The sequence below is a fragment of the Stigmatopora argus genome, chromosome 11 (assembly GCF_051989625.1).
Source record: "Stigmatopora argus isolate UIUO_Sarg chromosome 11, RoL_Sarg_1.0, whole genome shotgun sequence".
NCBI classification, from domain to species: Eukaryota; Metazoa; Chordata; class Actinopteri; order Syngnathiformes; family Syngnathidae; genus Stigmatopora; species Stigmatopora argus.
This window is the reverse complement of record NC_135397.1, coordinates 11,265,847-11,410,025: the sequence shown is the minus strand read 5'-3', so window position 1 is coordinate 11,410,025 and position 144,179 is coordinate 11,265,847. Positions and strand designations below refer to the sequence as shown.

At 39.0% G+C, this 144,179-nt stretch overlaps 6 protein-coding genes and 1 long non-coding RNA gene across 10 annotated transcripts; 4 read left to right on the top strand and 3 right to left on the bottom strand.

Moving 5' to 3' along the window:
• The first annotated feature begins 851 nt into the window (after window positions 1-851).
• LOC144084899 (uncharacterized) lies at window positions 852-3,040 on the top strand. The gene is made up of 3 exons (XR_013303951.1): window positions 852-955; window positions 2,864-2,921; window positions 3,004-3,040. It is a non-coding gene; the product is annotated as an uncharacterized LOC144084899 (long non-coding RNA).
• A 36,364-nt stretch (window positions 3,041-39,404) lies between these two features.
• Window positions 39,405-75,960, bottom strand: srbd1 (S1 RNA binding domain 1). The gene is made up of 21 exons (XM_077614100.1): window positions 75,793-75,960; window positions 75,580-75,646; window positions 74,923-75,178; window positions 74,638-74,853; window positions 74,368-74,534; window positions 73,308-73,425; window positions 73,096-73,234; window positions 72,341-72,437; window positions 72,099-72,270; window positions 65,082-65,185; window positions 64,900-65,007; window positions 64,669-64,826; window positions 63,567-63,657; window positions 63,345-63,452; window positions 54,053-54,144; window positions 51,691-51,773; window positions 45,150-45,256; window positions 44,617-44,781; window positions 44,052-44,192; window positions 41,162-41,346; window positions 39,405-39,887 (listed from the first exon to the last, which is right to left on the bottom strand). The coding sequence occupies exons 2-21, from the start codon at window positions 75,642-75,644 to the stop codon at window positions 39,595-39,597; spliced, it is 2,865 nt and encodes a 954-aa protein (XP_077470226.1). The 5' UTR covers window positions 75,645-75,646; window positions 75,793-75,960; the 3' UTR covers window positions 39,405-39,594.
• Window positions 75,961-76,198: 238 nt separating this feature from the next.
• Window positions 76,199-78,225, bottom strand: LOC144084680 (SLC35A4 upstream open reading frame protein-like). The gene is made up of 3 exons (XM_077613314.1): window positions 78,148-78,225; window positions 77,646-77,744; window positions 76,199-76,953 (listed from the first exon to the last, which is right to left on the bottom strand). The coding sequence occupies exons 1-3, from the start codon at window positions 78,160-78,162 to the stop codon at window positions 76,756-76,758; spliced, it is 312 nt and encodes a 103-aa protein (XP_077469440.1). The 5' UTR covers window positions 78,163-78,225; the 3' UTR covers window positions 76,199-76,755.
• Window positions 78,226-78,501: 276 nt separating this feature from the next.
• prorsd1 (prolyl-tRNA synthetase domain containing 1) lies at window positions 78,502-80,430 on the bottom strand. Its single transcript, XM_077613432.1, has 4 exons — window positions 80,213-80,430; window positions 79,755-79,880; window positions 79,511-79,600; window positions 78,502-78,845 (listed from the first exon to the last, which is right to left on the bottom strand). Exons 1-4 carry the CDS (start codon window positions 80,291-80,293, stop codon window positions 78,633-78,635), a joined length of 510 nt encoding a protein of 169 aa, XP_077469558.1. The 5' UTR covers window positions 80,294-80,430; the 3' UTR covers window positions 78,502-78,632.
• Window positions 80,431-83,150: 2,720 nt separating this feature from the next.
• On the top strand, window positions 83,151-93,840 carry LOC144084505 (melanopsin-A-like). Its single transcript, XM_077612994.1, has 12 exons — window positions 83,151-83,280; window positions 83,987-84,154; window positions 87,869-88,011; window positions 88,623-88,756; window positions 89,535-89,738; window positions 89,806-89,977; window positions 90,046-90,225; window positions 90,299-90,406; window positions 90,766-90,955; window positions 91,383-91,541; window positions 91,625-91,675; window positions 92,045-93,840. The coding sequence occupies exons 2-12, from the start codon at window positions 84,014-84,016 to the stop codon at window positions 92,207-92,209; spliced, it is 1,647 nt and encodes a 548-aa protein (XP_077469120.1). The 5' UTR covers window positions 83,151-83,280; window positions 83,987-84,013; the 3' UTR covers window positions 92,210-93,840.
• A 712-nt stretch (window positions 93,841-94,552) lies between these two features.
• Window positions 94,553-114,353, top strand: LOC144085042 (LIM domain-binding protein 3-like). Of its 4 annotated transcripts, XM_077614004.1 has the most exons (14): window positions 94,553-94,701; window positions 98,340-98,545; window positions 102,514-102,665; window positions 104,140-104,209; window positions 104,594-104,736; window positions 108,663-108,838; window positions 109,056-109,110; window positions 110,137-110,187; window positions 111,487-111,809; window positions 111,873-112,200; window positions 112,271-112,451; window positions 113,124-113,244; window positions 113,316-113,431; window positions 114,120-114,353. In XM_077614004.1, exons 2-14 carry the CDS (start codon window positions 98,450-98,452, stop codon window positions 114,207-114,209), a joined length of 1,902 nt encoding a protein of 633 aa, XP_077470130.1. In that variant the 5' UTR covers window positions 94,553-94,701; window positions 98,340-98,449; the 3' UTR covers window positions 114,210-114,353. The 4 variants fall into 4 exon arrangements, with proteins under 4 accessions (XP_077470130.1, XP_077470131.1, XP_077470133.1 ...); XM_077614005.1 differs by lacking the exon at window positions 110,137-110,187; XM_077614006.1 differs by lacking the exon at window positions 98,340-98,545 and having other exon boundaries at window positions 94,558-94,701.
• Window positions 114,354-116,141: 1,788 nt separating this feature from the next.
• LOC144084500 (protein kinase C epsilon type-like) lies at window positions 116,142-143,925 on the top strand. The gene is made up of 15 exons (XM_077612985.1): window positions 116,142-116,632; window positions 124,705-124,768; window positions 125,796-125,964; window positions 126,989-127,023; window positions 127,089-127,177; window positions 127,941-128,073; window positions 128,146-128,303; window positions 128,606-128,699; window positions 128,769-128,965; window positions 129,035-129,208; window positions 134,322-134,476; window positions 141,705-141,843; window positions 142,270-142,458; window positions 142,525-142,671; window positions 143,227-143,925. The coding sequence occupies exons 1-15, from the start codon at window positions 116,291-116,293 to the stop codon at window positions 143,371-143,373; spliced, it is 2,232 nt and encodes a 743-aa protein (XP_077469111.1). The 5' UTR covers window positions 116,142-116,290; the 3' UTR covers window positions 143,374-143,925.
• Window positions 143,926-144,179: the final 254 nt, after the last annotated feature.

The window sequence follows — 144,179 nt, the reverse complement described above, 5'->3', positions numbered from 1 at the left end:
CCATGTAAAAGTGTTTAGTGTGCTGCCTACAAAATGACAAGCAAACGTGCGAATAATATACACACTCAGAAGTGACGTGCACACAAACTGTTAGTTGGACTAAATTTGACCATTTTCCCTTCCTAACAGCAACCCTGAAATCTCACAAAGAATATCCAGAGTGATTTTTTTGTGAAATTTTGACAATGTCCACAGTGGGGTACACAATAATGACATACAGTTTTAGCATTTTTTTTCCTTCTGAAGGATCAGAAAACACACAATTCTATTATTTGTCAATGTTAAGCAATTATCCTGTCGTGTGGGGAGTGTAAAAGTCATTTTTACAAGCTACGTACGTATACTCGTCAGCCAAACAGTAAACAAATTGATCTAACAAGGCAAATAAACAGAGGAACAGTTGACCAAATTTTTTATCGTTGTGTTGAGTGTATTAAGGACGTGTCCTCCTCCACAATTCGCTTAGAAAACAGTCACTGTTTCAAGCGACACACACAAACTGATTAATCCAAGTCATTGAAGGCCTTTTTATTTGAAACTTGGGTATAATACAGACGCTCCCCTACTTACGAACATTCAACTTACGAATAACGGTACATACGAACATGTCTGCAAATTGCGTTTAAGTCCAAAAATGTTCGCAAGTCCAATTTTGTATTTCACGCCTTTTTCGGAGTAGTACTTCTTTCCGCCGCTAATACCGACGCCTGGCGCTGTGAGAGCTCAGCTCACCCAGCATCTACCTTCTTCTTCGTTGCAATGCGGAAGTGCTTGAATGTATCTCCAGTGTGCAAAGAACCTTTTTCATTTGTATCATTAAATATCTCATGCATCCAATATTGAATATGCTTGGTAAAAAGCTAAAGGCTTCTATTGAGGGAGTTGCAAGGAAGAGGCAAGCCATTTCTTCTGAAACGAGTGGCAATAATAACGAAGCTTGATGCGCGTGAGAGTGGTAAGCGTTTCACGGGCATTGAATCGTTCGACCGTCAGTACCAAAAGACCATGTATAGTAAGGCTTTTTTTCTTAAAAAACGACATAGTATAGTAAGGCTTTTTTTCCTAAAAAAACGACATAGTATAGTATGGCTTTTTTCCCCTAAAAAACGACATAGTATAGCATGGCTTTTTTTCTTGAAAAACGACATAGTAGAGGAAGGCTTTTTCCCTGAAAACCGACATAGTATAGTATGGCTTTTCCCCCTAAAAAACGACATAGTATAGTATGGCTTTTTTCCTTTAAAAAACGACATAGTATAGTAAGGCTTTTTTTCCTAAAAAACGACATAGTATAGCATGGCTTTTTTTCTTGAAAAACGACATAGTAGAGGAAGCCTTTTTTTCTTAAAAAACGATATTGTATAGTAAGGCTTCTTTTCTTAAAAAAGCGACATAGTATTGTAAGGCTTTTTTTTCGTAAAAAACGACATAGGCTTTTTTCTTTTTTCTTAAAAAACAACATAGTATAGGCTTTTTTCTTTAAAGACGACATAGTATAGTAAGGCTTATTTTCTTTAAAATCGACACAGTATAGTAAGGCTTTTTTGTCTTTAAAAACAACATAAAGGCTTTTTTGTCTTTAAAAATGACTTAAAGTGGTCTATGTAAAGTGAAGCTTTTATTTGTTTAAAAAATAAATACTATGTATATATAGTCAGGCTTTTTTCTTTAAAAATGACCATGTATATTAAGGGTTTTTATTAAAAAATGACCATGTATAGTAAGGCTTTTTTTATTTAAAAAAAACGACCATGTACAGTAAAGCGTTTTTCTTATAAGACGACATAGTATAGTAAGGCTTTTTTTCTTAAAAAATGACATAGTATTGTAAGGCTTTTTTCTTAAAAAAAACGACATAGTATTGTAAGGCTTTTTTTCGTAAAAAACGACATAGTATAGTAAGGCTTTTTTCCTAAAAAAACAACATAGTATAGGCTTATTTTCTTTAAAAACGACACAGTATAGTAAGGCTTTTTTGTCTTTAAAAACGACATAGTATAGTAAGGCTTTTTTGTCTTTAAAAACGACATGGTATAGTAAGGCTTTTTATTTACAAAAAAGACCATGTATAGTAAGGCTTTTTTGTTTAAAAAAGACCATGTATAGTAAGGCTTTTTTTCTTAAAAAACGACATAGTATAGTAAGGCTTTTTTTCCTAAAAAAACGACATAGTATAGTATGGCTTTTTCCCCCTAAAAAAACGACATAGTATAGCATGGCTTTTTTTCTTGAAAAACGACATAGTAGAGGAAGGCTTTTTCCCTAAAAAACGACATAGTATAGTATGGCTTTCCCCCCTAAAAAACGACATAGTATAGTATGGCTTTTTTCCTTTAAAAAACGACATAGTATAGTATGGCTTTTTTCCTTTAAAAAACGACATAGTATAGTATGGCTTTTTTTCTTAAAAAACGACATAGTATAGTACGGCTTTTTTTCTTAAAAAACGACATAGTATAGTATGGCTTTCCCCCCCTAAAAACGACATAGTATAGCATGGCTTTTTTTCTTGAAAAACGACATAGTCGAGGAAGGCTTTTTCCCTAAAAAACGACATAGTATAGTATGGCTTTCCCCCCTAAAAAACGACATATTATAGTATGGCTTTTTTCCTTTAAAAAACGACATAGTATAGTAAGGCTTTTTTTTCCCTAAAAAACGACATAGCATAGCATGGCTTTTTTTCTTGAAAAACGACATAGTAGAGGAAGCCTTTTTTTCTTAAAAAACGATATTGTGTAGTAAGGCTTCTTTTCTAAAAAAACGACATAGTATAGTAAGGCTTTTTTTCTTTAAAAAATGACAGCAAGTAAGGCTAAGAGAGTCGGAGAATAAATCTGACTTCTGATTCTTCACCTTCTAGTTGTTGCTGTGGTCCACTGGCAAAATCATTGGGTCAGAACATGAGGCGGGAATCAGGAGTGAGTTCAATTCCACTCGTTGCTATTCTCAAATTGTTTATTGAGGTAATGAAAAGGATAAATACAACTTCCAACTTTACAGTGGTGCAGTGGCAAAGACAATGGGTCAGAACTTCAGGTGGACTCAAGTTCAAATCAGAAGTGAGTTTGATTCCACTCTTTGCAATTCTCAAATTGTTTATTGAGGTAATGAAAAGGATAGATATAACTTCCAATCACATCATTTCAGAAGTCACTGTGGTCCAGTGGCAAAGACAATGGGTCAGAACTTCAGGTGGACTCAAGTTCAAATCAGGAATGTGTTCAATTGCCCTCTTTGCAATTCTCAAATTGTTTATTTAGGTAATGAAAAGGATAAATATAACTTCCAATCATCTCATTTCAGAAGTCACTGTGGTCCAGTGGCAAAGACAATGGGTCAGAACTTCAGGTGGACTCAAGTTCAAATCAGGAGTGAGTTCAATTCCACTCTTTGCAATTCTCCAATTGTTTATTTAGGTAATGAAAAGGATAGATATAACTTCCAATCACATCATTTCAGAAGTCACTGTGGTCCAGTGGCAAAGACAATGGGTCAGAACTTCAGGTGGACTCAAGTTCAAATCAGGAATGAGTTCAATTCCACTCTTTGCAATTCTCAAATTGTTTATTGAGGTAATGAAAAGGATAGATATAACTTCCAATCACATCATTTCAGAAGTCACTGTGGTCCAGTGGCAAAGACAATGGGTCAGAACTTCAGGTGGACTCAAGTTCAAATCAGGAATGAGTTCAAATCCACTCTTTGCAATTCTCAAATTGTTTATTTAGGTAATGAAAAGGATAAATATAACTTCCAATCATCTCATTTCAGAAGTCACTGTGGTCCAGTGGCAAAGACAATGGGTCAGAACTTCAGGTGGACTCAAGTTCCAATCAGGAATGAGTTCAATTCCACTCTTTGCAATTCTCAAATTGTTTATTTAGGTAATGAAAAGGATACATATAACTTCCAATCTTCTCATTTCAGAAGTCACTGTGGTCCAGTGGCAAAGACAATGGGTCAGAACTTCAGGTGGACTCAAGTTCAAATCAGGAATGAGTTCAATTCCACTCTTTGCAATTCTCAAATTGTTTATTTAGGTAATGAAAAGGATAAATATAACTTCCAATCATCTCATTTCAGAAGTCACTGTGGTCCAGTGGCAAAGACAATCGGTCAGAACTTCAGGTGGACTCAAGTTCAAATCAGGAATGAGTTCAATCCCACTCTTTGCAATTCTCAAATTGTTTATTTAGGTAATGAAAAGGATAAATATAACTTCCAATCGTTTCATTTCAGAAGTCACTGTGGTCCAGTGGCAAAGACAATGGGTCAGAACTTCAGGTGGACTCAAGTTCAAATCAGGAATGAGTTCAATTCCACTCTTTGCAATTCTCAAATTGTTTATTTAGGTAATGAAAAGGATACATATAACTTCCAATCATCTCATTTCAGAAGTCACTGTGGTCCAGTGGCAAAGACAATGGGTCAGAACTTCAGGTGGACTCAAGTTCAAATCAGGAATGAGTTCAAGTCCACTCTTTGCAATTCTCAAATTGTTTATTTAGGTAATGAAAAGGATAAATATAACTTCCAATCATTTCATTTCAGAAGTCACTGTGGTCCAGTGGCAAAGACAATGGGTCAGAACTTCAGGTGGACTCAAGTTCAAATCAGGAATGAGTTCAATTCCACTCTTTGCAATTCTCAAATTGTTTATTTAGGTAATGAAAAGGATAAATATAACTTCCAATCATTTCATTTCAGAAGTCACTGTGGTCCAGTGGCAAAGACAATGGGTCAGAACTTCAGGTGGACTCAAGTTCAAATCAGGAATGAGTTCAATTCCACTCTTCGCAATTCTCAAATTGTTTATTTAGGTAATGAAAAGGATACATATAACTTCCAATCATCTCATTTCAGAAGTCACTGTGGTCCAGTGGCAAAGACAATGGGTCAGAACTTCAGGTGGACTCAAGTTCAAATCAGGAATGAGTTCAATTCCACTCTTTGCAATTCTCAAATTGTTTATTTAGGTAATGAAAAGGATAAATATAACTTCCAATCATCTCATTTCAGAAGTCACTGTGGTCCAGTGGCAAAGACAATGGGTCAGAACTTCAGGTGGACTCAAGCTCAAATCAGGAATGAGTTCAATTCCACTCTTTGCAATTCTCAAATTGTTTATTTAGGTAATGAAAAGGATAAATATAACTTCCAAGCATTTATAGGCGGGCCGCCTCGTGGTGTAGTGGGTAAGTCACCTGCCTGCGACGTGGGTGTCGAGGGTTCACGTCCCGGTGTCGCCGGTCAACGACTGTATGGTGTCGGCAGTCGGCCGAAGGCCGACTGTCGAACACCACCAGGAACCACCCCTCCCAACTGTCTTCCGGTCAGCCTTCGGCTGACCGGAAATATTGTTTTGCTGAAAAAAATGACTAAGTCTTTATTTGAATGAAAAAAGGATTACCCATTTACTGAACTACTAGTGTAGTGATTAGTCAAACGAGAGCGGGATTCGAACCCCATCTCCCACATGCCAGTCAAATCCACTAACTTGAGGTCTGTCTGACCCATTGTCTTTGCCACTGGACCACAGTGACTTCTGAAATGAGATGATTGGAAGTTATATTTATCATTTTCATCACCTCAATAAACAATTTGAGATTTGCAAAGAGTGGACTTGAACTCACTCCAGATTTGAACTTGTGTCCAACTTCAATTTCAACCCATTGTTCTTGCCACTGGACCACAGTGTCTTCTGAAATGATGTGATTGGAAGTTATATCTATCCTTTTCATTACCTAAATAAACAATTTCAGAATTGCAAAGAGTGGAATTGAACTCACTCCTGATTTGAACTTGAGTCCACCTGAAGTTCTGACCCACTGTCTTTGCCACTGGACCACAGTGACTTCTGAAATGATCTGATTGGAAGTTATATCTATCCTTTTCATTACCTCAATAAACAATTTGAGAATTGCAAAGAGTGGAATTGAACTCATTCCTGATTTGAACTTGAGTCCACCTGAAGTTCTGACCCATTGTCTTTGCAACTGGACCACAGTGACTTCTGAAATGATGTGATTGGAAGTTATATCTATCCTTTTCATTACCTCAATAAACAATTTGAGAATTGCAAAGAGTGGAATTGAACTCATTCCTGATTTGAACTTGAGTACACCTGAAGTTCTGACCCATTGTCTTTGCCACTGGACCACAGTGACTTCTGAAATGATGTGATTGGAAGTTATATCTATCCTTTTCATTACCTCAATAAACAATTTGAGAATTGCAAAGAGTGGAATTGAACTCACTCCTGATTTGAACTTGAGTCCACCAGAAGTTCTGACCATTTGTCTTTGCAACTGGACCACAGTGACTTCTGAAATGATGTGATTGGAAGTTATATCTATCATTTTCATTACCTCAATAAACAATTTGAGAATTACATAGAGTGGAATTGAACTCACTCCTGATTTGAACTTGAGTCCACCAGAAGTTCTGACCGTTTGTCTTTGCAACTGGACCACAGTGACTTCTGAAATGAAGTGATTGGAAGTTATATTTATCCTTTTCATTACCTCAATAAACAATTTGTGAATTGCAAAGAGTGGAATTGAACTCACTCCTGATTCCCACCTCAAGTTCTGAACCAATATTTTTGCCACTGGACCACAGCAATAACTAGGAGAAGAATCAGAAGTCAGATTTATTCTCCGACTTTCTTAGCCTTACTATACTATGTCGATTTTTTAAAGAAAAAAGCCTTACTATATACAGACGCTCCACTACTTACGAACATTCAACTTACGAACAACGGTACATACGAACATGTCTGCAAATTGCGTTAAGTCCAAAAATGTTCGCAAGTCCAATTTTGTATTTCGCGCCTTTTTCGGAGTAGTACTTCTTTCCGCCGCTAATACCGACGCCTGGCGCTGTGAGAGCTCAGCTCACCCAGCATCTACCTTCTTCTTCGTTGCAGTGCGGAAGTGCGTGAATGTATCTCCAGTGTGCAAAGAACCTTTTTCATTTGTATCTTTAAATATCTCATGCATCCAATATTGAATATGCTTGGTAAAAAGCTAAAGGCTTCTATTGAGGGAGTTGCAAGGAAGAAGCAAGCCATTTCATTTGAAACGAGTGGCAATAATAACGAAGCTTGATGCGCGTGAGAGTGGTGAGCGTTTCACGGGCATTGAATCGTTCGACCGTCAGTACCATTTATAAACAGAAAGATCGAGCAGCAGGACCCAAATATTGAACGTTGCACAAAGTTTGCAAATCAATTGAATGATGCCATACAGTGCTACCGCATCATTTATGATGAAAAAAAGAAGAAAACTGTGCAATCGTCATTAGGTCGCTTCTTTTGGCCAGTTTCTAATACATAAATCTCTCTCTCTCTCTACAGTACTGTACATATTCTCTCCATTTTTTTTTTTTCAGTACAAACCAATGCGTGTTACTTATACAAGCCTTAAACATACAAATGCACTTATATAAACCTTCAATATACTTATATCGGCCTTAAACATAAATTATAATACAAAATATAGCACTGAATCAACTTACAAACAAATTCAACTTATGAACAATCGCTCGGAACCAATTGCGTTCGTAAGTAGGGGAGCGTCTGTACTCAGTTTCGAGCTGTTGGTTGGTGATGAAGTTTAAAGGTTTGGTGTTTTTTGGGGGGGGACAAAATCAGCTGTGGGGGATTTAAACATTCAAGAACATTTTTGGTTTTCTTTCTAAATTGTGGACACATTAAGAAGATTATTCTTAAATTTCTTCCCTCGTTCATGTCAATATGTCACATTGTAGCGAATCAGGAGCCAGCCTGTGTTTGCTCTCTTCAAGTGAACCATCAGCTCCAACCAGGCCGTTTACTCTACAAAGTCAGCTCAAGGCCTCAGACAAAAGGATGAGGCGTTTTTCGGGACATCCAAATAACCTCTGGCTCGGAGAAGAGAATCTCAACAACGGAGTGGATAAATAAATAAATGCAAGTGGGTTTGACCGCAGAAAAGCCTGCAGATATGGAAACAGCTGCAACAATGTAGACAAACCATTAGCATACCATGTCATCAGGAGAGATGAGTATCGAACAACACGCTCATGTAAACAAGCGGGGACGGAATACGTAAAGAAAATGCCACTTTTGCATGACCTCTCTCCCCATGTTCATATTTCTTTTCCTGTCGTGTTCTGATGTTCTAATTTTCTCCCCTGTCAAACAAATCCAACGCACCAAGCGAGCAAATGGGGGCAGAGCGACCGGGCGGCTCAGACTTTCCACTGTCAACTTCACAAACAAGTTCTGTGCAAGCAGACGTGACATGTGTGTGTTCAGGGATCCGCTGTATGGTGTGTGAGTTAGTAACTAAAAAGCACAAACTTTATGCAAGTGACACCTCCATCCACAGAAGGAGCAAACGTGCTCACACCATGTTAAATTGAATTTATCGAAATAATCTAACTAGTCAAACAGGATGCATTAATAATAGTAATAACTGGGATTTAGACATACATTTCAGGATAATTCAATATAAGGCTTACAACTTTGTGATTACAATCAACTCATTGCATAAAAGTACATTTAATTATAATGTATTCCCCAAAAATTATATGTACTCAATTTTATAAAATTGAACAATTTAAAAGACTAAAATATTGGACCATCATGCAAAGAGAAAGATGGTAACATTAAAATGACAATTATGATTAAAATATGAAACCATCTAACAAAGTTGAAAACATATTGAAAATCATTATACAATTAAATATACACAATAATAACAATAACGATGTCAATGATAAAGAAACATTTGGTCCGAAAAACATTTACCTTCATTAAAAACTAACAAAAAATGACAATGGTGAAAGAATAAATATATATACATATATATATATATACATATATATATATATATATATATATATATACATATATATATATATATATATATATATACACATATATATATATATACATATATATATATATACATATATATATATATATATATATATATATTAATATAATATTTAAAAAGTGATGAATATTACCTTGACATACATTATCAGAAAAAAAAATGAAAATTACAAACAACAAATATGTTGATGCAATGATAATAAATACATATGTAGGCTGTGCGGTGTCATTAAAATCAGAATAACACAAGTAGGATGGGAACAGGGGAGGTCTGTATGGGTTCAGTTTCTCCTTTGGAGCACCATCCGTCATGGAGAGGTCAAAGGTGAAGAGGATTCATCAAGTGCAGAGGAGCCTCTCAGGATTTAGAAAAGGCTTGCCGTGTTTATGGCACATCGCATTTGAGCTTCCATTAGCTGCTGTTTGGACACCTGTAGGGGTCCAGACTAGAAAAGGGTGTCCGTCGACAAGGACGCTTTCGGAGCATGGAGAAATGATCCAAACAGTGTCACACTTGCTCAGGACAACAATCCCCTATCTCGGTGCATTAGCTGTGAGAGAATTCACACTGTATATACTAGATGGTCAGCACATTAGATACATCTGCACTGCATCAAGCTGGCAACAGATAAAAAAAGATCAGTTTTTCAAAATGTAGTCATTAGCAGCCATTGACGGTGAGAAACGTCCAATTAATTTTGACAGATTTTTGTCATGTCATGGATTAACACACGTGCATGATAAATGACTAATATTTCAGCTATTAAAACCACCACGAACACTTTCATCCATAAAAAAATAAAATATTTTACAATGATGGAGAAAAAAACTGAAAATGACAATGGCAAATCATCCCTACAGTTTTTTTTCATTCAAGAAAATATGTTTTAACATTTTAAAGCGCTTCATTCGTTTTGTTTGAAAATATTTGTATTGGTTACATCTCTCCCCGACCCGAATAACAAACGTGCCCGCAACTGTGCTTGAGGAAAATCCATAAATCAATTTTTACGCATTGCAATTCCATGTTAATTCATTTAATTCAATTAGGAAGCAGCTAGTTTGCCGCCTATTGGGAGTGAGCAGCGGCAGCCAAAGCACACAGCAGCAGGCTACAAGGAGATACTCTACCCAACTCTCCGCTTAGTCCAATGCTCACTGCAGGGTGTGGATGCGGGCATCGAGCTGAATTTGTGGCCACCACACACACATTTCTTCCCACAAACACATACAAATGCACGGAAAATGAAATCATTCCATTTCCTTCCCCACCCCAAAAAAGGTTCAAATGCAATAAATCATTTATTTACAAAGTAAAATGCCTCCCTTTTCACCTCTTTACATACACACTATAATCCATTTATGCCTTTAAAACTAGTTATGGGTTAGGGTTTTATTTAACTGAAAACAAATTAAATTGCTTAAAATTGGGTCTAACATATTGCATATACGTAGTATACGTATCCAAATTATCAACAGGGAAAAGTACTGTAGTTAGTGGTTTATTTGTTAATAATACTCCAGGAGAGGGGCTAATGCAAATAAGACCGCCTAATGTCGTTAGGGGCTAATTGCACGTCTCTGAGGTGCCTGCATGGACACTGCAGGCAATAAGAAATAGAGAGAAGGGAAATTTATGATTAAAAAGTGCTTTGGCGACTGAGAGTAAATTCATTAACACACTCCATTAGCTGAGCACACCTGCAGCAAAATGCCTCGAGTGCTCTTGTTAAAGTAGTGGAAGCTTTCAAAAGAGTCAAATATACAGTTATAGATGCTCATATTATTACAAAATAATGACTAGTAATCCCAAATACGAGAATGCATATAAAATAACGTAACCTTGATCTTTTTGCGTCCAAATATTACAAATGTCAAGGTAGTGTCATCAGGTATAAATATTTGGAATAGTCCTAGTTTTATCAACAAGGGAGGGTCAAAATAATATCAAAACAACATGATGGGGTAAAAATATTGGCAACATCCATGATGTTATCAAAAGAGAAGTTTCAGATAACTGAACGGGTCAAAATGTCAGGAACATGCTCATCCATTTAGCGGTGCGATGAGATCGAAATATGAGAAACAGCCTCAAATTTAGTTACAAGAGAGTCAAAATATTAGGAACGTGCCTTCTTTTTAGACACGGGAGGTTCTATATATTAGAAACAGCTGGGTATGACAGAGTACAGATGTACATATGAACTACACCCGCAACAATAAACATAATCTTTAATTAATACGTCACTAACATCTCAATCAAAACGGGGCATTGCCATATTTGAAAGGCAACATTTTAACCCATTGTTAATATTGTCATGGATTCAAAGACTTTTCTTTTCGGACCTTTTTCCCCACATGTTGCTAAGGGAGCCCCTCACAGTAAAGTTTCACACTCTGACTGTGTTTAACCAAAAAATCCAAACACTTATTTTTCACCGCACGTCTTTTTTGGTGTTTACGAGCCGCTGCTACGAGACCGCCGCTCTATGCCGGGTGCGATCAGGAACAGATGGACAGGGTGGTGACCTCGCTCAGCAGGCCACCGCGACTGCCAGTCAAAATGGGTGTGTGCGTGTGTGTGTGAAAGGATGGTGCAAAAAGGCGTGTGTTATGGCTGTGTGAGCTACACTGGCTCCACATGATGAGTGACGAGCTTTTTTCACACTGAGAAACTGCAAAATTGAAACTTCGGGCCTGTAAGATGAGACCTGGAGTTTAATGCCAGGACAATTGCTTTCCACATAACAATGGCAAAGGGAGAACTGGATGTCAGGTGTTAAAGAACCAGGCGAGGACACATTTATATAGAGATCCCAAATAATAATCACTTTAGCTATAAAGAGATCCCAAATAATATCCACATCAGACACACAACCGAAGATAAGGAGGCGCTTTCTCACGTTTGACCCATGAAAAAGTTAGAAACTACTGACTTTTGCAGTCAGCAGACTTTTTTCTATGGAGATTTGCAAGGGGATTTTATTTCAATTTAACAAGGTGGGAGAAGTGTGTATCACTTCATCCCCTTTACGCAAGTTGATTGGTCGCCGGTCTTTTGTTCGCGGTCTTTTGGTCGCCCCGACCGCGACAACGGGCGACCAAAAGACTGACGACCAAAAGACCGGCGACAAAACAAGGTAAAACAACACGTTCTACGCATCAATAAAAGCCAACAATGGCCATGAGCAGTTTCACTGAGCCGACGTGAGTGTATAAGAGTTTATATGTTCATGCGTTGTCCCTTTAAGAAGCTACGTCAGTCAGGGTCTTAACAAGTTCTCCAACAAAAAACAATAAAAGTCCGGAAAATTTTGAGCTTTTCTTTAGCCTAATAATTAATAGGGCATTAAGTATGACTATATAGTAATTCGCAATTTGTATTTAGAGAATTTGAGCAACGATTTAAATGGTAATTATCACTTACCTTCCGGGCGACCAAAAGACCAGCGACCAAAAGATCGGCGACCAAAAGACCGGCGACCAATCGACCGTGTAACCCATTCGGCCATCGTTACAACCTAGAAGTTAAATAATTGTTGTCGGCGACTATTGCTTCCAACACAACAGAAAGAAAGCTTTTCATATTGAAGATAGAACTCAAACTCTCCAATTGGTTGTTTGGAATACCCTTAGTCACAGATATCACTTTGCCTCAAATACTACTTTGAAAGCCATAAAGTAGCTTGGATAACTGTGATGAAAAAAGTGGCAACTTTCTCCAACACTGGCCTACACTCTTGATCAATAACTCTGAAACACATCTATTTTATTTCTATGTAAAGTTAATTAGCAACCAGAAATAAGATTATTCATTTCTATCTCTTTGGAAGGTGAGAAAATCAGGCTGCAGATGCTTCTGATGCCTTTACTTTTCTTTTCTCCTTCCTCTCTATTCTTCTCTTTCAACAACTACCCGTCAATCTCCTCCTCTCTCCACCACGATCAGGTTTCTCTTGGCGCAACCACGTGAAGAAGAAGGGTCGTTGTGATCAATGACAGGAAACCAGGCGATGGGAAGACGTGAAATTGAGAGGCCTGCTGCTCGACTACCAGCAGACCACAATCGCTGCTTGTTCGCCACTCATATTTTCGTGCAGTAGATATAAAAAAAGTCTACACATCCATTTTCAAATGCCAAGTTTTTGTGCTGTAAAAATATTAGCAAGTTGAATGGAGAAAAACAAAATATTCCACGAAGGTGACAAAAACCTTAAGTAGTGATAGGGAGTAAACAAACCTTCTGCCCATAGTTGGCTGGGATTGGCTCCAGCCCCCCCCTGTGACCCTTGTGAGGATAAGGGGTACAGAAAATGGAAGAATGAACAATCTGACATTTAGACAGGGTTGTGTAAACTTTTTATATCAACTGTGTCAAATGTACTACTATGATGAAAAATTACAGGATTATTATAGAACAGTACAGTTCCAGAGTGTTTCTAAATCATCCTGTGTCAAGTCCATCTTCAGAAATGGACAAACCATAGTACACACTCTTAACACCTGGTCTTCCAATATCTATGCAAATTCCCATCATATTGCTTTGCACCTTCAGGGACACACACAAGAATACATAAATTTTAATCTATATTGACAAGTAAGAAACAGATTCATGTTGTGCTGATTTGCATTTGAGCGACGTTCATTGGCAGCCTTTTAATGTGGACAAGGGAGCTTCTTAGCCCCTAGCTGTTTATCTAAGGCTCTGGATCACATTAAGCTTTATTACCTCGCAACATTCGGCATAATGATAATATCATATGATGGGAAAATGGAGATTTCATTATTGTGGGAGACAGTATTGAACATGATCGCATTGCTTCTTGTGTACTGCTTATAGGGGAATTGTGAGTGATGTGCACTTGATGCCACCTTAGCTAATGCTCAACTTCTGTCCAAACACAACACTTTTTAAATTGAATTTTGTACTCCATACTATTGTACCCGTTGAGCTGCTTATAAAACACACATACGCTTACAACTTTCCATAAAACAACACTTTCATCACCAACTGGAGGACCAAAATCGGCCACACAAGTCTACAGAGGATCGAATGGCCGTGGCCCTTAATTCAAGGCAGATGAGCAAAAAGCATATATTTACAATTCTCATGGTACACCAAAGATTAGAGGTCGGAATGTTTTTATTTTTTTTCACTATTGCCAAGAAAGCGCAACATTTACATTTACAACCGAAATACCTACAGGACACTATTTTTTTCCCGCCCAACTGTATATCCACCTTAATTGTAGTAGAAATTGGAATTAATTTTTAATCAATCACATTACAAAATGACTTTACAGTTATATCATTTTTTTCTTTCTATTTGGTGAGAGTAAAACGCGTTTAACTAGGACTAGATAATTTACAGTCAACATTTCTGAAAATTTCATAGTTATTTATATAATAACTACTTTGCATAGTAAATTCATAAGTAAATATTTTGAATACTGGAATCATTGCTTTTATCCAAAATTTAAAATATATTAGCAGCATTAAGGGACATGATTCAATGTTACCTCGACTGTCCTCTAATGGATTTTTTTTTACATAATTTGTGTTAAAGTACAACAAAAAACTCATGCGTACACAGTACTGAACACAAAGTTTTAGTTTTGTGAGAGACAATCCTGAAATACTGTGTTCCTGATGTTCCCTTATTCTTAAAGGAAGAAAAAAAGTAAGAAGGAGAGAAAAAAAGAGCAAGAGTAACTAAAAGAGACTTAGCAAAACTATAAAAGCCAGTCATTAATCATCACGTTGACAAGTGCTCTGGACATTGTTGTTGAGTAATGAGAGTTATTAGCACTAATATGCTTGGGCTGCTGCTGAGGCAGGTCAGGTGGATCATTTCGTATTGGTGACAGCGCAGAAATATTCGGTCTGTTGTCGTTAGACAACTCGTGGATTTTTGTTTCACTTCTTAAATTGAAATATCTATCCAATAGTCGTTAGCCATTCTATGCTGGATTTGGTTTGAACCAAAGTTGTAATGTCTTATGTTGGGAAAGTCCTATTTTTGCTCCACATAATCAAGATTTACCATTAATAACTAAATTAGAGCGATGAGTTGTAGTCAAAAAGATATTGTAGAGTGACGGTATGAGGGACACATCACCTTGAAACTTAGGGAGCAGGCAAAATGTGTTTGGTTTTGTGTGCATTGTGACTATAAGGTCTATGCATTGCTTTATATTATGATATATTTTAATTAACTTGGTCATGCACAAGGGGTGTGTCTTACCATGGCTTGCATGTGAAAATGCACATGATAAATGTGAAAGAGGTCTCATCTCATCTCATTTTCTGAACCGCTTTATAATCATTAGGGTCGCAGGGGGCGCTGGAGCCAATCCCAGCTGTGTCCGGGCCAGAGGCGGGGGACACCCTGAATCGGTGGCCAGCCGATCGCAGGGCACAAGGAGACGGACAACCATGCACACTCACACTCATACCTAGGGGCAATTTAGAGTGTCCAATCAGCCTACCATGCATGTTTTTGGAATGTGGGAGGAAACCGGAGTACCCGGAGGAAACCCACGCAGGCCTGGGAAGAACATGCAAACTCCACACAGGTTTGACAAGACCTGGATTTGAACCCAGGACCCCAGAGCTGTGAGGGCGACACGCTACCCACTCGCTCCACCGGGCCACCGTCATTATTATTATTATTATCTCCCAGGGCTTGCATGGGTTTTCTCCGGAGACTCCAGTTTCCTCCCATATGCCAAAAACATTCATGGTAGACTCTAAATTGCCCTTAGATATGAATGTTGGTGTGATTGGTTGTCTGCCCTGCAATTGGCTGGCCACCGATTCAAGGTTACCTCCGCCTGGTGCTCGTAGTTAGCTGGGATAGGCTCCAGTGCCCCCACGACCCTAATGAGGATAAGGAGTTCAGAAAATAAATGAATGAATGAATAGAAAACATTTATTTGATACACAAGTGAATCGAGTTACAAAATTGGTCCTGGGACAAATGAAAATCTGTCAAGGTATATATTGTGTTACATATTGTAACATACACACATTTTTCAATTCTTAAATTGATTTGCCATCGTCCATTTAACAGTAAAATCAGTTTAAATGCAGTTTCATGCATGAAGTTAAGAAACACATTTAAATTCAGACATTGATAAGTTCTAGGGCAATTTATAATCATTCATTTTTTTGAGGTCAAATTGATACGGGTAGAGTGATTGTATGGATTTTTAGTGTCTCAAACATTTTGTAGTTGGTTATTATATGAAGTGTGTGTGTGTCCGGTATCCCACTAATTGTTTGTTTTGATATGCTTAACGAAGCCCTGAGGCCCTCTTAAACTTAATTAGCTTCTTTCATTCATTCAGTTCTGCTGTCAGCAAGAGCAGACATCACCCTACTCTCAGCCTTTGTCCCCTCCTCCCGCATGCAAGACGCACATTGTGGAGATTTGTGCCACCCGCTATTCAATTAGAAGCAGACACACCCACCACAAGTACCAGCTGTTACTTCTTGTCCAAAACACAGATATTTAGGGGTCACATGCTATCCTCTAAAGTGGAAGACTTAGGGCACCATGATGCTACTTACAAGAGAGTAAAGTTTTATTTCCATTAAAAACTTTTTTTTGACCACTATATTTGAATAAAAAATGTTTTTGGAATAGAGTAACAAGTAAAACTTGAAAACTTTTACTACGTAAGTACTAAATACTGCGATTGCCTGGCCACCGATTCAGGATGTTCCTCACCTGGTCCCCATAGTTATCTGGGATTGGCTACACGACCCTGCGCGACCCATGTGAGGATAAGCGTTTTAAAAAATGAATGGACGGATGAGTACTAAATACTTCATTCACAAAAAGATATACATTTTAAATTGAAAATATTCAGAAAAAACCTAAATATTGACTTTTTAAAAATTTATTATTATGCATTGGATGTTTATCACTGTCAATGACAGCCAATGAGTTAATAGTAAAAAAAAAACATTTCTAAAAACCCTAACATTTTTAATACCCGATTCCAATTGCCTGAAAGAGTTGATCGGAAAATTCTAATATTTAGTGTTCTTATATTACTGTATTTCCAAAAATGCGCCACTATTTTCACATTTTCCTTCACATAAAAGTATAACCTCAGCTTGTAATAACTTATTTACTTTTATTTGGTATTATGCTAATTAAGTAACAAAAGAATGGCAACGCACTGATTTGTATCCCTCCCAATCCCTCATCTCAGGACTGTCGACTACTTGTATAATGATGATGATTTCTGCATGGTGTGTTTTACTGACAGGTCGAAATGCTTAGATGGTGGTGTGCAGTGGCAAATGGGAAGAATATAATGTCGTTTAAATGAGGCAAAGTCATGTTTAGAGTATTGGTAATTACTCACATCCTTTTCTGGCAACATTGACACTATCCAGATCTCGCAACACTCTGCCACCACACACGCACAAACACCCAAGCACGCGCAGACGTACACATACGAAACACCCAAGCACAGCCATGAAAGTCGGTCCCACACACACATACATTGGCTATCCTGCCAATCAGCGGCTGCCAACAAGAAGAGACAGACGTGCAAGTGGCAGAAACTTTAGCCCTGTAGCACAACCTCAAAGCAAACCCACGGTGAGCAGAATACACAAAATGCTCTGCGGGCAGTTTGCAGCATCTAAGCATGGGAAGAGGGCTGTGGGTATAAACATGCCAGTGGACCCGCCGGATTGGAGTGAAGATGCACTCTCTGTGCTTGTGCGGCTTTCCCAGTTTACAACCACAGACCAGCAACACGCATCACTGCTTTACCAGTATTCAATGTTTCGATAGACCATTTCGCTGTCCACTGAATTGGATTGGATTGGATAACTTTATTCATCCCGTATTTGGGAAATTTCATTGTGACAGTAGCAAGAAAAGGCATAGTTATAAGTTAGACAGTACAGTCGCAAAGCCCGCAGAACAACAAAGCAAAAGCAAAAAGTACAAAGCAAATCAAAGTAAATGGGATCATTAAGAATCACCAAGTCGAATCATTAAGACAGAAAAGCAGCAAAAACACAAAACGAGCAAGAATGGACGGAGCTACCGCCACCAGCTGCCACTTGAACGGCGCCATCTTGGTAGTGGTAGCAAAGACGGATACAGACTCAAAAAGACGTTGTAAAGTTGGACAAAAACTGGAACCACACACAGGAAGTCTTCCACAAGATGGGGAACTTCTGCAGACTGTGACCGAGGTAGAGAATATGCAGTCACTCTTCCAAGCTTATCCGCACAGTTCCTCAGTAGTCTGGAGCTGAAGACAACAGTAGCAGAGTAGGGCACCTCGACTCCGTTGCTGGTAAGCGCCGACAGCTCTGGTGTTCCTCACCGGCGTACTGCCATGTATAGTATGTAAATCTGGTTAATAAAAGTTTGGTAAAAAATACAATTTAAATCGACTGATAGCGACAAAATGTAAAAGATCCCAATGAGAACATGGGTAAATCTTTTTTGCCATGACTTCAAATAGTATATTTTGCCTAATCAGATACCTGAGTCACCTCATCTGACTTCTCTCAGTAAAAAAGAGCAGCAGTCGCTCTACTCCGAGCCTCTGCTGAATAATTAGTCATCTCACCTTATCTCCTAGTAATTTCGATCTCATACGACAACTTTTTTTCTAATGACATGTTATGCCTATTTTTATTATCAAATATACATTAAAACCTTAACACTACTAAAATACTTCTTTCCCCTTTCTTTCCCTAAGAACTACCACGTTTTCTCATAAAAATGGTAACTTATTTTTGCTGTATTCTCCTAATATGACTACCTTTTTGGTGAGGGGTTTAAACAGAAATAAGAAATGCACCTTTTAGCATTGTAATGGAAATGCTTTTCACTCTTCTAAAATAGATACATTTGATTGAGATTGATGATGTTGAGTCTCCACATGTCCCTGCTAGTTTAAATACTGCTACTAGTGAGCCACTGCGACAATTCAGCACATTCTGCTTCAAAAGTCCTTCTTCAGAACAATAATATTGACTCTCTCTGATAATATTTTCATCGGCAAATCATAGGTTCCCGAGCAGCCCAAGCAAGCGGTATCTATGCCCGACAAAGGCGACTTATGTTGCTGTTACCTTTTTACCTCTAAACCAATAAATGACGCTCTTTCAGCGAACACGCAACGGCTCATCAAGGCGCACTTGCCGCGCACTAAGAGGTCTGCGGTCCTCAGAGCGAGGCAAGGAAATGGACGTGAAAATATACAGAATTGGCCGTAATTACACGTGAACGTTTATTTGTCTTTGAGGGGAAGCTGGCCAAACAGGACGGGGGATGCAGAGCGAAGTCTTGTGCCTCCATGGTGACTGGAACCTATGTGAATCTCTCTCTCTGTGCACATTGTGGCTTGATGATGCTGTCTGGGCCAATCTGGCCAAGTGAATGGTTTGAATTTACTAGGCTGCGACACTCAAATTGTCTGTAATCACTAAGTAAACAGATACTTCCCCGAGCTATCAAAGCAAAACATACACACACACACACACGCACACGCTCAAGCGTGCACATTCAGGCCAACTAGAAGAATGAGGGGGTGAAAAAGAGAAAGCTTGCACTGTTAATTGTTTTCCTTATTATTCCAAGCTCCAAAACAACATTATTCATAAGTGCCACTTTGATTCCTGCAAATTTGTTTGAAAGAGGCTTAAGGTGTAAGTTATTGAGGCGAGTGAGGGGGTCTCGTAGATAGAATTACACACCTTGTGCCCTCTCTCTTCTAAAAGACTGGCCTCTAATCTAAGCCAATCTGCCTTTCCCCAAACCTTCTGCTGCTATATTTCTTTACATGCGGCAGGGGTCTTAAGAGAGGGATAAAAACTGATGAAAATAATCCACTCAAATATATTAGAGCGGTTCAGAAAGGATGGTGGTAGTGGAGGGGGTTTGACTTGAAGTGAAACCATTGATTCTTGGAAACATTTTGATTAAAATTTAAAGCAGATGACATCCGAACATAGGGTGCTTTTAAAAAGATTATAATGGTGGAAATTGATAAGAAAATGTGGCTAGAATAGATAGTTATGAGAAAACTTAGCTGAAATTCAAAATTAAATACAGATTTTGCATTGACATAGTTCTACCTTTTAGATTGGGTAATTATAGTAAGCTAAAGATTTAAAAATGTTGACTATTTTTTTAATAAAAGTTTCAAACTCCTCATAATACATTTCCAGAATGTTAGTATTTCTCAGTTGGGATTCTTGTTCATGGAGGATTACTTTTATTCATTTTTTAAATGATGTTATAGAATGCTAAATAAAAAGAAATATCAATATCAATCAAACAATCTGAAGAAAAGCAAATAAACAATGCTCAAAATCTGTTGCTCCCCCCCAAAAAATTAAATGATTTTTAAAACAATGATGGAATTAACTCTTTAAAAAGCAGGTTTAAATTGGTTTGCAATCTTAGCTTGGTGGGAAAAGTTAGGAGTTTGGCAGAATGCAGAAAATATTTCAGTCATTTTGTTCTCTGCGCGATGACGCCACCAAGTAAAATGAATATGCTGACTGATTTATAACCTTGTGCACTGGTGTATGTACTATAAACAGATGATTCTGAATGACTGAGCAATACCTTGAATATTCGATATTATAAATATGGCCTCCAATAATAATGTTGATGGCCTACAGAAACAGTGGTATACCTGTGGAACACTGAATTATAAAGTACATACATAATCATATAAAACGGCAGCAGCGGATGATAGTCTAGACATGGCCGTATCAGGTGTCAACATAACGTGACTTGTAGGAGTTATAACACAGCAATAGTGATCTTTACAATCCAGCATTAAAACCTAAAGTAACATACAGCAGCCTGCCCTCAAACTCAGCTGTAAATGACGCAGCTCTCCCTCCTTATTCCTATGTTTGCGATAATTACAGTACTACAAATGATGGCACCTGTGGAGTAAAAACGTGTTTACGGGCTAATTCGTGTTGCAGTTTCGACACAATTAGCTTTCGGTGGAGTATCATGTTGCAACTCATCTGCATAATGAGGGACAATTAAGGTGAGGCCGTCACTTAGCTGCCCGCTTACCCCACTTCTTCTACTGTTGTTTTGTCTAGCTCTTATATACAGACAAAAGGAGCATAGATACAAATGACTGCCTTCATTAATGCATGTGAGGACAGAGAGCCAACGTCGGTGTTGGGCATCCTTACTGTTTGTAATTTTTGACAATGCAAGAATAAATGAGTCCCCGCCAAAAACATACGTGCACTACTAAGTTGAGGAAGAATCGCTAGCGCCACCTACGGCCCTTAAAGAATTGATCAGGTTCCCTGAGTAGATGCCTTGCGTTAAATTTTTTTTTTTTTTTTTTTTTTTTAAGCAAGTCAACTTTTTCCTATTACATTGTTTCTCTAAAAATGACAGAATATTTGGATCTAATGGACACAAGTTTTGTGTGATTGTATGTGTGAAATTAACTGATGTGGAGCAAGTTTCTCGCTGGTATTTTTCATTTATCTCCAATTCAAGGAATACCAATATTCACATTTGCTGGGTAACAAGCGCAAAACGTCAACGTCACACACGACGTATTACAATTGTTGTTTTATTTCAACTAAAAATAACTATTGAGTTTTGTTGCAGTGGTCTATTTCTTGGGTTTATGTTTCATATTGAAAAGTGGGAATTGTGGGCCTGTGTGTGTGTTTGTGTGTGTGTGAGTCTTGGCCACAGTTGAAACAGACATAACAGGCGTGAGTCTATTTTTCCTACGTGTGCGTTTATGTGTGACTGAATTTTCTTTGCACTTCACTCTTGACATTGACATCGGCCATTTAGGCAAACGTGTGTGTATTTGTTTTTGTGTCAAATCAAATGCCACGCTCACTTGGACCTATGTTAGTGTATGTGTGTTTTGTTTGCACGGGCTTTAAAGTGCCCATGTATTTTTTCAGACATGCTTGTTTGTAAAAGCTATTCCATTAGAAACCAGCAAAGTGGTGCGCCTAGTTTATTTATTTCAGAGGCCACACAATTAAATGAAAGTTTCACATTGAAAAGTTATAGTGTGTGCTCATGTCTTCTAGTTTGCTCCCAGTTTGCACAAATGATAAATTTAAAAAAAAAAAACGGTTGTGACATGCTGGTGCTTATGGCTAGTGAACACAACTCACAAGCATTTATACCAATGACTTGTTCAGATGTTCTAAATTTTGAGTTAGAGGGGTTATGATAAGTTCGGACATACTTGATAATTTTCTTAAGAGAGCGACAGGCCAAGATGAATCAGAGATACGCAGAAGCTAAGCATTGTGAAACCACTCCAACTCAACCCCTCAGACTAGCTCCAAATTCGTAAAATAAGGTTTTTCTGCATGTGGTGTCATTGTGGATCGTTCAACTAGTCAGCAAGCTTGGCACAAGAAGATGCTGCATAGGAGAGTAATGTGGAAGAAGTCACTTCTGTGCACATGCCAAAAACAGAGGACGAAACTAAAACTGACCTATTTGGACATAAAAGGGCAGTATACAGGAGGATGAAAAACACAGTATTCCAAGACAAACACTTGCTACCCATATTAAAAATTGGGTGTTCCATTATGCTTTGTGTAAGCAAACTTCATAAAGTTGAATATCGCACTGATTCCAGTCAGTATTAGCAAATTATTGAGAAAAATGTTCAAGAATCAGTGACCAGGTTGAAGTTGCGCTGGGGCTGAATACTTTAACGACACGACCATAAGCACAGCTCAAAATTCTCAAAGGCATTCGTGCAGAGGGAAAGGTATAATGTTCTGGAATGTCCATCTCAGTCCCAAGACATGAATATTATTGAAAAACAATTTCAAGTGGGCTGGCTATGCTTGGAAACCATCAAACCTAATAGAACTGGAGATGAAAAATCGTCCAAAACACGGGAGTTCAGACCCCCGTTTGAAGCTCAAGAACATGTTTAGAGGCTGGTTAAAGAGGATCTACTAAATATTGATGTAATTGTTCTGTTGGGTGTTTCAAATTAGATAATTACTTAATGTAAACTTTCCGTAACTCCCATTAACTTTTTTTTTTCCATTTCTCATGATTACTGTTAGCCTGCTATACAATACGTATATCAAACTGAAATAGCTTATCCACAAAATCAATAATTTATAAAGTACAATCTTGAAAATTATCAAGGAAGGGTTCCAAAACGTTTTATTCCTACTGTAAGTGTAGTTTGTGAACATCTGGATTAAGAAATACTCATAGGATTTGTCCAAAACAATCTATACTAAAACAAATAGTATTACAAAAGTTTTCTGAGTTTGAACTAAAACAGTCCAGATTTGAAATCATGACACAACTAATTATAAAAACATTATTATTCAAAATTCTAAATTCTAACTGACAATGGATAAGGATGCCTGTGCAGATATAGTAAGTGTTTCTTAGAACCATTAGCGCATATGGGTGACAATTTTTCTCACTGGTCAGTCTTCATTTACTTTTTCAAGGGGTAAACATTTAGGTTCTGTTTCAATAGTATTGGTATTACCAAAAGAAAAATAAATCACACATTCCCGCGGACTGCATTAGTGGGTGGCAGTTAGGTGATTTGTTTGGTTTGATGAAGCTCCCCCGCTTTGTATCGACAGATGTAAAAATGCCATAAGCATTAGGACTCCTGTCTCATTTCTATTCAACATGGACATCGATGATGAGCTTTTGCTGAATTTCACTCAATTGTTTCTCCATTCATCCATCATGTCTGGTTCCAAAAAGCCCGTCTTGTTTTGGTAGACTATTTCATGGTCACCATTTAAAATCTGGTCGACATAGTAGCAATTGTTCAAGGCAAGACCATGAAAACAGCCAAGAAGAAACTCAAGATGGAAAGACGGGGAGAATGTTCCCACATGCCTTGTTAATTTTTCTGTCCACTCATTCATCTATCTGATTGTTTCCTCACAACGCCTTTTTACCCACTCGTCACAAAGGTATTCCCTTGCTCTTTCTCTATACCTCCTAACATTAAGATGTTTTTTCTTATTTCTTAAACACACTCAAATCCAGAGAGAAATTGAATATTTAGAAAAAGAAATGTACAGCCCTGAAACTTTGAGAGGGAAATGTCATTTTACTGGGTACGCATTTAAAAAAAAATATTTGAGCAGTGATATCTGAAATCTCCTTCAATTCTGGAATCTCCCATGAACAGGCATACAACACAATATTTTGTGGGTCCTGAAATAGTAAATGAAATTAGCTGGGGTTGGCTACTCTGAAAAATACTGGCCGTAGATGACTTTAATCTTTCTCACTATTTGAAAATTGCTTTGAAACCGCTATTGGTATGTAAATTCCTCCTTGTAATATTGTAATAGTAAGTACACTATAGGGGTTTCCTGTAACGTTAACCTCTGAACCAGTAGTCTCTGGAGCTAACATTCTCGTCTTCAGGGATCGTCTGAGCATTTAAATATGGTCTTGCCACTGTCAAGGAGTTGTGGACAATAATGACTCCTGAGGGTTCCTTTCTTGTCCACCCACTCATCTCTTTGCTCTAAGACTTTCAATCCTCCCACCTTCTCTGTCTGCTATTTCTATTCCAGCACTGTCACTTACTCTCTCCTACAGGCCATAAAAACACTTTCTAGCACAACGGTGTTCCTTATTACTCTGGACAAGGGCTTAATTACAGTTATGTGACACTGAGGATGAACTGTGCCTAACATAATGCATGTAAACTATTTCCCAATGTCATTTTTGGCAGGAATATGCAAATGCATTGGTTTAGAGCGCTTCTGACTGTGAATACAATTCCAGATTTTTTGCATAGTAGAGCCGTTCTCATGTCTGAATTGCAAAGCAACATGTGGCTCTTCCATCGGTAAGGCCTGACAACTAATGTGAACAGTGTCTTGAAATAGTAACAGTGCGTCACTCATCACGTCGTGTCTTGAGTAACCAACGAGTCAGCACTAATTTGTCAGCTCCGGCACATTGAGCACCTGTTGTGCTTCATGACCAATAGAAGCATTCCGAAAATTATTGCTGAAAAAGGGTTTAGTTGTGCTTTTACCTTTTAGCAAGCAAAACTTTGAATTTTTTTAAAACTTCAAATCTAAACATTTACCGAATAGATGATAAGTCACCCAATGTGAAAAGGCAAAATAATTGCAAAAATAGCGTGTAGGGAGTTACTTTCAAAAGGCAATCTACTGTAAACACCAAAGTATTCCACCAATCCATTCTATGCTGTCCATTAAACTACACTAGCTTAATGCTTACAGATGATACAACAAGATATAGAAAGAAAAAATAACATTGTTCATTTTTTTTAGAATTAATAAACTTTTGAACAACTGCTTGAACATACAGAACAGATTGCTGGCACCCACTGAAATTTGTGTAGCTGTATCATCAGTAAATTTACAAAATCAAAGAATTTCCTGAAGAGACACGACAAAGTTTATCATTTTGTTTTTATGGCAGCCACTGTTAAGAAATGCTCTGTCATCTCAATTGTGTGTAGTTTTGTCCTGCCTTTAAAGATTTATAGGTGAGACCCTAATTGGCAGTAATATAAAAATATATATACATACATATATATATATATATATATATATGTATATATATATATATATATGTGTATATATATATATATATATATATATATATATATATATATATATATATATATATATGTATATATATATATATATATATATATATATATATATATATAAATAACACTATAAAACACGTGAAGGTAACCCAGTACTCATTACGTCCCACCCAGAAGTCCTGAGATTGGTCAACACCCGTCACATGTCCCTGCCTGTGCCCAACCAATGTCCATCACCTTAATTGCCTCAGATATTTTTATCCCAACGTCTTGTTGTTGAGAGGCCTCATGCAGAAATTGTGTCAGAGGTCGAAGTTGGCTAGTGTCGAGTTGCAGCGCGTCTGAAGACCGAAACCTGATAAATTAGAGGAGCCCGTGCTAATATGTGGAAAAGGATGTTAATGATGAGGTGCTAACGCGCGGCCATTGCAATGGCCGGTGGTGCACAAGAGGCGATGGAAAGTTGCCCTATGTGTCATTGTACACAACATTTGTCGAACTGCACTGGTTTTCTCATTTTCTTGACAATATAAATGGAACTTTGGCGGAATAAATTGCTAAATTGCCATGTTGTGGTGTACCACATGGTTGTATACTAGGGCCAAAGTTCTTTCCATAAATAAAGCCTTTTTTGCGTTCAAGTTTTATACTGGACAAGACTTTGCCCACCAGTGTTTAAAAACTTTAGCTCATAACCAAAGCATATGACATGATAATATTCAACTGTGTGAATTTTTTTTTCACATGCAAGGTGCTAATTATGAACTTTTACATCAAATATTTTTAATAATTATGTAGATGATTATATTTTAATATACAATTATAAAATATGTTCATGCTAAATGCCGACTAAATATATCAAATTCTGATTGTTGTGTTTAGTATAAAAAAATTGAGTGCTATATGCCTTTTTAACTAACCAAACACCAAAAAATGTTGTTAAATTCACCCAAGTGAGACATTGTATAGCCTCTGGACAGTTTTAATATAGTTTATGACAGGCAATTTTGCTATAAAAATGTATAAATATGCTATGTTACAATTAGCTATGCGTAAAATACAATTAACAAGGATTTTAGTGTGACACCTTGTGTGAGCTGTTCCAGAAAGACAAAATCTGTATTTATTAGCATAGCTAATAGAATGATCAGACCTCCATGCCTGTCAAGCGTGGCCCACTCACTTCACACACCTTTTCATACATATGTTTGTAATAAAGTGTCTGAACTTGACCGTGCAGGCACAGGCTTGAGCATTAATGCATGCGTCTGTGTTTATCGATAGAGCTAATGGATTTTCTGCCGAGCCATAGCTTGTTTGTCCAGTAACCCAACACGAGTGAGCCACTTCATAAGGCGAGCGTTTCAAAATAGAAGCATGACTCACGACCCTGTCGGGCACACTGTTGTCCTGACAGTCGTAACATGTGGTGAGGGAGGCAAAAAGACTCATGACAAACGATAAACAAGCAAGATTGAAGTCTAATCTGAAAGAGCAAAGGTACCGAATAGGATATGATTCATAATGGATCACTCTGAATTATCAGGAGGTGTAAATTACTCTATGTATTTGCCATGTGTTGAGCCGGCGACAAATGCAGGGTATAACCAGGTTCTCGCCGAAAGTCAAATGAAATAGGCTGCAGCTCATGTAACAATAATAAAGAAAACTACTCAATAACATCAGTAGTTGGATAAATATCCGTATACAAAATAAATTGTCAAGCATATTTCATTTAACTTGTTTCATGGCATTAAAACAAGAAAATAATCAATGTACAGCACTAAAATGTAGATATTTTCATACAAAATTTTAAAGTAGTCAGATATGTGGTATTTTGATATCCACAATAATGATCCAACAGGTTAAACATATATTTGTTCAATAGTGTCGATTTTTATTTACATGTATGAATAAAGACTGTCGTGATGGAGTTGGTTTGCATTAGTTGTCTATGGCTACCCACTGTTGAAAGTGTCCTAGTGCAAGACATTGAACCCTAATGTCTTCCCAGTAGGTTGGCATTGCCTTACAAAGTTGTAGCATCATTGGTTTATGAATGAATGTGAACGTGTGAATTAAAAAATGTAATCCAATGTAAATATCTTTGAGCGTTTAGACAACCACTATAAAAATCCTATGGATTATAAATAATTGATCATATGAATAGGATAAAAGTTGGCCTAAGAAAATGAGCATCAAATCAGTTGGCTATTATTTTTACTGCCAGCATGCTAGAAAAGTATGTCTCTCAATAAACTGGTTTGCATAATAAACAACATGGCATTGTTCCACCACGAAATGCTAAGTTGCGGTTTGAGTGTGACGTATTGGCTCCTTGAGGTTGTGAATCTGCAAAAAACATTGACACATGCACACTGTGGATCTTATCAATGACATTGGGTACGTATGAGAAAAATGACATACAGGCTCACTTGCCCTCTAGATAAGGAGGTACACGTTTCTAGCATTCTACTGCAGACATATCCTATTACTAATGCGCTGCCTGAAGCCCACGTGCATGCCTAAAGCACACACTCAGACACTCAATGTCCCGAGGCGCAGGAACATCATCTTCCAGCAGTTTCTCAGCCCAAGCGCGTCTCTCACCTCGCTGTCACCTCGAAGCTGACACTTTGACCTGTTCACACCTGCTTTCGTATGAGCCTGCCAAGGCGGCGTGAAAGCCGATCACTCATCATAACAAGCTCGTTATTCCAAAAGTGTCAAGTATCAAGGAGACAATAAACACTCGCCACGCCATGAGTAAAGGTGTTGGAGGAAACAACTGTCTTAAGTGAACACGGAAAAGCAGCTGTGCAGCGACACTGGTTGGAGACTTGCATGACAGTCACTTACATGGCAGCTACTTAAATGGCTAACTTGCTCTATAATCATCCAACTCGGTGTTTAAGTTGCACATAAGGCACTAGAGTACAGGATGACTTTTCAAAAATGTCAATGTTGTCATGTCAGTCAAAATCTAGCATTCTTTAGGTATCTGGGTCTCAAAGTTAAAAGGTGAACATCAATGACTAATAAAATCTACTTTTTTGTGTTTGTTTGAGCCAGATTAAAATTTGGACACTACAGTCACTACTATAAAAAATACGAATGCACTTTATTTTATACGCCTCAATAAACACGTCATGTTTAGGAGACTAGCAGGTTTATCACTTGCAAGGGTTCAAGGTAGTAAATAAGCATTTGATATTCAAGCAGATTGTTTTGAGGTTGAACTTGAAAAGGGCAAAATGTATGAAATTATGACTAAACACAACTAACTATTTTAAACAAAAAAAGAGGGATTATTTTTGTTTCAAAAATATTTGGTTATCCTATTTCATGACTGACAACAAATCTCTATGAAGGCCAATTTGACCTCGAGTAACAAGGTGAGGCATAACATAAGCACTCAATTGTTTCCGTTCGCAAACACACCTCTATTTGCCCTTTTAGCCTGAGTCAATCAAAAGTAATAAACATATGACACATTTATGGTCCACAGGTAAATATGGAACACTGAGTTGTTTCGCAACCTGACACCCAATTGTGGACAGATGCCTCTTGTCATACATCACACTTTTTCTCAGAGTTTCACTACTGGTTTTAATGTGTGTGAACCTGTGTGTGAGTCAGATGAGCCAGCAGGCAAACAGATGCAATGAGAATACTGCTGCGGTTAAAAGGTTCAGGTCGAAAATGTAGAAACGCTTGAGACTTTTTGGACTTCTGAAGGTTTTGTGCCCAATAGGCATTCTTAGGAACTTACTTACTGCTGTTAGAATAATCTTTTCAGTCTTATAATTGTATCAGACTGTGTGGTTGTCCCCCAAATAATCAATGCATTGTTTCCGAAACCTTGGCTGAGAAGAGGCACTCAATACGAAAACAAGTTATCGTCAGTTAACATGACTGAGAAGGTTATTTAGTTCTTATTCATTTTCCGTACTGCTTATCCTCACAAGGGTCGCGGGGGGTGCTGTAGTCTATCCCAGGCGGTACTCGGACGTTTGGTCGAAAGACGTTTGGTCGACCGGACGTTTGGTCGGCCGGACGTTTGGTAGAACGGACGTTTGGTAGAACGGACGTTTGGTAGAACGGACGTTTGGTCGCCGGGTTGTTACTGTTGAAACCAGCTCTCAAAATTATAATCATGAGAGAGAGAGTGAGTTTAATATCTAAATATCTAATATCAAAATATCAACAGTAAACTCTCTGTCATAATTTGACAGCGAGCGAACCCGGCGACCAAACGTCCGTTCTACCAAACGTCCGGTCCCGATCCTAGGCAAGTAGGGGCACCAGGCAGGTGACACACTGAATTGGTTGCCAGTCAATTGCAGGGAACGCATTCACACTCACACTGACACCTAGGGGCAATTTAGAGCGTTCAACACGCCTACCGTGTATGTTTTTGAGATGTGGGAGAAAACCAGAGAAAACCCACACAGGTTTCCACTGTAATATGATCTCCCTTTCTTGCAAGAACCACAACTTTTGAGGTTTCTGAGTATTTATTACATCCCAACTTCCTGGAGCTCATAATTTCACAAGTTAGCTGACTGATCAGATGACAACTTGTTAAAGTGCACTCAAGCCTAGTGACACATGAACGCAACACAAGTAAGAAGGGTCCTGACAAGGTCACTCAAAGGCTCGAAGGCCCAGATTTTGAGACGAAACTGCATCACACGCCTACATTTTTAAAAAACTATTTTTGTCCTCTTTATGTTATCAATGCAAATACATATTACCAAAAACAGCGTCGACGTTAAAAAACGCTAATGTTGCTTGATTAAAACAATTCTTTAAGGAGACGCTACAGTGATGTGAAAGTCACTAGATTTTAGTTGCTCCTGAGGGTGCCATAACCAGGTATTAGTTTTCAAGGGAATTAGTTTTTTCCAGCATTAGGTAGCCACGAACACCAAATATATAAATAAATAATTTCAAAAATGTTTTACATTTTTAAATTGGTTATCTTGGTCTTGTATTATCTTATATGCCTGATCTTGAGTTATTTTGGAATGTGGGGAACATGGTCTTTCATTATAAGTTCTTAGACATTTACGTGCACTGAAAAGAGAAAAGAAAAACAAGTTCCCCAGATATCAGTGCAAAAACTGTGTGATTAAGTGGCAGACTTAGCATGATAAAGTGGTTTAAATCAGGAGAGATTAGATGTGTGAACAGCTGGGCACATGGTGGCAACACAGGAAGTAAGGGATTTGTACAAGACACAGGCAATTCACTTTACATTTATAGATTGTGTGATATGATATGATCCTGACAAGAAAAAAAAATGGAAACTAAAACAATGCTAAGAGATTGCATGCCAGAAATCCATTTGAACTAGATGGATATTCATTTAGGAATTTGTTGTGGATAGGCGTTAATATGCAGAAGCTTCTTTGAGATAGCTTGAATGTTAATGGTGCTGTAAATTCAAACTAAAAAAGAATAAACTATTGGATTGAGTGAAAGTAAAGACTTGTTTACAACCCTGAAAAATACGAGGGAATAAAAACATAATGAATACATATAATAAGGCTTAAAAATGAAAGAAAAATGGATTGCCCTGTTGTTCTAGGATTCTGTAGGCGTGTCCGTGCCGAATGTAAAAAAAATAATAATGTAAATAAATAGTGCCAGCACTTGAAATGTGACTTGAAATTAAAGGCTTGGAGTATTGATCGTTGCTAAAATGTAAAACTGACTGATTTATGTAGTGGTAAGGGTGGGTCAGAAAGCAGTGACGACAGTGGGCTTCAGCCCGTGACAACAACGATGCACACCTAAACAACACACCTAAAACAAAAATATAGCAAAAATCACACCAGAAGAGTTTCTGTACTCTCTTTTTCTCAGCTCTTGCCCATTTTTTGGCACCTATTTTTCAAATCGATTTCGCGTATTTAACAGACATTAATCAAAAATGATTTTCCACCACTTTTAACATGCTATGATTTAGTATGTATATAGCAAGATGGCAACTCATGTAAACTAAGACTAAGAAAATATTGATGCAAATTTACAGCTTTCCCCTGTAGGTAGGTAATATTGTTAGGAACTTGAAGGATATACAGAATGCACAAAGGACACTTTTTGGCTGGGTGGTTACTTTTTTAAACTATCAATCAAGGTACCCATTTACAAGCCAGCATTACACAAGATTACCTGCGAGCATGGATAAGGATTTTACACTAAGCCCTAACAGGGAAATATTTTTAAAATGACATTTGAATAAATGCCAACAAACTGTATGAACTCTAGACAAAAGAGAAACAACTGTCAATGCTGTGGTTGACACTAAGGATTACTTAAGTAATTAGACAAATATCTGCGACTTCTTCACCAGGCCTACAAAACCGCCCTTTCTATTGTGTGCAAGATTGATTACATTTTCTAGTTACTTAAGTTCCAGCTGTGTGTTATTATATTCTCTAATTTGAGCATTGACATAATAGGTACAAAGTCAGGGAAAGTTCATCCAACCTGTGTGCCAACCTGTCCTACCCTAACAACTTTATATACTCACCTACGCAAGCACATACCTCTAACAATGTCTTCTGTAAAGCTTAATAATTAAAGAGCCCCAAGAGGGATAATTTGGGCAATCTCTTTCAAAGGCAAGTTGAGACAGACCAGGTTGGTTCCTCTGGTCTGAGCTTTAACCCACTGACCCATTACCATGAAAGGCCTCTTGTTTGGGTGTAACAGAGTTTATTCTATAGGTTTCCCAGAACCGGGATGAGGAAGGCTGAGTGAGGAGCCCCACATTTAGCTACTTAGTACCTGGGAGAAGGTGTATATTGCCTTGAAATGATGGTAAGATACCCCACCTGAGTGTTGTTTTATTTAATAACAAGTTATAAGTGGATTTTGCGATAACCTGAGACAATCCACATACAAAATAATAAAGGAGGCAGTTTTTGAGAATGTAACAAATATAAAATATAAAAACAAAAATAAACTAAGACAAATATTTCTTTTATATTAAAACACCAAATAAATCTTGCGTATCCCCTAAAATGCAGGATTTTTTTCATTTTCTTTCTCTTCCACCTCATTAAATTAAACTAACATTCTTTCAGGTGATAAGATGGCAGCATCAGATGAGGCTCCCTCCAATGGAGGAGTGCATGTGATTGGGAAAACATGGACACATAGTTAGCCAGGGGATTTAGGGGGTTGCCTGCCCTTCCTAGATGCAACGACAACCACCACAAGGACATTGTAACTGGCTTAAATTCTATTTACATATATGGACACACCCACAGACAAAATAGCAAGCATGCAACCAATATAGCACAAAGGCACTGGACAATAAATTAGTAGAAATTAACACAGTTAAATTGACCACCAACGCCAGTAATTTAGAGGCAATTAATGAAAAATGATTGCAAATATAAGTGGAAACACAATAATGTTATGTGGGGAACTAACAGGGAGGTAATATGATCTAGCCCGCAGGAGCAGGAAAAGTGACACCACTGATGCAATTTTGGGAAACCCCGCATATGAACAGGCATGCACCCAGACAAAAAAAACATGGAATTCACTTGTGAGCACGCCTTCTATTGTTGAAAGATTTGGGGTTTTGCCCGGGCACTACTTTGTGCACCTTTAGGACTTTTGCACTTTAGTTAGCAGGAATATTCAGGAAAGAAATGCTGCTATTCAGCTACTTTGCATTTCATTGTTTTTTGGAACACAGCTTGTTTATACTTATACTTATGTTTATTCTTTAATTGGGTTTTACGCTGCACTTTCTATAATGCCAATGCATATTACTTTCAGGTGAGAAAACGTTCACTTTCCTGTGCTCACCTAAGGAACAAAGGTCCTGGGAACAACACGCTCAATCTCAACGATGAGTGACGACTCGATGCCTCCAGGTAAGCCACTTGGAAAGCTCAAGTTTCTCTCGCTACGCTCACTCGTCTATCAGCAGCCACTTATAATAGAACCCCACCCGCGACCCCCACACACACTCACCCATGCAATGTTAAGTACAGATATGCACCAACAACAGAAAATTTCAACAGGATTCATGAAACATTATAAAAATGTGAATCGAAACCAGACGTCACGCACCAAAGTGAGGTGGAAGAGCCAACACTTGATGGAGTAGATACAAATAATACACTTCCTCTTAGAAACATGGCGTGCCAGAGCATTGTAGGGGTACCAGTCTGTGTGCAAAGTCGATGATGCTGAAAATGCGTTGCAGATGACTGAACTGGTTTCCACACGTACTTTCGTGATGATAAATGAAATCAATAGGAATGACTATGGTTCAAATTAGTACATTAATCAATAACTAAATAATGACCTCTTCATAGGTGTTGAGCTTTAGTAACATTGTTTCGAATGAAATGTAATTTTTTTATTAAATTGATTTTAATTAAATTACTACATTTAAGTCATTATTCCATGGCTGAAAGAATAATTAAATAATTGTGAGTATTTCCTGGGTTTCTGTGTCAAATTTGGTGGTTTACCAGTTTTCCAAACATGTTGGTTGGTTAACAACATGAATGAATTAGCACTCTATGCATGCTTTCCTACTTTTATTATTTTTACAGGTGTCCATTTCCAGAATTCAGTAACCCTCCATAATGCTTTACTTTCTTCTGCAATGGAAAATGTAGTGCCATTTTTTCAAGATATCTGGCTAAGTTCCTAGCTGAAAAACAACCCATACTGAGATTTATATGCAAAATAATTAGAATAATTTAAAATTGCCACGAAAATCCATGCCATGACTCCGAAATGTTATTTTCCCATGGTATCTGGGTAAATATTATGAGTTGTGGAGCACCTGATCCATCATGTCTGACCGCTTTCATTTTATTCTGCTGGCAGCACCATTAGAACGGAGACTTATAACATCTGCAATGAAAAGTAAGCATTTTGAGGGAGACAAACATGAAGTCTGTGGCTGACGAATTTTTCAAATTGCTAACCAACCACCTCATATGTCTTCGAACTGTGTTTTTAGTCAGCTTTAATTGAAAATCTATTTACTTTGTCACTATGGTGGTAGTTCATTGGCTGTAGTTGGAAACGCAGTAATCCCAAAACATTTTACTCAGGTGTAGACTTTTAAATTATCTAAACAAACTTAACACATGAAGCAGCCTTTTGAGAGTACATTCCTTTATAGAATATTTTTTAAATGCATAATATACCCCTAAAAACCACAATTGATAATACAAGTTCAGTGGTTCATACGCTGTCTTTGTTCTTTGCCAGTTGCTAAGCAAGCAGCACACAGTTCTGTGCAACATAATTCTGTCCTGTCAAAAACTTTGCAGCTGTCTACGGCAGCACTCCAAGAACTTTTACCACTGTTTTACTATTATCAGGCAACTATTTGCTTTGGAAATGGCTGGCACAGCAACACTTCTTTACAAGTTTTGACGGCAGGAGTCAGACACGGTTTATGCAAATGTGAATGGAAACAGCAACACGAGCGAGCAAGTGTGAAAAGGGAGGTAATGAGGTGTTTAAAAAAAGAAAGAAAGAAAAAGCGAGCTTTGTGGCGTCATGGCAAACATTTTGATTTACAGGAAGCACGCCTGTCAAGAGCACTACACACAGATTTATGTCACAAATCAAATCCTGGAAGTACACTAAACAAATACGTATTTTAACTATGTACACACTACGGCACGTGGTCACTGTATTAACTGTAGCAGAGACCTTTCCTTGCTGGATGCAGCATGTCAACAGAAATGCAACTTGATACAAACTCTGCTGTAAGGAACACAAATGCTGTGAGCTTTCAAAGAGGATCAGGCGTATTAAGAACATTACACGTTTGCCATTAACCCGTATGCTACAAATGGGTCGTCAACGGTCTCGTCTCATAGGACCACCATAGCCTAGTTTGCTGTTGTAAAAAAATATTTTTGTTCACTTGTTGTATATCTTCATCTTTCCATGCATTTCTTGGCAAGTTTAATCTCTAATTACGGCCCATGGGAGTTTGCAAAATCACATTACCTCGATTAAAAATTTACAGACTGACTATAAGATTTCAGCTGCGGGTTGAGAATCCAATCCATTCCAAGTGTAATTGCAAAGCCCTGAATTGTGTGTAAGTAAGCTGCGGAATTGGTCCCGCGTGTGTATAATGCTACTCAAAACGCTATTACAAGTTGGTATTAAGAGCTTGGTGAAACACACAGCTAAACAAATAAATGCCAAAGCTGGCTAACCCCTGTGTTTGCCCTGACAGCAGAAAGAAATGTGTTCCCTCCCGCACAGCCTAAGAAGTCCACCAGAGTGCTAATGGTTATGACATAACTATTTAAGTGCCGTCACCTACATACACAGTCTTTTTGCTCTTTCATGCTGGAAACCATAAATACATTGCTTTAGAACATGCAATACTTTACAGGTGGTAGCAAGCAAGACTTGGAACCAGTTTTCCCAATCTAACTCATGGTTGGTTTATTGTTAGGCATACTTGTAAAATATGGTGGGTGTGTAATGTGTGCCTTATCGTCAGAAAATTATGATGGAATTAATATATTTCAGTATCTGTATTTCTTCTCACACACTCTACTTGGATGACTACTTTTTTCACCGATTGTTATTCTGAGCCAAGTCAGAAAAAATGCTAGTCACTCTAAAGCAGGGGTGTCAGACTCGGGTTGGTTCGCGGGCCGCGTTAACATCAACCCGATTTCATGTGGGCCGGACCATTTTAGATAAACTTAGATAGACTTTTTATAAATGGATTAAAATAACTGGATTAAAATCCCTGAATATTCAGTTTTTTATAGATAAAAAACAATGTTTATTTTAGCTTTTTTTTAAAATATATTTTTAGATTTTACAAAATGATTTTTGAACTAAAAACACAGAAAAAATGATTAAAAAAATACAATTATTGATTTAAAAGGGGGAAAATCAGGAAATTTAATATACATCTATACTCTTCATTTTAATTTGATCCTAAAACAGAAAGTCGGCACTCATGATTTACTTTCCCGGGCCACACAAAATGATGCTGCGGGCCAGATTTGGCCCCCGGGCCGCCACTTTGACACTGTGCTCTAAAGCATAAAGAACATATCTTGAAAATATTTAGATTAAAAAAAATAAGCGCAACCAAAAGTGGACAATCATCCCAGCTTTATTATATAGTGCAGAAGCTCCTGAAAGTTCTGACTTCCTTCAATCCGGCTAGCAGAATGTTGCTGCTTTTTCAGGCTGGGTTCCCCGTGGGATGAACATGAGATATGCAAGCAAGATATGGTCATCTAGTACTTTGGGTGTGTGTGTGTTTGCGGGGGGAGTGGGCAATATGTGAGTAAGTGTGTCTGTGTGTGTATAGCACAATGTCTTGGCGTGGGAGCCTTCTCGCCATGTCTTGTTTCACGTTGGACGTATTTCAAGATACTGACTAGTGGCAAATTCTCAATGGAGAGGGGGGCAGACTAACCCAAACATAGGCTGTCAATCACATGGAGCCACCAACTGTGGTCACGACCCGGGAACAGGAAGAGGCCTCGCTGTCACTGAATGGATCTCATTTGGCCACTCTGGAGGGATCCATGTAGTGTATGTGTATGAAATGGTGAGTGTTGAGCGGTATACATTTTTCCTGTCTTTACTAAAGACGACAAAATATAAGACTTGCACACAAACAGCCAAAAAAACTCACTATTAGTAGGGAATGCGGCTAATCCACTTATCTAAGACACATTACAGTGCAGATGAGCAGGCATACTAATAATCAAATAAATAAAAAATTCGCATTTTACATCAAGATAAAAACCCTGTATCCAGTAAGAAATTGAGTGTTGATTGTACAGACCTATTTTCAGCTATTGGTTGAAGAATTCATTGTTTTTCTCAGCTATCTTATCATAAATACTTTGGGTAAGTCTTTCACATGGTCATGTAACTAGGTGTTGTTTGTCCCTTCAAATATTTACACTAGGTAGGTCAATCTTCTAACTAAATTGACACGCTGATGGGTCACTCACTGATCTTCATGTAGGCCATGTACCTGTCATGATCTTGTCCCATTTTGTTTACTCAGAACACATTCACAGAGCCACTTTGTAAACCACTCAAGTTTGTTTATTTTTTTTTCCTGCTGTTTCCTGGTTCTGAGTGACACTTTCAAAGCCCCAAAGCGAGAGAGAAAGCAAAGACAAGGGCTGGAGTAAAGATGGATGGAATGAGGCAGGAAATGAAAGGCTTTCTCCAGTTTCACTCCTTGTGACCTCATCAGTGTGATTGTGGCTTTTATGAGCTTTCTCCCTCAACGCCCACACACCACTTCACACGTGCCAGGAGGCATACAATCACACTTTCGTGGGTGTGGAGAACCGCAGAACTTCTGTTTTTTACCCATTTTTAAAAAAAAACGTATAACTATAATCATGATTTCCAACCAAGACATTTTTCAAAAAACTGGTCGAGAGTGTCACTTAGGACACTGCACGCTTCCAACTTTACGGCAACCGTTTGTAAAGACCCCTTTCATCACAATCTGATGTGGAACAAAGTTACAGAAAGGGAGTCTTCTTTCAAACCACTTTAGCGATAAACCTGAACAGAATCGACAGCATGTTAGTTCCAACAATAGTGATTTAAAAAAAAAAAAGAATGTTTTCGCTTCCAATAACTTTTATTGATTTGGATTATCATTCACTAATTTTTGCCTTGCCTTTTGTTTACATCTCTACTCAATTGGTACATAATTTAAAAAGTCATCATTTAAGTGCAATTAGTCAAACCGCAAACAGCAAAGTACAGTATTGTCTATAAAATTGCATTACTTTTGAGCAAAATATTTACTGTATCTTTTCATGGTTCTGGAAAAAGCATGAATCAAATCTAACCGTGTGACATTTGTTGTCGTTGGGATGTGCTCGCAAACTGCACCTGAGCTTACCCTGTATATCAGAATCACTGCGTCGAGAAAACTAAATCAAGAGGGGGCAGCAGCTGAACAGCCGTCAGATTGTTCGTCGTGTCTGTGCCCTCACGTTTAGAGCAGGGAGGAAAATGAAAGGCACAAATGATGCTGTGTTAAATTGTATGAATGCACGCTTGGCTCGGGGACAGAAAAAGTGAACCAAAAGCTCCCATCAAACAAAACAACATAACTAGATGACAATAATAGTTACTGTCAAAACGTAATATATTCCAAAGTAAAAATGATTGTAAATGATCTTAACCATATCATCTCTGAGCAAAGTGCCACATTTGATTAACCTCGATCAAATATTTCTTCATGTTTGTGTGTGGAAAATATATTCTATTGATGTCCCAAAGGGAAGCGGCAGCCGGCCATTTATGATGATTAGATATTCCACATTCAGTCTCAAGTTTAGCACAGGGGACCCCAGGCTTTCTCAGAATCGGTATTATATTTTGCTATTTACTGTGGGTTTTAAAAAAACAAACAAATTAGATAATGCGAGAGGGGAATCTGGGATTAATTTTGAAGCATCTGATTAACTTGTGTGTACTGGGATAATGATGTCTGGGACAAAGCTGAAAAAGCCTTGAGGCTAGAAAATAGAAACACCCCCAGATTTTTACCCAACACCCCCCTGTCACATGCACTGTTCCTTCTTTGTGTTGGTTTAAAGTAGTGGAAGTCGAGTTATGATCCTTGGGCCATCTATAGCCACGCGAGAGGATTCGATGAAACCCATAATAAATGAAAAAATTCAGGGTCAGCTTTATTCACGTCTTGGATCTGAAATCAAATCCTAATCCTATTGAATCGTAATCCCTAAACCCAAAAACGAATCAAATCAATAATTTATATTGTCAATGATTAGATGGCAGCCCACATATCGAGATACATAAGGAATGATTATTATAGGATTAATATCGCTGGTAATTAGTATATTATAAAAAACAAGTTTAGCTGGTTATCTCTGGAAATCCTTTAATGATCTCAATCTATCAATCAATCAATCCACAGGGCTTTTGTAACATGTATCGACTGGAAGTTCAGCTATACACAAATTAAGTGGATGAAATGGAAAAGCACAAGAACTATACAAACTACATGTACAGGTTAGTAGTCAAAAGCTGATAGGAAAAGAGGCCATAAAGTCAGTGTAGCACCCTGATCAAGTCCAGGCCTATGCGTCCCCTCTGAGGGTCCACATTCAATACCCGCACCTCCACCCTCTCCCCGGGTCCTAAGGCCAAGCTGCGGCGGCGCTGGCTCGCGGGCAATTTGTCCAATGTAATGTTGCTCTTATGGATGAGCCCTGAGCGGCCCACACCAATGTCTACAAAAGCTCCAAAAAGACAAGTATTATCCACCCGGCCAGTCAGGACTGCGCCCACCTGTAGATCAGCGATGGATACAATGCCCCGCTTAAAGTCCTCCTGACCAAAATCTGCGGATGGCAAAGAAAACATTATGTAAACTCAGTTGTTTCCTTCATTTTGGGGAAGGCGAGTGGCTGCCTAAGGGTTGCAGGCAAGGGAAAGGTGTGCAGGGGGAAAAAAAGAGGCAAGGCGTGAAATGACAGAGGGATTACATTTCGGGATGTAACTAAATACTCATCTTTGCATAGTTCTACAGTTTTGCCATCAGATATCTTTCTTCCTTTCTGTCCTTTTAAAACAAACAATGAAGGCAAGGAAATAGTCCCAGCCAATTATCCTTAACAACATCGGTAGCCTCCTTCCATCTGTTTCCTCAGCTGAGCACTGTGTCATGCTCATCTGCAACCCAAGATTACTTCATGTAACAAAGAATATTGATTTTTGAGATTCGGGTGTTTGAAGGTATTTTAAGGTGAACCAGAAATCAAACCTCTTATTTATGGTTATAAGCTTTGTTAAGACATATTGATGAATTCAGGTTCACAACTACTTTATATTTAGATATGGGGGGTCCAAACTATTCCACAAAGGGCAGTAGTGGGTGAAGGTTTTGGTGCCAACTGATCCAGCAAAAACAGTTTAAGCAGTGATTTTGCTTCTGAAAAAAGCATCACCTCACTACAATCATGTTAGTTCACTTTAAAAATAGCAGTTTGGTGAAAATGTAAAATAAATTTCATCGATTGGAATTAAAACTTGATCTCGTTTTGGCCCTTTATGATTTGGTTTATGGTTTGGACCCTGATGATATAGATTGACCTTGAACTTGCGTTAGCACGACACACAATCCCTTCTGTGAAATAACTTTGGGGTGTGCAATAACAATGTGCAATATCTTAGATTGTGCAATATTTTAGAATTTACCTAGCCGGGATGTGACTTTTTATACTTTTATATTACTATTTATGTTTTTTTTTACTGGGAAAATGCACTTTGTGGAGTAGCACCACCAATTTTGTTATACACGGCTGTGTATGATGACAATAAAGGCTTTTGATTGATTGATTGATTAATAAAGTGTCACGCAAATGTGACATTCTTTCATGTCAGCTCGTGTTGCCAAATATTTTAATTCAACAAACAACTATGTTTAAGAGAAGTATCCTAAACCTGTATTTAACATGGATTAAGATCCAGTATCATTGATACTAGGGCATATTTGCAAATCTAGAACAGTTATAGTCAACCGCAGCCCCCCCACCCCCTCCACCCCCCAAATTAATTAATAATTAAATTGTGAGACCACCACAGGTTGTCAAAGGTGTGACTAAAACAGACTAACCTTGCCGTATGTCAAAGCCGGGAGGTTGGGTGAGGCTGTCCATGATGAGCTTGAGGGTCTCCGGGGTGGTGCCTATCTTTTTGGATAGTTCGTCAAAACCGCTGCTGGAAACTTTATGGTTCACACTTTGTTTGAGATCTTTGCTTCCAATTTCGATGGCACTTTTGCCAATGAGGGAAAGAAACCTGGGGATGAGGATTGAATTAAATTATTGAGTTGTCTTTGGCGAAGAGAAGAGTAAGATCCAAACCAATTTGAGTAGTGCAGCACATATGTAGACTGACATTTTTTTATAAGTTCTGGTTAATGCTATAAGTGTCAACTGACAATTTATGGGAACAGGGCTTCATAGGTTTATGACTGTGCTCTGTACTGACGCCTTTCAAGGACATGGATATACTGTAAAATGCTATTTCATATCTTTGGACCACCCAAACCGAGGATTTTACATTAGCGTATAAGTAATATTTTTAGCCCCATAAAAGAGTGCATACATGTGTATGAATTAAAGGTGAATTTGATTTTTTTTTTTTTAACATGAGAAAATAAGAAGGGGTAATTACATACAAATTGAGCACCACTAACATTGTAAAAATGCGCCTACATGAGGTAACAAAACATTTCTGTTCGTAGTTAAATAATTAAATAAAAATGCAGGTACATCCATCCAATGGGGGAAAAATCACTGCCACACTTTGTCGCCATTGATATTTCTGAAGAAGGCAATAAAAATCTACTGTTTTGGGCATGTTGACACCCATTAAAACCTGACCCAAACCTATTGACCTAACTATTTAGCACTAACTTAAATGGGTATGAAACCCAGAGTGGCAAATAAAGGTTATGGAAAAACATACGTGTATCGTTTATATATTATTTACAGTAGAACCTTTTCACAGCTGGTGATGGATGTGAATGTATTAGCTTGTGTGCATGCACCAGCTGGGTGGTGTCTGTGATGGATGTCGCTTACTGGGAGCCTGACGCCAAGCAGACTCCCCCCAGCTGTCCCACCCACTCGCCACAGTGATGGACTGAACAGGTGGGCACACACACATAACATTGATTCGTAGAAAATGTTGTTCAGAAATGCTTATTTGGCAGAAGTGGGGACAGTATGGATGTAAGGGGACACGGCTTGTGTACAAATATGTGCCAGACAGCTGTGAAGCCCAGAGTCATGAGGTACAGATTTTATTTTCTATTTGCATTTATCATTTTTTTTTGGTAAATTGCAATGATTTTATGCATTATCCTTAGATATTTATAAACCCAATTCATATTTGAAATCATTTTGTGGTAAAATGAAGATTTAAAGGAGGCTAGACAAAGTTATGCGTGTGCTTCTGTGTATGTGTTGCATATAATTACCAGAAGGGGGGTGATGCGTGGGCCGTGTGCGGTAATGGAGGATCCAGTTTCTCTAATGTGATGAACGAGATATTCTTTGCACACCCCACACAGACAAACACATTGCATTCTTCTTTCTATCCTCCCTCTCTGTCAGTCTTATATACTGTACTGTATTTGGACAAGTGCGGGCAGATTCTTGCACCACTAAGCAAACTAGGTAATTCATTGTGGGGGCACTTATAAAAGGAAAAATGGGGGAAAAAATGGAGACTGTTGTGTATTCAGTCCTATTCCTGTTGCTATAGCTGCATCTATGTATGTTGCGGTAGGTTAGTTCTGCGTAACGTACTTTCATACGCAGATTTGACTTGAAGAAATTCAAATAAATGAATAAGAAGAATGTGTCCGTACGCCATATTGTTTGGCTTTCTTTTGAAAAAATAGGCGGACTGAGATGTTACCGCCACCTGCAAGCCAAAGACTGAACGCTGTAGGTGGGCAAAGAGTAGGGTAGAGGTGAGAGTCAAGCTTTAAAACTATATCCATTTTTGCCCATCAATGCCAGGTGGTTACAGGGTCGGTGCTGCTTGACGATTCTTTTCATTTTGCTAAGGGCCTGTTGACGAACAGTTCAATTACCTCCAAGGGAAAAAAAGCAATGGGAGGTCAAGGAGGAGGGGCCTGAATGAATGCTAGGGTACCAGGACTAGACCGTGAACGATGACACAGTTTCAAAAAGGGGCATTTGTGATTTGCATATTTAAATTCTTTGAGCAACAATTTTTCAAATGTTGTATAAATAATTATACTAATAAATAAAATACTAATGTGCAATATTAAGCATGACCTTACTGTTTTTTTTATTTATGATGTGGGCGTCCATTTTTCATATACCAAGGAGATACTCGCCTTTCTAGATTTGCCTCATTTATCCATTACACGGCTATTCTTTTATATGATTTATGTTAAATGCATTGTAAGATATTAAGTTGATAAGATAGTATACATTTTTGGTGAGAAACCCTAACCCTAAATTTACAATATATTTTAATAACAGTGTAAAAATGCACTTTGGTCCTCTATCTAAAAATGAGGTGTTCAACAGTGAGTTTAACAAAGAAGACGTGACAAGCTGCCTGTATTCATCCTATGACAAACTAGCATGAGATGCACAGAGTAAATATTCACAAACACAGAGAGACCCTTTTTTGCCACCTAGTACTGAGGCCATTAAAAAGACACATCTGAGCCTCTTGTGTCAGAATGCATGTAGACTAAACACAGTTGAGTGACTACAGCTGCAGCTGAGTGGGCTCCCAAACTGTCACGTGCAAGGGGATAGGCAGACATACACAGACATACAACATGAAACGCAATCTCCAATGTACTTTGGATATGGGCATCAGCCATGCTTACAATTATTTCTTCAACAAGGAGACTTGCATTATAGGACAAAGGCAACAAATGTTTCAGGCAGTGGGAAGACTTCCACAGTCCAAATGTGTGTGTGTGTGTGTGTTGAGTGTGCATGAAATACCTCTCGGCCACATCGTAGGACTCTGGGTGGATACAAGTCTGGTCCAAAGGGTTGAAATGTGTTGGTATGGGAGCATTGGCCTTTCCTTTACCCTTCTTGGCAGCTGGTTTAGGCGGTATTGCTGGAGGAGTACACTCGGTGCTGCAGCGACGAACAAAATGCATGAAATCAAATTAGAAACCACACCTTTATCCCTATTGTACAGCAGAACCTTAAAATCAGAACACTTCTAAAAGGTAGTACAAATTAGAATTCAGTCCGGACTGGAAAGTATTTTCCTCATATTCCACAATGATTTTTTTGCACATCCAGTCCAGTAAATAATTTGTATTTATTTTTGTATTATTACTATTGCTATAACTTGTATTCTGTAGTGTGCTCATGTGCCACCAGAAGCTAAACCTCAGAAGAACTTTATTGCAGATATGCTGAGCACTTTTCCTATATGCAAAGACATTAAAATAATGATCATGTTAACTTCTGACATGACTGCTCACTCTCTACAAAACAAATTAAATGAATTATTACAATGAAGCATGAGTATTTCCCCATCAGCAACCCATACCTGTGGACACTTTGGTTGATTCTTATGAAGCCAGCACACTGCTGGTAGCTCTTAGGTCCCATGCCTTTGACTAGCTTGAGCTGCTCCCTGTTGAAAAAGGGACCATTCTGCTCTCTCCACTCTGCAATGTTTCGTGCCCTGGCCGTATTTAAGCCTGCAACATGCCTAAGAGACAACACCAAAAATATATAAGCATTTAATTAAAATGTTACACAAATTAACCCCACAAGCCAACATGGAAGGGATTTGTCCAAGCAATAAATAGTGGCAATTTAGAGCAGCGTGAGTCACCCTCTGTCACAGGGCTGCTGTGTCAACACGCCACATAATACCTCAGTCATCAACACGTCTAGGAGAGTTTGTATGTAAGCGTGCGTTGCTCAATGTCTGGCTGCACAGATGGGTAAATAAATGACCTGATGCCTGCCAGCTTGTTTTGCACTGTTTGTTTCAACGGTGAACTGCACGTGCAAATGCTATGGACTGTAGTTTTTATGGATATCTATAAGACTATTTTTAGTGTGTCTATTTACCTCATCAGAGTCTCAGAGCAGATGTTAATGTCAACACCAACAAAGCTCACACACTCCTGCACCACGCCATCAAGTGCTGCCTTAAGAACTGTGGATGAAACGTCATGCTGGAAACACACACAAAAGAAATACAAAACGTTACCAGGTGAACTGATACGAAAAGAAATGTACTCAGTAAAATGACAATAACCCAGAAGACTCTGTTACATAACCCATTTATGAGGCGCATCTAAAATTTTTAAGTAAGAAGTCCCGTGGGAAGATTATAAAATTTCATCCTGGATAAGCGATTACTGGCAGCAAAGCCAAAACAAATCCTGAAACACCAAGCAACATTTGACTGGCAACAACAGTAACAAGAGAAGTCAAAATGACAGATAAGAAGAACACACAGAGGATGTGAAGACAGTCGACGTTTAGCTCTGCAATGGAAAAACATCCTTTCAATGACCCCTCGTCTCAGTGTACTCCGAAACCATGAGCTAAACAATTAGGGAATATCTTCCAAAAGGCCTTGGAATGTTTTCTTTATTAAAGAAGACAGAGAGGTAAGAGGGAGCAATAGATAGAGGGGAGAATGTATCAAACGATTGCCAAGCACTGGGGCTAAAATTAAGAGATGGAGTCACTGATATCTCAGTGACTTCATGTCTCTGCCAACTAAAATAGTGTTACTGACTGAATATAACTGAGCTTTTTGACGTGCAACATGATTAGGCTTACAAAAAACAATTGCATGCAAGTAGATAACAATCCATCAAGTAATTGGTGACAGTGAAATAAACTGATGACGCATTTAAGATGGGCTGATATCCTTGGTTACGATATGACAAGTATTGTGATTCTTGTACGCGACATAACAGAAGAATTAATTGCATAAATGTGCAAATGCAAATTAATTGTTTGTTTTAATAAATTGTGCATGAACATTTGTTTTAATTTCTATTCTTTATTTTCACTTATGTCTTGTAAATGTAGTTCGACTCTTCAACTCACATTTTCCTTTTGTTGCACAATGTTGGGGATTCGAAAAATATCTGTTGGGAGCCAAAGTTTTTCAATATTGCAAGTCCTGGATACTCAACAGTTTTCATAGGTAAATTAAGCTCTGGTTATAATTAGAATATGCTTAATTTTTCTTCAATCAGAGAGCACTGCTTTGATTGCCTGCATTTTTTTAAGATGCCAGAGGTCAGAAAGGCACGGCTGAAGATTAGTCCGCTTTCCCAACAGGCAAAAATACTTTTGGTTGAAAATATTAATAAGGTATAAAAATTTTTTTAGGATTAGCAGTCCCAACCCATTTCCAGCACAAATTCACTCTTAAAACAACCCCCCCAAAAAACCAAAAGATAATCTGTGTGTTCCAGGTTTAAGATTAATGGAGAAACACAGCCAGAAGCAGTGGAAAGACGATAAAAACAAAACCCTTAAAATGACACAACATTCCCACGACTGAGAAAATGAATGATTTATGATTCATCATGAGTGGATGCACACACAGGATGCAGTAGCTGAGCAAAAGTCAGTGGTGTAATGGAGGAAATCACCCGCAATGTTACACCAGGGAAGAATTTTTTTCACATGAGAAAAGGTGAAGGTGAGTTGCCATGGGCCTCCACCTGTAGTCAAGACCTGTTAAACTGGTCTCAAATTATTAAATGGAACCCTTGAATGGTGTGAAAACAGCACACTTCCTGTGACACTAAATGTGACCAAATTCTGACTTAACTTAAACCTGCAGTATGTGATTCCTTTCAGGACACATAGGCACGGAAGCAAGGGCGCAAACTGTGCAAAATACTGTCACACACAACTTTACCACCAGAGGCCATCAACGACTGACAAGAAGGAAACTTGGTTGAAAAAAATGGTAATGAAATGACTTGTGATGTACAGCTAACCTTAAGTATTACCAACTGAATTTGGACTGCAGTTTTTTATATTGCTGCCTAAGCACTATAAAGGAAGTTACTACTTTCAAGAAACAGGTTAATGTCATCTTAAACTAGGGCTTTAAATTTTAGTGCATCTTTGGCAATAAAGTGAAATAATATGCCAAAAGAAGAATGGAGGAGTTAGTATAAATAGGATTGATTACTGCTAATACTATTTGACTGGCATATTGGGAATGGCCTTGGTTTATTGGCAATAGGCAGTGTTGCGGTGTTCACGACGTTGGATCAGTTCTTACTCAATACCCAAGTGCCAATTAACAACCATAAACAAAATATTGGATGGATAGTAAATGCCACTAATGCCAAATATTCAATAGATGAGCAGCCCACTCTGTGGTTTTATAACTTAAAACTATCCACACATGCCTTTTGGTTTGATCCTAGACTTTGTTTGAATTGGCCAGAAATCAGATGAAAGCAGCCAACCAATGCCAAAGACTATAGGGCAGACCTTCTGTCTGCACCTTAACAGGATTTACCACATCAGATAGTGAAGGTTGAGTAGTAGGTACACAATCGTGCAGCAAATAAGGTTTTTTTTGTGAAACATTAAATAAATACATAATCCTTCACCACATGACATGAATACTGTACAAGAGGAGACAAAGCAAAAAGAGTAAGCAAAACCTGATTTTATAAGTGATGACGGATAATGATGAGAGGAAACCAAAACACCATTCATAAAGGATGAATTTGGCCAGACTGGTCGCAACCACTAAGAGGCCAACATCAGTTAGCGGTGCAGGAGCCAAATGGTATGTATTTTCGACTCTTAACTGAAATAATTACATTGGAAATACTCATTACACTTTATTATCCTTGGCAGAATCATGCCACATGATGGAGGCTAAACAGACACATTCTGTCACCTCTTGGCTCTTCTTCGTTTAGATGCAGTTTAAAACAACTGCTGAATCGCTTCCACAATTTTTACGATAACTTTGAGAAGCGTTTGGCATCCCTGTGTGAGTTTAAGTGCCAGACTCACAAGTTTTTACAGACTGATTCAATGATAGAAACTTGTCAACAAGTATTCAAAAATAAATTATCAAAACTCACACAGATCCATAACTACTATTACAATTGTACAATAAAAATGTATGCAACAGTTAGTCTCTGCATAGCTAAAATCAATGTCTTAAGCAAAGGTAAGAATTTTGGCAGAGGACATATGACTCAATAGAAAACAGTAGTCAAGAATCATTGTCTTTAGAATGCGACATGTTGGAATATTATTTTAATAATTGAAAGTGGATCAGAGGAGGACACAAGACAGAAGAACACACACACACCAGGGAGATTTTACCACAAAAATTCAAACCGGAAGCAGAATCACCAAAGCAAGTAAGCAAGTAAGTGAATGAATAAGAGTGAGAAAAGAAAAAAAAAGAGAGAGAGAGAGAGAGAGAGAGAGAGAGAGAGAGAGAGAGAGAGAGAGAGAGAGAGAGAGAGAGAGAGAGCCCAACAACATCGGATCTCGGGCGCCTACTAAATTGGATTGGATTGGATTGGATAACTTTATTCATCCCGTATTTGGGAAAAATGGAAAATATCTTACATTTACGCTTCACAACTCTAAAAGAAAGCATACTATAGCTAATCATTTTTCTGATAAAATGATTTAATTTGGGGGGAAAAAACATCAAAATGCTGGCAGCAAGGAAACCAAACGGATGAGGGCACAGCATGCAAAAAAGACTACGTTCTGCTTCATCACTTCCGGTAACGAAAAGAAATGGGATTTTTACTTTTGTTTTGCACTTTTGGTTGATTTTCCAACAGAAAAAGCACTGTAGATTATGGCTCAATGAAGTCCAACCTATGGAATTCAGTAAATTAGTCCATAAGGTGATAGTGGGTCTTAAGACCTGGCATCGCATGGTTGCACAGTTGATAACAAGTGTTTTCATAACCAGTGAGAGAAAAATATGAGACCAACAATTAGTAGTGAAACTACATAACTTTAGATGTAAATGTATAAGATTACTCAAGACTGTCAACTTGGTTAACAACTTGTTATCAATCTACTAGAGGAGATGAGTCAGCAACAAGCTTCGACTCATCGTCCCACCTACCTTATTCTGCAATCTTTTACATCTAAACTAACATAATGGAGAATTCAAATGTTTCTACCATTGACAAGTCTTTTACATTTTGTTTTCCCATGCTTTAAAACCACCACCCTTGATGGCTTTACTCATTTTCTCTAATCTTCTCTTATTTTCCCCTGTGGGATTTTTTTTTAAGAGTGACTGACAGCCTGCTCAGGTACACGCACGCATATAGACAGACACCTACATGCCCTTTGCACCACACCTGAAACCTGCCTGAAGTTATTCAATTAACCTCGAAGGGAAAACCCACTATAATGAGACATAAGAACTTTAGAGTAGCCTGTGAAAGCCAGCATTGGTACGCTGACCATCCTGTACTCATTTTACTGGCTTATAGCGATGTAGGTAAGGTATTTACTGTGGATATACACTGCTTTAGGTTTTCGGTACAGTAAATACCTTTTATTATGATTGCTGTAATGGAAAAAATAAATTCTGTATCATTTGTGTGTGAAAGAGCCTATTAGAGGTTATGGTGGCTGTATCTTCCTGGTTTCAGCATTAAACTCAAGCATTTACTCCTCATGGAGGGGGAACTCACATTGGGTAAAAGTAAGACTGGGGGAATTGCGGGAAAAATAAATGAGGGGAAGAGTGACAGTTGGCTTAATATCCGGCGGCCAGACAATGTTTTCTTACTCAGCAGTGTATGTGTAAACTTCAAGAGATTGACAGCTGAAGTGACCCAAAGACCACACCCAACTAGTGTCTAAATTAACATCAAGTTTCTGAGCAATTTAAGTACTAAATCATAATACTGTACTTTTTTTTAGTATCTGTCGATCCTCAGCACCAGTGAAACCTGTGTTCCCACAGCAATAGTTAAGTCGAATCTGATTTTAATGATCCCCCACTTTTTCAGACCTCAGCTCATTTCCTGTTCTCTCAGAGCTGTCACTCACCGGTCCGAGTGGCATGAGAGCAAAAGAGCATTCCCGCGGTGCCAGGCTGGCTAGAATTACACGTGCCCCAGTGCTGTTTTGACCTTGTGGGCAATAATCTTTAAGAAATCGAACAATGTCATGAATGACACATGCAGAAGGACTAACAAGTATAGCGATTACAAAAATGTGTTGTACTTTAAGGTACACGCACACACAGAAGAGAAATTTCAGAGAGTTCGCAGGTTGGAGCGATGTCCCTTTTCATATCTGTCAGCACCCGGGGTTTATTTACCCAGTTATATTATCATTTGTTGACCTAGTCACATGATCTGAGGGTGGGAGGCGCATCCCCCGGGTACCCTAGAGAGTCATGTGATGAGAGATGCAGGGCCTGTGACCGGACAAGCTCAACACACAAAATTGAAGACATAGGCACTTAGACGATATAACCTACGACCTTTAAAATTTCATTCTTATTGACTCTTTCTGTTCCTATAATTTTTTATCAGTATTTGCTGTCCTTTGAATTTGGACTGGCAGTAAAGACCATTAGTAAAACCAAACATCCTGTCAGGGGTACAGAAACTACTACTGTGGTTGTATTAATTAGCAGCGCAATGATACTTGTACCGAGTAGGTTTGGCCAACGATTTAAAAAAAATATGTCATCACCATTAATAACGTGATATGACATTGATGTGATTAACTGAGGTTAACCGCAAAGTCATACACACGTTTGACGATTGCGGTCCTGGGACTGAAAGATAAAAGAGTTGATTTCTGGCTATGATGGTCCACTGTCAAATTATCAACAGGCAAGACAATGAACACTAGTTTCCTCCTGATAGGCAGGCAGCACACTAATTGTGGGAGCTGCAATCAAATTGCTAATGCTTTAATTCATTGGATTAGCGGCTCTGCAATTTTTCCATTTACACAATATATAAGAGTTTCTGACACTGTTTAAAAAGTTAACTGAATAATGACCTGAAAATCCAAATTAATTTCATAATCTCATTATAATGTGAGGCTTTGAGAAATATTGTGATTTAATGAGAAAATTTTCATTTGAGGGCCAATTGAGAATATTTTATTTTAAGGATGACTTTTAAGAGAGTAAAATCTTCTCAGGGATTTACTAACAACAACTAATGTAATAATAATGTCTATTATTTAAAAAAAACCTTCTCTGGAATGTTATCAAATTGTATCTGTCAATTAAATCCAACAACAAAAATCTGCAACATTTCTGTTCCAAACATTACAAAGTCTCCTTAAAACTAGATTCACCATCCAACCTTTTTGTGTAAAAAAGTAAATTGTAAAGTTCTCATACTGTCAAATAAAGCAGAGCTGTACATACAGTCTAGCTCAGCGCACTCACACACTCTGGCACGTATGGATGACACGCAGTAAGCGTACAAGGATAAACACACGTCACCGAAGTTCATTAATTGAATTATTGGTCACCATTAGCATCATCTGTTGACATACGCTTGCACTAACACAGAGTGCTTTCCCTGTGTCCACGACACATTATTATCTTTTGTGTTTCCCCTAATTAGAGGACTATGAACTCTCTTACCTGGTATGTGCCAATGCCTATGTGTTTTGGATCAATCTTCACAAGTTCGGCCAACGGGTCCTGGACACGTCTTCCAATGGACACTGTTGACAAAAACAGACACGTCAGCCAGGACGCCAACAATGCTTCACTGAACACTCAATAGGAGACCATGAACTGTCAGAGTTAGGCTAATGATATTCACAGGTGCATTATTTATAATTACTTAAAATTCAAATGTTCTTATTATGCATAGGCCTGAGGGGGAGGCCAAATCCAATTGTCATTCTGGCAACCCAATAATAATTAAATCTTGCTTTAAATTAGAGCTCCTGTATGTGTCATTTACATTGCTGATGGATGTGAACAGACAACTTTAGAGTCATTAATTTTGGTAGGCGCATGCACACAATTAGTATTAGTTGCTTGAAGCCAAATGTATTTCTCTGTGGCAACGCTGGCAAAAGTGAAGTAAAATGAAAAAAAAAATGAATGAAAACATCTTTTATCTTGTGTACAGCAATTTGTTTGACTGCTGTTGTTTTAAATGTGCTGTATAATGTTTGACTTGCCTATTTAGTCTGCCACCTTTTAATGAAAATATGTGTCTGTTTGCAAAGATATGCAAAAATAAACAAAAATTGCCTGAAAATGACATTTTCAATCAAATAAAAATTGTCTTGCAACCCTGGTAAGATTATATCAAAGTATAGGAAATATATAGAGGGAAATTTTAAATCAAAGCAAGGTCACCATTATAGAACAAATTCTTAACCTTAAAATAATAATAATAATTTTATGAGAAAAGAAGTCAAAGTGGTTATCTCAATTATAAACCAAATGTGTTTAACTAATATCTCAGAGCAGCATTTGAATGCCTGAAAATTTAAAATGATACATTAAACCATGTTTCTCAATGTTTTTAAGAGTTTAGCTGGCATTGATGAGTATCGGGTCATCAGTCGTGGATGTCCCTGACAGAAAATGGAATGGGGGGGTTATAGAGTGGAGGGAGTATGTCTGGAATCAATGGCTCCCCTCTCTCTCTCCTCTGTCGCTGCGGTGAGAGGCTGCAGCCTGAGAAAATATTTAGACAGGGATGGAGTTTCAAACCTGCCCTTGCTCAATGCACCTACCAAAGTCTCATGTGCTTTTTGCTCTGCCGTCTATCTTACCTCCCTGTCCTTATTAAAGGTTTATCAGCACAATAGATTGGTATAATTTAAAGCAAGAAAAAAAGTCAAAGGCAAACAAAAGTGGTTGTGTCGAGGTCCTAGAAGAAAAGTTTTCTTTCCATTGGATACTTATGATTGATCATTCGATATGATGGCCGAGCAAGGTGAATTAGCAACATTTGTCACGTAGAATACCAGAGTTCTTTTAGCATTTGAAAACGTTTCCTCCGCTTTGTAAAAAAGCCAAAGGCCCAGGTATTAATTGTCTCTAAAAGATTATCCTGAGTGCTTATATTATTCTGTATGGACAGTGATTTTTCCACCCACAATATGGTTGAAAAATGGCCTAGCCAACTAATTTCGAACTAGTTAAAGAGTAAAGTAAAGTAAAATGTCTTGAGCTGAATATTGCTCTTTTGCTTGTGTTAAACCAGTCCCAAAATTTAAAGCAAGATGCAAAGACTACGATAACAGGATCAAGTTTCGGCCAGTCGTAAAGCTATGTGTTACCCTGCTCCCTCATAAAAGTCTATCTTGGTATTAGCACACTTGACTTCTGGTTTTGGGAGAGGACCACCACTATGTTGGGTTGATAATCTCAAATTTGCCACATGCTAAAAGAGCAGCAAGCACACATTTGCCCCTTTTTTATACTCTGGTGTGTGGGTTCTCCCATGAAAAGAAATTGGTTAAGATATAAAAAAAAAATGAATGTTTGGCCATATTTAGGAAGGATAGACTAAACACAAAAACAGTTCTCTTGCTGACTAGTATTTAAATTATAATCTTATACTGCCACAGTCCCCTTTTATCACACGCCGAGTGGGAATGATGGACGCTCCATGCGCAGCACCCCTATGTGGCCACTTCAAAGAATACCGTAGTGACACCGGCAAGATGTCCAAAACGCTGGGAACATCTACTAAAAAAAATGCTGCAGGATCACAGGAAACGGGCGAGGAATAATTCAGCCTCGCTTGATTTAAGGTTTTTATAGAGGAAGTCTGTTGGAAACATTTGTTCTCAGCAACAGTGTTTCAATGTTGCCGCTGTGTATTCCATGTGAAGGAGCACCACAGAGACATTAGGGAATGTAATAGCAAAGCCAGATATTGACCCAAGTGCCAATAGTCCTACCTGGGTGGGATCATCATCAAAATGCCCTGAATAAACACCATCCAACATGGCAATTTAAGGGTCAGGATTACCTGCACTTCTGAGGTTAGGATCCAAATCAGGCATCTCTTTGACTGCCTCAGTACTCACACTATAAATGGATGCTCCGGCCTCATTGATAATACTGGTGTGGGGGGAAAAAGAAGTGTAGTTAGTAGGGAGACATTCTGGAAGAGGAGGAATACCACAGGATGATTGTGGTCTTAATGTCACCATTAATGATAGGACAACAATTAACTCAACATAGAAAGCAAAATTACTTTTATAGTTAGTCTTATGGAGGCCAATTGTTACATTTTTCGTAAATGCATTCTGTTTTTGTTCTTCTTTTTTATAGTATGAGGAAAAAAGTTTTTTATTTTATTTACCAGAAAACATGTTTTACTGGAAACCCACAATTTCGTATGTACAATATGTATTTTACACCGCTGTAAAAGTAGTGGATTTATTAAAAAAAATATATATTGCATAAGACAAAAATAATTACATGAACAGAAAATGGTACAATGTTGAAAAAAAATAAATTGGGTTTTGATTATTTAATTTTAAGCACGCGGCATAAAACTATTCTCACACTTGTTAGAGATTCTAAATGAGATGTTTAGCAAGCACTTTAGTAAAAGGCTGCGAGACGACATTAAAAACTGTACAAACAAAATGCAGAAATTTCCCAACGACGAGGTCGCTGTTCATGTGACACTCCTGGCATCTAGAGGACGTTAGGGTGTATTGCGTAGCGTTTGGGATTCAAAACGCAGTTTTTATTAAAATAAATAATAATGTAAATATTATATAAGTGAACAAAACACAATGCATTTTTCAGTTATTATAATCCTGCTTAATTTCGTTTCATCGTTTTAAATTAGAACTGTTTATGACAATATTTTCCAGCACAATTATTTTAAAGTATTTATTTAGTTGTATCAATAGTATACACAATTTTAAATTGATCGCAAAAAGACATTCGAAATGTACAAATGAATTTTAAAAATTCACCATAAAGCTAATTCTTACAAAATCCATTGTGCTGTATTTTTATTAGTATTATTAAGTTGAATTAACAATTTCCGTATTTTACATTGATTTGATGAAAGAACTAATAACTATATGTATATGTAAAAAATGGTTAAGGATTTTTCAAACAATCCTAATACATGTTCCGGATTAGTAAAAAATGTTTAGTACTGTAATCTCTACTTTAACCTGAGAAACAACAATTAAATGCCACTTCATAAGAACAAAAAAAATGTACATTAACTGCTCGTGTATCAGCACAAAAACAAATACAACATAAATATTAAAGATAAACAATACTACAATGTAAAACGTTACACACAAAAATTCCCCCTAAGAAAAATTTGGTTTTTGCTTGTGTAAAATTGTTTCATAATAACACTTTATATATATTTCTGAAACTATATATATTTTTAATTGATTGTATCTTATTTTAGGTGTGATGAGGTATTTTTACTAGGAGTTGGACACATTCTATTTTTTTTTTCCAGCTTTCATGTCGTTCAGTTCTTGAAATGGATGAGGCAAAAGGTGGAAGAGAGGGAGTGTTTTCGGTGGGCTTTTTAATATAATTGTGAGGTCAGTGCCTCCTTAGTATTGCACAATTCAGAATCACTCACACACATACACAGGGCCCACAATACGTTTCCCTCGCAGAAGCCTGCAATCAAAAAAAGGACCTTATCCTACTATTCATGGTCACCACCAGCCCCCCCACTATGCCCCACTGTTCTTTTTTTTCAGTTCACCATCCATCAGGCTGACAGCTGACATATCGCCATGATGACGCTACTAACGAGCTGTGGCACATGACCTTCAATAGGGTCAAGTCAGAGCTTGTCATTAACCCAACAACACAAGCGAGAGGTGTTGGAAGAATAGGACATTGCGCCATGTTTTTCCCCGACAATTAGTCACTACACAAGATCCAAAGAGCATACACCGTTAACAAAACCTTTTGAGTACTAGTGTTTCGCATTTAGCAGCTAAATCGACAAATCTAAGCACTATTTGAGCATTCATTTAAGTTGCTTAATGCCAAACTAAGGGGCAAATTGTCAAGAATCAGCAGGAAGTGATGAGAGTTCAGTAGAGGCCTGATCACCATTAGTGACAAGCATAGGCCAACAAAACCAATTGGTTTTATAACTGACTACCACAGAAAACTAACGAAGCAGTCTATCTCTTCACCCAGTGTGCCTTCTTGCTAGAGTGATGGACTCAAATACTGAACACCAATGTTAGAAGACCTCAATAAATGTTCTGTGTTCACAAAAGCAATGTGTTAGGGGGCCCTAGCAACCCAACTTGAACGAACGTTTAACACAAATAGTGACATTTCAGTTAATAAGCGACAGACAAAGCCAATATATTCGATCAAAAATCAAAGAGTGTCTGCAACAGCAGAGTGAGGGAGAGTTTCATGTGACAGAAAGTATGTAGACTAAACTTCCGTCCAATACATGTGCTGTCTTATTTTAACATGAACAAGGAATACAAAGGTGCAAAGGGTAAAATGATACCGCAAGGCATGAGCGTAGGAGAGTCCTGATCATGTCTAAGTGAATTAAGGCCAGTAGGGTGGCTGCTGGGTAACAGGCACAGTCACAGATACAGCTCTGAGCCCTCAGTCAATAGCATCACTAGCTGCCGTCACATCGAGGACATTGGCCTGGCAGGCAGCAGAAGGTTGTCTAGTGGCCAGCACTAAGGGCTACGTGGGTCGCACAAAGTCATTAGTAGCCACTGCATGTAACGTGATGACTTCGTGGCCCTGTGGGGTTGTTGTAGAGTAGTAGGGAGAACATAATTTTTGCCCCACCCGAACTGTATACACACGGAAGAAACAGAGGCCTGCCAATGCAGCCGTCCATTCCTGGGGCAAAGTCACAAGCTTTGGTTCTCCGATCCTTCTCTATGTGACTGGTAGCCTGTTAGGGAGACGTACACACCCTTGGGCCTGACAGATAAAATGACTGGCCCCCCTTTGCTGTCCAAATATCAGAGGAGACGGATACACACTTTGATACCTCATTACAGCCTCTGAGCACACAAACAACCTTCTTGCAAATTATAAACAGGCCATCAGATCAGAAAGTAAAGACAAAAGGCGGCAATAATATTGGGCCTTTGCCTGGGAAAGCGCACTTTGTGGAGAAGCACTATCAATTTCGTCATACGCAGCTGGGTATGATGACAATTAGGCTTTTGTCAAGTCAATGATGATGACAAGCCTATGTCTGATTTTTTTTTTTTATATCACCAACAAATCCAGTTCAGAAGACAAAACCTTGAGAGGAAGGAGGTTGGAAGATGCATACATGCCGATTAAGTTACTCTTCAATGTGGGTTTAGTGATGTGTCTGCTGCATGCCGTGTGCAAAGTGAGATATACTGATTAATGCATTTTTACATTTTTTTTTAACAAATATATTTTAAAAATCATTTTTGGATTTTTTCTTGCAACAGGATAATGACCCATGACAAAAAGAAAAACAATGGATGAAACTGAAGTGGCTTTTTAATGAACCCCATTATATATATTCTATACACATACATTATATACGAGAGATGAAATGAAATGAATTCTAGATTAATTAGGTCAATCAATCTGCTCAAAGTGGATGTCCTAAAAAACTAAACTAAAGGAATTAGGGCAATTATGACAAATCTGAAAAGTAAACACACTATACTAAAAGGATATCGGTAGGACAGCTACTACTGTATTGTGTATGTCTTTTAATCTGGCTCACAAACTCCTGTGACATGCATTGACATTAAGTTAAAGCTCACAATAAGCTATGTAGTCACAAATTAACACTCCAAAATGTCTTCATGTCAAGAACTCACACACAAACAAAACGATACAAGTTGCCTTGTGCCGTGCTCAAACAGCCTGGTTCCATTGTTCACTCAGCTGCAAAGCATCACCTCAGGGAAACATTGAGGGCAGTCCCTTTCCTCCCTCCTCCTAACACCCACCCACAAATACATACAGTACATGTCGGTTTTGAAGACGATGACATTTTTCACAGAGAAAAGCGTCCAAATGGCAGGTGTCATGTGCCGTCAGTCTCGAGCAAAGATGCTAGGAGGCAGGCAGGAAGGCTGCACTCGCACGCGCACACGCACACACGCGCGCACACACGCGCGCACACACACACACACACACATACGCACACACACACTCACACAACACTAACTGCCAGTATAAGGCACATCTGAAAAGAGCAAACCCTCACAGACACTTATGTCAATCGTGCGGCAGCAGAACCCCAAATATACATAAGGCACATTGTTGGAACTCATCCTACAAACTGGGGCCCCGAAGGAAGGAGTTGCAACAGAATTGACAGCCAGTGAGGCACGATTGGACAGTGTGTGTTGTTATCTGGATAATAAGATGTACCGACAACCTGCATATGTATGCATACAGAGGTCCTAAAACACAATACATACACACATGCTAACCTGGCACGCCAGATGAATTGTTCCATATATATACACAATTATACGATATTGAGGGTGTTTTTAATAAATCGATTCTGCGATATATCGGGATATTACAACGTAGAATTATCGTATCGAATCAAAAACTGTCAGAAAGGATCTCTACATATGTGCCCAGGTGAACAATGCGGATGTGGATGCACTTCCACTCTCGCTCGACTGCTACTTATGAGCTACTTTGCTGCATTCACGGAGGCCAAAGCATGCCTGGACAAGGACTCAGTCAACACTGGTGTCACAAGAGGGAGGTGAACACACAGCTAGACTCAAATGCACGAGACAGTGCCAGAGGCACTTCCAGGACAAAGGTTTATTGACCTGGAGATGAACACAGGCCAGTTCAAGGCAACAACACAAAATATCTGATTCCAAAAACATGGAGAGGGCAGGATACTTAAAAACAAGAAACCCAGATGATCGCCGTGGGTAAGCTTCCAACACAAAGTGACACACTGGCAACGGACACTTAAACAGGTCTAGGCTAATTATACACTGGTAGACACTCAGTTGATTACAAGAAGTAAGCCTGCTATAGTGAGACTAAAAGACACGCCAAGATAAAACATGAATTTACATAAATGAACACTGCTGATAGCGGCGTATAACAACGGATGCTGTCAATGTGTTCATCCCTCACTTAGACTAGCCTTTGGTAGCAAGCCTGATCACAGTACTTGACAGTAGATACACAGTCATGAATACAGTCGGCTGTCCTGCTAGCCTATAACAATGATCTCATCCCACCAGGGGTGAGCTTTGGGGAGGACATCGTCAAGGGCGCATCATGGAGCTATCCGTATGTCGCTCTTGGACAATTGAGCCAATCAAAGGAAGAATGTTGACTACTACTTGAAAGAGAGATGGTCTCTCAGTTTTTAAACTAGAGCACTACTTGGGGCAAAGACAGGGCTACTACTACAGTAAAGTACAATACCTAATAGAGAAAAAAAGAGATCTTCAACTTAGAATAAAATTATAATAGCCTTTCAAATAGTTTGTCTGAGTCTTCAACATGATGATATTCATAAAATAACATACAAATATATTTTTTTATTTAAAGAACACAATTAATTCAACGTGTTCATTTGATTTTAGCTGTGAGACCAAGTGGTCAAGAAAAGAGTATACTTTCTAATGGCCCGAAGTGCTAATGTTTGTGTGCAATGTGTGTATATCATTGCCACTGCCCAAAGATCTTTCTGACCTTACACACACTGAACACAAACCCTGCCCTGTATTATTGCCCTCTGATATCATAAGTATAAGCCTCTTAGGGTCCAAACATTGTCAGCCTGTGCTTTGAGCATACAACACTCACCCATTAACTGCAATGGAAAATCAAGCTGACAAGAAGGCTGAATGCTTGTCACACAATAGTGTTAAGAAAAAAAGCCATGATGGTTTTCTTTTTTATATACAACTATTTAAATACAACTGTATATTATTAACTATTACAATTTACAAACTCTGTCTGTTATACAACATTCATTCATTCATTTTCTGAACCGCTTTATCCTCATAAGGGTCGCGGGGGGTGCTGGCGCCTATCCCAGCTGACTTTTGGGCACTAGACGGGGAAATCCTGAATCGGTGGCCAGCCAATCACAGGACATATTATACAACAACATCGTAGCTGAAAAAAACTACAACAAAAATGCCTATAATAAAATATACTTTGGTAACCAAACATTCAAATTTGGGAGGATGGGTGTGAATATAACATAAAACATAATATTACCCATGACATTAAGACCTCATTCATACCACTTATTTAGCTTTATCTTGTCTTATTTTGTATGTTTGTTCTGGTATTATAATGCTTCCTGCCCCAAATTATTATTACTTAACTGTCCTATATTGTGTCCATAAATTTACAAAAAAATACATCAATCTAAAATCTTGGAATTGATTACACCTTAAGGGACAGATCAATTTTGAGGGATCAGGACTATTCCAATACGTGCATGCGTGTCCGTTACCAATTAGTCCAATGAAACAAAGATTTAGAATGACCCTTTTCTCCCCCAACCAGTATACCCCTCCCACAAAGATACAAATAGAGGCACATCTGCCTCATTGACAGACAAGGTCATTTTGGCAGATGCACACATTCAATAAGCATTTAGGCTTTGTTTTTTCCCACAGTAATGCTCTTTCAGCAGGAAGCAAGCACATAATAGGGCCCCAAATATATGGCAAGAAATCTAATGTGGATTCACCCCGTGTGGGGCCATGGCAGGCACAGACAAATCTTGTCAGATCAATGATACCCCACGCTGTATAAGATGAAGAGGAATGCCCTTCATTCCGCAGGAAGTTCAAATTTAATCCTCTAACGTAATGATGCTAAAATCTTAATCGTGAGTCTGGATATTTAGATACTATACAAATAGTGATTTTTTTTAAGAGGATCAATGATATCCGATATTTCCTAATATAGTTGCCAGGAGCGTGCGTTTAGATGTGGGTACACATTGAACTAGTCTAAGTAGGATTCCAGCATGGCCACAAAATATTCACGAAATAGCGTCATTAAAGATAATGATGGCAGTTCTGGCAATACTTAAGTCACGCTAGTCCTTTTATATACACAAAATGATAATTCATTGTCAAGTCGCCGTCGTAATTAGGACGGTCAAGGTCAACTATGGGTCAATCAGCAGGGGAGGAAACCCTTGGAGTTAGTGCAGAGGAGCCGTGGGACCCAATGATCTCACTTGTCCATTGAAGAACTATGTTGGTCCAAAGTGGCAGGCGAACCAGCTGGATACATTAAATGTTTGTAAAGGAAGGTGGCAAATACTAGATTTAACATTACTAACTACATACGTACTTCCAGTAAGTTGAAACATTACACCTTTAAAAATTGGGGCTTAGTTTATATATTACTATATACCACCCTACAGAATAAACTACACTGAAGTGCACTTAAATTATTTCACGAGTCACCTAAAATTACTTTGCCTTTTATATTATTTATGCTTTGGAAGAACATATTTTTGAAAGCGGACATGTATAGAGATACAATATGAGGCACAGCAATAGATGAATGGATAGTTGTAATTTCAAATCTAAATAATCCGACTAAATTGCAAAAGAGTTCAATAATTTATATTGATCAACCATGTATTTAAGTGAATAGTTCTCTGTAACTCATGTACTTCCATTGACAGCAATAGATCTGCATTGCATTTTTTGAGCTGAGATGGCTCTACATGATCTGACAAATGTTAAAATGGATTGGACGCCACTTTCCATCAATGCTGTTATGCAGTCGATAACAAATAATTTTAAAGCAAATCTTGTTGGAAAATCTTTTTGTAAACTGATTTGATCATGCAAGGCATATGATTTTACTACAATTACTTCTACAACTATTGTAGTTTGATGAAGACATAAAATATATTTTAGAGAATCAACAAAAGACCACACAATTGTGTTTCTTTATCATGAGATAGATTTTTTTTTCTTTTTTTTTTTTGTTTTAACAAGAGGGCTATTGCTTTTATTGAATGTGCTATGTGCTGAATTGTTGTGTGTTTGACAAATATCATTTTGAATGAGCGGTAACATTCATAATAAAACATTAACTACATCAAAAATCTAAATATTCGTCCTAGAGGCTTTTAAAATCCTAAATAGCTCTATTAAAAGAACGAACAAGGGAGACATTATAACCAGGGCGACTCAACTAAAAAATATCTTTAATAAAAACAATCCCGTGAAAGTAATAACGCCTCCCTTTTACCGTGTCTGCTCATGAAAACAGAAAGAAAACCGATCTTTATAAGACGAAAATGTGAGCTATTAGAGCAAAGGTGTTCCCGCTGAAGCCGCTGATGAACTCGGGATGATACACATTCCCGCTTGCGTGGTTCTAGGCTGTGGTCCCGATGCTAACCTCAAGTCAACAAACAGAGTGAAAGCTAGCGCTGCGAGGCCACTAGGTTGTTATGCTTGGAGCGAGCTCCTGTGGTGTTGTACGCCCAACTGTGGAACAGGCTAGGTTACAGACACAGTGCGCAATGCAAAGCGTCCTCTTAATTGGCCTAAAGTGAAATAAAGTCCAGATGGCTTTAATAGACAATATTCACTAGGAGTGTCAGGGGATCGCATTCCTATTTGCCTGTGCACCTCCACCCCTAGAGTTCTTTCACCTCTATCTGTGGGTTTTTCCACATTCCTCACGCCACTCACTATCCATACTTTTACTTTTTATTGAAATGCATAAGTCATTAGTATTAAATATTCGTTAATTAATTTTGACTGTCAAGGAGGTAAATGTATGTTTAGTAGTTGTAAAAGCTGCACTATTTCATAAAGTGCCCTCAGCATATATATTTATTTTGTAGCTAGCTAGATAATATGACGTGCCATTTAAGTAACATAAATAAAACCTATATTGAAACAGAATTGTTATCATTAGGCTATAGCTAGAATCACTGATACAGCTCTGTTTCATAGATGTTTTGCCTGGCTATGTATTAGGTTATCTGTCGTTGTTATGTATGGCTCAATCACAATTAGATTGAAGATTCCTTTGAAACGATAAACGTGTTTCCACCAGCGATTCAAAGTTATTTGAGGAGCACATATTAGGATTGGTTTGGATTGAATTTATCCCATGTGGGGTATCTAACTCTACAAGAGATAAAGAAGTGAGCATCATCTGAGCATGTGCTGTGTAGCCACAGCTCATTCTTGCAAACATACCAGAAAACCTTAACCCATTTGAAACTTTTAAGTGTCACCGGCCTCTGAACTCCATTTCTGGAGTGTTCGATGGACGTGAGTTCTTACCAGTAGGACACATCCAGAGGGTGAAAATAGCACTTGGCGATGAGATCAGCGAAGAAGGACTCTGTCTCACGGCACGCTGTCCCATTGCCAATTACAACTCTGCTGCAGCTAGCGTTGACAAGCAGACAGGGGAAAGGGGAGTCAGACTATGAATAACCTGCAGAATTAATTATGTAGATATCCAGCCACTAAAAATATAGTGAATGGAAAATCTGTCACTACCTGTATTTGTTCATAAGATATCGCAGTTTTTCTGCTTCTCTGTCATTGCGAGAGCCATGCAGATAGACAACATCAGTGTGGAGAATTTGACCTGAGTGCACAAAAGAAGCAAATGTGAGCTCACAAACAAATCCAGATTTATGTCTATTCAGTCAGAAAATAACAGATCATAAAACAGTAACCCCTCGATTATCACGTCTTCACTTATTCGCTATTTTTTCCGCTATTATTATAAAAAAAAGTTCATAAACGTGAAAATCCATGCTGAAACTCGTAAGCGGATGTCACTCTTGCTACTACAAATGTACCTCGCTTGTCGGTGTGTCATTATCAAATTATATAAAAAACACACACAAATGGTGTCCAGTGTTTATTAGTACCGAGCATTTGTAGGGTGGAAGGCATTCATGTTTCAACATCAAATCGTTTGAAAATTTACTGATAATTTAACTAGGAATACATCACTTTTGGACAATAAATATTTTTGCACTTAGTTCTAAAATATGACAATTTCAGTAATAAATAAGTAAGGATTAGGAAATTATTTTTCACTGACAGAAACAAGTCAGGAGGCATGGAGGTGGAATGGTTAGTCCGTCCACCTCACTGTTCAGAGATCGAGGTTTCAAGCCTGGGTTCCTGCCTTCCTGTGTGGAGTTTCCATGTTGTCCCCGTCTCAGCGTGGGTTTTCTCCACGTACTCTGATTTTCTCTAACATCCCAAAAATGTTGCATGGCAAGCTTAATGAACACTCCAAGTTATCTATAGTATAGGTATGAATGTGTGAGTGAATGGTTGTTTGTCTCATTGTGCCCTGCGGATTTTTTTGTATTTTGTTGGGGGATAAAATTAGTCCCCCAATTTCTTTATTCACCTGAAAAAGGGCAGGGCTATCAAGACTTTGAATTCTCATGATACTTGTATAATGACAATAAAAGCATTCAATTCAAAAAGCCTGACTGCTATTCAAGTGCGACTCAAAGATTAGTTAACCCTGAAAATAACGAGAACAGATTCAATTTCAATCCGTAGACAAATTCAAATGACTATTTAGCCTCAGATTTCAAAGCAATGCTACTTACAGGATGGTATGTTCTCTTACCGGTTGGAGAAAGGATTGCCAACTTGCAGCCATGTCTGAACCCAGGGTCCACCCCCATCATTACACAACCCCGTACTGGACACACCAACAAGCGCTGGCGGAGATTTCGCACAAACATGGCCACTGATTCCTTCTCAGCTGTTTTGGTAAGGTTCGTTCTAAAAACGGAGGCATTGGGAGAATTAGAGTTCTAATTGATGGTGAGGCTCTAGTTAAATGTGTTTGACAAACCTGTACATTCGGGTAAGAAAAGGCCCAATGAGCCTTTTGTATGAGTCCTCTACTGAATTCTTGATGAGTGTTTGATGGTCTTGGTGCGCAAACGTCCTTGTTTTCCACCTGTAATTGAGCAATAGTTGAGTTTATCGCTCATACTATTGCATGTGTGTGATAGTCACTGTGTGAGATGTGACCTGTTGTTAATGCACCACCACGTGAAGTTGTTCTTCACTCTGTCAGGGATGTTCACCTTCACAGTCAACAATTTAAGACTCTCGCCTCGGTTGACGGCCAACGTCTGTTCAGCAATCAAAAAGGATCTGGTTAATGCATTAAAAAGGTGCTGGAAGGAAATTTAAAATTCTCAAATTATATCAACTGCTTTTAATCTTGCTCTGTTTTTCTACTAAACTTCACAGGTTCTCATGTATGGACAAACTTTTTCCAAAATATATCTGCTTTGATAATAACTATCAGATCAAAAGCAAAGTTTGTTACCTTTGCTATTAAGAAGGCTAAGTATAGTTTTCCATTCTGGTGGTGTAAATGTACATACTGCTTTCCTTTAGCAACTTGGATTCACTGCTTGTCCCCGGCCCAGATAAAAAATGAAAAATACAAAATTAAAAGAAAAAAAACAGCACAAATGCAGTATCATTGCAGTAAATCACTGAGGCGACCCTGATAGGGAACTGATTTAAGTCGCTTATTATTCTTCTGCTTAAAATAGTTTCCCAAATAATTTTTCCCTCCCAAGATATTGTTGTTGATGTTTGAAAATATTTTGTGTGTTGTTATTATTAATGTTTTTTAGAGGATGCTCCAAACATTTTCAGTATAGTTGAAATTAAGGGATCGTGGAGCCCATATCATGACTTCTACTCCCTTCAAACTACAGCAGCTAACTATTTAATGGTAATATTTCGTGCAGGAGAATTTTGTTCATTACAGATGGCATGATTATTATTTTTTCACGGCAACAATGGGTCCCATTCCCTCTCTGATAGAGGCAATTACATAATGACAAAAGTTGGAATGGTCATTCAAAAAGATAAAAAAATACTTTCACTACACAAATAAAAACAGGCCTGATGAGCCTCAGAGTGTGTCCTCTGGCCAGGCCTGTTGTGATGTGACCCCCATTGCCTACCCCTTTAGAGGAACTGTTACATGCTGTTAAGCAAACAGTAGTAAGTGTCTGACCTTTACAGCGGGGAACCTTTAGCACGCCACGGCAACGAGGCACGAGAAACGAGACATCAATCTGGAACCCAAGTGGAAAAAGCGAGCTGACAAATGCCACCACTGTGCCACTGTCAGCGGCAAGGACCGCCAGGCCTGCCCCCGCCACCCGCCCACGAACGCGGCTTGCCACAACCATTAGAGCTCATCGGCACCCGGGCACAAAAGCGACAACACCAACATGAAAAACACAGCTAATGGCATGTCAGGGGCAAGCTTGGTTGATTTAGGATGAAATTTAGATTTCTCCCCAGATGGCATGTTGCCGCTGCGGGCGGCGGCCCTGACTGCGGTGACATTTCTCAAGTGATTTTCATCAAATCGCACACCTCCCAACAGACGCACAACATCTGCAAAAGCCCAAGAGGCTAAAGTAGTTAACTGAAAATAGCCAATGCTAAATCTGCTCAATCATTTAATAAGAAAAAAATGGACTATGAATATTTAGTCTCCCAAAACTTTTTTCAAACTAGAATGACTGCCTGACTGAATATATGGGGTTCCCAATGTACGTATGCACCTAACTGTGATTTCTGGTGTACATGGGAGTCGACATACAGTATGAAATGTAGTGTTTGGTTACCCTCTACTTTAACATTTTCTAGAGTACAGTGGAATGAGTTTTTTTTTTAAATTTTCATTAGCCTTTTAGGATTTCATTTCACAGGTTTCATGATGTGCATCCTGTTCTATTATGAAAACCAATCCGTTAACTGCTATAAAGTAGATCATTTAATACTACTGAAATCAATCCAAGCCAACCAGATATCGAAAACAGCTGCTTCCATTGAGTCTTGTGTTTATTTGTAGGATTCTTCCTTAGAGATTTTCAAGGCCTGTTGCCGCGGGTTCTTGCGTAAACAGGGTTAACTTTAAGACCTGCTTTATATGCAGTGATTTGAGATAACCCCTGATAATAAAGTTGAGTTAATAAAACTTAATTCAATTCAATTTATTTTAACTGTCACAAAATAATCCACAAAAAAATCCAAGTATGAGGCCCAAATGCCTCGCAAAAAAAACATGGTCACACTCCCTAGCAGACGATGCATGTTCCTCACTTTCTCCCCGGGTTGGGTCACTAGTTTGAGACAGAGAATGATACGAGAGGAAATGTGATGAGAGACAGAGCGCAAAGTGTGCATTAGGGCATTAACTCAAGCCAAGAGTGAAAGGTAGTGAGGTAGTGGCCAGCGCTTGACGAGAGAAGACGGAATGACCCTCGTCATCATCCATCCAGGAACGGCAAAATCACCCTGCAGGGAGGGCAACTGGCCAACTGCTGTCCTCTCGCTTTCTGTCTCCCTGTCTCTCTGCAGCTTTCTTAAGAGGAATACTGTCATCAACACATCCATACACCCCTCCACCACACACACACACACACACACACACACACACACACACACACACACACACACACACACACACACACAAACAAACACACAAACTGACCTGACTGACACAACTGGGACACGAAACATATTCCAACCTCTTGTGCATTTCAGGCATTTAACTCATTTTAAGGTGTACAAACTACAGGTTTGGTGACTACTTATCTATGTTGACTACTACTTATTTATTATGTTGACTACTACTTATTTATTATGTTGACTACTACTTATTTATTATGTTGACTACTACTTATTTATTATGTTGACTACTTATTAATTTAGTTACTTATTGATTGATTATTTATCTGTTTGTTGTTGTTATTTGTGCACTTCCCTACTTATTATGTTGACTACTTATTTATGTATTATTTATTATTGATTGATTGATTGTTTATAAATAATTATTATTTATTTGTCTGTTTGTTTGCTGTTGTTATTGTGCACTTTGTGGTGAGGCTTTAAATCTGATTATACTTGTATAATGACAATATAAGCATTCAATTCAATTCAATAGGATTACAATTAAATAGAGATATTTCATGCAGAGAGCAGTGCAAGAACTTTGAATAAAAAGGTAATATGAATACTAAAATATTTCCATACCATGTAGCATTTTCCATTTAAATATTTAACAAAAATACTTGATCAAATGAAAAAGATTCCTCATTGAATTGGAAGGGGGTTAAAACTAATTATACTCCTTAAATATAACGATACCACATTTTGGAAAGTAAGAGGTTAGGGTCAGTGTTAACCCCAAAGCAAACACTAAACCTAGGTGCTCTCGTGGACGGACTTGGCCACGCCTGCAGCTAACCCTAACCCAACGCGGTAAAGACACTAACTAGGTTTAAGATTAGGTTTAGGGTTAGCTTTAGGTGATTGGAAAAGAAATGTAAAAAACATCTGGTGCACGGGCAACAAGTCAAAACACGTTACTACGTTTCTTCTTCCATTCTCTCGTTCATAGGAATTATTACTCATTTAATAATGAAATACAATAATCTTTTATAAATGAAGGCCTTTTTACAAGGCTCCTTTGGTACATGACAGGGACTCCAATCGTATTACCATCCCCAAAAATAATCTAAAAAAGCTCAAAGAATTACTGCCAAGACAGAGGGGATAAATCACACGTGGGCCAAAAGGCCAGTAACGGGCCAATGGGGCCACTTTATTGTTATTCTATTTATAAAGAATTTTGACGGACAGAGAAACAGACTGGATTGGGGCTCTCGAGGACCAGACTTGGCCACCCCTGCCCTAACCCTAACTATAAACCTAACTCTAAAGCTAACCCTAACCAGAACCCTATTCCAATTCCATGAGGAATCTTTTTTATGTCTTCAAGTATTCTTGTTAAATATTTAAATGGTAAATGCTAATTGGTATGGAAATATTTTAACATTCATATTACTTTTTTAGGTGGGGTTAGGGTTAACCCTAACCCCTAACCCTAACGGAAACCCTAACCCTGACCCCTTACTTTCCAAAATGTGGTATCATTATATTGAAGAAATATAATTAGTTTTTAAGCCCCTTCCAATTCAATGAGGAGTCTTTGTCATGTGTTCAAGTATTTTTGTTAAACATTTAAACGGTAAATGCCAAATGGTGTGGAAATGTTTTAGCATTCATATTACCTTTTTAGGGTTTGGGTTAACCCCTAACCCTTTACTTTCCAAAATGTGGTATCGTTATTTTTAAGGAATATAATTAGTTTTTAACCCCCTTCCAATTCAATGAGGAATCTTTTTTATGTCTTCAAGTATTCTTTAAAAAATTAAATGGTAAATGCTAATTGGTATGGAAATATTTTAGCATTCATATTACCTTTTTAGGTAGGATTAGGGTTAACCCTAACCCCTAACCCTAACGGGAACCCTAACTCTAACCCTAACCCCTTACATTCTAATGAGTTTTTAACCCCCTTCCAATTCAATGAGGAATCTTTTTTTATGTGTTCAAGTATGTTTATGTGTTTTTGTTAAATACTTAGGGTTAGGGTTAACCCAGCTCCATTTATCCCCAAACCACTGCAGGCGAACGACTGACTGCTGCGCTTAGCTGCCGATTGATCGCAGAGCGAGTGGCCTCGCAGCCCTTAAATCTGTCCTGGCGTACGCATAAGTGCCACGGCTGGAAATAGCTATGAGCTAAATTGAAGCTCTTCAGAAGGCCTTAAAATCAAACTTGATGGGATTAAGTCTCAGCTCAGCGTTTTGAACGTACGTCAAAAGAATTATGCGTCAACTCATGCGGGTTGTGCCAGTTCTCAACAGATTGATATTGATTCAATTATCAAATTGTTCAATAAGTCTTCAAGTGGGACTCAACTGACCAAATCTACTGCATATAACAATTACTCAGCCGCAACCAGGTCAAATTACTAATCAGTTTTCATCAAATGTTTTGAATGTATTAATTATTAAATACTATGAAAATAATGATATGTATTGATATGAAATTAACATTTTACATGTGAAAATTCTGATCTTAAAACATAAATATTTTATTCGCTTCTATTTTCTGATTTTACCCGTATTATTGTCTTTCAGATGATTCTTGCAAATTATTCCCAATTTATGGTTATAATATTTTAGATTTTAAGATTATGATTTTATTCAAAATGTTATAAAATTATATTAGAACTTTTTATAAAGTGCAATCTTTAAATTAAGTATTTTAAAATACAATGCTTTTCTCTTAAAAGGCTCTACTTGGTGATCTTAAATAAAGTTGAAACTTTAAAAAAACAATTCCCACAAAGAAAAATTATTCAAGCAAAATCTATTTTCTCAAAATATCATTTTTGATTAATGCAATTTCATTTAATTCAGGTTATGAGTTCAGTCAAGTAAAACAAAATCAGTTAGCAGTGCAATTCATGTTCATTAAATCATTTTCCATACCGCTTATGCTCAATACAAAAAAAGTAGTCAAGAAAATTGACTTTTAGTGCAAGTACAATCCAGACTAATGTCTTATCTTGTACTAAAACTCCATTGGCTGCTAACAGCTTTAGTCACTTTTTGTACCTGACTACTTATTTATGTGACTACATTTTTATTACTTATTTATGTAATATTAATTGATTATTTATTTGTGCACGTCATGGTGAAGCTTTAAATGACAATAAATAGCATTCAATTCAATTTAAAAAAAATCTCTCTCTCACTCACACGCGCACACACACACACACCAGCACACCCTGTCTCCCACCTGCTGCAGCCCAACACCACACCCCATTGACTTAATGGAAAGAAAAGGTTCATTTTTGCCACAGTCCAACAGCTCGGTGGGTCACTTTGGATTAACACTCTGTGACCAAAGCGAGCCATCAAATTAAGAGGGTAGGAGCGACGAGAATCTGAGGGAGCTAAGAGACAAACACTCCTCCATCTGTGCTCTCTTCCTTCGTTCATTCATTCATTTATTCTCTTTTTTCTTTTCTTCCGTCCTCCCTCCCTCCATTCCTTCTTCTTCTTTCCTGGTGCTCCAGGCACCCCGAGATGTCAAGGCCGGAGAACGCATGTCAGTCAGGCACTCCAATCCAATGGCATGTCGGTAGGGGACATGTCACATATGTTCAGAGGAGAGAACGAAGGGGACTTGCTGGATGTGGGTGTTATTTAAAAGACTGTAGGGCAGAGTCCGCTTGCCAGAGAGTGTTGGTGCGCCACAGAAATGAGAGCGGGTGACAGGAGCCATGGTGACACATGAGGCCCGGGACCAACTCTGAGTAACCCACCAGTCACTGAGGGGGTGGTGGGGCACGAGGTTGGTCGATGGAGTATGGGGGTGGGGTGGGGTGGCTGGTGGGGTCTGAGAGGGAGGGGTACAAATGGGGATAAGGAGGCTAACCATGACTGACATGGCTTCTTGCTCATCAGCAGCACGCACAGGACAAACAGATGGCATATGTTGCTACGAGTGTATGTGATGAAAAGTCAAAACATGTTCTACACATCTATTCTAATCAGGGCTTTGGAAAAGACAATGAGGCTTACCTTGGATTGACACTGTTAATCACATTTATAAAAAACGCATTAAAAACAAAAACGAGCCTAATGTTTGCTGTACCTATTCAATAATAGCAAAATAGGGTTTTATACACAATTCATTCCAATGCTCCTCAAAGTTCTAGAATGCTTCTTTCAAGAAATAATGTAAATACAATTTTCCAGAGTTGATCACACTAACGTCCCCAAGTATGCTTTTAATGAATCGTCAACTAAAATCCTTTAAAATTATAAATGGGCGTTTGGGGATTACAATTGTTATGCGATTAGTCAACATAAATCAATTACATAACCTATAATTAAACATTATTAAAAGCCTCTAAAAATGTTTTTTGTCAAGTCCACCTAATTATTATGTATGGAATGTTACACACTGTATTTCTAGAGTGAAATAATCAAATTTTGATTATCAAAGCAATTGCTTGCGCTGGTCATGACGTTTTTTGTTGTTGTGTGACTTTTTGACTGAAGCTTAATTTGAAGAAAATTGTGAATCCAAAAAAGGTAAATAAATAGCAACTAAATCTTAGGAAATGCGACAAGTAAAAGGATGTACCTGATGAGGTTGGACACGCCGAATGGTGCTGGTGAAGTTGAAGTAAAGTTGAAACTTGTCAAGATCCTGCTTTTTGTGTTTCTTGTCATTTGGCTGCGACTTTTCTTGTTCTTTCTCCTTGAGCGCAGTCTTAGTCACAGTTGAGTGCAGGGTCACGTCGTCATTCTCGCATCTATAGTTGGAGTGCAATATTTAAAAAGAGGAAAACAGAAGGGCTATCGTGTGAGTGAATGGATTCTCACAATCTTTTCACGTAGGTGAGTGTTTCAGGGTCTTTGGCAATCGTGTAGGCCAGAATATGGAGCACACCGGTTGAAACCTCTTCCAGAGAAGAGAGACCTGATGCACACCAAAATAAATTTGATTTAAAGAGTGAAAAGCATACAATAGGCTATGCCATCATTACCTCATTCAAATAATTTCAAATTATAGACTTGGCAGTGAATGATCATGTTTCAGTAACATTATAGAAGTGGACGTCCAAATCATTTTAATTAGGAAGAGGTTGTGCCGAATGATCACTTCCAGAGCAAAATCGATTGGTCACCCATTGCCAACAATGAAAGTGAACGAGTTGATGGTGTAAGATTTTGGTTTCATCCATACCATAAAGAAGGACAACTACATTATAATTAATTGACAGAAGGTAAAATTAACATTTGGATTCATCTTGAAGTCTGATTGGGCTCATTCATATTCACCAGTGCGATTTTGTCAAGGTACGACCCATGTATACAAAAGGGCTGCCTGTCATTTTGTGTTTAACTTTTTGTCAGTGAAACTGTTCTTGTTTCATCTTCTGATAGATATCACCACTGTCACTCAGTCAAAGTGGTGTCACGTGATATATTAAACTTTTGAGGGGGGTATTGAGTTATTTATATGAGTTTGTGCTAAAGATCCCTAAAAGACAGGAATTTTCCTATGATACATACACTTCCCAAAATCCGAGTGTAATTAAACCTGAGAAAAAGTGTGTGCGCGTTTATTTCCCCACCTTCTGTTCCAGGTTTAACCCATTTCCTTAAGTCCAATGTGTGGGGCGCCTCAATGAGGGCAATGGCAGCCGACTCGAGGCCAAGCGCTTTGGCCTTGCGCACTTTGGTCACCTTGCATCCTTTCTTGTAGGGAGTGTACTGTAAAAAATAGGTCTATTTGTTAAAATGTGTTTGGTTTTATGGTCAATTTCATTTCAGATAAATTTCTGACCACATGATCCAGTTCATCGGCGGACTGACAGCTTTTCAAGCTTTTTTCAAGTTCAGTAGTCAAAACGCCGTCTTTCTTCAGGGTGTTTACTACAGACTGGGTCTTCTTGGCCAAAGTACTACAGATACACATCATGAAATTATAATAGTTTAAGAAACAAAAGTATACATTTAGTTTTCAATTTAAATTTTCTTTCTCACAAAAGAAAAATGTTTTAACGCAGTGGTGTCAGACTCGGGTTAGTTCGCGGGCCGCTTTAACGTCAACTTGATTTCACGTGGGCCGGACCATTTTAGATATAATATTTAGATTTTTTTTTATAAATGGATTAAAAGAACTGGATTAAAAGCCCTGAATATTCATTTTTTTTATAGATCTAAAACAATGTTTACTTTAGCTTTTTATATATATTTTTAGATTTTACAAAATGATTTTTGAACTAAAAACACAGAAAAAATTGATTAAAAAATTTACAATTATTGATTTAAAAGGGGGAAAATCAGGAAATTTAATATACATCTATACTATTCATTACGTCTTTAACTAGCCTTTCCATGGTAAAAATCATGCCATTTTAAACGTTGCCTTTATTTTTTTATGACAAGTATGCCTAAGAATAGATGCTATTTTTAATATGTTTTTGCTATAATTTGATGTATATCAAGATGACATTATATAAAAGCGTTCGTGTATATTTTCAGGGAATAATTCCAGCACGCCCCTTGACCCTGGTGGGGATAAGCGGTACGGAAAATGAATGAATGCTGAAGTGATGCCTGAAAAGATGCAAATGCTACAAAACGGTCCGATGGCGCCACCTACCGCCAAAGATAAAACATGCAACCTGGGGGGAAAAATCAATAATTTCTTTATGATGTTTTGAAATTAGCATTATTTTCTAAATACATTTGGTTGCATGTCAAAAAATGGAAAACATGTTTGTTGGGTGCTTCCACCGCCATCAAAAAAAGGTTTGAAATTGAGTTCTGATGAAATTATGAAATGCCTGAATGAGGAATGTGGGTACTAAACCTCATAGAAACTTGTTTACACCCCTCACCATAGCTCTTCAAACACCAACTGGACATCGCGCACGGCGTCAGCATCCATGTGATTGATCATGTCCTTGCGGTATCGCACAATGAAGGGCACTGTGTTCTCCTCGCGTAGCAACGTGACAACGTTGGCACACACCCACCGTTCCACGCAGGTCTGGGTGGACAGCACCTGAGCAGACACACATGCTTGTCACTATGTAGTAATGTATGTCAAAATGCTGGTAACAAAAGCCAGACATAGGTTCACCGAATGAATACATTTGGCGAAATACCTCTATCAGATCCCAATTCATATCCATTTCCCTTTTCATAGATGCTTGTAACTTTTTTGATGGCACAGATGACTGGCAGCCTGTCTTCTGTTTTTTCAACACAGGTTCATCGAAAGTGAAGTCATCCTCTGGCTCTTCTTTCTTTGCGGTTATATTGGCACACGACGATGTTCCCTGGGTCAAAGTATCCGATTTTGCAATTGTAAATGAAATCCTCTGCAGAGGAAAAAAATGGAGTTACCAAGAGTAATTTAGCCATAGAATGTGTTTCAACTTTGATCATACCTCATCTTTGGTTTTGAAGCTCGGTTCGCTCTTAGTTGATTCAGTTTTTACATTTCCAGTCACAACATCCATTTGGTTTTCAGGTTTCTCCTGTTTTAGTTCAGCTTTGGAGGTTTTACTGCTCCTCTTGGCAGTCTCCTTTTTAGGCACTCTGGGTTTGGGGGGTCCCTTAGTGGGTCTCTTTTCTGATTCTGAGGCACAGTGGACTGCCTTTGGCTGAGGGGGCTTCCACTCTTCCTCATTGTCACAATGAATACTGTAGGGAGTGATGAAAATATACAGTAATGTGTTATCTGCTAATAAATATTTAACATTGATTATGTTTGGAGAAAACCTTTACCAATATAATCCATTTTTTTTCCTTTGTGTCCAGTGATGGCCAGACTTACACCAGTATAGTGCTTGTTTACCTTCAGGGTATTCAAAGCGTTTTGACACTATTATAGCCTTATCAATCTACTGATGAAGTAAGTTATGACATTTGTGAATGCATGAGATATTCTTAATGTAAAGTGGCATGCCAAGGCTCAATACATACTGGGAAAAACGCTATAATTGACCTACTTCTAAACCATCTGTGTGCAGATCAGTGCCAGACAATTAGGTTAACATGGCACAAATATACAAGATGTAAATACTAAAATATGAAATGTTCACCTGTCTTCGTCTGAAACCAAATCCACGTAGTCCACTATGGCCGTGGTTCTTGCTCGTCGACTCATTTCTTGAGAGGGTGATTACATATACATCGGTGAGAATATATTTAGGATAAATAAAGTATTGTTTTTTTCCGATCTCGTTCGAGGTTTTCTATGATTTGTTGGTCAAAGTATCCAAGAACATTTCAAATTTGGCGCGTCACTATCTTACCGTCAATGGGGCAAGGACGACTTGGAGTCGACGTTTTCGATCGTGTTACCTTAAAAGGCTAGAGTATAAGGGTTAACATTAATTTAATGGAGAATTGACATATTTTGAGAAAGAAAATCTGCTGGTTGTAGAGAAACACACACGACGGCCTGACTTCTTCTCGCTAAATGAAATAGAATTCCCAGTTCAAAGCTCCTTGTCTCCCCCTTAAGACGTTAAAAGAAATAGCGAGACACAGAGAAGCTCAAAATAACCATTTTACAATATATCTGTAAAATATTGTAATTTAAAAATGGGGAATAATTTAAAAAAAATGATATTCCTATGTCAAACTCGCCATTGATTTTTTTCAATAACAAGAACTTTCCCCAGCCTTTCAAACATTTAAGAATAAATCACAACACAATTTGAGCTATTACCCGTTTATTGAGAACAGTGAGATGCTGCACCATCAACCAGGGTCCCATGTTTTTAACACAAGATATACTGATTGCTATGGAAATATATTAATCTGAAAAAAAAATCCATAAGCAAAGACAGGCATGCAAAAGAAAAAAAAGAACACAATAGACCAATTCAAACAATATTTTCCAGTCAAAATCAGAAATATAAATTGCATGCAATATGACAATTTTGACATATTCAAATGAGCAAACAAATCCCACCAGGAAAGGCTATTCCACAACACACCAAAGGCACTTATTTGAATATTAGCAACATTTATACACTTGGGCAGATTCAGTTTCCATAATGTAAACATTCTGCAATGATTATTATAGACCCAAAAATGACTTCAAGGTGTTTTTTTATGGTGACCTATATAATATACCAGTTGATCCCCACACATTCCTGCATAACTAAACAAAAAAGTGCTAGACCGATACAGAATAATAGTCCCAAAAGACTGCATACCAGTAACAATAGTGAACTGGAAGAGGCTGACAAAAGAGGAAACGGTGTCTATCATCGGCGTCCTCCCTTCAGACTGCTGATGTAGTCCTTGACCGTGTTCTCCACGTTGGGAATCTTATAATTCTGTGCAGCATAAATTCCTGTGCACGTCCCCACGATCGCACCCAGGAGCGCTGACGAGCGGAACCTCGCCACCACGTAGCCGGCGAGGAAGCCCTTTAAAAAGGGGGAAGCCAGTAGACTGCCGCCCTGAGTATAACACAAAGACGAAGTGGGAGCCAAGTCAATCGGACTGACAGATATCAATGTTTAGATGTACCACTGTACATAAATAAATGTGTAAATATGCGCCATCTTTCAGTTTAGATTTTTTTTTTTTTGCTTTGACTCTAAGCAAAATTCCCAGTTGATGTATACTGTCAGGCTAAAGATTATTACATGTATTCAAAAAAATGTATTCTCTTCTCCTTAGATGTGATCCACTGGCCAATGAATAGCATCAACGTTTCACTGTAGAAACTGCTCACGTGGATATTTTAACAAAACTATGTCACCATACTATATCACAACCATTTACTGTTAATCTGCAGTGAAAACAATTACTGCACTAAATGTAATTAGCCTGTTTTATGTTGTTCAAAGCACACTTTTTCCACAATGAAATGCACAAAGTTCAGCTAAAGTACTAATGGCATTTTCCTCCATCGCAATAAAAAATTATGATTTAAGGTACATCGTAAAACTCTTGAGTCAAAGCACAATTATACAAAACTGAAAAAAAAATGTTAAGGGGTGAAATTCTAAGGAAAATCAACTTTCATTGGATCCTACATTGTTTTCATGGGATTCAGTCACACAAAATGTATGTTATATTAATTTAGCATTAGGACTATAAGGATGTCCTTTAAAATGTCTACCCTATTTTTTGTGTCTTGACTTACAGCAGGAACTCCAGCCTGGATCTCATCTTCCATACGTTTCTGAATGTCCTCAAGCTGATCCTTCAGCTCTACCAGGTCCTTCAATTGGCCTAGAGAACTCTATATAAAAAAGAGTAAATAAACAACACATGAGCAGGTAGACAAATACTGTACGCCATTGCAAAGTGTGTTCAAATATCAACGAGGATAATAACACCAACATTGCCTGTAAAAATCCCGGTTCTAGTCTTTCCCAGTATTGTCATATAATTAACATAATGGTGCTTGGCAGACAGACTTTGAAAAATCCAATTAGTAACCACCAAGTTTAATCTGAAATTAATCTATAAAATAATTCATTTACAAAGTTTAGTTTATCTAACGACAATACGCCGTCATGTATCGGCTTGCTGACCGTCAGCGCCGATCTCTTATTCTACGAATACAAGGTGATTTTTCTTTTTTTGTTGTTGTTATTATTAAATATCGTCCAATATAACTTAAAATAATGAACACAGCCAACCTTGTCATTCACCATTTTTGCTGGGGTGACGCTCTTCTTCGTGTTCCTTCCATACGTATCGATGCTGCAAACAGAGCAGTGCACTGCCCCTGTGTGGGCATTTTGTAGTAGTGCATAAAATAATCTTCTGAAATATGTTGATAAACTTTTAAGGGGGATATTAATTTTTTTATCTACCAAATACAATACATTATGAGTTAATAGTGAGCAATCTTTTTCTAAATTATATACAACTGTCAAGACAAAGTTGGGTTAATTAAGTCAAGTTACAAAACCACTTCTGGAGTGAATTAATTTGCCAAGTGTAGGTACCACTGTACTTTAGAGCGTTAATTAGGCCGTAACAAGAGGGTATTTGTTTTATTTCTTTATTTAAATTTAATTAATCTACCTTTCATTCATTTAAATGCATTTATCATTATATAAAAATCATATTAAAAAATACACTGATGAATAATAGGCAGACGTCCAAATTTGTTTACAGTCTACTCAAAGTTCTCTAAGACCGGTTCGTGTCCAGTGTCCTTAAGGAAGCGCAACAGGTCTTGGGGCGTCATCCCCATGGTGGCAGCGTTGGTCATGGGGTGGAAGTAGATCATGGGATGTCCTCCTTCGAGCAGGTCTCGGTCCAGAACTGCCGTCACCACGTGTTCCTTGTCAAAAAGAAGAGCCAAGGCTGTGGCACATCCCTGACCCACCTGAAGCGCACAAAGACATTGTTAAGATTGGAGTTGCTGACACTCCTTTGTCTCCTTATACTCCAGCACTCCAAGTCCAGTTCAGTTTGACTGGGTGAGGCAAATGAAGAAATGTTAGTCTACCACACAAAGTCAACATGGTTGATGTTTAGCGCCATCAATTGCATCTCAAGTGTTAACAGAAACTTTTGTCCTATTTAATGTTTATAACACACATAGCGCAAATAGTTGTTTTTCTGATTGAGCCCCGCAATTGGCTGGCAATCAATTCAGTACTTTACTGCCTAATAATGCCCATTGTTAGCAGGGATAGGCTCCAGCAGACCTGCGACTCAAGGAAGGAGGATAAGCAGAACTAAATGTGAATTTATTTTAAAGGTGAGAGGAAGGTCAATTTTGTTTTTTGTCTAAAGGTATGAATGTGAATGATTATTAGTCTCCATCCCTGGTGCCGATTGTTGGGCAGGAGAGGCTCCAGCTCCCCCGACGACCCTTGTGAGGATCAGCTGATCAGCGGTAAGGAAAGTGAATGAACATATACATGGACAAATACATGTATTTATTTAAATATGGATGCTAGCCCGTTTTATGCACCTGGTGCTAACTAATTGCTAAAGCAAGGTGAGGTAGTTGGGTTTGTCTGTGTTTGATGAAGTTGACATCACCTTGAGTTTGTCCAACATGGTGGCTTCGTCTGCAAAGCGAAGGTTCCCGCTGCCCAAAGCGAGCTTCTTGGCCAGCTCATTCAGGTTCACCTGAAATTTGCCAGAGAGAAATATGGGAAGGCATGGCAATGTTGGGATTCGTATATACAAACTCTCAAAAATAGCAATCTTCAAACCTTAGAGATTTTATAGGTTGCGAACTTTGTAGATCATTAAAACTTCCACTGATCCAGGATGAGCTCACCTGTCGATCGTGACGCACTGAAACCAACCACAATGTTTTCTTCTTCTTGTCTTTCAGGAAGAGGTTCTTGGTGACCACACCGTTCACATCCTGAAGATGAGGCATCATCTCTTCCACCGTGAAAACCTCACAAACACATAAATTATAAGTATTCAACAGTAGTGTAATCATCGATATGCATTTATACATTCACTGCCATTATAAATTGATGTTTTAACGCCACAAGCTGGAGAACGACTAGAAACAGATTTCATTAGAGGTACAAATTCTAATTTAAAAACAAATACACTTGATTTAATCTCACAAAAAAGTATATTTATTTGTTTTTATTTATTTTTCCTCAAAGGCAATGAAAAACAAAAGAGCCTCGTACGTTTTACGATTCATTGATTGTTTGCTGTTTTTTTGCAATTGTAATTTTGAAAATTATTATTATTTTCAATGTATATTCTATTTACCGGCGGGTGATTCACGCAGCTCGTCTGGATTTTTAAAGCCTCCAAATGTTTCTCCAATTCTGCTCGTAGCTCCCCGGACATGTTTTAAAATGAAACCTTATACCCCCCGCTTAAAATGGATATTCTTTTGTTTATTTTATTTCATTTGTATTTTCTGGAAAGGAAAAAAGTAAAAGAACGTGCAGAAGACAGCTGCGTTATTCTTCTCTGCTGTCAGTGTATTTTTCTTCTTCTTCTAGCTGGCATCGTGTTTTTGTGCTTTATCGCCACTTACTGGAGATCTTTTGGAAATGCTCGCGATATTACTCACTTTCTGAACCGCTTTATCCTCACTAGGGTCGCGGGGGGTGCTGGAGTCTAACCCAGCTGACTTCGGGCCAGAGGTGGGGGACACCCTGAATTGGTGGCCAGCCAATCGCAGGGCACAAGGAGACAAACAACCATTCACGCTCACACTCATACCTAGGGGCAATTTAGAGTGTCCAATCAGCCTATCATGCATGTCTTTGGAATGTGGGAGTACCCGGAGGAAACCCATGCAGGGCCGGAGGGAACATGCAAACTCCACACAGGTGGACTGACCTGGATTTGAACCCAGACCCCAGAGCTGTGAGACTGACGTGCACCAACGGGCCACCCGAATAGTTATATTTGTTAAAAAAAAAAAAAAAAAAAAGTCATTTATCTTATTGTTTCTTGTCTTATTGCTTCTACAAGTGCTAAATTCATTGAAATTAATAGCAGTAGGATGATTGAATGCCACACGATTGAATGTCTATCATCATCTTGATTTGGGTGACCAGCAGTTGGAAAGTGTAGATCTCAAAAAGTACTGCACATCGTCATATTATTTCTTTGTACTCCTCGAACCCTTGCATTCATTCATTTTCCTTACCACTTATCCTCACAAGGATTGTGAAGGGTGCTGGAGCCAATCCTATCCAACTATGGGCAAGAGGCGGGGGACACCCTGAAGTGGTCGCCACCCAATTGAAGGACTCCTTGAACTCAATAACATGATTTTTTTAGTGCCGCACCGAGACTGACTTTTTTTTCAGGGGTCCAAAACTTGCAGGTTGGGGTTTGACAATTTCTGGATTGTTTTTCTGCGACTTATTGGCTCAAGTCCTCGTTCGACTTCTTGCATCTGAACGGAAAGGACTTTCACGTACGTCGACCCACTTTAAAGAGGTCACCGGGTTTGTCGGTCGCCGCCAATCGAGCCGACAGCCTTTTAGCAAATGAACGGCGGGGAGATTTGTGTCGAGGTGGTGTGTCAGAATAATGAACCAATGTGGATGTTATGCAACCATTGAGTGTGACAAACAAATAAAAAGAAAAAAAAGTTTTTTGTGAAGGGCGTCACACAGAGAATCAATATTTACGTTTATGTTGGCAGAAGCAGAGCTCCGCCTTAGTTTGTATATTGCACGCAGGCTATGCTCATCTAAAGAACAAGAAGCAACCATTGTATGTCATGACTGGTGATTAGAATTACCTGGTTTTCACCATTACTTTGATGAAATATCAGCTTTAAAATAATTGTTCTAAAAATATTTTAATTGCGGACGTGCCAACCACTCCCGCTGGGTCGCCTTGAAAATATTTTTGGAGTGTATTTTGTGAACACAGAGCGGCCTGGCGTATTGGGTTCAAATCCAGGTCGGTCCACCTGTGTGGAGTTTGCATTTTCTCCCTGGGCCTGCATGGGTTTTCTCTGAGTATTCCGGTTTCCTCCCACATTCCAAAAAAATGCATAGTTGGCTGATTGGACACTCTAAATTGAATGGTTGTCCGTCTCCTCGTGCCCTGCGATCGGCCGGCCACTGATTTGGGGTGTCCCCTGCCTCTGGCCTGAAGTCAGCTGGGATAGGCTCCACCACCCCCTGAGACCCTAGTGAAGATAAAGCGGTTCAGAAAAATGAATGAATGAGTTTTGTAAACACAATTTTTATTTGCAAATACACAACTCTTATGCGCCTATGAATTTATGTTTTATGAATTGTGCCCATCATGTCTAAAGTGTGCAAACCTCTGGGTGACACCCCTGAGATTTCTGTGCTAAATTGATGTATACACACTTGAATCTTAAGTTATTGCTATCATGGCTTGGTCAGAAACTGATTCATTATTTATTGGCTGCTATTGATGATGGTAGACAACCAATAGATTTGAAGAGGGAGGCCTGAACGGGAAAGAAGAAATGCTCTCAACCTCTCAGTTTAAATGGATTGGATGTCTACTACTGATAAAATAATGTCAAATCACGGTGGAAAGATTAGGAGACATTTCATGAAACCCAACAACATGCCTTTTGAACAGTCATGTTGACAGGGCAACTTCGAAATCAAAGTCAAATCATTGACCATAAAATAAGGTTTTCACTAGCTCCTTAAACGTTTTTTAAAAGATTGTTTTATTAATGGTAAAAGATCTGTTATTTACTCTTTGTGGGACATTGATGGAACCGGACGTCCACTGCATTAGAAGTAGAAGGAATTATGAATGTTCATTGGTAAAGTATTGTCATTGTTCTATAACGCAAAGATGGGTGTTGGAAATGCTATCGAGAACCAAATGATGGTATCGGGGCAACATTAATATTTTCATCATTTGCTGTGGGCTATAAAACTGGGTCGCGAACCTACTATAATTTGGACATCCCTGCTTTAGACTGTAATAATCGCTACACCTTTTGGTGTGATTAATTTGCTGCCTTCACATCATGTATTGGTGTGCTTGATGCCAGCAGTCTACTGGGTCAGTGTTCTAGTTGGATTTGACTTTTTTTTTTGTTCTCATCTCCTAATGTCCTGTGCTGCACCAAAACAGCGACCCACATACAAATAAATGCCGCTACCCTCCCTCTGCCTGTGTCTCATCCCTTATATAAGGTGTACCTGGGCGGAGGTGAAGTCTTTTGTCATTGAAGGATTTCCAGTTATGAAGATGGAAAGGGAGAAATTTGATTGCTGCATTCTATGAAGTTTGAAGGCATTTTTTTTCCTTTTATCTTTGCTATTTGGTCGAGGAATACTTGGTCCTTTTTGTTTTTATACTACATACAGGTAAAGTGCAAGTTTAGTTCCATAGAAAATGAATTGAGTTTGTGCTGTAAAAATATTATGTATAATTTAAAAAGTTTACATTTACAAACCAATGGTGTCACATTGTGGAAAGTTTTCACATATTAACTTATTGGTAGATGAAACAGCATTGCTCACTTTTTCCTCAAATTAAAAAGTAAAATGGTCACTCTGTTCCATTTTCAAATAGTTAAATATTTAATTATTTTGAAAGACTTGATAAAAAGGTAAACAATATTTCCCAGTCCCCCTCCTTTTTTTCTTCTAAATGTGTTACATCATTAACAGATTGGCTTGTGTTGATGGCAATCATGGGCTTTATTTCATCCTTCTGATTTGAATTGAAATGACTTCATCACTTGAAGACCATTTGAGGAGAGACAGATAACAGCGAATGAACGTTCGTTTGCTGCCATCCCTCCCACTTCAAATGGATTTGACGCCTGATGCTTTTAATGGCAGCAAATAATGTACCTGTGCCGTGTGTGTGTGTGCGTTTGTGTGTGCGTGTGCGTGCGTGTGTGTGTGCGTGTGGGTGTGCGTGGGCGTGTGTGTATGTGCGTGTGCGTGTGTGTGCGTGTGCGTGTGCGTGTGCGTGTGTGTGCGTGTGCGTGTGCGTGTGTGCGTGTGTCTGTCAAAATCGCCCATGTTCACTATAAAGTGATACACGTGTTGCCTGTGCGTTTAGCGTCAGTAGGAGGAGAGAGTGAGTAGGATGAGTGCCACGGGCCACCACACCTTGATCTCCCTCAATAGCAACGGGACCCTCGCCTGGACCACCAGCACCCTCCCCGGCTCACCCCTGGACGCGTATCGACCCTCGGAGCAGCACACCGCCGCCCCCGACTCGCCGACGGTGAGTCTAACTTTGCGTCCTCCGAGTCTAGAGCAAATTAGCGCAATTTTACGCGTGTTTGGATTTAGACGGCACAAGTGTCGAAGGGAAAAAACTATCATAAAGTTATCAGTACATATTGGCTTGTAAATCGGAATGGATTTGAATACGTCTTTTTTAATTTAAACATTTCCATTATGGTAAATACTTTCAGAGTAAAAGACTAAAGGTCTAACACTAGCATATTCTTCCATTGATTAATAATAGTCCTCATGGTCATAAGCTTAATACCAAAGCCATGTGGGATGTTATCGACTTTGAGGGGAGGTTGCGACACATATTGATCACATGAAAGGAAACTTCAATGACCTACTTTACTGTGGATGCTGAATGCATTCACAACAATACTGTAGTTCATCATCAACACTTGTGAGGAATAACTCGACCCCTGAAGGAACATACAATCCTGAAGTGGAAATATATAGCAACATCTTTACAATGAATAAGGACATAGAAGGATTGCAATGAATTTAAATAATTAAAAAAACAGATGAAGTTGCATGTTAAAATATGCCTGTCAAATCACTATGCCTTTGATAAATGTTGTATCAAACATCTTTTAATAGGCACGATATGTATGCGTAACCATTCAATTTACATATTGGAATGGAAAGGACAAATTAAAAATATAAAAATATTAAATTCTAAATGAACCATAAACAAAAACATTTAAAGTAAGTTAGCTGCAAAATAAATACATAATAAATAGAATACAAATACATTTATCAAATGATATTTCCAAAACAGACACACATTTATCAAAATAGTGAAATGTCAACATGCCAATTGTGTAATAGCATAATATAAACTACCATTTATCTGCAGAAAATAGGTAGTGATCAAAGTTAAGACAAATGCACAAATTATTACATATTCCGATCCTCATAAAATAACTGAAAATAAGATAAAACAAAAATAGTACTAAATAAAAATAAACTGACAAAATATGAAATAAATTCACAAAATCAGTCGGTATGTATGCATAATCATTCTATGGAACATTGAAATGAAGAATTCAAAAATTGAAAATATTTAAATTAAACATTAATCCAATATATATATATATATATATATATATATATATATATATATATATATATATATACATACATATATATTTTATATATATATAAAGAAAACACAACAGAAATGAAGACACCACAACATTAACATATTGAAATTAAACATGTGATCTGTATGATCACATATTCAACACTTCTATTTTATATCCATAAAATCTAGTGATAATAGTCAACCTCGATCAATTTTTTATTATGATATATTCCATTTCACCCTTTCAATTCAGACAAGATGAAATACAATCAATAATAGTTAGAGAACACCAAAATGGGCTCATGCTGAATAATGACTGCAAAAAGACCAGATATACATAATCGGCACTGTTTGCGTGTGAATGTGTGAAAATGTATGTGAGTGTATGCCTGCGGGAATGTGGCGAAAGTATGTGGAGAAAATGAAAAGCGGAAAAAAAATGGATCAAAAGATGAAGTGATCCAAATAAAAATGTAGCTCATGTAGACTGATATGTGTATATGGATTGTATATTATAGGGCTGGAACTTGCAGGGCTGGCAGTGTATAGAGATATTTCAGTTCCATTGATGGTCATAGATGCCCAATCTATTTGAACTCAGTTCAAATATATTGGACGTTTCCCACATCAGTGGACGCCAATGTAGCACAATTTTGACATAATCACATTCATTAATTGCATCCTGTTCTGTTTGGATTTTTTTGGAGGATGTAACCAAAGTCAATTGGATGGGAACCAATGCAGAGTATATCCTGCCTACTGCCCTTTGATGGTTAGAATAGGCTCCAGCACCCCTAAGCCCTTGTGAGGATAATTCATTCATTCATCTTCCCTACCGCTTAGGTGCTGAAGCCTATCCCAGCCAATCACGGGCAGCAAGCAGGGGGCGTTTTAACTTTAATAACTAGAAAATAAGATTTCTGGAGAAATTGCACAGGAATGCTCTCTGTACTTTGAGCCATAAGTACCTTCCTGTAGAATTTTGGTCACTTCCAAACTTTGTTGCATCAGTACGAGTTTGTTAAAATCTGTATAAAGTATTTATATGCTTTGAATTCATTTTTTTATTTGTAAAATTATGTGAATATCACAAAAAAATGTTGGGCAAGGTACAATAACAGAAAGAAACAGTAAGAATTGGGTTAATGTGTGTGTGCTGTCCACCAAAAAAGTGGATAAGAAGAAAATAATATTACATGTGTCTGGGTTGGGGAACGTCTTCTCTACCACTGAGTCATGCGCTCCTTGTCTTTCTTGAAAATGTCAATGGATGACTCTGACCTCGTGTACCCTTTCGACCTCCATTGTCCTCCACATGGGGCGCTACAATAAAACCCAAAAATTGATGGCCCGTGAATTCAATATCAAAACTGATGATGACGGAATTGAAGGCTTTAATTGAAGGCCCAAACCAAAGCATGACCCAGTTTCCAACCACATGTGGTAGTTACCCACATAATTACTAAGTGCTTGGTGCTATTGTGGAGTACATCCAATAGTTGATTAGACCTAATGGAACTTCGATTAGAGCTCAACCTTGACTGAGCCTAGGTTGCCCATTTGTAAAGACTATTTTGGCCAAATGTACTCGGAAATGTATCACTTTACACTACACACACATTTTTCCCACTTCTTTCAAGAAACTTCTTTCCAAAAAAATAATCGTTCATCAGAGAATGATCAGCAATGATTGCAAGAGAGTCTGGACATATAAACTGTACACTGTATTTTTGAGAACATTTCTTATCTACAAAGTTCATTTTGTCCCCTCAGCTCAGCTTTCATAATTTTTACACTCCCGATTGGGAATTGTCGGAAATTGCACTCCAGTCAAGAGCTGCTTTTTTTAATTAAATGGTCAAATATTCCCGTAGGCGAACATGGAAATAAGGAGCTTCGCCTCTGTCTGACCTCCATCTTTGCTCCACGTCATTGAAATGGAGACAGGAGACATGCGGGTTAATTAAAGGTGCGATGATAGGGACTCCGCGAAAAGATTCATCATTCATATTTTGGAAGGAATTAAGCCTGCTCACTCGCTACTGAGTAGACGCGCTAACATGAAGGCTTCTCGCTGTTAGGAATGTTATTATGACGACATCAAAGAGATAAGTAGCCATCTTGCAAAGAAGTGGCTCATTAACATGTTTAATTCCCATCATGTTTAATATTCATAAAATATTGAAATTTGTGTCACTCACCAGAAACCTCAAATTTGCATAGTACCGAATTTCATACTGCTAAGTGAAACCTGGCTAGATATTTAAATCATTTGTATTTCTCCATTCCTGCATTAGAATTTTCTCTATGTTGGTTGCATCAAGCCATTATGACAGACCTTCTTTGTATGTTTTTAGGGCCTTTGTGGGTATTCTTCTGACAGTTCTACAAAATTTTACATCAGAAAATGAATGAATGAATAAATGAAACTGGCTTCTGGGCTGGAATTTCAAATAATTCCGATAGCACCATTGTCATCAGCATCTATTCATTTTGTATAGTTTATCCAAGGAAAAATGACAGAGCTCCCAAGTATTTTGGGGAATTGCCTTTTGAGACATCTTTGTGGGTCTCCTTTTGATTAACGTTTCAACCAACTGATCTTCATTGTCCACTTCTCAGGTGAATATGACATCTCGATCCCCCCACCCGTTCCCTACCGTGGACGTTCCTGATCACGCCCACTACACCATCGGCTCTGTCATCCTAGCCATCGGCATCACAGGAATGGTCGGCAACTTCCTGGTCATCTACGCCTTTAGCAGGTAGCTGCACATCCAGATATGTTCACGATACAGCCATGACATCAATTATTATTCATTTTGATAGCAGCTTTCCTGTATGAAGTTCTCCATTTTTTGGGCTACTGATTGGGAACCAGTCTATCGTCTATCTACACTTGACTTGCCATTCAGCAGCAACTATTGCAATTATTTATGCACGTGTGCTACTTGGAATGCATTGAAGGAGCTGGTTATTGACATCATTCACAGTGTCATGGTGGCAAGCGGCAAACAAAATGGAAAACTGCTCAAGTGAAAAAATAAATATGGAAGGATTGCCAATTATTTGTTATTCATTATTTACTCCTACTTCTCCTACTTCAAACAGATTGGACGTCTACTAGAGAAAAACAAATGATTGGACATCTATCATTGTTAATGGCACCAAATTAGTTAGAGTTGTATTTTCTGTGATTTTGCTGCATTTTTTTCAAGTTTTGTCCCTTTTCACATTTTTTTTCAACTTTGCACTATTTGGCCATTTCTTTATATATAGTATATAGATAGATAGTAAGATATATTTGTTTTTTCTTTTATTTATTTATTTTCTCCTACATCTTGCCAATTTTCTACAAATTCTCTCTGACCTTTAGGAGCCGCAGCCTGCGCACTCCGGCCAACATGTTCATCATTAACTTGGCTGTGACGGACTTTCTGATGTGTGTCACGCAGGCACCGGTCTTCTTCACTAGCAGCATGCATAAGAGGTGGATCTTTGGGGAAAAAGGTGCACAAACACACACAATCATGCAAACACAATTGGTAAAAGGGAAAAAAATGACACATTTATCTAATGTAAGTGTACAAAATTGCAAATCAACTGTGCATTACAAAAATCGTAGTATAAATAGTAGCAAAAGTAAGGCAAAACACTACCTTTGCAAAATAGACAAAATTGTAGAATTTACAAAATGTACAAAATGACGTACAAAATATAAAAAAAAAAACAGAAAATGCACAAATAGTAATACTAAAAGGTAAAAAAACTAAAATAGCAAAAACCTAAACAGAAAAAAATATATTTGTAACCCTATCATGCACAAGTTATATTATTTTGACCACATACAGGGAATATATTTAACTCGTCCAGTCCGTTTTGACTGGGAAGGGCGAATGAATGAAGTCTAGTGCTGTCAATAGCACTGTAACATGAGCATTCACAGCAATTTAGAGCATTCAACCATCCTACCCTGTTTTAGGGAAGGGGGAAGAAACCAGAGAACATGCAAACTCCATACACAGTGAGGACTGACCTGGAATTGAGCCCCTGACCCCAGAACTGTGAGGTCGACGCACTAAGCACTCATCCACCAGGCCACCTACAAAATAAATGTAAAAAAAAAAAACAATGGGTGAAAAAAACTTGCTCATAAATGTAGCAGACCTGTAGTAGAATAGAACGAAATGAAAAATAAAACCGGCAAAAGGATTTGCTCGTTATGGAAAAAGAAATGAAAAACAGCCATCAGATGTTATTTTCACCCCATTATTGATTTGCTTTTCAGCGTGTGAGCTGTACGCTTTCTGTGGCGCACTGTTTGGGATCTGCTCCATGATGACGCTGACAGTGATCGCCATAGACCGCTACTTCGTCATCACGCGGCCTCTCACCTCCATTGGTGTGTTGTCCCGGAAACGGGCACTGAGTGTCCTGGCGGCCGCGTGGGCCTACTCGCTGGCATGGAGCCTGCCACCATTCTTCGGATGGAGTGAGCCGACCTCAAAAATCTTCCTCAAATGGAAGGAAAGACATAGCACGGCATTTGTTTTGGGCAGGTGCGTATGTGCCAGAGGGCCTGCTGACGTCGTGCACATGGGACTACGTGACGTTCACACCATCAGTACGTGCATACACCATGCTTCTCTTCACGTTCGTCTTCTTACTGCCGCTGGTGGTCATCGTCTCATGCTACGTCTTTATCTTCAAGGCTGTGCGCCGTACCAACAAGTTAGTCTCAGTCAGTACCCCACCCTGCTCGCTGTGCTCCTGTTTTTTTAACAGTTGGCATGTTCCAGGACGGTAAGCAAGATGAGCGGCAGTGGGGTTCTGGCCCATCTGTCCTCTCGCGACTCAGTCAAGAAGTTCCAACGGCTGCAGAACGAGTGGAAGATGGCAAAGATCGCCTTGATCATCATCCTGCTTTACGTTGTCTCCTGGTCACCGTACTCTGCTGTAGCACTAACCGCCTTTGCCGGGTAAAACACTCGAGTGCAAACTTGTCTCATATATTGAAGTTAAATGACGGAGTGGTGTCTTTTTTTGGTGCAGGTACGCCGACATGTTGACACCCTACATGAACTCTGTGCCCGCTGTCATCGCTAAGGCGTCCGCCATCCACAACCCTATCATCTATGCCATCACACACCCCAAGTACAGGTAGAAGAAGAGGCAAAAACTCATCTCTTAACCGGGCTGTACTGTAAACAGTAAATTCAATGAGATGTACTCAGTTTATAAAACTATATGAGATGAATTCCTGACTACTTATCCAAAGTCAACACATGATGTTTTACCAACCACCTGCCAGTTCATGTGAATGTTAACTGGGCTGGAGACAAACAATTACACAATCACACTAATTCACAAAACATGCTAGCTGGAAGCCCCATTGTCGCAGGATAAAAAAGGATTTAATGCATCAGCAACATTATTTTGATGATTAAATGGTGTCACTGTGGTGGTAAACTTAAACGCTTGGATTTTATTTGACCAATGTGTATGTTGTCATGGTTAAGAGTGGCCTTGGCCAAGTACATCCCGTGCCTTGGAACGCTCCTGTGTGTGCGCCCTATGGACCTTCGTTCGGCCAGCAGCAGTTTCGCATCCACGCGGCGCTCCACTGTCACCAGTCAGAGCTCCGAAATCAGCTCGCAATTTAGGCGACAGAGCAAGAGTCGACTCTCTTCGGTCTCTGACAGCGAATCGGTAAGACTTTTTGACGGAAGTTTATGAAAATAAAAATTACTCCAACTTACCCGGTAGCAAAAGCAGAACATTTTGAGTTTTCCTCATTATGTTTTTTGCTTTTATGGGAAGATTCCAATGTTTTGCCGATACAGCCTCATCCTTAGGGCTATATAATATTGGGATGTAAATGGTATGGTTTAATTACATGCCCAAGCCGCATCATCTGGCTTCTGCCCAACCCGTCATTATTATTTGTTCTTTAACCTTAGAGGAGAGTCAATTAACTTGTTGGCTGTCATTAACAGCACTAGACGTCCAGTCCATTTTGAATGACAAGAAGAATGATTTTTTTTGTTCATTTGTCCTCTTCCTGAGACATGAACTGTAATTGGCGCCCATACTCCACTAGTCGTTGAGTGATTTTTTTTTCTTGTTTCACGGCCAGGTTTTGACAGACACGGAGGCGGACTTGCCTAGTTCTCGCCCTGCCAGCCGCCAAGTGTCAAGCGAAATCGGGAGGGACACGGCAGAATTCCCCGAAATCAAAACCTCTTCTAGCTTCAAGGCAAAAATGAAGAATCACGACTCGGGGATCTTTGAGCGGGTAAACCATTGATCATTAATCAAGATGTTGTTGTGAGTTTGGCGTAAATATTTGTTGTCATGCATTTTTTGATCTTCCTACAGACATCTTTTGACACGGATATTTCTACAATTGAACGGGGCAACCTTCCAAATGTGAGTAAAGAAAATAAATAGGGAATAACCTCCCCACAAAGACCAGGCATCAACATTTGTGGACATCACAAAATCAGGCTACAATATTAATTTTCTTTATGAGTGTAGTATGACCCAAAATGTGATGCAACATATCTAACACTAAAGCTAATGGCTTCCCATCCTATTCTTGACAGACCATTTTACTTCACTGAAAGCACACAAATAGCCATTAATGAAACGAGGTGTTACAGTTTTAAAATTTAATGTTTTTCCCGGGTGGCCTGAAGTCAGCTGGGATAGGCTCCAGCACCCACCACGACCCTAGTGAGGATAACACGGTTCCAAAAATGAATGAATGAATGGATGAATGTTTTTCCCCACTTACAGAGTACTGACTCAGGCGACGTTCACGTGAGCAGAAACGCACTCAGTCGCATCCCGAGCATTGTCATTACCTCTGAGTCCAGTCCATTCCTCCCTATCGGACGCGCCGGCTCGCGATCCTCTCGTGTCAAGGCCACCTACAGCAGCACGAAGGCAGGCTCCGGTTGAGGCACGTGATTGGACCGTGCAAACAGAATGTGAGTAAGACACACAAGGCGTTAAGGGATTTGAGGTTTTCCTATGAAGTCGACTTCAGCTATTCGTATTTAGGTACAGTGATGCCTTGAAATGCAAGTGACACGTTTTGAGTTTTACTCAGTGGCATATATTCTTTATCCTCCCACAATGGAACGGATTAATGGTATTTCTATTAGAAATCTCTAGAAGAGATCATTTGAGATGTTTGTGTTATGAGTAGTGTAGCATTCATACCATGTTTTGGCTCCGGAAACCTTCTGTGGTATTGGCTGATCCTGTACTATTACAACATTTCTTGAGAATATTTTTTTCTAAATTATTGCATACTAACTTTAATGGAAAGTAAATGATATCATGGCTTGGTCAGACAATACTTAACTTATTGGCAGGACTAGACGTCCGAACGATTAGAAGAGGAAGGGATAGCAGCAAAGGAGGGAATGTTCATTCGCTGCTACCTTCCCACTTCAAATTGATTGGACGTCTACTAGTGATAAACCCATTACAATTCTTGACAGAAGCATGAAAAGACAGTTCATTGACCTTACCAAAATGCTCTGAGGACGCCCATCTTGGTTGGGCGGGTGGCCATGTTTCCATAAAAGTCACCACATTGACATTAAAAATAAGTCATGACAAGCTTATTTCTCAACCGATTTTTAAGTGATTATGTTATCAATGGCAAAGCATCTAGTGTTCACTCATTTACTGCCTTTGATAATGCTAGACAGCCAATCATTAGCTGCCATCCTCCCACACAAATGGATTGGATCCCTTCTACAAATGAACTCATTTAAATTCATGGAAGAAGCACTATTGAATGCCACACTATCCATCTATCCATCATCATCTTGGGATTTGGCTCCTTTTTGGTGGTGTGCATTACTGGCAAACATCTTGAATTGGCTCACTGGGAGTTGGAAACACGATCTTGAAAAGTAAATTGTGTGCAGCATCGGCAAGTTTTTTCTTAGTACTTCCCAGTACTGGTGATGTCATTTTAGCACCCATTTGGCAACAATAGTCCCGAGCCTGGGTGTGGAAGAAATAAACTCATATCTCAAAGCACCACTGTCTGTTTAGTTATATTCTATGGCACACTTTGTGACATCATTTTAACCAGACAGCCAAATTATGCACATTGAATAATCATGTCTGAGGCAATAGACATCCAATCTATGGTGATAATCACTTCTAGTGCCATTCCATGTCAGGCGATGATTTAAAATGAATGCATAAAATATGAAAGAAAATTTGTTACAAAAATATGCACTTTTTTGCAAAGTTTTCCAACATAAGTTAATATTTTTCTTTTGTGATGTTGTGTTTCATGAGCTTTATGTACATTATGTGACTGGCTTTAGGGTAATGTAAGGGAGTTTTGCTGTTGTTGCCTCATTTTAATGCTAAATATTTTATTTCATTTGTGGAAAATTTCCATGACAACAACTTTAAATGTAAAATAAGAACATTGCATATTATGTATTCATTTTCCCTAAACAGAACATCACACTTAATCTGTTGTTTCTTGAATTTATTGTATATGTTTTGTTCATGTAATTGTTGCTTTTATTTCTTTTTAAATAAAAAAAACAACCTCATTTGTTTCAAGATCTTTGTGAACAATGATAACGTTAGTAATATGATGTATAGAGGGATAAAAATGTAAAATGAATAGAACACTGAAATTGAACTCGGAGAGTAAATATTTCTTTTTTTAAAAGCATACAATGCCAAGCGCTTTCGAAATTAAACTAGTCACTCGCACACAATTTAGCAATTCGATCAGCAAATTTATGAATGTTTTGTTTGGTTTCAAGTATTATGATGATAGCATAGTTAAATAGTTTATTTTCCACACATAATACATAGTATATTTTTCTCATTCACTTATTTGCACAATGCACATTGCCACCAATACATCAGAAAATCAACAAAAATGACCACTAACTGCCAAAACATCAACTGAATGTGACCTGAAATCAAAAGGAACGGACCTGGAAATGCCCAAAATCAACAAGTTGCTCAAAATTAATTCATTGCCTGCTATTGACAATGATAGACATCCAATTTATTATCGATAACTGGCCAAGAAGATGCACCATCCGATCAGTTTATCTCTAATATATATTCAATCAATTTTACCTGGGATGGTGGGAGTAAATGAACAAATGGATTGGACGTCTACCACCGTCAATGGCAACCAATGAGCTAAAGGCGTTGTTGATCTACCTTGGACGTGTTAGCCAGTAGTTTTCAGTTGTATCTGTCTCTTTAAATACAAAGCCAGGTAATTAAACGCTGCCCGCACAACCAGAGCCGAAGAAGCCAAACACAACTGAAGAAAAAAAACTACGCGGCTGCTCTTCCACGCTGGGTGGTCGCACGCGAAGTGGATTCCTGCGGGACAAACTAGCGAGTCCACCGCTGCAAAGGGACAATGGCAGCGCAACTCTTACAAGGTACTTTGCCATGTTTGTATACTTTCTTTTCGTGTCCTCCCATGCCACCTATTAATCCCCTTTAGCTTCACCGCCGCCATCATCTGTGACGTCAGTCCGGTGCAGGTGGGCTGCAAAGGTGCTTTAGGGGAACAACAAATGCTCTTTTTGCTTTATATATAAAAATGTGACTCATTTGTCTTAATGTTGCCTTGTTAGCGCTAAATCTTGGCTTGAACTTGAAAACTATCTCATTTGTTAACAAACAAAAAAGATCGCATTAGATGGGAAAACCATTATAACTGAATTTGAATCAAAGATGATAAAAATTACCTTTACATATTGTTGGAAAATTTCATAATTGCCACATTAGTTATTTTTCAAATAAACAAATATTTTTTCTCTTAATATAAATAAGCAAGTCTGTAAGTGAAACTGATTCAGAACTATTTAACAGATATTTATGTATATTTTTTGTCTGTTCTTGTGTCAATATTGTGAGGTCATATTGTCACTATTTCAACTGATTTATTTGACCTATATGTTATGTCATGTGAATTAGTTGATTTGTAGTTTTTCTGTGTTTCATATTGTTCAATGAAAAAAAGTGGATTTGTTGAAGAACACTATACATGGTAGTAATACATTGTTCATGTTACGAAATGGATTTATTGGCAATGTCATACAAGAAACTCATAACTCATATTTTAGTTAACAGTTTTCTTTCTGTTTTCCAACTATATTATGGAACCTCTACACTCTGTACATATTTGGACATTTTTATGCCTCATGTGTTTGTGTCTGTGTGACCTTCATAGATGAAGAAACTGCAGAAAATGACAGTTATGTGCAACAAAGTGTGTTTTAGTGTCATCCACGTGCGCGTATTCGCAATGTGATCATTTTGGGAAGCATTTCAGACGCCCTGGGCAAGATACAATATCTCCCATCCAGTCCACATTGGTGACATTCCGCCTGTGACAAAAGTGTCTAAACTTAGACGCTGATACTGATGGCTATGTTAGCACACGCACACACAAACACACACACTCGCGCTTAGTACTCTAATAGTGAGACAAAACTGTTTTGATTTGTAATAAAGGTGGATGGGCCGCATCATTTATGGAGAACAATTGAACAATTTTAAAGAGAAGGAGTGGAGAGTAATGAAAACTGATTAAAAATGTATAATTTGGAAAGAAAGTTTCATATCCTCAATCTGGTCTGTTTTTGGGACTAAAATGCCCACGTAAAATCTTTCCCCCAAAATTGACAGTAAATTTTATATTCCAGTTCGCCTAATGGATGGATTGTGGTTGATGATGTCAAACCTATATGTTTCAGGCGGAGATTGATGGGTAGGGCTTCACCCAGGCTTGGACCTCTTGGGGGCCCTTGTGGCCTAATTGGTCGATAATAGGGGCTAGAAATGGAGTATTACATTGCTCTATGCTATGCAAGAAAACTATACAGTGGTACCTCTACTTACGAAATGAATTATTCCAGAAGAGGTTTCGTAACTTGGATTTTTCTTCAGTAGAGACATATTTTACATTGAATTAGTGTAATTTGTTCCACAATCTTTATTACTACCCCCTACTAAACCCTTTAAAACTTATATAATATAATATAGGTATAAGTATTGTTTTGTATTGTAATTTTGAATAACACGTGTGCAAAAAAGAGAAAATGATTTCTTAAACTAATAAAATGAATTATAAATGTTAACATTTTCCAATTGCGTGGAATTGTGGAAGGCAGCAGAGTAAATATCCACATGCACAGAAACTCAACTTACAATTATGTTACGCACACTCAGAAAAACTCAAGAAACAACTCCAGTGGGAAAGCAAATCTAGCCCGTAAATTAAAAAAAAGTTTGTCTTGGAGGGATGTTTTGTTTTGTTTGATATTTTGCAATTTGGACAGTTTTCTTCTTGGAACAAAAGGTTAAGCTATCGAGGCTAATGTTAACTGAATATTTTTTTCTCTAGATGCATTTGTAGGTAGAGGTACCCCTGTCCTCTGATACACCCCCTCCAATTTCCCCCAAAAGATAGACGTTCTATCCGCCAATGGCAAGGAACGTGTTAATGGCACTAAATTACATGAAGTCATGAACACAAGTTCTGCAATGAATTGTTAGGGCAGCTGCCAGTGTTAAAGAGAAATATATTTAGTAACACGTTTGCGTGCACCTGTCGTGAACGACTGCCAAAATAAAAGCCATTAAGTTGATGGACGAGATTGCTTATTATGTCATTAACAAAACATATTCAAATTGAATAATGAACCCGTTGACTTCAGCTTCATCCACTTTAACATGAACTAGATTTAAAATAATAAATAAATAACAAGACTGTATATTTTTAACTGTATCTTCAAAGTGAAGTATGATGTCACTCTCTTGGACTGTTTTCAGTAAGATGAAACTTTTGACTTTTCAAAAGAGCTTTTGAGTTATGTGATTTCAGATTTGTTTTCATGGTGAATGTTTTATGTGTGAGGGTGGCTGAATGCAATATCCCTGGAAATCTCATGTGTTGTGCTACTTTGGCAGAACTAGTCATCTAATCCATTTTGACTGTTACGAATGAATGAATGTGCATTCAATTCAACCCTTAGTGCCATCAATGGAACTTAAAGTTGAACATTCTTAGGCAGGCATCCCAGTTTAAAGGAATTGGATGTCTATCACTGTGAATGGGATGAAATGAATTTAAAAAAATAACTTCAGAGTGTTACTTGGGCATGCAAAGCAGTCAATTAGTTTTAATTTAATAATTTAGTTTGTATTACTGTTGTACTAATTGGGTGTATTCAGAGAGTTATTTTTTATCACATTTTTGGGAGTATTTGGGGAAAATTCTTTTCAAAAATTAAACCAAACCAAATTGAACCTAAAAACAAAAACAATAGAACCAATCTTTAGAAATTACAAATTGGTGTTTTATCCCGGCATTTTAGGATTTTTTTCTTTACAATTAAAAAACAATTCAGACGTTTGCAAAATTTATGAGTCAAGCATAAAAGCAAGTGCCTACTATCTTATAAAATTAGGTTGTTTATTTAGTAAATGAATTTCACAAATATTTTGATTACACCTTCCTTTATTAAATCATTATTTCATTACAGTGGATTGATGACAATAGATAGAGCTCAATTGGTTTGAACTCGGAGGGTCCTTGCCCAGAAAAAAACGGATTGGACATCTTTCGCTATAAATGGCAGTATGGAAAAAAAAAACACTTTTTTTTCATTACATAAAAATCTACATATTTTTAATGTGGCAGTGTTGATAATTCAAAGGCGACCTTTCAATAATACGCCATTTGACATTTTTACTTCATGCTTGACCTTTTTTGTTATTTTACTACCCCGATAAAAGATGATGAGACCCATACTGGCCTGTTCCATTCTAGGGAGATCCTAAAGGGGGTTTGAGAGAAATCTGCTGGGTCTATATTGGCGCCAGTGAATCATGGCTAGCTCGCCATAAAGTGTGTCCCCTTTCACGCCATATAAGTCGAGTGCCCACCTCCAAAGTGATCCCCCCCGCAGCCACCCAACACCACCCGTCCATCTGTGTCTATTCTTAGCCTATCACTTTGGGCAGGTCCTCATCGGGTTCACGTCTTCTTCTGGTCTTGTGCTCTCAGAAGCCCCCGGCCCGCCCTCACGTCCCAGCGCTTTGGCCGTCCTCTGAGGCCACCCGAAAATTTGTCACCCCGCTTTCCGGAGAAAAAAGGAACTTTACCCAGCTTGGACCATGAGCTCGTACACTGTGTCGCTACCTGGGCCTGGACCTTGGGGGTTTCGACTCCAAGGAGGGAAGGACTTCAACATGCCACTCACCATCTCTAGAGTAAGATAATGCCCCGCTCAAAAAGGTTTTATTTTTTGTTGACTAATCACCAAATAATCTTGCAATAAGTCGACTAACAATGTCATATTTAAATCAGTTTATTTACTGTTCAATGATTTTGGGCGAGGTATTTTAGTTGTAAACAAAAAAGATCAAATGAGAAGTTGGAGAATGAATGTAAAGGACAAATTTTCAAAGCAAATGTTTTTAAAAAATTGAATACCATAAAATACTGTGCATTAGTCGAGGATTAAGGGTATCAGATGACTTTTTTTACTTTTTGGATTAACTATGAAAAAAAAAAAACTCGGAAAAAAACCCACGCAAGCCCAGGGAGAACATGCAAACTGACCTAGGATCGAACCCTCAACCCCAGAACTTTAAGCCCAACACGCATGAGTCCCTGGCCAGATTTCTCCGGGTACTTTGGTTTCCTCCCAAATCCCAAAAACATGCATAGTAGGCTGGTTGGACACTTTAAATTGCCCCTATACCTGAGTATGAGCGTGAGTGGTTGTCTGTCTCCTTGTGCTCTGCGATTGGCTGGCAACCATTTCACGGTGTCTCCCAATAGCTGCCCGTAGTTGGCCTAGTTTTGCTTCAGCACCCCTGCAACATTGTGAGGATAAGCGGGACGGAAAATGAATGAATGAATAAAATAAACTTTTAAAAAGATCAAAATAAAGGATTGGAATTCCACCTTGTCTCCAAACAATCAAACCTCTATCAAAAGATCAGTTGAATCATTTCATAGTTAAGATAGATAAGATATGACTAAAATATTGTTTTGCCTTGTCTTCTGATCAACAACTACAGGTGCTTTATGCTTCTATTGACCTAACTCACTTCATTTATAGTGTACTGTCCAACTAAAACAAAGAAAAAACAAAAAGAAATAAGCAGTTTAATTGAAACGATCACATGGCTTCTGCTAGCACAATGCTTACCGACAATGCCAAATTGCTCATCTATAGGCAGACAACAGAAGTGTTGATATTTAAGTGCTACTTGTTTATCCAGGCATTTTATGAACAAGCAAATACTTAAATAGGTGTAGTGATATATACATTTCTTCTGGTTTTGTGCAAAACTGTGCTATTATTGATTAATATCACGAAACATTTGGCCAGTGTTATGTCATTTCAATTGGAAAAAAATGTTTTGGGTTCAATAAGACTGACAAGTTATACATTTATAAAATACCGTAGTGCACACGTCAACAACTGACTTCCATGTTGGCTCGCGTTTTGAGTCTTTTGGGGGGCATTAAAGAGGAGACGGCGAGAAATTAGGGCGTGGCAGCTACCAGCATTTGTTGGGGGCGGACGAAAGTGGATAAGTCGGGGCCTAAAAGTGGAAATGGTATTGGTTTCACGTGCGCTTGGAATAGACCGACTGAAAAGCCCCGAGTCAGGGTGTCACCATGTTACGTGGCCGCCAATCCAGTCCGGATGCCCTCTTGCACTTTCACCGTCTTTGTGGTGGTGAACAGTCGACAGGAAGTCATTTCCCTGATGATGACTTTTTTCTGCTTTTTTCACATTAGGGACGCAACAAAAGAATAACAATTAATTGTCCAGTATTTTTCCAATAAGTCGATTAAGTGAAATATTTTGCTGGACATTAGAAGCAGAAAACTGCACTGAAGAAAGTCGTATTATAAGATATCTGAACTGAACGCGTATTTTCCAAAGTAAAAAGCAGATGGTGGCAAATATTTCATTTTGAGTCTTTATAAATTAATCACGCGGAACATTGGAGGATTGGTCACAAGTCCACCTCTCAGTTCTGAGATCAAGAGCTCAATTCCGGGCTCCGACCTTCCTGTGTGGAGTTTGCATGTTCTCTCTGTGCCTGCATGGGTTTTCCCTGGGTACTCGGGTTCCCTCCCACATCCGAAAAACGTGCATGGTAGGCTGATTGTCTGCAGGTGTTAGTGTGTGCATGATTGATTCTTTGTCTCATTTTACCCTGAGATTGTCAGGCAATCAATTCAGCCTACTGCTCATAGTTGGTTGTAAGAGGCTCCAGCGACCCTTATGAGGAAAATGGCAAATTCAAACGTCTCAGCAATTGTGCGAATGTGCAAATCCTGCGACGTTCAAATTACATTGTGCAGGCCAAAAAATATATACATATGTATTTTCTTTTCATTTACTACATCTTCTCCATCTTTTATGTTTTACTTCCAAATTTGAAGAAAATGAATGCAGACGTGTTACAGTGTTCTGTACAGTACATTTAAGTTAACAGCCCACTTGAACTTAGATGCAATGCTCCCCGCTGGTCGCTGTTGCAGCACTTGTGTTGACAGGCATGTTGCCGTTTTTAGCTCCTGAAGGTCAGCCAACACACACACATGCTCGCAAAACCCCACCACACACACACACACACACACACACACACACACACACACACACACACACACACACACACACACACACACACACACACATCTACTGTTACAAGCATGTGGGGTCACTGTATTTACTTTAAGAAGGCCTAGATAACCTCCATAGATATTTTTCCTCTACTCAGAAACACTCACTCACTTGGGGAGATAAACCCTCTGAGACGGACATATTTTAAGGTCCTTATCAGACGATCGCATTCAGTACGATAGGATGTTTTTGCCTATGTGTGATTAGTTGTGCTGGGAACCTTACAGGACGCCATGATTGATTTATTAGTCCCGTCTGCATTCCTTTTATTCATTCATTCACTGTCATTGACAGTCATAGACATATAATCCATTACAATCTATTTGAACTGGCATTGTGATCATTGTGACAGCGATAGATGTGCAATCCAATTTGACTCTGGTGATCAAATGAGCACTGCCAGATCTCCGGTCAATGACATTTAATGAATTGATAAGTCATTTAAACACACGCAGCTTTAATTCATATTTTTGAGGCTAACTTTATTTTGTTTTTTTTGTTTTTTATTTTCCTGTTGTCCACATTTGAGCAAACCATTGACATGACATCCTCATTGTAGATTTTTTTCCCTACAATATCAATGATTGATTAAAGTGAATATTAATTGTAGACCACTTTTTTGACATCTTTAATGAAAAAAAGAGTGTTTAAAATTAATTTGAAGTCACTCTATGAACAAAACCCACAGACATTAATTTAAAAAAAAATCATGAATGTCTAGTTGGACACTGCTCATTTTTTTTTTTGAAACATTATATATGATTGCATTTCTTTTAACAATATGTGAAATGGTTTCAAATCTTCCTTATGTGAGTGTCAATAGTTGTCAATAGCAGCAAATGGCCACCAGAAAGTGGATGGATAGTGGCAAAATAGAACCCCTCCATGTGCAAAGTTCAGAGGTGCTGACTTGGGTCAGCAGGTGCAAATAGCACAGCGTCCACAAAGGGGGCAAAAAGTGTAAGCGTGTGCATCAACAGCTGCTTCCTAGGGCGGCACCAACAGATACTCAGTTAACATTTTTTTGTGTAAAAAGGAGTTGTTTTTTTAATCTTTTTTTGGGGGGGGGGGGTGTTTCATTATTATTTTGTTGTCCCCTTCCTACTTGACTATCAAGAATACGAATGGGGCTAGTTTAAAATAATGAAAATTTAAAAGATTTGCTTGTTGGATTTTGAAAAAAACATTTTTTGGGTAATTTTTAATTTTTTTGTGGCATTTGGGGAGATTTAAACCTCACGAGTAAAATACATTACCTACCGTTAGAGTTTGTTTTGATTTTTTTTTTTTTAATGCCACAGTCGCCTATAACAAAACTGACTCTATGGCGGGGATTTTTAAAAGGAACTTCGTTCACGTAAAGTTTAGAGAACAAGAGGATTTTATTTATTTTGTTGGTGTTTATGAAAGTTATTGCTTGATTTTATCATTTGAGAGAACATGAGTGGAACATGTGATTTTTTAAATGCTAGTGAGAACACTATTGATTTAATTATTTGTGTGTCTGTGTCTGACAAATTTGTTTAGATCACACCGGGCAGCAAAGCGGCACAAGCCAACCTGGTTCAGGGGGACGTCATTATGGCCATCGAAGGCGCCAGCACAGATGGCATGACCCACTTGGAGGCCCAAAACAGGATCAAGATGGCCAACTACAACCTGTCGCTCACCATGACCAAGTAAGAGCTCAGAGGGAAAGAAAAGCAATAATACAAACAATAATAATGGTGATACAAGCTCTGAAGATGGGAGCTGATAAGAAGAGCCGTGCGTCTCCCACACACTCTTAGAAGTTGATCCTGGGGAGGGGTGGACAGATCACATGTTGGGATACCTGGAAACAAAGCAATTTTGTTGCTATATTCAGTCACTTTTCCAAATCTTAGAGCAACTGTTTTTTTATGTGAAAGTTACTGTTTGTGCTTTGAAAATTAGCTACCGTATTTTCACGACTATAAGGCGCACCGCATTATAAGGCGCACCCTCAATGAATGACACATTTTTTTTCCCATATATAAAGCACACTGGATTATAAGGCGCCCTGTCTATTTTGGAGAAATTGTAAAACTTTTAAGTGCGCCTTATAGTCGTGAAAATACAGTAATTGACTTTCACAGTTTTGCATAAGAAAAAAAGTCACCAAATTGGAAGAAGTGCAATAAGATGTCCAATCCATTCAGACCAAGAAGGCATAGCAGTCATTATTCATTCTTTTAATTTTTAAAGAGAACTGTATTCCATGTATTATATTTTATTTTGTATTATTATTTTTAGATTGTGTGCAGTCTTGAGGCTACATTTTCCTCAACTTAGACCGTTATAACTTCACCTCTGCCTCGCCTGCCAATTCATCCCTAACACCGGTGTTTCTACTTATCTGTTGCATAGTGCTCCCTGTGTTTGTGCACCTGGAGTATTTTTGCCTTTTTCGCCATCCCAAAAAATCATTTGGTCCTAGGTCTCCTAGTCAAAATAGATTGGATGTCTTTTGTCGACAATGGCAGCTGATGGGTTATTTTTTAAATATACAGTTTTTTTATTTTTCAAATGTATATACAATGACTTTGTTTTAAGGATTTTTAATTTGATAAGTTTTAAAAAATAAATGTCAAAGTGATCATTAGCCCTCCTAGGCCAAATGAATTGGACATCAAACACTGCTAATGGCAGTCAGTGTGTTGAAGGAATAGGAAGGAAACTTTTTAAGGTGGATATGACCTGCTGGTTGCCCCAAAGTTTTTTTTTCTTTGGGGTTGGGGCAGGAGGGGATTGGGCAAACATGATCTGAAAAGATAAACGAGGAAATGAATGTCGGCGCACGCTGAGCCAGGAGCCCTGTCTCATAACTGAACGTCGGCGCTCCAGGTGAGGCAGATAAGATGATGGTGAGGTTGGATTTTATTTAACATGTGTAGATGATATTTGTTGGCGCATTCATTCACTTCAGGGTCATATTACATTGTCTAGTAAATAAAAGATGTGACTTGTGGTTTGTTTCCTTGAGCATTTCCATGACAACCGCAGGTTGACAAGGAGCCATTTGTGTCGATAGTCGCAACAAGGGGGGGCACCGGCGCTTTCCTGGAAATGACAGTTTATGATGATGAAACATACCGACCATAAATTGAAGTGAATTTTTCTGTGTCTGTGTAGGTCCAAACGTCCCGTTGTCATGCCAACGCCCAGAATTGATGCTGGTATTTCCATGATCCCCCGCCAGCAGGTGAGCTATACTAAAATGCATTAGATCACCTAAACCCCTTAGCTGCCATTGAGCGCGATAGACGTCCAAACTATTTCAAGTGGAAGACCTGGCAGCGAATTGACGAACTTTCATTCCCTGCCATCCTCCTACTTCATATTGATTGGACGTCTACTACTGATAAAGACATTTAGATTCACCGCAGAAGGATGAAAAAAGCCACATGATTGGATGTCCAGCTCTATCAATGGCAGACAATGAGTTGAAGGTTAAAGCGCAATCACAATTAGCATTTTACTCTATTGGAGTAATTGTTCGATTAAGAAAACAAGAGCAGAGGGGTAAAAAAAAACAAGATCATTTTGAAATTTGTCTTGACGATCCATTCTTTTGCCGCGGTCGCAGGTTAACGGTCGCCTGTCGGCGGGCGGTGCCTCGCCGGCACCCCCAGAGGCGACCGGCAGGAAGCAGTATAACTCTCCCATCGGCCTCTACTCTGAGGAAACTCTTAGGGAGATGGCGGCCATTCAGGCAGGCCTCCCCGTCGGGTACGTAGCCAGGGACAGGAAGTAATTACAGAGGGTCCTTGACTCATGAGATTTTCCAAATTGACCCAATCACTGCCATTGACAGCGATTTAATGATTGTTGCCATTCCCCTCCCAGTCCAAATGGATTTGACGTTCATGGCCATCAATGGCAGCCAATGAGTTAAAAGCTGAGATTTTCGCTTTGTGTTGCAGGTTAAAGTATAGGTGACTATTAGCGACAAGTCACCAATTATTATTGTGATTAGTTTGCAAAGTAAAAGATCACAGTCAATCAGATTTTTATGAACTTTATTTAATTGAATAGTTGATTTATAATGAAGCCAATTCCCGGACCTTTCATTTTTTTTTCTTTTTTAAATGTTAAGCACATTACATTTTAAAATGGAATGCAAAACTATACACATGATTGGATGACCATAATAGGAAACTGGAAAAATAAAATGTGTAATATAATATGTAATGGCTTTGCAGCAATGTTGACGCTGGTAGTGGTAGTTTTACTAAATTGATGTCATCAGTATTGGCCAATACTAAGTATATATTATTTAGTTTCTATCAGCTTGACCAACCTAAAATTTCTGCCTCTGTCAAGTGCAACCAATGAGTTAGGCAGTGTCCGCCCCAGCCATGATGGCAATTACTTTACATTGGAGTATGCCGTAATTTAGTATTAAAACAAGAAAAAAAAGAATTATTTTCAAAAAATTAGGTATCTGTACAGTATCGGCATTGGTTGATAGCGGTTAGCAGTATGAGGAGCCAAAAATGATATTGGTGTAACACTACAACACAATATGGATAAAAATGTAATCCCCGTAAAAAAAAAAAAATCAATTGGGAATGAGCAAGTTATGACTTTGTTTTTTTGCTCCCACCAATGACTGTCACTACTACTAGTAAGCAAATCGATTCGCCTTTTCATTAATTTACTTCAAATGGGAACATGGATTTGATATAGAAGTCAAATGAGTAAGTTCAACTCATAAGTCAAGGTGCCACTGTCCTCGTCTGGTTTGATCATAATTATAAGTGTTGATACCGCACCCTGTAATACGGAGGAGAAAAGGAAGAGCTTCCCGACATTTTCTGTCAAAAAATGTTTTCTTCGAATTTGCAAAAATTCAAAGGCAGTAGTAGAGTTGCGTTTTTCAGTTGATTGTTGGCTTTGCTGTTTAATGGCAGAGTGAATACTGTCCAGGAGATGTGCATTCTGAGGACAAATACACACTCAGCTTTTTACCTTCCTTGTCTTTGTTATGCCAACTAAAAGTGAAGTCACATGACTAATGGTCTCCCTGTTTCCCCTCATCTTTCTCATTTTCCGTCCCGGCCTCCTTTGCCTTCTCTCCATGGCCAAAACCAGGTTTTCAGCCCCCCGGCGCCCAAGTTAGTACCATGTTGCCGAGTGCATTGAGTTTTAAGTGTGTGCTTCCATGGTAGCGTTGGAATGATGCTGTACAGCATGGTTTTCCAGAGAAGCTGCTTTATTTTGCAGTGTGTTTTTGTTTTCAAGTTGCTGTGTTTTGGTGCTGCTACAAAATAGCGAGAGCCATTTTGAATATTCGACAACTGTTATAGTACAGCAATATAATGCCAGTGGTTTACAAAATGGATAAAAATGTAATTTTCACTTATTTTGCTTTCAAATCAAATTTATTTCAATTAATTAATTCTCAACAATTGATAGAATTTATTATTGAATTGATTATTCCATCAACTTAGATGGGGAAAAAAAATCCAATTAAAGGTTCATTCACCTTCTGTCCCACTTATCCCCACAAGCAGGGACTTTGGATTAATTAATATTAGCATCAACTATTTGTATTACATGCTAATTGTGAAGTCTTTTAACCGAGTTGCTTACGATAAATTATCCTGGCAAGTAATACATCTTTTATTTATTTATAAAATTTTACATTATCAGTATTTTTTGTCATCAACCAGATAAAAAGGCTAACAGTAGTGTAGCATTAAGCAAGAAGACAGAATTGTTTTTCATGCGACCTTTTTTTCCTTTTGATATTTAGAAAGGCCATGTTGGCATTTCAAATGATACAGACATTTTATTGTGTATGTGTGTCCGTTCAACTCATCACACAAACACGGCTAAATGAGTGACGCCGTACGCTTGGCGTGAAGGTCACCTGGTGCCAGTGCCGGGCGACATTTGATTGGCGGGAGCATGTTAATGCCAGGGACTGAGATGGTGTGTGTGTGCACGTCGCAAACACAATTCACAACTTCTCACATACATTCCTGAAACACACATGCAAACTAGATCGATGATCTCTCATTCACCTAAAGTTCTCTTGTAAACACACCATAATCCCTCCTAATCTCTTGCTATAACTATATGCATATACCTATTAATGCAGTCTAATATTCACCATTTTGGGTACAATATGTATGTGGTATACAAAGTGCTGTCAAATTGTCAGACTGCTATTGTTCTTTACTGCAATTTTTTACTGTTTATTTATTTCTTTGTTTAAATGAATATACATGTAGATAATATATATAGATAAAAAGGTTTTGTATTTACTGTAAAAATGTTTTTACAGTAAGTGCAACATTTCTAAAAAAAATACATTTATTTTAATTTTTAAATTTGACAGCACTAGTTCTTACTTGTACACGATACTATGTATACCACAGAAATGCAAGTTGAAAATATTCTCAAACACTAATGAAATGTTCACTACTTAAACACCGTCACAAAACCAAAAATGCACGCACATGACTCAAATATTCTTACACTACCGAAAGTGCTTACTAACATTCAATTAAATGCTTCTACACACATTGCTGAAATTCTGTAATCACAAAAACTTGATTAGTTCATATAATTTCTGTAACACGGTCAGGTAATGCCTCTGATTCACTGTGGCATGAGGTTGCGTCGCCGACACGCATTTTTAAGTGCACTTTTCCTCTTTTAACCCACGCGGCTTGCTCACCTCTTAGCCCCGTTCCCCCGATCAGCGCCGGCCCAGCGGCCCACAAGGCCATTGAGGTGACGGGCCCCGGGGGCAAGGCCACTATCATCCACGCCCAGTACAACACTCCCATCAGCATGTACTCCCAGGACTCCATCATGGACGCCATTGCTGGGCAGACCATGACCAAGGGACACGATGCCGTCGGGTGAGAGTAAACCACCCCTCGATTTTGCTCTTGAGTTACGAGCGATGTTGAAGCTTTTATTGGCTACTTCACTCCAGGACGGAGGATGCTGACTTTTTTTTAGTGTGGTTTGTGTATGACGCTTGTTTGATGGACAGCAGGGGGCTTTGGCATGGGAAAAAGGAGTGCGCTAAGATATGAATGGGTGTGGATGAGTGAGTGATCTGCAGTCATGTGACTAACACTTTGTTGTGCTGAAGAGTATGCAAATCCTCCTGGTCTTAGTCACTTTGTTCCGATTTCCAAGCTAGGGTGAATGGTCAAATCATTTTTCTTGAACCCCTTATACACATATGGCTTACAATACATATGGATGCTAGATCCTAATTGTATAGTCAATCAAGTAAAATATGCCATCTAAGACTTTCTTTTCTTTAGAAACTCAAAATTAAATCCAATTGAGTAGATCTCAAAATGATTCCGAATGCTTAAAGTGAGCATTTTTGTCTCACATCTGCCTTTTTTTGCTCAATGCTGATTTAAAAAAGAAAGCAAGAGTGTCATGAATATAAATGGATGCAAACGTTGAAACCTACCTTTTCTCCTTCTGTATTAAGCCCAACTCTGGCTTTTTAACCACATTCTATTTTTCTACGGTATTTCATATTCCTTTTTTTCATTTGAGAGTCAACTACCCCCTCCAAAAAATAACAAAAAAATAGTGTTCCCAAGCTGAATTCTTGTGGGGGTCTTATGCGGTTGGGTTGGCGGTGGTGGCATCCCCCCTGTGTCCGGTTGCAGTCCACTAACAGAGCGGGCGGTGGACAGCGCCTCGCCTGTCTACCGGGCTGTCTTGAGTGCTGAGGAAGAAGAGGATGAAGATGGGCAAGGACGCCTCCCACCCCGAGTTGGCGTTCAGTCCAAAACCTTCCAGGCACTTGCCCACATGATGGGAACGGATGCTGGAATTAACCCAGGTAAGAAAAATCATGCAAATAAATCAGCAATTGTTTTTTTTATTATAATGAAGTTACCCGTTTAAACAAAATCTAATCAAACTTGTGTAATTTTTTAATTTTTAAAATTCTAATATACAAATATTTATCTGGTTAGTCATGATTTCATAGCACAGAAACACTTGTTTTTACTAGTATTGTTATTTAGCTTTTTAATTTCTTGTTTTATTTGTTGCAGTCGTGGAGGATAATGAAGAGAAGGATGAGGACAATGAGGTGATGAAGAATAGTAGGTAGGCTGCGTTACTGGAACCTGGTAACCATCTCAGGAAGCCCTGCCCCTTCCCACGAAGCCACGCCCCACCGCCCAACTCACCTCACCACCACTCCCCACTAAAACCCAAATTAAGTTTATTTCCACCAAAATGAAAACAATGATACCACCAGATGGAAGTCGCATTCTTCTAAATATCAGAAAGTCCTCTCATTTGTAATGAGTAGTATTTAACGCAAGGTGTCATTGTAGCACAGACAGTATTTTCAAATATCGAATACTAGTAGTACTTCATTCGGTAAACTAATAGCTAAAATTTGGTGACACCCTCACATACATATTTATTTAATTTTGTGTTTTAATGATTCTATTTTAAGCCTCCCAAGTCTCTGTCGTCATGATAACAGCATTATTAATATTGAATTAAATTGAATGCTTTTATTGTTATTTTATACAATAAAAGCATTCAATTCAATTCAATATCAATAAAAAAATAAATATTGTTGCAGGAATCAAATCATAGCAATCCAAAAACACTTGTTTGTATGCATATTTTATAATTTCACTCTTGAAGCATTTTTTCTATAATTACTAATAGTTTTGCTTGCTTTGAAGTGCAATTGAAAGCAATCAATATTTGTCTAATTCATCTGGACATCGATGGTCGTAATTGGCAGCTTTGTGCCGAAATACGTTTAACAGTCTAAACAGGTTGTCTGTGATTGACAAGTGACCAGTTAAGTGTGCATTAGATGGGCTATGAGAGGAGTGGATGAGAATAAGTGGATGTGTGTATTCAGATGCAGCAGGGAAAGTTGACTTTTTTTCTACAAAGAGTGTATTTTATCTTTTTTTAAATGCTTTCTGGCTTTTTGGATTGGAAATTCACCTCTTTTTTGAGTGGGAAAATGAAGTCCTCTTGTTGGAGAAGGGTGACGGCTCACTTCTTGTATCTTAGTGGGACGTTGTGTTCTCCTACAGATCTTGAATGCCAGGTGAGGCACTGATGTATGGTCTGGTGTTTTCTTTTTTTCCACACTTGCAGTCTAAGGCATCAGTCGCCCGCAGGCATCCAGCACAAGGCGGCCGTGTCCAGGTACCGCCGGCCGGTGTCATGCCACGCTGCCAATGTTCCTTGTCGTCTTTCGTTGAGCTTCTTGAATGCTATGTGGCACCGCTTTAGCGCTCATAAATTCCCTGACTGCTAGAGTCGAATAAATTCATCATTTAGAATGTAAGGGTTCAATACGACTGAAGTATAAAATCGTCAACTCGGTATCAATTTAATAGATGCGAACCCATCAATAGATGGCAGCGATGTGCCATTTTTTTTTAAATAGAAACAGCTGTTCTAGGCAACTAATCCACATTTGATTCATTATTGCTAAAGAACAATGAGAGAGAACAAACCTTTCTTTCATTTTGTAGATTCTGAGTATATATAATCGTAAAATTGTAGATTCCGAGTATATATAATCGTAAAATGCAAAATTCCATGGGCCCTTGGAAATCTGTCAAACATTGTTCTGACAGAAGCGCTTGTCTTTTTTGAAAACAAATGCCTGTAAAAGTGAACATGTTGCATATTCACACATGCTGTATGTTACAAAAACACCAAGGAAGTGCCCAAATACAATGGCACCTCTAGTTAGAAGTGCCCTAACTTAAGTTGCTCTTTGGTCCATTTTTTTAAAAGATTCTTTTGGGGTGTGAGACTACGTGGATATATAATTGTACCACATTATGTGTGTTGTGCACTGTGTAAGCCAATGGGGACAAGTGTTGCCATTTGCCATTGGTGTCGTTCACTAGAAATAATGGTCAGTGTAGCCAAAAATTACTCAATTTTCAACCAATATTCAAACGGCATTTCATAAAGAGATCTAGTAAATTATCTGCATACTTGCACTCTTGTGTAGCAAAATGTCATTTCTTTTTTGTTGTTGTTTTTTTCTTAAACTAACTGGAATGTATATTCATCTTTTCAAAGAGGTTAATTTATTTGATATACGAAAAAATGATGTCACTAGCATGCAATATGGAAAAGAAACACAGAGTGGCTTGTTAGGTTTAAATGGAGGAGTAGACAATATCATCATCGATTCATTCCTCCACATGAAATTCAATTTCCAATGCTGAGCGCTCCATCTGCCTCCTCATTTTCGTTTTGATCGTCATTGTCCCATTGTCTTTTCAGTTTTCACTGTCTAATATTGGCTGCCATTGCCGGATGTGGGTGTCCAATCCAATTGGACTGGGAGGGGCTGGCACCAATCTAACGATCCCTACCAGCCCTTCCCGGTTCAAATGTATTGATTGTCCATTGCCATCAATGGAGGTCAAAGAGTTAAACACATGTCTTCATAATCATTATCATCATTTCTTTTCTCCCCAGTCAATTTGGTCAGGCTGCACCTGCAGCATCTCCACAAGCTCCGCCCCCTCAGCACTTCCAGCAGGCTCCGCAAGCCACAACCCCTCAGCACTTCCAGCAGGCCCCGCCCCCTCAACACTTCCAGCAGGCTCTGCCCCCTCAGCACTTCCAGCAGGCTCCGCAAGCCCCGGCCCCTCAGCACTTCCAGCAGGCTCCACAAGGGCCACCCCCTCAACACTTCCAGCAGGCTCCGCCCATCCAACAGAGCTCCATCCAGATCCCGGTGGGCTCTGCCTCCCCTAAGGTGGTTAGCACGGCCTGCATTTACCCATCACAGCCGGCAGGTAAGCCGCCAATGGTGCCGCGTGGAATTTTGCAGCCTGACTGACGCTTCCCGTTTTCTCCAGCCACACCACCTCGCATCTACCCAGCCGCGCCAGCTCCGGCCACGGACGCCGGCGGCAACCGCCCACCCTGGGTGACCGACAGCTCCTTCGCCAATAAGTTTGACCCGAGCAAGACCACCACCACCGTGGTCAAAGCGCCACCATTACCTCAGGCGGCACCCCCTCCACCCCAGTACATCCCTGACCACCAGGCCCCCGCACCCATGGCTCCCATGGCGCTTAACACTGCCCCAATGCCCCCTGTGGCCAGAGGGGTGGCACAGCGGGCCGAGAGGTTTGCGGCCAGCAGCCGCACGCCATTGTGCGGCGCTTGCAACAGCATCATCAGGTAGGAAGATGTCTGTCATATTTTTATATTTTTATTGAGATTTTTTTCCAAAATGCGCTGGCATTTTTAGGGGTCCATTCATTGTGGCGCTAGGCCGTTCGTGGCACCCCGAAGAGTTCAACTGCCAGTACTGCAACATGTCACTGGCTGACGTCAGCTTTGTGGAGGAGCAGAACAGCGTTTACTGCGAAAACTGTTATGAGGAATTCTTCGCGCCCACCTGTGCACGCTGCACCACCAAGATCATGGGGGTAAAGAGTCAAAAATATTCACTCTCAGAAAAAAATGGCCAAAACTCAGTAAATTTAGATTGTATTGTACATACAAAGGTAAATATTAGTTTTTTAATCTGCACAGTAGTACATTAGTAGATTAGTATATTAGAATATACTCTCTGATCAACAATCTTTTTCTGATCCAAACCAAGATTGACTACACAAATGCTTAGAGGCCTTTTGCAGGTGTTTCATATTACACATGCCAACCGTGCACAAAACAGAAGCTTTTCACAGTATTCTTAATCGTCTGCATTTTAATAAGATGAAAATCTTAATCAGAAGATTAAGTCTCAACATGCAACTTGTTTAGATATGCCAATGTGCTTCGAATGGCACAATAAAGTCTGTTGGTTGCATCTTTTATGTCAAATAGCCAAAATAAAAAAACTTTTCCTTGAAATTAAACCTTTTCGGGTAATATTGTAAAATATATATATTTTTAAATCATACACGGACAGAATTCTAATGTATTTTTTTCTATTCATATTTTCCCCTTGCAGAATTTTCAGTTTCAACGCACATTCCCACTAAAAAAGTTTAAAAACCAGAAGTCTTATCAGAATTAATTTAATTTGATTGATATGGCTGACTATCAACGACCTACTTTGAAATCATTTGCCACTAACATTGTTGTTCTGGTGGCAGGAAGTGATGCACGCCCTCAGGCAGACGTGGCACACCACCTGTTTCGTGTGCGCCGCCTGCGGGCAAGCTTTTGGTAACAGCCTCTTCCACATGGAGGATGGAGAGCCGTACTGCGAGAAAGGTACACCGCCGCCCTCGCGCTCACGGTTGCCCTCACGCCGACATCTCGTTAACAAAGTCCTGCCTCCTCAGATTATGTGGCGCTCTTCAGTACCAAGTGTCACGGCTGTGACTTCCCGGTGGAAGCCGGGGATAAATTCATCGAGGCACTCGGACACACCTGGCATGACACCTGCTTTGTCTGTGCGGTGAGGACACACGCATCTAGTTCGGACACAAGTCTAATTATCAAAACCGACAGGGATGACAAGACGTTTTTTTCCCTGAATGTTCAGTGACCCAAAAAAAAGACAAATATTCAAGAATTGTGTCAAATTTAGGGAATAAGGGAATAAATCTAATTCAGGTTGTCTCCCACCTACTCCCTAAAGTTGACTGGGATAGGCTCCAATATCCCCGCAACCCTTGTGAGGATAAGGAGAACGGCAAATATATTATTCTCTCATCTCATTTTCTAAACCGCTTTATCCTCACTAGGGCTGCGGGGGTGCTGGAGCCTATGCCGGCTGACTTCAGGCCAGAGGCGGGGGACACCCTAAATTGGTGGCCAGCCAATCGCAGGGCACAAGGAGAAAAACAACCATTCATGGTCACATTCATACCTAGGGGCAATTTAGAGAGCCCAATCAGCTTACCATGCATGTCTTTGGAATGTGGGAGGAAACTAAGTACCTGGAGAAAACCCATGCAGCCCAGGGAAGAACATGCAAACTCCACACAGGTGGACCGACCTGGATTTAAACCCAGGAATCCCACTGTGAGGCCGACGCGCTAACCACTCATCCGCCGGGCCACCCCTGCAATATATTATTACTAGATTCGAAAAAAGTTGTCACCATTCAGCGTTTCTAACCTGCGTTTGTTCTCTGTTTTCAGGTGTGTCACGTCAACCTGGAGGGTCAACCTTTCTACTCCAAGAAAGACAAACCTCTGTGCAAGAAGCATGCTCATGCCATCAATGTCTAACATGCTTGCTCTTCACCTTTGCCAAAAAAAACAAGACTGTTTGTATGCTGGGTTGCTCCAGGCTTCGCTCGTTGCCTGCTATTAATGACAGTGATCCAAATGATTTGACATCTATCAGCGTCAAAGGAAATAAATGAGTTAAAAAAAATAGCTGCCATTGATGGTGATAGACGTCCAAACCATTTTGCCTGCTGGGTGGTTGTGATGTCATCACTGTATGTTTTTATTAAAGTACAACATTGAAAGCACAAAAATGTTTGAACAGTACTCTGAATTTTCTTTTGCTGTTTTTCATTTTAATTTTTTTATCAAAACTGAGAGACATTTGTGTTCAGTTGCATGTAAAGGTGCTTCAGATCTCTTAAAATTACTCAAGAAAAATGTTTATTGGTTTCGAATAAGAAAATTAGCCCTATTTAACACTGTCCTTTAATATATAAACATACAATGATGACTCAGGACTTCGGCAGTCCAAATGGCTTTGAAATCCATCCTGGTCAACGGCAGTCAATTAGTTCATTTTGTTACATTAGCTGTCACTGACGGTGATAGAATCCAGTGCATTTTGACATATAAAGCAAAATAGTATTCAGTGGAAAGTTCATATGCTTTGAGACACTTTTACATTTCACAGTAATTGGCTGCAAAGTGCATTTTGGCCAGGGGAAGAAAACATTTTTATTTTTTAACTCCGTGTCTGCCGTTGATGGCAAAAGAAGCCAGGCCTCCCACTTTAAATGAATTGGATCTCTATCATTGTCAATGGCACTGAAAGAGTTAATGACATACTCAAATATAAACAAACGATGATGACATCAACACCTGGTAGTCAAAATGGTGCCTGTTAATTTGATTTTTATTGAAATATTTTTCCTAAAATGAATTGTTTTATCTTTTTTTAGGTGTGTTTATTTCAATCAAATCTGACTAAAGTTCCAAATGTCACAGTGTGAGTGTGCCTTAAACACAATGCCTAAGTGTCCACTTTTCAGGGGTTTTCTACCCATGGTATGCACATTTTTGTTCCGCTGCTACTGCCGCACTATTTTCATGTTGCCGGAAGAGAGAAAGGAAAGGATGGGAGAAAAGAAGAGGTATGAATTGAAAAGAAAGCAGTTCATCTCACCCAAAGAGATTGCTCATATTAAGAATTATTTCTGCTGCAAGTGGAATAAAGTCCAAAATTGCTGCAACCTTCTTGTCTGATGAATTGTAATTTTCATTCCTATTTTTAGTAGTGTGTAGAGGATAGCTATTTTTTTGTCCAGGCAATTTAATCACCCCCTTTTGATATGATTTTTGTTGCGTGTGTGTGGGTGTGTGTGTGTGTGTGTGTATATAAAAAAAGACATTCAGACATTGTTTAAAAATATCAATTTTATATTTAAATTTTACAACTCAGGAAAAAGTGAAAGAAAGTTTTGGATTAGCTAATTTTTTGACATAAGATAGATAGAGAGATTTTTTTACACATTGGCATTTTACAAAATAGGATACTTTTTACACAACATTGAGTCAATAAGGAATCTTGTTATTATTTGTACATTGCCCTTTACATCAATGAACTATTCACACCGTTGATTATTGACACATTTGTTGTTTCCTAAGTAAAATCATGATTGAACATTTTTTCCTTGCAAATCAATTTGTGGGTGATTTTTATTTTACTTGGCTGCCATTGACGTCCACCCCAATTGAACTGGGGGACCAGCAGCGCTCAAATGACATCCATCACCGTCATTGGCATTGAAATATCATTACAATGCAAGCCATATGGACACTCAATCATCCTTCTGCTGTGACTATCCAATTCATTTGAACCGGATCTAGTGGAAACGGATTGGACGTCCATTGCCGTCAAAGGTCGTTGAGCACCATTCGTCGCCAGCCCTCACTGCACAGCTGACGTGAGGTGAGCTCATCTGCGGCTGGAGGCGACCTACCGCGTGGATCCCCGCCCCTCTCTGCCCGCCTCCGCTGCGGGTGTCAGACAGCAGCCAGAGGTCCCCCACGCCCCCCTCGAGTCTGACTCCGGTTTTCCGAGCATGAGGATTTGATTTGAGGTGGCTTCGCGACCGACCATGGTGGTGTTCAACGGCCAGCTGCGCATCCGGATCTGCGAGGCGCTGGACCTGAAGCCCACGGCGTGGTCGCTGCGGCACGCCAAGAGCTCCCGAGGCTTCCTGCTGGACACGTACGCGGCGCTCAATTTGGACGAGTCGCGGCTGGGCCAGACGTGCACGCGGCCGCGGACCAACAGCCCGGTGTGGAACGATGACTTCACGGCGGAGGTGCGCGACGGACGCGCCATCGAGCTGGCCGTCTTCCACGACGCGCCCATCGGCTACGACGACTTCGTGGCCAACTGCGTCATCCGCTTCGAGGACCTCCTGCACGGCGGCCACAAGCACTTTGAGGAGTGGGTAAGACCGCCGAGGGGTCTCCGCGTGTCACGTGATCTCCCGGCGCAACGGCTTCCTTGTTTGTCACGTGACCAGAACATGCTCTTGATCCACTTCATTTTAGGATGTGCCCGCCATTGACAACGACAGACGTCCAATTCTTCCAAAAAACTGCCAGATCTTTCTGTTATTGCTCGTATTTCCAAGCCAACATGGATTGGACGTCTGCTGTCGTCAATGGCAGTAAATGAGTTAAAATCTCCATGACATCGCCTTATCGAGTGCTTAGCACGAGCGCTTCGCAGTTCTGAGATTGAGGGTTTAATCCCCAGTGGGTTCCTTCTCCCTCTGACATGCATGGTAGGCTGGCCGAACACTCTAAATTCAATGTTCCGTCTCCCCCTGCCCTACAAATGACTGTCAACCAATTTAGGCTCCTGGGAAAGGCTCCAGCACCCCCATGCGACCCTTGTGATAATAAGAATTATGGAAAATGAATGAATGAATCATTCGCATTATATGCCAGAATTGATTGACTCATTGACTGTATAACACCATTTATTATTTCCTTTTTAAAATCTTTTAATTGCGCTTTTGTCTTTGTAAAATTTGCAAATCGAACAATCACCTGCTTTTCAAATCAAAATATAAGTCTAATTAAACCAAAATGAAATCAGAAAAAAATCTAATTTAAAATCATTAATAATACAAATAAAATGAAATACATCGCATCCTTTTTATGTTCACTTTTCCATTTAATTCACAGACACACACACACAAACACACACACACACACACATACATATACACGTGTGTGTGTGGCTCTGAAAGATTGTCATTCACACAAAAATATTCTCTTATTTGAATGTCTTTTTTCCCCCTAACCCAAAGAACATTTTAATACTTTGGTATTGTGCATTCCGTTCGCGTCAGAGAGAAGCAGTGACTCAGCAGGCGGTGATGTTTTGATGTGCGTCAGCACTTGTCCTTACACGCCGTGCTGAAGGACGATCAGTGCGACAATAACACACGGCTTGTTACAAATGATTAAAGCTTCTGGGAGATGAGGACACCTTCTGCAGGGGGTTCTCATTCCTAAAACAACAACATACTCTTGGCTATAGTATCGGTGGCACGTCAAGGCACATCGTTGTCAGACCAGTTTGGAGCTGCTATGGATGGTGTTCAAGATGGAGTCCTTAGTTGCTAAAAGAACCCGAGTCTGCAGTTGTTATGGATCTTTTTTTAAATTCCATTTTTACAAGTTGGAAGTTTTTTTTTTGCGCAACAGATCGGTTTTATATGCAATGGTCTCATATGAAATCGTTTTATTCATCATCGGCAAGTAAGAGATTTCTTTCTAAGCCCTAACTATTTATGCCCATAGTCAGAGCTGGGTGCAATTTAGAGTGTTCAACTTATCTTGCCTGTTTTTGTTTTTTGTTTGAGTCAGGGGGTTGGGTGTCGTGTGGGAGTAAACCGGGGTACTCGGTCGTTTGGTCACCGGTCTTTTGGTCGCCTGGAAGGTTATTGATAATTACCATTTAAATCGTTGCTCAAATTCCCTAAATACAAACTGCGAATTATTATTTAGCCATACTTAATGCCCTATTAATTATTAGGCTAAAGAAAAGCTCCAAATTTCCCGTACTTTTCTTGTGTTTTGTTGGAGAACTTGTTAAGACCCTGACTGACGTCCCTTCCTAAGGGGACAACTCATGTACATACAAACTCTTATACACTCACACCTCCGCTCAGTGAAACTGCTCAGGGCCATTGTTGGCTTTTATTTATGCGTAGACCGTGTTGTTTTACCTTGTCTTGTCGCCGGTCTTTTGGTCGCCCGTTGTTTGGGTCCGGGCGACCAAAAGACCGCGACCAAAAGTCCGGCGACCAAAAGACGGCGACCAAAAGACCGGCGACCAAATGACCGCACACGGTAAACCGGAATACCTCTAGAAAACCCACACATTCATGGGCAGAACATGCCAACTCCATATAGTAAGATTTGGGCTATTGATCTCTGAACTGTAAACAACCATGGTAATGACACTGAAAACCTCGTCAATGACTGCCATTTCTACCATCGTCAATAGCAGCAGCCAATTAATTAAATATTGAGTCCTTGAGACTGGAACTTTTAACTTTTTACTTTTAAATATGTAGAATAACTTGTACTTGGCCTCCTCTTGACTCAGTTCCCCTGCCGGGGTTAAGTGTAGGGTCGGACCCTAGGAAGTGTGTGTGTGTATTTGCGTCTAAAAATAAAGCCATCGTGTTGCAGGCTCTACTTCCTGTTTTCACTGTCAGTCGACTTCCCAGAGAAAGAAGGTGCGCACCCCCTTGCCCCATCACCCCTTCCCAGGATTTCTTGTATTTATTTCGATTCCGGCTCAAGACGCAGAAATATCTGGAATGCTATGCCAACACGTCAGTATTGCCTGCTTCAAGCAAAAATGTGAAGGGTAGTTATTAATTTTTTTCAGTTCACAGAGGGCTTGGTTGTGTTTAAAAATGATGTTGTATAATTTGACACGGACAGAATCCCAATTTCCAGTAACTTCTTCATAAGTGAACAAATTGGGTCAGTACAGATTGTATTGAAAAAGTTTCCTCAGATTAACTTGTTAAGCAGAAGAAATGTTTAAAAAGTCAGCTTTCAAAACCAGTTTTATATACTGCTGCATGAAATTTGGTAGACATATTTGACTCAAAACAATACACAAAAAGTGTAATGAAAGCATCCAAAGAACACAAAAAGTCATTTTGGTAATTTCAATGGTCGACTTGGCCTAAAAATGAAACGTTACCTATACTGAGAAGTCTTTAGAAGTCAGACCCTTAAACTCACCGGAGGTCCTCCACTTTGGTTTAAAACCATTGATTTTGGTCATTTCAAAGACAAATTATTTCCATAATTTAATTTTTTTAAATTAAGATATTGAAGCTGGTTTCATGTAGTTGAATAAAATTTGGTAGACTGGTCAATCCTGAAAGAAAAAAGCCTGAAGTTGCCAAACTAGGAAGTAGAGAAAGACCACCACTTTGGTCTAAATGCCCCGGAGGAACCTTCAAAATGGTACAAATGTGCCTCCTTATTTAACTCCTGAACTAAAAAATCCACCTTTGCAAAGATAAGCTAACTTTGCATTCACCCATTCAGTGATTTATTAATTTGCAATTCCCCTGGAATGTTACTAACGTCAATGAATTTCCTCGTAGATGTGATAAGAATTGACAACAACACACACAAAGTATTTGTTTGATAAGAATGAACATAAGGTCACTGCGCTTGGGGAAAACACTCAAAACAGATTTTCACCCTCCTAACATTAATAACACATTGTCAATATATGCTCGGTTGCTCTGGAAATATTTCAGAGAACTGAACAATGTGATAAGTATAGTAAGGCTATTCATGTTTAACTGTAATGTGACAAGCTCGTGTTGCCCACAAGCACTCCAGCGTCTTTGGGCTATTTGTGTTGTTTACTGTGATTTTCTACTATTCAAAGCTAAGTGCCTCTGTCATATTTAAAATCATTGTTTACCTTTGATGATGATCGACGTTCACAATTCATTGAATCATAAATTGAACAGAAAAAATAACGGTGAATCAGAGAATATTTACTGTTTTTATTCCTTGAACTAGTTTTGTTTCAAGTTAATAAATTGTCTGGCATAGGCTCCAGCACCCCTGTGACACTTGAGAGGATAAGCGGTACTGAAAATGAATAAAGGAAAAAAAAAATTTAAATGTTAGTTTCATTAAAATTTGTTTTATATCTTTTTAAAAAAAAGATGAAGAAGCAAAAAATATGAACCGTTTTTGAACTCTCGTTTTGCAATACAATTTTAAAATCTGGGAGCGTGTTGGATGCGTGGTTAGCACGTCGGCTTAAATGTTCTGAGCTTAAGGGTTCGAGTCCAGGTGGGTCCTCACTGTATGGCATTTGCATGCTCCTGTTTGCGTGGGTTTTCTCCATGTATTCCGGTTTCCTCCCAACAACCCCAAAACATGCAGGATAGGCTGGTTGAACACCCTAAATTGCCCCTGGGTATAAGTGCAAGGCTCTATCATTGTCCATCTCCTTGTGCCCTGTGATTGGCTGACCATCGATTCAGGGTGTCCCCTGCCTGGTGCCCATAGTTAGCTGGGATAGGCTCCAGCACCCCCTGTAACCCTTGTGAGGATAAGCGTTTCAGAAAATTAATGAATATATTTTAAAAAAAATCTAATCATGTAACCCTCCTGTCATTAAAAATGTATATTAATTGAGCTCGATTTAAATAAAACTGGTTTTCATTCGCTGCCAACCCCACAAATCGACTGGACGTCTTTCCCCGTCAATGGCAGCCGATAATTTATTGTAGCTCCACTGACAATGCGGTTGACCTGATCCATCATCCCCTGTACAGTCCCATCAATTTACAAATCTCTCATGTTGTGAAAACCAATTGACAAGAAATCCAGTTGAACAAGACGTTCAGAATTGTCGTCGCAGTGTCAAACTATACATTGTCTGAAGAAATTACAGGGGAAAGAAGGCTTAAAGCCACAAGAAAGGAGAAAAACAAGGCAGGACATTGTGTCTGTGACAGAGAACACACGGCCTTTTTGCGCTGACAAACTGCAGAACACACACACGCGTAAACAGACCTCCATAACCATAAACACATGATCCATCAGACTTTCACACCAGAGCAACTGGAAGGCAAAGTGCACAACAAATCTCGACTAGCTGACATTTGTGTCACTACCAAACAAACTAGTGCAGTGGCTTGAGACAGAAATTGACAAATCCCACCACCACACTCGTTACACCAACAGGAACAGAACATTGGCAGCTGCACATTTTGAGAAATAATTCTGTAATCAAATCACCTTCATAAGCGGGAGTGGCTGCTTGCAATTGAGTTAAAGGCTGCAATTTAATTTGCTTGTGTTCCAGTTATTCATGCAAAAACACAATCATGTGATATTTGTTCCAAATATCAAATAAAATAAACAATAGTAATCCAAATAAACCTTAAACTCAATGCATTTATCTACAGTGTGTGGGGCGGCCTGGTGGGGCGGCCTGGTGGGGCGAATGGTTAGCACGTTGGCCTCACATCTCTGGGGTGCTGGGTTCAAATCCAGGTCATGTCCACGTGTGTGGATTTTGCATGTTCTCGCCGGGCCTGCGTGGGTTTCCTCCGGGTACTCCAGTTTCCTCCCACATTCCAAAAACATGCATGGTAGGCAGATTGGACACTCTAAATTGCCCCTTTGTATGAGGGTGTATGTGTAAGATGGGGTAGGTTCCAGCACCCCCCGCGACCCTAATGAGGATAAAGCGGATCAGAAAATGAGATGAGATGAGATGCGATATTTACTGTGTAAATTTATGTATGTATAGATGTACTGTATGGGTACGTATGTACCATATGTACGTATATATACTAATACACGTGTGCTTTAGGGCTGTCATGATTCAACTATTCCTCAACAAATTTGTGATCAAATTAGTTATATATTAAAGTATTTTGATATTCCATTCATTTTTTGAGACCTGTTGACTTGTCTACATCGTGATTTTTTTTTAGCATCTTAATGCAAAAGTGGGGTAGTGGGTTTCCTTCCTTTGCCGGCGCTATATTTGGATCGCCGCACACCTGCGTGTCTGAGTGCATTCACAGGAAGGGAGGTGGTGTCTTTGGGATGTTGACCTTTAGATCGCCACCATGACGTCATCACTGCTAGTGGAAACACTCCATTTTGCTACCTTAGTCAACATGTCTTTGTAGAAAATGACAAAGATAGTATTCTTACCTAACTAACCTGAGCTCATAGCCGTCTATCCACTGAATAGTTTTACGTTAGGTCGACTCATCTGGTCATGTAAGAATCCCATGCAAATTCAATCCATTACTTCCACATTATTTTCATGCTGCAGGCTAGCCAGCCCATCATTGCAACACTCCCGGGATTGCATGTTGTGATCGTCATTGGGGCCAAGAAGCCGTAAGCGGTGTTCTTCTCTTTCGAGACCTGGCAAAAAAATAGCATAGTAACAAACAGGCTATTTTGTGTCTCCATCTGTCCCTAACTTCTTCAATGCTATGGATGGTGATATTAATTGCCATTCATTACATTCTTTATGATAATGCATTCAAACGTGGTAATTAGCACACTTATTTTAAAATGAACTACCAAAAGGGTATACATATGAACCGCCTATTAATTGTCTAATCCATGAATATTAAAGATTGTGTGTTAGTTAAATGTGGCAATTCTCCCCAACAACAACAGCTTTTTTTTATTTACTCTAAGACATCCATTCATGGCAACCAAAGTGAACCTTTCCCATTTAAAATGAATAATTAAGATAATATTTACTCTTTGGTGTTTCTTTCTTTTTTTTTTTTTTACAAAAGTAAGCACACATTTGATTTACTTATAACTCATCTCAAAGCACTACTGTAGCTGGGCTCTGTGTAGAAAATCACAGAGACTAGATTCCAGTTCGCTAATACAAATGTTTTTGAGAAATTTTAACATCTTTTGTTTCAAAGTTGAGTAAGAAATGTACTTTACTGAAGTTAATTTTTTTTTTTTTTTAGGACTTTGGTTGGTACATGGAACTTGTTTTTTAAAGTTCCGTTTGCACCTTTGTGTTTAGCTGAGGTGATAAACAAAAGCTTCATCTTTTACACGACAGTTAAAACAAAGAATTCAAACGCGTAAACTTTCTCAACCCGAGGACTACTCCTCTGCTTTCCGTCTTCTGTGTACACATTTTGACAGCTTCACTTTTTATTGCCCCTCTGCTAGTGTGGGACTTTTTATGTGCCTGAGGACAGTTTTGGAACTGTGGAAAGTCAAGTTCACTGCCATTGACGGCAATACACATCCATTTTTTTTGGACTGGGATCCCCCTGTCCAAAACGAATGGACATCCATCACCATCAATGGCAGTTTATGACTTAAAAATGTACGATCAACAACACAATTTGAAAATAAATGAATAAATAAAACAAAACTACGTACTACAGAAAAATGGTTAAATGGTTAAAAAACCTCAATATCTATATTATTACTTGATTTTTAATGATTATAATATGATGTATGATATGATTAATTATTGTACTTTCACATTTTTATTGGTAAGTACATTCATAAATGAATAATATGTTAATAAAAACTTAGTGTTCGAACCAGAAAATGCAATTTTTGGTAAAACTGCATGCAGATTCTAAAATCTTGGTTGACAGTTCCTTTCCATGATAACTGAACTCCCCCAATCAAGACTCTTATTTAAAAGTCATCGTACATTTAACCTCCTAGGACGCATGTGTCAAAGTGGCGGCCCGGGGGCCAAATCTGGCCCGCCGCATCATTTTGTGTGGCCCGGGAAAGTAAATCATGAGTGCCGACTTTCTGTTTTAGAATCAAATTAAAATGAAGAGTATAGATGTATATTAAATTTCCTGATTTTCCCCCTTTTAAATAAATAGTTGTAATTTTTTAATCCATTTTTTCTGTGTTTTTAGTTCAAAATTCATTTTGTGAAATATAAAAATATATTAAAAAAGCTAAAATAAACATTGTTTTAGATCTATAAAAAACTGAATATTCAGGACTTTTAATCCAGTTCTTTTAATCCATTTATATAAAAAAAAACACCTAAATATTATATCTAAAATGCCACATGAAATCGAGTTGACGTCAACGCGGCCCGCGAACCAACCCAAGTCTGACACCCCTGTCCTAGGACCTGGCGTCCAGATGTGTGGACATCATATTTTTGGTTGTCACAAGACTACAATGTTACATTTTGGACTACAAGGCCCTGGCGTCTACTTATGATGTGGACATCATTTATCTGAGAAACTACATCATGTAAAAAGATAATTCTTTGTTTTTACACTCATCAGATCCCAATTAGCCTAAATATCAAAGAGAAAATAAAAATACATGCCATGCAAGAGTTTGGGTCTTAGGAGGTTAAAGATACACCATGTAAAGGGTTAATGTTGTCCTTTAAAATAAACATACAGTGACGACATTATCAACACCCAACGTGAGCCAACCTGTCTCTTCTTTTCAGGTACATCTGGAACCTGCGGGGAAGGTTTACGTCATTATTGATCTTTCTGAAACGTCGAGAGAAGGTACGATTGCTTTTACATGTAAACATTTAGTCTAGATTTTTAATGATTAAATTATTGACTGCTATCGACGGTGCTCGACATCTCATCCATTATGACTATTAAAACGTATGGGACATCTAAGACTATCAAAGGCACTGAAAGGTGCACATTCACAGCCAGTCATCCCAGTTTATTATCTATGGCCCCCAGTAAAAAAAAACAGACAAAAAAACCAATGTATGCTTTAACTGACACATCCTTAAAAAGGTGCTTTTCACAAACCGTTCATTCATGTGTGGCTTTAAGTGGCACTCATCTCTAGGATGTGTTTGCCCAGCTGCACATCACATGCTTGACTTGAGAACTGCAATAAACTTATTAGATTTCACACACATACGACAAAGTGCCCTCTGTTGTTAAATATACTGTAATTCAGTTGAGCTTTCTATAGAGGAGGGTCCAATAATGTGAAATGTTCACCAAATGTCTGCACAAAAACAGAATATCACATCAATAAATCTAATGGTCCTTCCACAATGATAGAAAGAAAAAGACTTTTATATATACAGGATTAATGGAGAAAATTAACCCAATAACCTTTTAGCTGGAACTCAACACATCTATTCCTTTCCTTTTTGTGATATACTTCTATCTACTGGCCATGTGTTGTAAGTGCAGTTTGTAGAAACAAATGTTTTTATTGGGGCCGGGCATCACTAAATTTAATCATGATTAATCCGGTGAGATTAATTGCCATTCCTTACATTCTCTATGATAATGTATTCAGAAGTAGCAATTAGCACACATATTTGAAATGAAATACCAATATGCTAAATATGAACTGTCTATTAATTAATTATTGAATGGTAAAGCTGTGGTGTTTTAATTCATTTGAGAAATGTGAGAATTCTCCACGACAACAACAACAGCAACGTGAATTTACTCTAACACTTCCATTCATGGCGCCCAACGTGAATCTTTCCCATCTAAAATATGATTCAACATCAGAAGAAATGTCGCCACTTTCCGATTTTGTGTGTTTGCATAGCGACGACGGTCAGCAGCAACAATGAGGAGCGCGTCTTCCGCCAGCGGATGCGCCCCAGGAAGCGTCAGGGCGCTCTTCGTCGACGGGTCCATCAAGTCAATGGCCACAAGTTTATGGCCACCTACCTGAGGCAGCCCACCTACTGCTCACACTGCAGAGACTTCATATGGTCAGTAATGTGCTCACAGTTTTCACCATTTAAGGCCATTTATTATTGTCAATGGCTGTTAAACGTAATCATAATAATAATAATTATAATAATAATCAGACAGGCTTTGTCATCATCATTGACTTGACAAAAGCCTAATTGTCATCATACCCAGAAACTGCATATGACGAAATTGGTAGTGCTTCTCCATAAGGTGCATTTTCCCGGCAAAAGACCCAAATAAGTGATAATTTCGGACTCTTAATTTGGCATTCTGTCGTGATGGATACATCGCATCACCCCCCGAGCGGATCACTTACCTCTCACTGTCTTTCACTTACCTTTAGTCAGCCAGTAGGAGGCAGATCACCGCCCAACGTCTATTCATATTACCTCAGACCGAAGTTATTACACAGAAAGGATTGTGTGTTGTGTTACCGCAAGTTCAGAGTCCTGATGGATGTGAGAAAAACTGTCCTTACGCCTATTTGTCCGTACTTTGTGGGATCTATAGCGTCTGCCAGAGGGCAGCAACTGGAACAGATTGTGACCAGGGTGGTATGGGTCCCCGATCATGTTCCTGGCTCTGCTGAGGTATCGAGGGCTGGCAATGTCTTCCAGTGAGGGCAGAGAGCAGCCGATGATCTTCTGGGCAGTGTTAATCACTTTCTGCATGGCCTTTTTGTCTGCTGCCGTGCTTCCAGCGTACCACACTGAGATGCAGTATGCCAGGATGCTCTCCACAGTGGCTCTATAGAAGGTTACCAGAAGCTTAGTGTTCAAGTTGTTCCTCCTGAGTACCCTGAGGAAATGGAGTTATTTCTGGGCCTTCTTCACTACTGCCGTGGAGTTTGTAGACCAGGAGAGCTTATCCGTGACGTGGACCCCCAGGAATTTAAAGGACTGGACCCTGTCTACACATGCTCCATTTATGAGGAGTGGGGACAGATCTGTGCTGTGTTTGCAAAAGTCCAGGATCATGAAGTGTTCCACTTTCTTTATGTAGTCCTCTAAATACTCATTTGCTTTATTGTGTGTTTTTCAGGGGCGTGTTGGGCAAGCAGGGCTACCAGTGTCAAGGTAGGAAAGTTCAAGACGCCGCCTCTGCCTGGTTATGATGCTGCTGTCGGGTTTTTCTTGTCTAGTCTGCACGTGCGTGGTCCACAAGCGCTGCCACGAACTCATCATCACCAAGTGTGCGGCCATGAAGCAGCAAGAAGATAAAGTGGAGGAGGTTAGCGGAAAAGACTGATTTTCTTCTAATTCAGTGATTTGCAAACATTCGGCAGCCCAAAAGAATGCGTGGCTCTTCGAATACAAAAAGGAAAACCAACATTTAGTCAATGGCTGCTATTGACAAGAATAGAAGTCCAATCCATTTGTACTGGGAGAGCTGTCAGAAATCATCCACTAAACCGATTCATTTTAAACATTTAATATAAAATAAAAATAAATAAAAAGGATCATAATTAATTCAAAAGAGAATTAAATAATTTTCTAGTTTAGTTTGTAATTTAGTTTTTTTATTACCATTGACGATATATATATATATATATATATATATATATATATATATATATATATATATATATATATATATATATATATATATACGTTAAAATTATTAGATAAATATAACTAAGTAGATCATATGTACTGAATTACAAACATATTTTCACTATATTTTCATAAAACAGGAGTAGATTGAAGTTATTTTCAGCCACTGTTTGAGCATTAATACCACAATTTTAGAAAGAATAAATTAAATAGTAATGTACATAAGGATTGTGTTAAATGCTATTAGTTTTCCCTAAACATTTGGAAAAAAAAGAAGAAAACATTTTTTGTAGTTGAAGTTGAATTTAACTGAACTGCATTTGATTTTAAAAGTTTTTTTGGAACATTTAATTCAGTCAATCATAGAGGGAGCCTGTGTACCACTGTTCGTCCTCAGACCGCACTTTGATAACCACTGTTGTAATTCATGTTTCCTTTAGCCAGTAGCCTCGCAGAGGTTCAGCGTCAACTTACCGCACAAGTTCCGAATCCACAACTTCAAAGTTCTTACCTTCTGCGACCACTGTGGTTCTCTGCTGTGGGGGCTGCTCAGGCAAGGCCTGCAGTGCAAAGGTAGCGTTTCGATGTGGGCTCGCTTTTGCCTCCTCTTTCCAAAGCTCAAATATATCTATTCGGGTGTGTCAGTGTGTAAGGTAAACGTTCACAGGCGCTGCGAGAGCAATGTGGCGCCCAACTGCGGCGTGGACGCGCGCGCCATCGCTAAAGTTCTCTCCGACCTCGGGGTCACGCCGGACAAGATTTCTAACAGCACGCAGAGGCGGAAAAAGTCGGTGCATCCCCAGGTTTGCTGCAGCAAAAATTGCACTTTTTTATTACCACATTGGAAAATTGTAAATTAGCCTAATGTTGCAGTAGTATATTTAACTTCCTGGCTACCAGTGACAGTGCCAGACAGCCAATTAATTGGACTGGATGGGACGAATGAATTATGTAAAAGAAATTATGCTTAATGCCAATATACAATGGAAGACGCCAGTGCCACAATAATGAAAATTACCATTATGTGGTGGCATTTTGCTCGTTGGCTGCCACTGCTACAACAAAAAAATGCCATAAGTAAGTTCACCCTGTGGTTTGTAAACAGATTCCTCAGGTCGACAATCCCGATCGGCTTCCTGATTTACCTCAGATTGAAGTAGAACATTCCAGATCAGCCCCTACGTCTCCGTGTGACCCAGGTCGGTAGCGACCGAAAAGGCACCACTGAAGAAGAAGCCCTTAATCCACAATTTTCTATCCTTCCACAGTCGCGAATGAACTGGAGAACATCCGCAAAACTCTGTCCTTCGACCACCGTGGCCAGGAGTCGACGTCGCTCTCTTCGGAAACCTGTGACACACGGGAAAACGGCGAGGTCAAAGTTCACGGTGCCGCCCGGCCTCAAAGAATTGACCTGAAGGATTTTGTCTTCATCAAAGTGTTGGGAAAAGGAAGTTTCGGAAAGGTACTAAGCCTGACTCTGGGGGTTGAATGTCAAGGGCCAAACACTTAATGTCCGGGGCCCTTTGCGGAGGTGATGCTGGCGGAGCGCAAGGGCAGCGACGAGGTTTACGCCGTCAAAGTTCTGAAGAAGGACGTCATCCTGCAGGACGACGACGTGGACTGCACGCTGACCGAGAAGCGGGTTCTGGCGCTGGCGCGAGAACATCCCTACTTGACGAAGTTGCACTGCTGCTTCCAGACCAAAGTAAGAGCGCATGTACTTGCAGTTAAATACGCCACCTGACGGGAGCGCCAAATAGCTGCAGGCACAAGGCTCAGCTTTTTCATTTAATTGCATGATTACCAAATGCTTTCAAATTTTTCAATCGTGTAATTTAACCCTTTCTACGAAACTCTGAACTGGCTGTCATTGACGGGGCTAGACGTCTTGTTCTATTTGACTGGTTAGGTGGTAAATGAACTTTCTATATATTTCCCCCCCAAAAAAGACTTCTGTGATAAGCTTCCCACTGGTTCAGGGGGTCCCCTGCCTGGTGCTCGTAATTAGCTGGGATAGGCTCCAGCACCCGGTTCAGAAAATGAATTAATTAATGAAATTGATTACTTTTTGTTTAAAAAGAATGTGGGAAATACACAATATTTCTTATTCATTTTAATTTCTTAACACTACATTATTTTTTTTCCATTTGTTCATTTTATACGGCATCGACATAGCAGCCTTAAGCATACATGCAACCCTATTCGTTACATTACTATAATACTATTACGTTTCATGAATCTGAGGTTATTTGGTTTCACCGACTTCGACTGTTGGCGACATAAGGTCTGTTTGAACACAAAACTGCTTTTGTTTAACTTGTTACCGATGTTTGCCGGTCTCTCCTTTCTACAATCTCTCTATGATATTATGCCTTCGTTCCGATGATAATTTATTTTCTTTTGGCTGGACCTGCATCGTGATTAAAGGGGGGCAAAAAAGGCAAAGATACTCCATGCCTGTTCTGTTGAATTCAGCTCCTCGTTGAATTGCCCTCTTAAGCACAACTGGGCCACCACGCCTTGCAAGCATTTAAAATTTAGTATTTTATAGTACCTTTTGACCACTAAAGGTCTTATGAAAAAATCTTAGATTAGAAATACTCACTTATAAATTTCTTCTTTGTTTTATTTATTGATTTTTGGTATAAAAAAAAGACAAAACTGTAATTATTCTCTATTTATTTGTAACAGTAATTTGCAGTTCAAATTGAATGGGCTTCTATCACTATCTATGATAGCTAAAGAATTATTATTGCAATTTATGAAAAATTAATCGTGAGAAAATTGCTTTATGAACTGTTACATCATCGTAAGTGGAAGAAAATGCACACTAAGCCCTCTTTTGATGGCAGCCGCCATCCGTCGCTGCATACGTCATTTAGTTGTACTCAGGGGGCCAATTGAGGGGCCCCGGCATGCATAGCCACTTCCTGTGGCTGATGTATGTTTTGTCTAGCACATGTTGCATAAGTGTTCCCGCCGGGGAATATATACATGCATCACATATGCACGGGTGTGCCTGAGGTAACGCCACTGACCTTTCATTTCCATCCGAGCCTGACGGCGCTGAGACGTCGGCACAGGTGCTGCCACTTGTCACTCAAAACCCGGAAAGTACAAGTGGTAGTACGTCAGATGCACTGTATTTGTACTCGCAGGACCGGCTGTGAATGCTCATGTTTCAGTCCCAATGACAGCACTAAACGTCCAATTTACTTTGACTGGAAGGGGCAAAAGAGCATTCTAAACAGATTTGACGGCTTCAATAGGAGCCAATTAATCAGTTAGTAAGTAATTAGTCAGCTATAAGGGTTAAAAACAACAACATAATTCCTGCATGAAATGGTTGAAGTATAATGCGATGGTTTGTCTGAGGTCAAATATTTTGTCGAGTGCCTTGTTTATTTTCTGGGAAGGTTCTGGAACACTGAAAGATGGCGTCTCAAGTGTTATTTCGCTCGCACAACAAACACAAACAATGTGCACACACTGGGTGGGCGACTGGGAGGTCACATGGCACGATTGTTTACATGTTTGCTTGTGCCCGTCAACTTGCCATCACACTACATGAACACTCTCTCTTACACACACACACACATACACACACACACACACACACACACACACACACACACACACACACACACACACACAGGCTTCAGACAAAGGGATTCCGGCCAGTTATGTAACGTTTTTGATTCTTATCACATGTAGAAGGTGGACCCGCCTACTCGCCACTTCACCGTGTGATTACAGTAAACACTGTACACACTATACATTCACACACAAGCTCACACATGCATACTTCTTGATTTTGACATCTTACATAACGTCTGCTCGGTCCAATTGTTTTCTAATCCAGTTGAAATGCGATCCAGTCACATTCTTCGACACGGTTTTGGAAACTTAGGAATCGAACACATGGCAACGGACTGATCTGAGTTGCTCAACTGGCCTATGAAATTTAGTCAGACTTCACTCCAAGAAAATAAATCTTGAAAAAATTGTGCTAATTTAACATTTTAACCCTTCCAGGGACTATTCCAAAAATATCATATTAACTCATTCACTTCCTGCCGAGGTCATAGATGGATGGGATGTGGCATTTGGTAAAAGAGGGAAATTGATGTTGAAATCACCCATTGATGGCAATCCATATCAACTAGGTGGGGTTGGAAACTGTAGTCAACTATTGATCATTCTCTGCTAGCCTCCTATTTCAAACAGATTGGACGTATGTCGTAGTTAATGGCAGTAAATGTAATTATATTCACAAGTCTGACATTTGGTCTCTATTTCTGCGGTGGAATGCTGCCACAGCTACCGTTACATAACCATATTTACATTTCTAGACTGTAATTAGGCCGATAAGGAGAAGCAGCACGATGCCACAGTTGATTGTAAGGCAGGAGGAAGAGGAGGAGGAACAATAAGGGAGGAAGACATCTGGAGGACTGGGGGGGACAAAGTTGATAGGAAGTCTAACAAAAAACAATGGAATCATGTCACAAAATATCTTATTATTATTCGTTATTTTCTGTTCCTTGTATTACCTATCATTAATATAATTTTAACATGACCTTTTCAGGTGCTCAGACACTCAATTCCAAATAGCTTTAAATCCCCCCGGCCCAAAAATGAATAAATAAAATGAGAGAGTTGAGTGACAGAATTTGAACCTTTCAATAGCATCCATCCATTGGATCAATTTATGGCAAATATCCATTTCCTACCAACTTAGTTCACCCAGGGTTGTTTTCTTAAGACGTCAAATTGCCCATTTGGTTTCTATGGTGACACTCGTGATTACCAACTCACGCAAGAGTCGCACATCTGTCAGAACGATTGGTCTCTCCTTTATTTTCCCCTTGTGTGTATTGTCTTTAAAAGCGGGAAGTGGAAATAGTTTGTTTAAATGGTCTCCCGATTCCCGACTTCAGGAGCCGCCCAATTAAACATTTCCCAAACTGTCATTAAAATCTACACAAACAACTTGCCACGGAAACATGTAAACATTCATATTGTCATATATATGGCTATATATCAATTATGAAACAGTGAAATACAATTTGGCGTGGAGTACAAAGCAGCCGCACAAATGTATCATGAACTTGAAATCATTCATATTTGGAGTGGACGGCTATTAACATTCATTCATTCATTCATTGCGATTGGCTGGCCACCGATTCAGGGTGTACCCCACCTGATGCCCATAGTCAGCTGGGATAGGCTCCAGCACCGCCTGCGGCCCTTGTGATGATAAGCGGTACGAAAAATAAATGTTTTAAGATAGTTATGGCTAAATATTAATATTAATGCCAATGCATTGACTGTGATGGGAATGAGACCACTAACCCTGAGTCAATTTTGTTTGAAGCAATTAAAGGTCATTTCATGCTTCTGTCTTGTTTTACAATGAGTTTATCAGTCATAGACATCCATTCCTTGCAGCGTGAGAGGGCTGGCAGGAAATGAACGTTTATTCATTGCCAACCCTCACACTTTAAATGTATCGGACATCTAGCGCTGTCACTGGTAACAATTTTTAATGTGGCATTAGTACAGGATCAGCATTAGGTGATAACACACGGGGATTGGTATTGGGACCCCAAAAATGGAATCTGTGCAACCCTAGTCTTAGTTGATGAGCTTGTGGTTCTCATAAAGAAGTGCGTAGACAGTGGCTTGGAATCTCTACTGGCTCTTTATATACAGTGCTTTTTATATCACACACGCACGCACATTGACTTCCTATACGAAGAAAGCTGGAATTCAGGAAAGTCCAATTTCAGAAAACAGAGCTGGCAGGGTGCAGTACTGCATTGTGTAGTGCTTGTGTGTATGTGTGTGTGTGTTCAGGAAGGGGTGTTACACGGGTGTGGCAGGTTAGAACATTGTTGTCTCCTGTTGCTCAAATTCAGCAGAATTTTATGTAATTTATTGAGCCAAGTTGATTTTTAGTTATATGATTATGCGGGTAAAACAGTGGAAAAGTTCTTATGTTATGAACTAACTTTGTCTGTCTTTGTCCGTTTAATTATTTGCTGCCATTGATGACAATAGATGTCCAATTCGTTTGACTTAGAGCATATGTGTCAAAGTGGCAGCCCGGGGGCCAAATATGGCCCGCCGCATTATTTTGTGTGGCCCGGGAAAGTAAACCATGAGTGCTGACTTTCTGTTTTAGAATCGAATTAAAATGAAGAGTATAGATGTATATTAAATTTCCCCCGTTTAAATCAATAATTGTAATTTTTAATCAATTTTTCTGTGTTTTTAGTTCAAAAATCATTTTGTAAAATCAAAAAATATATTAAAAAAAGCTAAAATAAACATTGTTTTAGATCTATAAAAAACTGAATATCCAGGGCTTTTAATCCAGTTCTTTTAATCCATTTAATTAAAAAAAATCTAAATATTATATCTAAAATGGTCCGGCCCACGTGAAATCAAGTTGACGTTAAAGCGGCCCGCGAACCAACCCAAGTCTGACACCCTTGAATTAGAGGGATGGTAGCGAGCGAACAATCTGGAAAACAAAAGGAATCAGTGGGAAAGGTGGAAAAATAATAATAATTATTATCATTACACAAAAAAAGCATTTTTAGAATTTCTAACCCCCACAATGAGGTACCTTATCAGACACCGGGCCCCTCTTTTAAAGTGAAATAAATGAAGACAAAGATGTAGATATATATAACTGCGGTGAAATTTACTTACCTGCTGCCATTGAAGCCGATACACAATTTGATCACAGCCAACCCTTCCCGATTGGACTTTGTCGACAAGTGCCAATGTTGTCATTTCCTGGCTTGTAGGACCGCCTCTTCTTTGTGATGGAGTACGTGAATGGCGGTGACCTGATGTTCCAGATCCAGCGTTCCAGGAAGTTCGACGAGGCCCGCTCGCGATTCTACGCCGCTGAAGTCACATCGGCGCTCATGTTCCTTCATCGGCACGGTGTCATATACAGGTAAATGTATGAAAAGTGATGTTTTATAACTACTATGGGTAATACCATCCGTCGAGTTACCAGAAAATCCGAATTTATTCATTCATTCATTTTTCATAATGCTTATTCTCATGAGGGTCGTGGAGGTGCTGGGGCCTATCCCAGCAAACTACGGGCAGTAGGCTGGGCACACCCTGAACTGATTGCCAGTAAATCGCAGGGCACAGAGAGACAATCATTCACCTGCACACTCTTACCGTACAATTTCAAGTGGTGAATCACATTTCCCCAAATTGACAAGCGCCACTGCTTAAAATCACCCTGGCCACTTCTTCTAAAGAACAAATTCCAACCGCAACACACACACACACTTTTCGGAATGGTTATTTGATTCTTCTCGTGTTTTTCACATCTTGGAAGTGAGATAACAACAGAGTTCAGACATGATATCATTGGAGGCAATTAAATGACATCACTGTAACTAACAACCATGTACTGTGTGATCACACCTGTCATGATACATTTTTATTTTTATGAAAATACCATGTTCCATCTTGCCGCTCCACAAAGACGTGGTTCTTTCTCGGCAATGGAGTTGTTTTCTGCGATGAAGCGTTTCGACACACACAGTTTGGCGTGTTAATCACCGAGACGGCCAAAAAATCACGCCCTCCATAAAGCCATGAAGATAAACAAAACTCTAGAACAAAATGTCTTCTTTTCCTCGCTCTGTTTTCTTCTGTCGTCTCACTTCTTGCAAATGCATTTTTTTTTGCAGAGAAGACGGAGAAAATATGCTAGCCGATTTCAGGTGGATACATTTTGCAGTGAGCAGGTTCAGGCAGGTTTGAGGGCAGATGAGAGAATTTGAACATGAAACCATAGCTGATTCTTAACTGTACAAGAGGAAAATTGAATCCCTTGCCAAAGTATAGGACAGTGATCAATGTCAAATCTTTTTTGACGCACAAAAAAAACAAGAAATGAGCATTCAGATTATGACTGGGTCAAAAGTTTGGAGACATGTCTCTACCATTCACTTGCATGATGTAGGGTTTCCAAACTTCTGATTGTTGATGTGTCTTGACCGTATTTTTACTGTTCATTCATTTTCAATACCGCTTATCCTCACAAGGGTCACAGGGGGTGCTGGAGCCTATCCCAGCAAACTACTTGCACCAGGCGGGGGACACCCTGAATTGTTAGACTGCCCATTGCATGGCAGGATGAGACAGACAGCCATACACGCTCACACTCGTACCTATTGGCAATTTAGAGTGTTCAACCAGACCATCATGTATGTTTTGAGGAGAAAATCAGAGAAAACCCATGCAAGCCCAGGGAGAACATGCAAACTCCTATTTTTTATTATACATCAAGAGAAACAAATAGACTGGTCACCAGTCAGTCGTAGGGCACACATAGAGACTATTCACACTCACAATCACAGCGCTACCGGGTGGGCATTGGTTCCACACTACCCAGTTCGAAGGCAGCCGAAAGAATCGGTACCCGGACGTTTGGTCGACAGACGTTTGGTCGACGGACGTTTGGTCGACGGACGTTTCGTCGAACGGACATTTGGTCGGCGGATTCGCCGCCGGACATTTCGTCGAATGGACCTTTCGTCGTCGCCAGGTTCGCTCGCTGTCAATGCAATTACAAACTCACTCTCTCTCATGATTATAATTTTGAGAGCGAGAGATTACCTGGTTGATCGATTTCAACAGTAAACTCTCTCTCTCTCTCTCTCTCTCTCTCTCATGATTATAATTTTGAGAGCAAGAGATTACCTGGTTGATCGATTTCAACAGTAAACTCTGTCTCTCTCTCTCCCTCATGATTATAATTTTGAGAGCGAGCGAACCCGGCGACGACGAAACGTCCGTTCGACGAAATGTCCGGCGGCGAATCCGTCGACCAAACGTCCGTTCGACGAAACGTCCGTCGACCAAACGTCCGTCGACCAAACGTCTTTCGACCAAATGTCCGGTCACGGAAAGAACCACTGCACTATCGGGTGCCTTGTTAAAATGTAACATATAAATGACCAGTTTATCATAATATATGACATTAATATTTTAATAATGCATGAATTGGATAATTGTGATGGAAACAATGTAGATTGTATCTTCGTCAGTGGCACCAGGTTAAAAGAGTTAAAAGACCTTAATGAACCCCAACGACTACGTACGACCTTCACACACAAACGTCGTCAAGCCGGCAGAATTTCCACTCATTGCCACGGAAACGGGACAATGTCAGGGAAGGACCCCCTGCGGCGTTAGGTTTGTTTTTCTCAAGATTTATGCTGTAGACGTACTGTGTTTGTGTGCGCACGCAGCTGAGAGAGGTTAGCTGTCAAAGTGTCATCACAATGTCATGGAAAAAAATCTCTCCACCATCAACAGCAAACACAGGAAATGCCCTCAATTAAACCTGATTGCTTCGAGCGTATGTGATCCTAAACAATGTTGCGCAGAGGTGATTTCCGACGCGCTTTCTACAAATCGAGTAAAAAAGTCTGATCCAAACAGAAACATGGATCAAACATGTGACATTTTTCCATTCAAATGCATGAGAAAATGTTTCCTAACTTTGGGGAATTCACACTCTTAACTCAGATTATATTTTAAAAGGAGCCATATCTAAGAGATGCACCTCGATTATTCATCAAATAGCCCAAATATCTCAGTAAAACTTAGATGTTTTTCCACAAATATAGTAGAGCTTAGTTTTCCCAATTTAAAAGTAGATTATCAACCAGTAAAAGCTTTATTGTTTTGATTCTGTTTACGGCAATGTCCCACCCAAGTTCAGTTCTGTGTCTGCACGCAGATTGTCACTTTTGTAACAAATGGGCCCTTCAAATACATTATCAATCCCATATAGCCTATGCAACTTACACCTAATAATGATGCTTTATTAATATGAAAAAAAATCTTTCAAATTGTAATTTCTAAGGTTGTACAGTAACTGGATGAGGAAATTTCTTGCGCTGCTTACTCTCCAATCGGTCACTTCCTGTAGATCTTTTTAGTTTTGTGGTAATTCACTTTTTTGTTAACTGTACTCTCTATGAACAAACTTTCATTTGCCCTTCCCAGTCAAAAACGATTGGACGTCAATGGCAGCAAATGAGTATCCTACAAAGATTTCCAGGGTTTTTAATTTTTTAAAATGTTTTGCTGTCGCTACTATATTTAGAGGATTATTTTTCCTTTGATGTTTTTTTCCATATTTTTTTAATCACTGCCCTCCTTCCCTTGAAATAGTTTTAATGTCAATTGCCATAAATGGCACTGAAAAGTGATCGTAAACTGCTATTTAATTACAAATGGATTAGATTCCATTGCCATGTAATAGAGTGAAAAAGTGATAAACAAGAAAATCTCATCTCCAAACATTCACAAACTTTCAAAACTTTATGTGCAATTTTATGAATATAAAAACGCCATCTGATTCATTGAAAAGTGTTTTATTGTTTGCACCATTTGTGTATGCACCAGCTCGTGTCAGCTGCCTGGCACGAGGTTAAAAGTCTTTGGATGCGCTTCACACTCCAAACCACCGCCGGCCGCTTGTATGGGGCGCTGAGATGAAATGATATTTATGCACTTTGACTTACCATTACCAGCCGTCAATACAAGGCTCATTTAGCACAATCACTCGCAGAGAATAATAGCCATACTGTGTTGGGAAAGTGAGTATAAAGTTCAAATTCCTGATACAGTGAGTAAACCTTCGCTAATAAATAAATAGAACAAAGCCTTAACGAGAATCGAGGGCGCCTCAAAATATTTAAAATTGCTGTTTGATATACTTACTGGAATGTAACTAGAAACAGTCTGTTCATAACTTTTTTGTTTAATAAAATAAACAAATACATAATATCAATCCCTGAAGCTCGTTTCACTGAGAAACATGACATTTGGTGGTTTCAATTATTATGAGTACGATACATTTTTTTTAAAAGCCTCAAGAAGTGATACCGAACAAGACTCAGGAGGTCGGACATTTGGGTATGAAGCGGTCTATTAAAGAGTGATTTGATTTATTTAAGGGTCACCTTAAAAAATTCAGGCGCCTTAGCCTATTTTGTTTCTTTAATCAACATGAAATTTGTTTGGTCCATTAATCCTGAGTAGATCTACAAAAATAGTCTCAAGGAGCAATGGTGAAAAACTCACAAATCTATGCTAAATTTGATCCAGGAGGTCAGCAATTTTGGTATAAAATGGCCAAATGCAGTTTCATTCTTGCACCACCTGCCACCTGACATAAAAGGACATTCACAAGAACCAAAGTAATCAGCAATAAGTAATAAAGTCGTCAAAAGAACAAGAAGATGCAGTTTATCTTGTCACATTTCCGACTTCTTGACCACAATGAACACAACCTTGCTATCAGGATTGTATTAATGCCGAACACCTGCAGCAGGCCTGCATGCATAACTGCAAAAAATCATGCGACATCACAAACGACAAGTGAATGAATGAGATTTATTTGTTTGTCTACAGCACACATGTGCTTGACCAGGAGTCGCCCTAGGGTGTCTTGAGATTTTCATATCATCAGTGGCTTCTTTCACACCCTTTCACGCCACATTGCCGCATCATGGGGGGAACGGTACAATTCAGATGCATTCGCTTATCAGTTTCAATGAGAACAGCATGTTCGTCAAGGCATTGTGTCTCGTTAGTTAAGTTGCTGCGAGTATTGGGGGATGGCTGGATTACTGTTGGAACTCTCCAGACCAATCTTCGTCTTGAGTAGCATATTTTAGCGATATGGTTCTGATGCATGTTTTTTTAGATACAAATTGACTGCATGCTCTCTTGACTGTAAAGTCATTGCTAATGCACTTCATCAGTCAGATACTAACTCACTGGCTGCCTTTGCTGCCACTCTCCCATTTTAAATACCGTATTTTCACGACTATACGGCGCATCGTATTTTTAGCCGGAGTGTCAATAACAAGTGCGATTTCTGTATTTTACACACACAAAGGACGCACCGTTTTTATAGACGCAGCCAGGCATGGCCAGCTTAAACATACACACTACACCCACACGCTAAAAACACGTTTTTAAAAAGGCAATGGAAGCAAAACTGAGTTCGGTTGTACTTTATTTAGCCATTTTACAATGTACTCACGTCATCATCACCCACAAATCCATCAAAGTCCTCATTTTCTGTGTCCGAATTGAACAATTGTCCAAATGAGTCATCGAAAACGCTGAGTTTTATACGTTCGTCCAGGCGGCCACAATCCATTCGCAAATAGTAGCTAGCTAGTAGCTAGCGTAACTATTCCAACGCTGCTTTCCATGCTTCGTAAAGCTGTGTTGATGTTGATGTATACATTCCACAATCTATTGGGTGTATTGAGAAAAGAACTACATATCCCAGCAGTCACCGCGCAGTACTTTTTCTATGGGGAAAATAGTAGAGTCGGGGGCTGCTTGCCGTAGTTGTGAGAGCTGTAGAGGATGGTGTACCCTATCGACTGATTTATTTTATTTTATCGTGATAACAATTGTAGTATTGGTCCATATATAAAGCGCACTGGATTATAAGGCACCTTGTCTATTTTGGAGAAAATTTAAGACTTTTATGTACGCCTTATAGTCGTGAAAATACGGTACTAGTGATAAACATTTTCAGTTCACAGCAGAAGGAAAGTTGGACAATTGGACCTCTATCAACCTCTTGGAAAGGGCAATTAATTCATCCATTCATTTGTTTATTTTCCATACCGACTATGCTCACAAGGATGTTGGGGTGTGCTGGAGCCTATCCCAACCAACTATGGGCACAGGCTGGGGGACACCCTGAATTGGTGGCGAGCCAATGTCAGTTTTTCTTTAATTAAAAAAATTAAATAGATTGGAAAAAGAATATTTGCTATTTCCTATTACTAAAAATATTTAATTAAACTAAGTTATGACTATGGACGTCCAATCCATTTGAACTGGAATGGTGGCTTGTAATGTTCTTTTATTCGCTACTAGCCCTCCCACTATTGTAATGTATTGGACATTGACTAGTGACAAACTCATTTCAATTTTCAAAAATGGCCACCACTTTGTAAACTCAGTGCATCGGAAGAAATATATTTCATCAAGAGTCAAACGAGTGTTAAATGAATTAACCAAATAGTTCGCAACTAATTGCCACTAGTAATAGATTTGCTGTGCTTCATGGGAATGCTGCCTGATTTAAAAAAAATGCATGAGCAGCATGTGATGATTGCTTTTGGCTAGAAAATATCATAACTAAGGAAGATTAATGACAAATTTTGTGGCATCTCCAATTAAAAACAGCTGCATGGCTGCACAAGCAAATTGTGGCCGCCTCTCCCTGGCTGCCTTTAATCTGGGGCGTCCTGAGTAGCTACTCCTTCGAGAAAACAAAAAAACAAAAATAAAAAACAAAAAACCTTTAGTGGCAATGTTGACATTTTTCTCGCAATCAACCATCAAGCGCCGAGCAGCCGCATTCAACGTCAACTGGAATCTATCAACGCGTAGACTTTTATCTGCTTTCAAACACTGGTAACACATGCTCTCTTTCGATTTCACCCTTAACATGCACGTTTGCTCTAAAAACATTTACTGGCTCTTGAAAAAATACTCGTTCATTTTTAAAGGCATAAACATAACATTTCAAGTTTTGGGCAAACGTACAGTTCTGCTAAAATTAGAAAAAAAACTTACCTATTCATTTTCAGAGCCCTTATTCATTTTCAATGGTACAATGAACTTCCATAAAATGGACAGTGTAGGAATGAATATTTTTTTTATTTTCAACTCGGACCTGCAAAAAATCTCCAATGGTCATCCTTATTTTTTACGAATAAACTATGTCAAAATTTCCAGAAAGTGACCCAAAATGTACACAAATTGAAGAGAGAATGCCTGAAAATGAGCAACAAGTGACTCACATCCTATTATTTTAACCTTGAAGGACTGGCCGCTAATGTTCATCGTTCAGTACCAATGATGGCGCAAAATTTCCAATCCATTTGGACTGGGAGAGGTGAATGCAGATTTCTCTACCCGTGTCCAAATGCATTGGATGTCTCGCACCATCAATGGCCAAAAATGACTTAAGAAGTGACACAAAAATAGAAAAATAAAAAAATGTAAAGTTATGTTCTAAATGGTTCTGAAACTGCTTCAAGAGTCTGAACTCACACTTGAAAGCTGTTCTGATTTATTTTTTTTAAACTGATTTTTTCCCTCAGGGACTTGAAACTGGACAACATCCTGCTGGACGTGGACGGACACTGTAAGCTAGCAGACTTTGGAATGTGCAAAGAAGGAATTCTTAACGGGGGAAGCACCAACACCTTCTGTGGGACCCCGGACTACATTGCACCGGAGGTCAGAACAAAACCCTTTAAAACGCAGGTGTCAAACCCGAGGTGTGGGCCCTAGATCTGGCTGGCCACACCATTTTGTATGGTCCGCGAAAGTTCATTACCTTTGTCTTCATTGTAAGAATGTGTAGTAATACTCAGTTTAAACACATATTTGAAATGAACTCTTGAAGTGGCATTGACGAAGACAGACGTCTAATCACGTGGTGTCGACTCATTTACAGGCTGTCAATTGAAATGAGTTTGTCACTAGTAGACTGCAGCCAATAAGTTAAGAGGCTCACAAAAGAGATTTTGTACAATCTTTAGGTCAACAATGTTACTAAACTACAATCAGCATAGTTATTGATTCCTTAGATCATTGATTAGTTTGTTGTTGAAAAGGAGTAAGGAGTAGGAAGTCCATAAATTTGATGCAATTTGTGCGAAGATCCTGCAGGAACTAGACTACGGCCCTTCGGTGGACTGGTGGGCCCTCGGGGTCCTGATGTACGAGATGATGGCGGGTCAACCTCCCTTCGAGGCCGACAACGAGGACGACCTATTCGAGTCCATCCTGCACGACGACGTCCTCTACCCGGTCTGGCTCAGCAAAGAGGCGGTGCAAATACTCAAAGAGGTCAGTGCACATTTTTGAATTAATTATGAATGAAATTGAAATCTTGAGACATCCTCTTGTGTTCAGTTCATGACCAAAAGTCCTAGCAGTCGTCTGGGTTGCGTGGCAGCCAACGGCCTGGAGGACGCCATCAAGCTCCACCCCTTTTTCCGAGAACTCGACTGGACGCTGCTAGAGGGACGTCAAATCCAACCCCCATTCAAGCCGCGAATCGTTAGTGCATTCTCAATGTTACTGAAGAAGCCTTCAATGGCAGTCGCTGACTTGAAAATGATAGATGTCCAATCATTCTGTTCCTGTGATTTCAATGATTTTGTCGCTAGTCAACGTCCCATTTGTTTGAAGTGGGAGGGTGGCAGTGAATTCAAGTTTGTTCATCTGTTACCAACTCTCCCACTTCAAGTGAATTGAATATCTGCTAGTGACAGAACAATTTAGTTAACTAGTAGTTAGATGTCATGATGGTCAATGAGTTTTTTGTTTTTGTTTCGAGACGTTGGCCTCAAAATTGAAAGAATCCTTTTTTTTCAATCCTCTTAATAGCAAATATTTTAATTCAAATAAATTGGGTGTCTAGTAGTGACAAACTAATTGGAGGGTTAACCTTGGCCAGAAGAAAAATTTGTATTTTTTAATCCATTGGCTGCCATTGACAACTACAAGTTATAAACTCAATGGAACTCACAGCAAAATTATGCAAAATGCTTATTAAATTACTGGACGTCGAGCGCTGCTAATGCATTTTAATAAATATTTTTTTTCTTTAAGAAAACCAAACGCGACGTAAACAACTTTGACCAAGACTTCACAAGAGAAGAACCTGTCCTGACGCCGGTGGACGACAGCGTGGTCAAGCAGATCAACCAGGATGAGTTCAAAGGTTTCTCCTACTTTGCGGATGACCTCACAGCGTAAACACTTTCCTGATCCTTCAACAACCAATCACGTCCACCATCAACATTGCCACTGAAACATGGTCGTTTGTTTCCAGAAATAACAACACGTTTTGGCTTTACACGGAAAAGACTAATACTTAGTGTTGCATTGACACAATTTTTCTCTTCCAATACCAATTCCAACACTCGGCTGTGTGGTATTAGCCAATGCCAATATTGTGCCAAATACCATTTTTTTTATTCCTACTACATTATTGCAAACAAACTTGAAAGTAATGGTTTTGTCAGACACTGCTTAATATATTGTTTGGTATGACAGCACTAGATATCCAATACATTTGAAGTGGGAGGCCTGGCAGTGAATGAACAAAGGTTCAATTCGCACTTCAAATGGATTGGATGTCTATTAGATTAAAATTTATTCATCCCGCACTCGGGAAATATTAGTGACAAGCTCATTTCAATTCTTGGCAGCTGCATGAAGACTTTTCATCACCTCTCCCAAAATGACCTTACCTTGTGACGAGGGAAATCATTGCAATCAAAATAAATGCATTGACATCTAAATCAACTCTATCGTCTGTCTCAACCATTTTTTTAAAGATTATTTTATCAATGTCAAAGCCTCTGCTATTTATTCAGTGGCTGCATTTTTGCCCTAGTAAACTTTCATTTGCTGCCACCATCCCCTTTCAGATGGATTGGACATCTACTAGTGATAAAGACACTGAAATTCATAGCAGAAGAATTATTGGATGCTACATTGCACAGCATCACCACATTATTTCTTGCTACGCCCCGATACCAATGTTCCCTCTAATTTTT

Coding starts and splice junctions, on each gene's coding strand:
- LOC144085042 (XM_077614004.1), top strand. CDS start 98,450: ATGAGCTCGTACACTGTGTCGCTACCTGGGCCTGGACCTTGGGGGTTT. Junction 112,201..112,270: donor GCTTGCAACAGCATCATCAG/GTAGGAAGATGT, acceptor TGGCATTTTTAG/GGGTCCATTCATTGTGGCGC. Junction 113,245..113,315: donor AGAGCCGTACTGCGAGAAAG/GTACACCGCCGC, acceptor CTGCCTCCTCAG/ATTATGTGGCGCTCTTCAGT.
- prorsd1 (XM_077613432.1), bottom strand. CDS start 80,293: ATGTCCGGGGAGCTACGAGCAGAATTGGAGAAACATTTGGAGGCTTTA. Junction 79,601..79,754: donor CAGTGCGTCACGATCGACAG/GTGAGCTCATCC, acceptor GGCAAATTTCAG/GTGAACCTGAATGAGCTGGC. Junction 78,846..79,510: donor CCATGTTGGACAAACTCAAG/GTGATGTCAACT, acceptor TGTGCGCTTCAG/GTGGGTCAGGGATGTGCCAC.
- LOC144084500 (XM_077612985.1), top strand. CDS start 116,291: ATGGTGGTGTTCAACGGCCAGCTGCGCATCCGGATCTGCGAGGCGCTG. Junction 127,024..127,088: donor GCAGGGCTACCAGTGTCAAG/GTAGGAAAGTTC, acceptor TTTCTTGTCTAG/TCTGCACGTGCGTGGTCCAC. Junction 128,304..128,605: donor AAAAGTCGGTGCATCCCCAG/GTTTGCTGCAGC, acceptor GTTTGTAAACAG/ATTCCTCAGGTCGACAATCC.
- LOC144084505 (XM_077612994.1), top strand. CDS start 84,014: ATGAGTGCCACGGGCCACCACACCTTGATCTCCCTCAATAGCAACGGG. Junction 84,155..87,868: donor CCGCCCCCGACTCGCCGACG/GTGAGTCTAACT, acceptor TCCACTTCTCAG/GTGAATATGACATCTCGATC. Junction 91,676..92,044: donor AACGGGGCAACCTTCCAAAT/GTGAGTAAAGAA, acceptor CCCCACTTACAG/AGTACTGACTCAGGCGACGT.
- srbd1 (XM_077614100.1), bottom strand. CDS start 75,644: ATGAGTCGACGAGCAAGAACCACGGCCATAGTGGACTACGTGGATTTG. Junction 64,827..64,899: donor TTTCTTACCCGAATGTACAG/GTTTGTCAAACA, acceptor CTCCGTTTTTAG/AACGAACCTTACCAAAACAG. Junction 54,145..63,344: donor CCTCTGGATGTGTCCTACTG/GTAAGAACTCAC, acceptor CCCCCACACCAG/TATTATCAATGAGGCCGGAG.
- LOC144084680 (XM_077613314.1), bottom strand. Junction 76,954..77,645: donor TCCAGGCTGGAGTTCCTGCT/GTAAGTCAAGAC, acceptor TGTTATACTCAG/GGCGGCAGTCTACTGGCTTC.